The sequence below is a fragment of the Mesoplodon mirus genome, assembly GCF_964341445.2.
Source record: "Mesoplodon mirus genome assembly, chromosome: 6".
NCBI classification, from domain to species: Eukaryota; Metazoa; Chordata; class Mammalia; order Artiodactyla; family Ziphiidae; genus Mesoplodon; species Mesoplodon mirus.
The window spans coordinates 20,234,266-20,378,444 of NC_138982.1; the positions used below are offsets into that span (position 1 = coordinate 20,234,266).

The following is a 144,179-nucleotide window of genomic DNA, read 5'->3' on the forward strand; positions in this document are numbered from 1 at the left end:
CTTATTACAAAGTAGTGACGCCTGCACTAATAATTCTTCTACTGTAACATTTTTTCCTCTGCTTCTGGAGTTGTTAAGGGTTTTGGTCTTCAGTCCTATCAGATGCAAATAATACTGAGAGAGAGCATATCTTTTGTTATTATCAGTGGGTATCATGGGGGAAAACAATAAAAACTTAAGAAAGATTGATTGTCAGTAGAGTATAAAAAGGAGATTCAGGAGACACCTTATAAGCAAAGAGAGAGGGCAAGGAATGAAGATTGTGTGTGTGTCCAAATTTGGAGGAAATGGCAGGAGGCAATTCTAGAAAGGAAATGAAAAACCTCTCCTCCTCCTCCTCTTTCCTCATTCAGCTACTTCACAATTTTGGTACAAGTTAGCCCTGCCTCTAAGGTCTCTAGCGACTTGCTCATCTTCCGTCTTATTCAACCTAAAAATGAAGAAGAAAGCCCAGGATAGCTGCTCTGTGCACAAACCAAGGAAAAGGTATTGAGAAGAGTAAACAAGAAAACTAACTCTAAGTGGCTCAACATTACATAGGGACAAAGAATAATGGACTGGTTCCCAGAAATGCCACACCATTCAGATGAGGCCACAGGTTGCCTGTTTCCAGGACACTCATTACTCCCTGGAAAGGACTCGTGGCACGCAATCCTATGAGAAGCCAAGCATGCCTTCCTGATGAAACAGCAGGCCAGCATGACGGCAGATTAGGATATTGTTCTGGGACAAAGGGGAACACACATAGGCTATTCTGAGAAGGTTAGAAAGTCCTGATTACCCCACAGATTGGCCCAGACAATTAGTGTGTTGGCATTGCAGAAGAAAAGCATTTTTATTAACATAATTTTCCCTTTTATTTAATACAAGTGGTAATTCTTTTCTAATTATCATGAGTTGAACCAACAAAGAGCAGAGAAGGAATATTTGCTTTTGATTATATGCATTTTTGTTTTCCTCGGGAAAGGGGATGAGTGGGGGTGAATATTGAAATGAAGGAACCAGAAAGCATAAATGAGACCATATTCTTGGCTCCCACTTAGAAGGAAGCAGAATGTTTGGAGCAGTATCACAGACATCTGCTAAACATCCATGTTCCTTGGTCTACCACAAACTGGTTCTATTCAAATCATAAATATATAAATGTTTTTCCAAAAGAGAAGAATCAATACTATTGTTTATTCACACTATTTTTCTTAAAAATGTTAAGTTTCACCAGACATAGAAAATTTTTCAGAATCTTTGCCAACTCTTGCCTATTTTTCCTTCTTAAAAACAGTTAGGGGGCTTCCCTGGTGGTGCAGTGGTTGAGAGCCCGCCTGCCGATGCAGGGGACACGGGTTCGTGCCCTGGTCCGGGAAGATCCCACATGCCGCGGAGTGGCTGGGCCCGTGAGCCATGGCCGCTGAGCCTGCGCGTCCGGAGCCTGTGCTCCACAACCGGAGAGGCCACAATGGTAAGAGGCCCGCGTACCGCAAAAAACCAAACAAACAAACAAAAACAAACAGGGTTCTTGGTGTGAGACTCTTGTGAACCTTATTTTTGAGGTAATTTCTGTAAATAAACTAAAACATTATGTTTCATGGATAATTTTCCTCTCAACTAAAACAGTTCATCCATTTCAGTTGACGTTGGCAAGAAAATATCCACGTATTTCATCTTGATTGGTTATTTCCATCAACTGTAAAAAATAAATAAATGAAGGGAAGAATGCCTCAAAGATACTTATGTCCCAGAAGATGGTTAAGCAAACGGGTAAAATGTACAAAAAGAATGCCATCTTGTGAGCTGCACCACCAGAATGACAACAAAACATCACCCTAGGAAGTAATGCTATGGTTTCCAAACGTGCCCTCGTGTTATACTATGAACCATTGAGATATTGGCCCACACTGAGAGGACCACATCCTTTGCCTACAGGGATTCAGATGCTATCTTGTCCTTGGGCCCCAAAGGGAATGACCTTGTTCAGTCTGTGACCTAGAACCAGATACCCTGGAAAAGCAAATGATTTGGAGAGACTTACCAAGGATTCTGATCTATTTTGGGCAATGCCACTGGGTGTGAAATTGAGTGGTTTAGGGAGCCAAAGAGAACTGATTACAAGATGACTAAGGAAAGGACCAAGGGGCTTCAGGTGAATTCTGAAGAGCTGCTCTTTTTTCTTTCTTTCTTTTTTTTTTTTTCCTTAACAAACTGGACTTCTTGACACAAACTTACCCCCAATCCTGGAAACAACAACTAGGGAATACCAGTTAAAATGCATGAGTTGTTTTGAGCCAAGTCGTGGAAGAAGTAAACTCAGTAAGCATTTGCTATTTTAAAATGTTGATTCACAATTTAAAGGAAGGGTTTAGATAAATTTATGGTTTGTAGGTCCATAATGTATCATTAAGAAAAGCTGATGATATTTAGGATACATTTTGTGGTTGATATCTACAAGGTTAATGATATACTTTCACAAAACAAAGACTTAGTTCTTTGAATGCAAAAGGGCTGAAAGGTCGTGTAGTTCCGTCTCTTAATTTTACTAGAGAAAGAAAATAAGGTCAAGAGAGGCTAAGTGATGACAGCCAACTAATGACTCTTAACTAGATGCCAGACCTGGGGTACACAACTTTATCCAGATGCTATTCCAAAAACTCTATACATCTATCTGTAGATAGATATACATATGTATACATATGTAATCATTAGAGATTCAAAATGTGCATTATCATATAAAAAAATTCTGAGTAGTCTTTCAGTAAAGAAATCTGTTCAGCTTTACTAAACTTAGCCTTTCTAAATTCACTTGACCACAAAGCCCTTTTTGCCATGCAACAATTATTAAGATCCCATGAAACTGAGTCATGAAAATGCTACATGAAAACTTCCTTTGTGTCCATAATTATTCTATTTGGTTTGCTGGCTCATTTTTTAACCTACTTAATTCAAGCTAGAAATATAGGCAACACATAAAAATAGATTTTTAAATAAAACCCCACACAGTTTTTCACTCAATCAGGTCATTAAAGTAATAGTGAAATTCCAAGCAGATCTGCTGCATGGCCAGAACCAATGGTGACCTCTGTATTTTTATACACTTGCCAACTAATACAACATTGGCCTACTTTTTTCAAAGGCAGATAGGCATAGCATTACACATATGCAAACTGATTTGAAGAGAATTGTCTTCAAAACTTACAGATATTTTGTGGTATAAAACACAAAGTATCCCACTCAACAGAGCAATGTCTGCAGACCTTTAATGTATCATTAAGTGTATATTTATTAGTTTGAGCTATATCCTTATCTCTAAATTAAACAAAAAGAGCTTAATGCCTTATAGAGATTTATAAAAGCTTCATTCTGTTTTAAAACTTACTCAGCAGTTCCTGTGGCCTTGTCCTTTCATCTTTGTGAAATGGAAATATTAGGCTGTCAGATGGTATGGAAATTCTTATATCCTTAACTGTTTGTATAATCTTCTGGCTCAGGAAAATCAACCTGGAGAGGTAGTATTCACTTCTGCCAAATGCTGCAGAACCCTCTGTTTGGTACACTGACACTACTCATTTCATCCCTCATGGCAGAATAATTTCTAGTAGAATCATGCATACACTGGCCAGTATTAATGTCATCTGTGTTCCCTCGAGATGAGCATATTTCACACACACACACACACACACACACTCACACACTCACACACTCTCACACTCTCACACACACCAAAATTGCAAATGCCTGGAAGGTATTTGACATCCCCTTAAGCTTAAAATGTACCCAGCACCACTATCTGACTTAGTAGTTTTAGGAGACTTAAATGTCAGTCTAGTCAATATTCTGCCCAAGCGTCACATGTAAGCAATCTGTATTCATGTTGATTCCCTGTAAACCGCTTCTCTTGAAATAGCTGCTAAATGAAATAGAAAAGTATCTAGATAAACTCATGTGATTATCATAGTCTAATACTGCTAAATTGCAACCCATGGGATAATTTAAGGGGAAATTACATTTACACCTCCAATCAGTGAACCAACCTTATGACTCATTTTGTAACCAGCAATTTTTTGACTTTGCTCATTTCCACCCTTGAATGGATATTTTTAGACTGAGGCGGAAAGGATTATTTGTTGTAGTCTTGCCCTTAATACTGCTTTGTGTATCTTTCCATACACATAATTGGCTCTGTGAGAATTAGAGGATAATAAGATCATTAATAAGGGCTAATATTGCTATAGTTCCATAGGAAATGTGAGTTTCAAAGAATTTACAGAACTTGAAGTAATTGTCTTTCTTTAAAAAATAATTTATTTTATTTTGGGCTGTGTTGGGTCTTCGTTGCTATAGGCGGGCTTTTCTCTAGTTGTAGCTCGCGGGGGCTACTCTTTTTTGCGGTGCGCAGGCTTCTCATTGTGGTGGCTTCTCATTGTGGAGCACAGGCTCTAGGTGCGAGGGCTTCAGTAGTTGTGGCACGTGGGCTCAGTAGTTGTGGCTCACGGGCCCTAGAGCGCAGGCTCAGTAGTTGTGCCTCACAGGTTTAGTTGCTCTGCGGCATGTGGGAATCTTCCCGGACCAAGGCTTGAACCCGTGTCCCCTGCATTGGCAGGCTGATTCTTAACCACTGTGCCGGGAAGCCTGAAGTAATTGTCTTTGATGAGTGGTTTCTCTCTTATTATCTGCCTCATAGAATAGTTGAAATCAACCTTGATTGCTTTGTAGGTCTGGTAAATTGAGTAACTGGATGTCCTATATTTTAGTTCTTCTAAGAATGCTTGCAAGCCAAAAAAGTCTGAACAAAACAACAAGATGATATGTGATACTAAGGCCAGGTCAAGTCAAGTTCTACAATAACTCATGCTTTTTGGCACTAATAGATTAGAATAAATCTCAGTAGAACTAGAATTTAACTATCTGAATAAATAATGAATAAAAGTTTGGTGATATTTTCATCAGTTTTCTTCTAGAAGAGGCAGTTAGAGAAGTACTAATCTCTGTTGAGACTGAAGAAGATGTTTCATTTGATGTAATAATTTTAAGATGGTATCCCTACATTTTTTAATACCCAATATCCTTCCTACTGGTATTTAGCATCCATTTTAAAATTGCATACACATAATAAAACCTACTTTCCAAGAAAGAGCTATTCTTTTTTACCCTATTACCAAGGCAGCTAAAATCTACCTTTTTAAAAAAACTTACCGTCTCCTTCATTTTCCTCTTCTCTACAATCTCTTAATGTTGGAACATGCCAGGGCTCAGTCCTTGGGCCTCTTTTCTACACTCACTGCTTTTGGTGATTTCATCCATGCAGTAAATATTACCTATGTACTGATAGCTCCAAAATTTATATCTCCAACTCAGATGTCCCTCCAAAATTTCCAAACTCCTATATCCAAATTCCTAGTCAACAGTTCCACTTGTATTTCTCTTATTTTTAAATTGAAGTATAGTTGATTTACAATATTAATTTCAGGTGAATAGCATAATGATTCATTTTTGTTTTTGTGGATTATATCCCATTGTAGGTTATTACAAAATACTGGGTATAATTCCTTGTGCTGTACAGTAAATCCTTTTTGCTTATGTAGTTCGTGTATAGTAGTTTGTATCTGTTAATCCCATACTCCTAATTTTTCTCTCCCCCCGCCTCTTCCCTCTCCCTTTTGGTAATCATAAATTTGTTTTCTATGTCTGTTAGTCTGTTTCTGTTTTGTTATAGATTCACTGTATTATTTTTCAGGTTCCACATATAAGTGATATAGTGCCTGTCTATCTCTGTCTGACTTATTTCACTAAGCATAGTATTCTCTATGTCCATCCACAGGCATTGCTGTCTGTGGCATTATTTCATTCTTTATTATGGCTGAGTAGTATTCCATTGTGTATTATACCACATCTTCCTAAGCCAATCGTCTGTTGATGGGTACTTGGGTTGTTTCCATGTCTTGGCTATTGTAAATAGTGTTGCTTTGAACATTGGAGTGCATTTATCTTTTTGAATTAGAGTTTTAATTTTTTTCTGGATATATACCCAGGAGTGGATCATATGGTAATTCGATTTTTAGTCTTTTAAGGAACCTCCATTCTACTTTCCATAGTGGCTGCACCAATTTACATTCCTACCAACAGTGTAGGAGGGTTCCCTTTTCTCCATATCCCCTCCAGCATTTATTATATGTAGATTTTTTGATGATAGCCATTCCAACAGGCTTGAGGTGGTTTTGATTTTGCATTTCTCTAATAATTAGCAATGTCAAACATCTTTTCATATGCCTATTAGCCATCTATGTCTTCTTTGGAAAAATGTCTATTTAGGTCTTCTGCCCATTTTTTGATTGGGTTGTTTTTTGTTTGTTTGTTTCTTTGTTATTGAGCTGTATGAGCCATTTGTATACTTTGGAAATTAATTCCTTATTGGTCACATCATTTACAAATATTTTCTCCCATTCCAGAGGTTGTCCTTTCATTTTGTTTATGGTTTCCTTTGCTGTGCAAAAGCTTTTAAGTTTTGTTAGGTCCCATTTGTTTACTTTTGCCTTGGGAGACTGATCTAAGAAAATATTGATACAATTTATGTCAAAGAGTGTTTCATCTATGTTTTCTTCTAAGAGTTTTGTGGTGTTATGACATATTTAGGTCTTTAATCCACTTTGAGGTTTTTTTTGTGTGTGTGTGGTACGTGGGCCTCTCACTGTTGTGGCCTCTCCCGTTGTGGAGCACAGGCTCTGGACGCGCAGGCTCAGTGGCCATGGCTCATGGGCCCAACTGCTCTGTGGCATGTGGGATCTTCCCGGACCAGGGCATGAACCCGTGTCCCCTGCATTGGCAGGCAGACTCTCAACCACTGCACCACCAGGGAAGACCGTGAGTTTATTTTTTATATGGTGTGAGGGAATAGTCCAATTTCATTGTTTTACGTGTAGATCTCCAGCTTTCCTAGCACAACTGTTGAAGAGACTGTCTTTACTTCATTGTATATTTTGCATCCTTTGTTGTAGATTAATTGACCATAGGTAGGGGATTTATTTCTGGGCTCTCTATTCTGTTCCATTGATCTATGTGTCTATTTTTGTGCTAATACCTCCACTCGTATTTCTAATAAGATCTAAATCTCACACTTCCCAAAACTAAACTGCTGATCTTTTCCACAAAAGCTACTCTGCCCATAACTTTCCTCTTCTCAGTTGATAGAAGTTTTGTTCTTTCAGTTGCTCAGGTCAAAACCTTAAGTCAGGGCTTCCCTGGTGGCGCAGTGGTTGAGAGTCTGCCTGCCGATGCAGGGGACACGGGTTCGTGCCCCGATCCCGGAGGATCCCACGTGCCGCGGAGCGGCTGGGCCCACGAGCCATGGCCGCGGAGCCTGTGTGTCCGGAGCCTGTGCTCCGCAGCGGGAGAGGCCGCAGCAGTGAGAGGCCCGCGTACAGCAAAAAAAAAAAAAAAAAAAAAAAACCTTAAGTCATTCTGGACTTCTCTCTTTCTTTCACATCTTACAACCAATCTAATTGGAAATCAGGTTGGTTCTATCATCAAAATAGATCCAGATATCAGTATGAACTCATATTTAGTTTAGGAATTATACAGACAGATAGATACATAAATAAATGTAATATGTATATGTATGCATATTGGTAGGTAGAAGAATGCCCCTTCCACAAAGATATCTACATTATAATACTTGGAATCTTTTACCACACATGGTAAAAGGGACTTTGAAGATGTGATTAAGTTTTAAACCTTGAAATGGGGGAATTAATTTGGATTATCTGGGTTTGTCCAGTGTAATCACAACAATCCGTAAAAGAGAGGAGGAGATGTGATAACAGAAGCAGAGTGTCAGAGTGATGCAATGTGGACTTGAAGGTGTTATGATACTGACTTTGAAGATGGAAGATAGGGGCATGAGCCAAGGAATGCAGGAAGCCTAGAGAAGATGGGAAAAGCAAGGAAACAAATTTTCTCCTAGAGCCTCCAGAAGTAACACAACCCTGCCAACACCTTGATTTTAGTCCACTGAAATCCATTTCAGATTTTGACCTTCAGGGCTGTCAGATAATGAATGGGTATTGTTTTAAGTCACTAAGTTTATGGTAATTTATTACAGCAGCCTAGGAAACGAATACACTTGTCTTAGAAATACACATCTATTTCCTAGCTCTGTCTGCTGAGAGGGTCTAGAAGCAGTGACCTCCCAGTAGTAATGAGTCCATCTAGTGTCCAGATCCTGGTTTCTATATATTATTCTCCAACACAAGGTACCAGGGCTTCTTGGGAAAATGGCTGATTCTAGGGCTGGGGCAGAGAAAAGGCAAAAATGGTTTGGAGCATTTTATAGCACCAGAAAACAAGGAAGTGCTCTAAAACATGGGACACTTCAAAAAGGCACAGGAACAAGACTGAAAGACTTTCCAATGGCCAAAACTGGAATAATTTAAGCAACAACATAACAATAGTATTGGATTATAACTCAAAGGGGAAAATAATCCATGAATTTATACTGATATAAATAAATGATAAGATACATAAATGCATTGGTGAATAGACACAAATCCTCCTTTCAAAAAATATTCCAATTAATAAATGTGGAAGGAATGAGAGATATAGAAAATCACCATTACAACCCCACAGCAATAACTTTTGCAGGCAAGATCTGCTTAGTACAAAACTCTAAGGAGAAACAAGATATTTGCAAAGTAGTATCTCTCCCAAAATATTTACTAACTACTATAGTAATTTTATCATATGTACACAAATTCTTTGCTATTCCTCCCTCTAGGAGGTGAAGCTTAATTCTACAACCCTTGAGTGTAGGCTGGACTCAGTGATTTGCTTCTAAGGAATAGTGTATGGAAAGAGGGAAATAGTAACTACAGAGAAACCTAGAAGACACCTCTTCAACCAAGTGACCACAGTTGCATTACTGGTAATAAGTCACGTTGATATCATGTATCCTCTACTAGGATGTGATGAGAAAGGCCCCTCATCTTTGTGGTATTCATCTCCCTAATCTACAATCAACATCAACCAAACCCAAATTGAGAGTCTATGAAATCCTGACCAGTACTCAAAAGTGGCAAGGTCAGAAAAGACAAGGCAAAACTGAGAAACTGCCACAGACTGGAGGAATTTGCATTGTGACAACCAGGTTCAATGTGGTATCCTGGATTAGATCCTGGACCAGAAAAAGACACTAGCAGAAAAAAAACTGATGAAATCCAAATAGTCTATTTCTCCACAGTAGAATGTCAATTGCCCTTCATGAGAACAGGAATCTTTGGTTTTTTCTTGTTTTTGTTGTTTTTTTGTTGTTTTTTTTAAATCCAGTGATATATCCCAAGCACCTAGAACAGTATCTGGCACACAGTAGATACACAATAAATTGTTGTTAAATTGAATTTAACCTGACACATTCAGATCCCTAGAATATGAAACAATCTTCAGATGGTATCAGACTCCCTAGAAGCTTTCATGTAAATTCTTTCTCTTCAAGTCCATATACTTATATGCTTTGCCTTTAAATAAAAGTTTACTACTTAGGTTTAATAATGTATTCAAAATTCATGATATATTACCTTATGAAATTACCATTTTTGTAGATCAAAATAGGTGAGCATTACAACTTCATATAATTCAAGCTAATGAGATAATTTTGATCAGTTGTTTACTACTAATAATTATAATTATAACTCAATTCAGATGATTTTTAAACTGCTTTATTGAGGTATGATTGACATACAAAAATTATATACATTTATATACAACTCGATGAGTTGAATTTTAAGTATACATTTGTAAAACCTTACGATAGTCTATGCCATAAACAATATCCATAACCTCCTCTACTTTATTTAGTAGTATTATTTTATGTGATAAGAACATTTATCATAAGATCTACCCTCTTAGAAAAATTTTAAGTGTACAATACAGTATTGTTAACTATAGGAAGTATGATATATAGTAGATCTCTAGGACTTATTCATCTTGCATAACTGTAAATTTGTACCCTTTGACTAATTATTACATCCCTGTTTCCCCCTTCTTCCTGTCCCTGGCAACCACTATTCTATGCTCTATTTTATCTATTTTAGATCCCTCGTGTATTGTCATGAAGTATTTATCCTTCTGTGTCTGACTTTTTTCACTTAACATAATGTCCTTCAGTTCATCCATGTTGTCACAAGTGACAGAATTTCTTCTTCTTTAAGACTGAATAATATTCTATTGTATGTGTATACCACATCTTCTTTACCTATTCATCTATTCACCTGTCCATGGATAAAAGTGTCTGATATACAGCAAAGTGATTCATTTATATTATATATATATATATATATATATATATATATTCTTTTTCAGAATCTTTTTCATTATAGTTTATTACAAGATATTTAATATAGTTCCCTGTGTTATACAGTAGGTCCTTGTTGGTTATCTATTTTATATATAGTAATGTATATCTGTTAATTCCAAACTCCTAATTTATCCCTCCATCCCTTTCCCCTTTGGTAACCATAAGTTTGTTTTCTATGTCTGTGAGTCTGTTTCTGTTTTATAAATAAGTTCATTTGTATCATATTTTTAGATTCCACATATAAATGATATCATATGATATTTGTCTTTGTCTGACTTACTTCACTTAGAATAATAATTTCTAGGTCCATCCATGTTACTACAAATGGCATTATCTCATTCTTTTTTAAGGTTGAGTAATATTCCATTGTGTGTGTGTGTGTGTGTGTGTGTGTATGTCTATGTCTTCTTTATCCATTCATCTGTTGATAAACATTTATTGTTGCTCCCATATCTTGGCTCTTGTAAATAATGCTGCAGTGAACATTGGGGTACATGCATCTTTTCGAATTATAGTTTTGTCCAGATATATGCCCGGGGTGGATTGCTGGATCATATGGCAACTCTACTTTTAGTTTTTTGAGGAACTTCCATACTATTTTTCACAGTGGCTGCACCAATTTACTTTCCCACCAACAGTGTAGGAGCGTTCCCGTTTCTCCACACCCTCTCCAGCATTTGTTATTTATAAATTTTTTAATGATGGTCATTCTGACCAGTGTGAGGTGGTACCTCATTGTAGTTTTGATTCTAGTGTTTATCTAATAGTTAGCAATGTTGTGCATCTTTTCATGTGCCTGTTGGCCATCTGTATGTCTTCTTTGGAGATATGGCCATTTAGGTCTTCTGCCCATTTTTCTATTGGGTTGTTTGGGTTTTTGTTGTTGAATTGTATGAGCTGTTTGTATATTTTGGAAATTAAGCCCTTGTCAGTTGTATCATTTGCAAATATTTTCTCCCATTCTGTAGGTTGCCTATTCATTTTGTTTATAGTTTTCTTTGTTGTACACAACCTTGTAAGTTTGATTAGGTCCCATTTGTTTATTTTTTCTTTTATTTCTATTGCCTTGGGAGACTGACCTAAGAAGACATCGGTATGATTTATGTCAGGGAATGTTTTCCCTTTGTTCTCTTCTAGGAGTTTTATGGTGTCGAGTCTTATATTTAAGTCTTTAAGCCATTTTGAGTTTATTTTTGCGTATGGTGAGAGGGAGTGTTGTGACTTCATTGATTCACATGAAGCCATCCAACATTCCCAACACCGCTTGCTGAAGAGACTGTCTTTTCTCCATTGTATATTTTTGCCTCCTTTGTTGAAGATTAATTGACCATAGGCGTGTGGGTTTATTTTGGGGCTCTCTATTCTGCTCCATTGATCCATATGTCTGTTTTTGTGTCAATTACCATGAAGTTTTGATTACTGTACCTTTGTAGTATTGTCTGAAGTCTGCAAGGGTTATGCCTCCAGATTTGTTTTTGGGTTCCCCCCCCTCAGGATTGCTTTGGTAATTCTGGGGCTTTTGTGGGTCTATATAAATTTTAGGATTATTTGCTCTAGTTCTGTGAAAAACATCATGGGTAATTTGATAGGGATCACACTAAATCTGTAGATTGCTTTGGGTAATATGGCCATTTTAACTATATTAATTCTTCCAGTCCAAGAGCATGGGCTGTCTTCCCATTTCTTTGAATCATCTTCATTTTCCTTTATCAATGTTTGATATTTCTCATTGTATAAGTCTTTTACCTCCTTGGTCAGGTTTGTTCCTAAATATTTTGTGTTTTTGATGTGATTTTAAAAGGAATTTTTTTTTTTTTGCTTTCCATTTCTGATATTTCATTGTTAGTGTAAAGAACTGCAACAGATTTGTGTATGTTAATTTTGTATCCTTCTACCTTGCTGAATTTGCTTATCAATTTTAGTAGTTTTTGTGTGGAGTCTTTAGGGTTTTCTATATATAGTAACATCATCTGCATATAATGACAATTCTACTTCTTCCCTTCCAACTTGAATATCTTTTATTTCTTTGTCTTGTCTGATTGCTGTGGCTAGGACTTCCAATACTGTGTTGAATAGAAGTGGTGAGAGTGAGCATCCTTGTCTTGTTCCAGATTTTAGTGGTAAGGCTTTCAGCTTTTCACCATTGAGTGTTATGTTAGCTGTGGCTTTTTCATAAATAACTTGTATTATGTTGAGATATGTTCCCTCTACCCACTTTGGTAGGTCACTTCTCATTGCAGTGACTTCTCTTGTTGTAGAGCACATTCTCTTAGGTGTTTGGCTTCAGTAGTTGTGACACACAGGCTTCAGTAGTTGTGGCTTGTGGGCTCTAGAGTGCAAGCTCTGTAGTTGTGATGCCCGGGATTAGTTGCTCCGCAGCATATGGGACCTTCCTGGACCAGGGATCGAACCTGTGTCCCCTCAATTGGTAGGCAGATTCTTAACCACTGAGCTACCAGGGAAGTCCTACTTTCTTTTTTTTTTTTTTTCTACGGTACGCGGGCCTCTCACTGTTGTGGCCTCTCCCGTTGTGGAGCACAGGCTCCGGACACGCAGGATCAGTGGCCAAGGCTCACGGGCCCAGCCGCTGCGTGGCATGTGGGATCTTCCCAGACTGGGGCACAAACCCACGTCCCCTGCATCAGCAGGCAGACTCCCAACCACTGCACCACCAGGGAAGCCCTACTTTCATTTTTATAATTTGTCTTTCTGTCTGCTGTTCTGATTGGGTGATTTCCATTATTCTATCTTCCAGATCACTTATTCATTCTTCTGCATTATTTGGTTTGCTACTTATTGCCTCTAAGTTGGCTTTCATCTCAGAAAATGAATTTTCTAATTTTTCTTGGCTCCTCTTTATAGTTTCTAGTTCTTTGTTACAGTGATCTGCACTTCTATTGATAACCTTTCTTAATTCCTTCAGTATTTTCATTTCTTCCTTTTTGAACTCAGGGTCTAGTAGACTGGAGAAGTCTGTATCATTTGTTTTTTCGGGGGAATTCTCTAGTTCTCTGAATTGAGAGTAGTTCCTCTGCTTCTTCATTTTACTTATATTTCTCTGACTCTATGTATTTAGGAGGAGCAGTTATCTACTGTGACCTTAAAGGGCTGTTTTTATGTGGGAGCATCCCTGTGTAGGCTGCATGAGTCTAATTTTTTTGGTGCAAAAAAAAATTTTTATTTTAGTATGGATGCCTGCCACAACTTTCCTCCATGTGTGCTGGCCATTATCCCCTTGATAGAGGTTATAATTGGCATTGTGGTGACCAGACGTGTGTATATGTGTGTGTGTGTGTGTGTGTGTGTGTGTGTGTGTATAATGGCCATCCTAACAGATGTGAGGTGATATCTCATTGTGGTTTTGATTTGCATTCCCCTGATGATTAGTGATGTTGAACACCTCTTCATATTCCTTTCGGCCATTTGTATATCTTCTTTGGAGAAATGTCTATTCAGTTCCTTTGTCCATTTTTTAATTGGATTACTTGGCTTTTTTGCTTGGGTTATAGAAGTTCTCTATATATTTTGGATATTTGGTTTGTGAATATTTTTTCCCATTCCATAGATACCCAAACTGGGATAGTTGGTCACCTTTCCAATGCCCATGTGGAGCTTTACCAAAGACTTTAAGCTATGTCAGTTCAGTCTTTGCAAAGAATGTCACAGCAGCCAGTTCTGTGCAAGAGCCATCTGATAGTGGGCATCTACACAGTAACCCCAGAAAAAGATGTCTCAGGGAATTCTGTATCATGGGCCAATACTTCAGAGAAAGGTCCCATAAGGTATCCATCATCCTTGTAGCCACCAGAGAAAGGCGTGATTAAGTGCTAGCTCTGAGGATGTAACCATAGAGCATTTTGTCTGACCCAGGTACTGTGTTGGTTTTTTTTTTTTTAATTAATAGACAGCACTTTAAATACAAAGACTTCACATTTTTTTAAAAAAAGATATTTTTAGCTTCTCTTGAAAAATTGGAAGTTCTGATAACATTTGTCTTAAGCTCTTACATGCCAAAAATCTGTTTCAGCTAAGAGTAGTGACTTCCTACTTCAGATGGGATATTTGTTTCCAAATCATCATAGTCTCCAACCAACCAGTTTTACTCTTTCCATCACCTGAACCTTGCAGGCATTTGAGTTTATAACCCACTGATTTAGTTGAAAAGGGGAACAGAGGAAGGAAGCCGTGCTTCAGAAACTAATGATTCAGATTTCAGTTCTACAATTGGCCAATTTCTTAGGTAAACTTTTAGAATTTTATCTACTTCATGGTTGAAAATACCAGGGTATAGAGAATTTCACTGTCATCAGAACATAAACATATGAGTTTTAAAACATATAAATGATCTTGTATGAAAGAAAAAAAAGAGAAACTTTATCAATTATACTTCAAAAACAATCAAACTCATAGAAAGGGAGATCAGATTTGTGGTTAACATGGTGGCGGATGGGGAGGGAAGAGGGGAATTGGATGAAGGTGGTCAAAATGTACAAACTTCCAGTTATGATATAAATAAATACTAGGGGTATAATGTACAAGATGATAAATATAAATAACACTGCTGTGTGTTATATATGAAAGTTGTTAAGAGAGTAAATCCTAAGGGTTCTCATCACAAGGAAGAATATACTTTATATATATATATTTTTTAATTTAAGTGTAGGGCTTCCCTGGTGGCGCAGTGGCTGAGAGTCCGTCTGTCGATACAGGGGACACGGGCTCGTGCCCTGGTCCAGGAAGATCCCACATGCCGCAGAGCGGCTGGGCCCGTGAGCCATGGCCGCTGAGCCTGTCTGTCTGGAGCCTATGCTCCGCAACGGGAGAGACCACAACAGGGAGAGACCTGCGTACCACAAAAAAAAAAAAAAAAAATTAAGTGTAGTTTATTTACAGTGTTGTACTAGTTTCATATGTACAGCAAAGTGATTCTGTTATATATATATGTATATATATATATATTTTTCAGATTCTTTTCCATTAGAGGTTATTACAAGATATTGAATATAGTTCCCTGTGCTAGATGGTAGGTCCTTGTAGTTTATTTATTTTATATATAGTAGTGTGTATATGTTAATCCCAACCTCCTAATTTATCCCTCCCCCTTCCTTTCCCCTTTGGTAGCCATAAGTTTGTTTTCTATTTCTGTGAGTTTATTTCTGTTTTGTAAATAAGTTCATTTGTATCATTCTTTTAGATTCCACATACAAGTGATATCATAAGAAATTTGTCTTTTTCTGTCTTACTTCACTTAGTATGGTAATCTCTAGGTCTACCCATGTTGCTGCAAATGGCATTATTTCCCTCTTTTTTATGGCTGAGAAAATATTCCATTGTGTATATACACCACATCTTCTTTATCCACTCATCAGTCAGGTTGCTTTAGGTTGCTTCCATGTCTTTGCTATTGTAAATATTGCTGCTATGAACATTGGTGTGCATGTATCTTATCAAATTAGAGTGTTCTTCAGATATATGCCCAGGAGTGGGATTACAGGATCATATGGCAACTATATTTTCAGCTTTTTAAGGAACCTCCATACTGTTTTCCATAGTGGCTGCCCCAATTTACATTCCCACCAACAGAGCAGGAGGGTTCCCTTTTTCCCACACCCTCTCCAGCATTTATTATTTGTAGACTTTTAAATTATGGCCGTTCTGATGAGTGTGAGGTGATACCTTATTGTAGTTTTGATTTGATTTCTCTAATAATTAGCGATGTTGAGCATCTTTTCATATGCCTATTAGTCATCTGCATGTCTTCTTTGGAAAAAAATGGCTATTTATATCTTCTACCCATTTTTTTGATTGGGTTTTTTTTATATTGAGCTGTATGAGCTATTTGCATATTTTGGAAAATAGTCCCTCGTTGGTCGCATAATTTGCAAATGTTTTCTCCCATTCCATATGTTGTCTTTTTGTTTTGTTGATGGTTTCCTTTGCTGTGCAAAAGCTTTTGAGTTTAGTTAGATGCCATTTGTTGATTTTTTATTTTATTTATTTGTTTATTTCTATTACTTTAGGAGATGGATCCAAAAAAAATATTGCTGTGATTTATGTCAAAGAGTATTCTGCCTATGTTTTTCTCTAGGAGTTTTGTAGTATCTGGTCTTACACTTAGGTCTTTAATCCATTTTGAGATTATTTTTGTGAATGGTGTTAAAGAATGTTCTAATTTCAATCTTTTACATGTAACTGTCCAGTTTTCCCAGCACCACTTATTGAAGAGGCTGTCTTTTCTCCATCGTATATTCTTGCCTTCTTTGTTGTAGATTAATTGACCATAAGTACATGTGTTTATTTCTTGTATTTCTATTCTGTTCCATTCATCTGTGTGTCTGTTTTTGTGCCAATAGCATGCTGTTTTTATTTCTGTAGCTTTTTTGTATAGTCTGAAGTCAGGGAGTATGATTCCTCTAGTTGGGTTCTTCTTTCTCAGGATTGTTTTGGCTATTTGGGGTCTGTTTCCATACAAAAGTTAAAATTATTTTTTCTAGTTCTGTGAAAAAATGCCATTGGTAATTTGGTAGGGATTCTATTGAATCTGTAGATTGCCTTGGGTAGTATTATCATTTTAACAATATTGATTCTTCCAATCCAAGAACATGGTATATCTTTCTGTCTGTTTATGTCATCTTCAATTTCTTTCATCAGCATCTTATAGCTTTCAGAGTACAGGTCTTTTTTCTCCTAAGTAGATTTATTCCTAGGCGTTTTATTTTTTCTGATGCAATGGTAGGTGGGATTGTTCCCTTAATTTCTCTTTCTGATATTTCATTGTTAGTGTATAGAAATGCAACAGATTTCTGTATATCAATTTTGTATGCTGAAACTTTACCAAATTCATTGATGAGCTCTAGTAGTTTTCTGGTGGTGCTTTTGGAATTTCTATGTATAGAATCATGCCATCAGCAAACAGTGACAGTTTTACTTCTTTCCTTCCAATATGGATTCCTCTTATTTCCTTTTCTTCTCTAATTGCTGTGTCTAGGATTTCCAAAGCTATGTTGAATAAAAGTAGCAAGAGTGGGAATCCTTGTCTTGTTGCTGATCTTAGAGGAAATATTTTCAGCTTTTCGCCATTGAGTATGTTAGCTGTGGGTTTGTCATACATGGCCTTTATTATGTTGAAGTATGTTTTCCTTTATGCCCACTTTCTGGAGAGATTTTTTTTTTTTTTTTTTTTTTTGCGGTACACGGGCCTCTCACTGTTGTGGCCTCTCCCATTGTGGAGCACAGACTCCGGACACGCAGGCTCAGCATCCATGGCTCACAGGCCTAGCTGCTCCGTGGCATGTGGGATCTTCCCAGACCGGGGCATGAACCCATGTCCCCTGCATCGGCAGGCGGACTCTCAACTACTGTGCCACCAGGGAAGCCCTGGAGAGTTTTTATCATAAATGGATTTTGAATTTTACCAAAAGCTTTTTCTGTATCGATTGAGATGATCACATGGTTTTATTCTTCAGTTTGTTAATGTGGTGTTTCACATTGATTGATTTGCCGATACTGAAATATCCTTGCATCCCTGGGGTAAATTCCACTTGATCATGGTGTGTGATTCTTATAATGTATTCTTAGATTTAGTTTGCTAATATTTGTTGAGGATTTTTGCATCTATGTTCATCAGTGGTATTGGCCTATAATTTTCTTTTTCTGTGTGTGATATCTTTGTCTTGGAAATGTTCCTTCCTCTAGAATTTTTGGGAATAGTTTCAGAAGGATATGTGTTAACTCTTCTCTAAATGTTTGATAGAATTTGCCTGTGAAGCCCTCTGGTCTTGGAATTTTGTTTGTTGGGAGTTTTAAAATTACTGATTTAATTTCACTATTGGTAATTGGTCTATTCATATTTTCTATTTCTTCCTGGTTCAATTTTGGGAGATTGCACATTTCTAGGAATTTGTCCATTTTTTCTAGGTTGTCCATTTTATTGGCATATAGTTGCCTGTACTAGTGTCTTATGGTCCTTTGTATTTCTTTGGTGTTTGTTGTAGCTTTTCCTTTTAAATTTCTACTTTTATTGATTTGGGCCCTCTCCCTTTTTTTTTGGATGAGTCTGGCTTAAAGTTTACCAATTTTATCTTTTCAAAGAACCAACTTTTAGTTTCATTGATCTTTTCTATTGTTTTTAAATCTCTGTTTCATTTATTTCTGCTTGGACCTTTGTGATTTCTCTCCTTCTACTAATTTTGGGTTTTGTTTGTTCTTCTTTCTCTAGTTCCTTTAGGTGTAAGGTTAGGAAATTTATTCGAGATTTTCTTGTTTCCTAAGGTAAGCTTGTACGGCTATAAGCTTCTCTCTTAGAACTGCTTTTGCTGCGTCCCATAGGTCTTGGATGGTCGTGTTTTCATTTTCATTTGTCTCTAGGTATTTTTTAATTTCCCCTTTGATTTCTTCAGTGATTCAGATGTTGTTCAGTAGCATATTGTTTAGCCTCCACGTGTTTGTGTTTTTTGCACTTCTTTCCTTGTAGTTGATTTCTATCTCATAGTGTTGTGATTGGAAAAGACAATTGATATGATTTCAATTTTCTTAAATTTACTGAGGCTTGTTTTGTGGCCTAGCATGTGATCTATCCTGGAGAATGTTCCACATGCACTTGAAAAGAATGTGTATTCTGCTGCTTTTGGATGGAATGCTGTATAAATATCAGTTAAGTTCATCTGGTCTAATGTGTCATCTAAGGCCTGTGTTTCCTTATTGATTTTCTGTCTAGATGATCTGTCCATTTAAGTAATTGGGGTGTAAATCTCCCACTATTACTGTGTTACTGTCGATTTCTCCCTTCATGTCTTTAACATTTGCCTTATATATTGGGGTGCTCCTATGTTGTGTGCATATGTATTTATAATTCTTATATCTTCTTGGATTGATCTCTTCATCATTAGGTAGTGTCCTTATTTGTCTTTTGTAACAGTCTTTATTTTAAAGTCTATTTTGTCTGATATAATATTGCTACTCCAGCTTTCTTTTTATTTCCACTTTCATGGAATACCTTTTCTCCATCTCATCACTTTCAGTCTGTATGTGTCTCTAGGTCCGAAGTGGGTCTCTTGTAGACAGCATATATATGGGTCTTGTTGTTGTATCCATTCTGCCAGTCTATGACTTTCCGTTGGAGCATTAATCTATTTACATGCAAGGTAATTATCAATGTGTATACTCTTATTGCCATTTTGTTAATTGTTTTGAATTTGTTTTTGTAGGTCTTTTTTTCCCCCTTTCCTCTTTTGTCCTCTTCTCTTATGATTTGATTACTATATTTAGTGTTGTCTTTGGATTCCTTTTTATTTTTTGTGTGTATATCTATGACAGATTTTTGGTTTGCAGTTACTGTAGTGTTTTGATATAGCAGTCTATATATGTACATAATTTTTTAAAGTTGCTGATCTCTTAATTTCAAATGTGTTTTAAATATCCTGCATTTGTATTCTCCCCCTCTCATGCTTACTGGTTTTGATTTCATATTCATGTGTGGATGACTTCCTACCTTTACTGTATGTTTGCCTTTACCAGTGAGGTTTTCATTTTGTAATTTTCTTGTTTCTAGTTGTGGCCTTTTCTTCTTCACCTAGAGAATTTCCTTTAACATTCGTTGTAAAGCTGGTTTGGTGGTGCTGAATTCCCTCAACTTTTGCTAGTCTGTAAAGCTTTTGATTTGTCCATCAAATCTAAATGAGAGCCTTGCTGGGTATGGTATTCTTGGTAGTAGTTTTTTCCCTTTCATCACTTTAAACAGTCATGCCACTCCCTTCTGGCCTGCAGAGTTTCTGCTGAAAAACCACCTGATAGCCTTATGGGAGTTCCCTTGTATGTTATTTGTTGCTCTTCCCTTGCTGTTTTTAGTATTCTCTCTTTATTTTTGTCATTTTGATTACAATGTGTCTTGATGTGTTCCTCTTTGGGTTCATCCTGCGTTGGACTCTGTGCTTCCTGGACTTAGGTGACTCTTTCTTCTCCCAGGTTAGGGAATTTTTCAGTTATTATCTCTTTTAATATTTTCTCAGGTTCTTTCTCTCTCTCTTCTCCTTCTGGGACCCCTAGAATGTGAATATTGGGTACTTGATGTTGTCCCAGAGATCTCTTAAAATTCTTTTTCTTTTTTCTGTTCAGTGGCAGTGATTTCCACAACTCTGTTTTCCAGCTCACTGATTCATTCTTCTGTATTATTTAGTCTACTCTTGATTCCTTCTAGTGTATTTTTTTTTCATCTAATTTATGTATTCTTCATCTCTGGTTAGTTGTTCTTTATATTTTCTTACTCTTTGTTTAAAAATTCTAACTTCTCACTCTATGCATCCATTCTCCTCCTGAATGCTTTGATCACCTTTACAGTCATTACTCTGAACTCTTTCTCTGGTAGATTGCCTATCTCCATTTCACTTAGTTCTTCTTCTGGGGTTTTATCTTGTTCTTTCATCTGGAACACATTCCTCTGCCACCTCATTTTGTCTAAGTTGCAATGTGTATTTTTATGTATTTGGTAGGTTAGTTATATTTCTTGATCTTGGAGAAGTGGCTCTCTGAGGAAATGTCCTATGCATCCAAGCAGTGTCCTCCCTTCTCATCACCTAAGCTATATGCTCTAGGGGTTCCCCTAGAACCCCTAGAGCATGTGTCTATCTAGTGTTGTGGGCTGACTATGCGGGCTGTCTGGTAGGCTTGGTTGGCCCCTTGTCTGGTTGGTTGCCAGACCCTGCCTTGTGCAGATACTTCTGGCTGCTCTTTAGTGGGGCCTGGTCACAAGATGGATGTTTGTAGAACCATGGGGGCCCCTGGGGCTAGTGGTGGCTCACTGGTGGGCAGAGTCAGGGTCCACTCACTGGCAGGCAAAGATAGATCCTGGGGTTAGTGCCGGACTGCTGGCAGACAAATCTTGTTCCTGGAGTCTGGCTGCAGGGCCCAGGGATCCCAGAGTTTGTTTCAGTCATTGAAGGAGGAGGGCTGGTTGCTGATATGGTTGGGTTTGGGGTGAATGTGTCTCAAAGGTTGCATTGGCTTGCTAGTGGGAAGGGCCAGGGCCAAGCTGGTCTCGGTGTAGGGTCTGGCTTGTTGTTGGCAGACTCATTCCACAGGCTGCAGGATCATAGTTTTCTTGCCTGTGGTGTCTGCCCCCTGGTGGGTGAGTCTGGTCTAGAGGCTTGTGCAGGTTTCCTGGCAGGAAGGGTCAGTGCTTGCCCACTGGTAGGTAGAGCTGGGTCTTGGCCTTCTGATGGGCAGGGCCATGTCTAGGCAGCTGTGGGCTCAGGAAGTCTTTAGGCAGTCTGTCTGCTGATGGGTGGGGCTGTATCCCCACCCAGTTTTTTGGTCTGAGGAGTCCCAGCACTGGTGCCTGTAGGCTATTGGGTGTGGCTAATTAGCCAACATGGCAGCTGCCAGGAGTGTTCATGCAGTTGAATGCTCACTACCATATCTACCACCAGTGTCTACATCCCCAGAGTGAGCCTCAGCCACGCCCTGCCTCTCCAGGAGACTCTCCAAGGCCAGCAGGCAGGTTTGGCCCAGGCTCCTATCAAATTACTGCTTTTGTCCAGGGTCCTGGTGTACATGAGATTTTGTGTGCACCCTTTAAAAGTGAAGTCTCTACTTCCTCCAGTCCTGTGGGGCTCCTGCAATTAAGCCCACTGGCCTTTAATGTGAAGTGCTCTAGGAGCTCATCCTCTCCGTACCATACTCCTGGGCTGGGGAGCCTGACATGGGGGCTCAAAACTCTCACTCCTGTGGGACAACCTCTGCAATATAATTATTCTCCACTTTGTGGGTCGCCTACCCAGCAGGTATGGGATTTGATTACATCACAAGTCTGCCCCTCCTCCCCATCTTGTTGTGGTTCCATCTTTATGTTTTTAGTTGTAGAAGATCTTTTCTGGTGGGTTCTCGTGTTTTTCCTTGATGGTTGTTCTGCAGATGATTGTGATTTTGGTGTGCTTGTGAGAGGAGGTGAGCTCAGGGTCTTTCTATTCTGCCTCTTGGCTGCTCCTCCCGGCTCCCATTCCAATTTTTGCTCTTAAAGTCTGCCTTCCTTCCTGTCTTCATGGAGATCTCTCCTCCAATGCCTTGCCTTAGTAAACTTTTCACTAGTTTGTGGTTTGCCTAGATGGAACTTCTTTTTCCTTTGTGCTTCGTCTAGTTTCACTTGCTCATTGTGTACCACAGGCAGAAGCCTTGTACCCGGCCCTTCAGATTAGAGTTCCTCTTGTGAAAATCTATATTTCTTTCATTTTGTATCTGTATGAGATGATGAATGTTCACTAAACTTATTGTGATAATCATTTCATGATATATGTAAGTCAAATCATTATGCTGTACACCTAAAACAAACAGTGCCATATGTCAATTATATCTCAATAAAACTGGAAGAAAAAGAGACCCTTCCTCTAAATTTTATTTAAATGTATAGTATAGTTTCCAGAAGCCCAGCAAAAACAAATATAATCTTTAAGCTAAAAAAAAAAGTCTGTTTTTCAGATTTTGAGGTGAAGGAGAGGGGGGGAGTATTTGTTAACTGGAAAGCCAATATCATCTCTTCAAAGGGGAAAAAAAAACCAGAAATGTCGTTTTCTTTTATAAACCTTCATTAGATGAAAGGACATCAGTAACACTTGCTTTACTTATATTAACTTTTTATCCAAAAGCCCAAGAGTCCTGTATAGTAGTGATCTTAGATCAAAAAAGTAGATCTTACATTAATTTCTCTGCCTCCTCACACTTTCATGTGTTTACAAGTTACAGCTGTCTTGTATTTGCTCTTGCATATATTTCTTAACTTAATACTAAGTGAAATCAGATGAGGAAATAAAATCAAGTCATTGTAAAAAGATCTCAAAGCCTGCACAAGCCTTTAAACTTAGTTATAAACCCTACTTTGGTTTCCTAAAGTGTAACTCAAAGCAAAGAATTTTACTGTACTATACATTTTTATTTTATTTACATATATATGTAATTCCAACAGCAATCAGAATTAAAATCACTATTTACAAGTTCTCTCCTTGAGAGTAGACTTTAAATAGATCTTTTTGTTTGTTTTATTGGCTGCAGTGTAAACCAAAGATTGTAGGAAGATATGTTCTAACAGACAATATTCTTTGAGATATGTATTTCAATGAATTTGAGCAGGAAGGAGTGAACTCTCCATTTGTTCACAAAGTTGTCAGTATTTCCTGTTTTTCTTATATTGGTTTTCCATCTCTCTCACTTCTGCTACCTTGCTGTCCCCATGTGAATCTGGGACCCCTAAATTATCGACATGTATATTAATGTAGAATTCACCATGACTAAATTAGTGCCAGATTCAGAAAGAGAGCAAAAACCATTTTGTAATCTTTAATTTAAAAAGAACTTCATGGATTTCAAAGAAATAGACTGTGTCAGTATTTTTATTGATACATGCCCAAGCTGAGATGATATGTTAGGAAAGTTAGAGAGATGGCTTGGGGACATGTTGCATTGGATTCTCAAACTTGAGCATGTGTGCCTCGGATTCACTGGAAAACTTGTAAAAACACCAGTTGCTTGGCCCTACCCTCAAAGTTTCTGATCCAAAGTATTTGCCTTTCAAACAGGTTTGCAGATGATGCTGATACTACTAGGTCAGGGACCAAATTTTGAAAACTACTGGAATAAGAAATACCTAAAGACTTGATATAGTTTTAAAAGGAAGGAAACGTCTTTGTCAAATTTCTCTTTCAGGAGACACACACATAGCCACACAGACTTTATTTTCTTTACTAAATGATTAAAATTCCTTTAGATAGAACCTAATGGGAACAAAAATGATAGTAGTGAATTACTGAAAAGCAATAAATAAGATTTAGAGGGATGGGTTAGAAAGGTGGTTTGAGGGGTAGGCTTTATAAATACAGAGTGCACTGACTTGAGAGAAATCAATCCTTACCCACACAACACCAAACAACAATATAGCTTTGGATACTTATTTGCAAAGATAATTCATACTACACAGATCTCTGGTCTGGTTGTAAAACCCATTTTCATCAACTTGCTAGGGAAAAAATCTCCCTTATACTCCTTTATCAAACTATGGGCCAGATGTGGAAAAAAAAAAAGACAATACATCGAGTAGTTTTGTCAGAAATCAGTCTAACTACAGCATGATTGATCATTACTGAGCCTTTAGGTTTCCATTGTTCTTCAAGTTCTTCTATAGGCAGTCACCAACTCATACTTCACCTATCTCAAGGGCAGAACAATTCCAACAGTTTTTCCAGAGCTGAGTATTGAGTCGGATTTTTCCTTTACTGTTTCTTAGACTAAGATGATTAATCAGAAGGGCACTAATGCTTTCACTCCCTGGGCTATGGCCTTCCCCTAAAAGAAGAAATTCCAGCTGATAACTGTTTAGCAAAATTATCATAGGCAATGAGTTTCAAATGCTTCTCAGTAGCTAAATTTCTTACATTGACATCAGTGAAAACTTGGATATGGCTTGAAAATGTAACAAAGAGCTCTGCCCTACACTTGACCCTGCATCTGCTTTCCTCCAGATGATGCATCACAAAACCTTGCTCTCTGCTTTGACTCCACTCTGTTCCTATGACCTGACATGTTTACACATCACACCGATTTTCTTCTCCAAAGTTTTCCTTGTCACTAACTGTGTCCATAAAGTTACAATGATTAATGAGTTGCTGCTGCTGCTGTTATTGTTTTAAAACCTCTTTGGATTCCTGTATTAGAGTTACTACTGAAATGCCCACTGATTTATTTTTTCACTTTTCTCTAAAGTGAATTTATGTAGATGTAGATTTTTTTAAAGTCTTCTAAAGGATTATTTTTGTGAGTATTTTTGTATCACATGTAAGTCCCAAGACTGTGAAGCAAAGTCCCTAAACTTGAAAGTTTTAAAATCATCATTTTCTAGAGACATATTCCAGGGAACCCCCAGGGAGACTTTCAGAGCTCCCACATCATCGTCACTGTACACCGCCTTTAGTGGATATACAATCAAGAATGGTGGGAAAGTGAATACATCAGCCTCTGCCTTAGAAGAAGAAGAAAAAAAAGAGGGGGAGGGGAGGAAAGAAGGTAGACTATTGAGCATCTCACACCAAGGAGAGCTGTTCAGAGTGCTTTAACTACATGATGAGACAATCTAATGGGATACAGAAATATAAGCAATATAGATACGTGCAGCAGCATAAATAAGATCTAAATCATTTGCTGTAAGAGTACAATGCTCTCTGCAGCTCTACCAGGCTTAAATGCACAGGCTTTGAGACAGAATTTACTATAGCAGAAAGAATATACAACATAACATAGTAATCTCCAGGCTCAAAAGGATACTGCCTGGGGTTCAAGTTCTGATAGTGACAAACTGTGTGACTGGAGCTTGTTACTTAACCTTTCTGAATCTGTTTCTTCATCTTTAAATGGACATAATAATTACACCTAGTTAAGAAAGCCATCATAAAGATTAGATGAGCTAACACAGGCAAAATGCTTAGAACGGTACTTTTAGCATGTGATTCAGAGTCCTGGGTCAAGAATTTAAGTTCAGCTGAGCTGGTGACCAGCTGTGAGATTTTGGGCAAGTCCACCTTCATAAGTCTCATTACACACATCTAGATACACTGAGCTTTCATGAGAATCAAGCAAAATAATGTATAAGAAAGCATTTTTACAATTATAACATGCAAACTATTTTGTAAATGCATTGAAATGATTTTTGGATTGATACCTACTAAATTGCTAATTGTGGTTATCTCTGACCAGGGAGTAGAAGTAAAGATAGGTGAAGGGAATCTAAGCTTTTTACTTTCTTCTGTATTGTTTGAAATGTTTAGAGAGAAGTCATTTATTGTATATGTACCTTTTGATGATAGTCTTCTACATAAGTTACTCTTATTAGAACTATGCAAGCATCTAAAAACTCTTGACATCTAAGGATTATAGTTTTACTTCCAAACACCTGTGTGAATATCTCTGTACAGTACTGACAACATGAAAACTCTCAACTACTCTCCATATCTGCAGATATAGAGAAAGGTTTAAAGTTCTATGGAGGAGATTCATGTTGAGCCAAAATTTAAAGGGTGGAAGGAAGTATCAACATTTGTATAAATGTAGGTGTTGAGAAGAGAGGTGGAGTATGTTAGGGCCAATAGTGGTTCTTTTTGGAACAGAATGTACAAAAGTGGCTTAGAGCTATAAGAGAGAGAAGGCAGCCCAGATATAGAGCTGGTCAAGAGCCTTAAGTTCTATGGTACAAGTTGCCTTTATATTAAGGGACTGTTAGAAATCTAAGAACTTGAAAACATTGCACAGAATGGGACTGAAATAACAGAAAATTATAGAAAACCAAAAGGAGGCTAAAGGAGGTAAGAGAGGTCTTGCTATAGGATTTAACTGTGAAGACCAAGAAGCATGAAAATGAAGTACTGCCCAGAAGAAACATGTGGCGTCAATCCCTTATTTAGGTCAATGATTTCCTTCCCCTGAAATCTGGTGCATCTCACAGTATAGTTGGAAAAAAAATCTGGTAATTTGGTGATCATATAGTATAGTTGAAGAACAATTTGTAATTCAAAATCAGAAGATGTGTGTTCAAGTCCTGGTTGTAATAATATTAACTATAATAATCATGAATAAGTCTCAACATCTCTGCACTCCAGTTTCCTTATCTCCACAGCATGGAGATGATGATAACATCTACTTCACAGAGTTGTTGGGTGCAATAAATAAGAATGTATGTAAGAAGTAATGAGGAAGTTTGTGATACTAATAATGACTAAAATAATCTCATACAAATTGAACATTCAATAAGTGACAGACATTGTGCTAAGAGCTTCACACACTTGATATGTCTCATGAGGCTGTTTGGTTAAAGGCAGTGTTCAGGCATTCATTCATTCACTTGACATATATCTGTTGGACATTTCCCTGTTATTTCCAGTGAATCCTACTTTCTCACATGTCCTACACTGAAGAAGTTTACCATCTAGTGGTGGATGCAAAAGGGAAATGGTCTCACTTAGAAAGAATAAAGACCCTAGATGGGTGTGTGTGTGTGTATGTTTGGAGATATGGGTGGTCAGAGAAAGCTTTTACCAAGATGGTAATGTCTAAAAATACTGAATTCTAAGTAGTGCTTTTCAAATTGTTGGTCAAGCCACTGATTTTAAAATCAGTTTGGTGGGTTGACTTGTTGTTTTTTTTTTTTTTGCTGTACACGGGCCTCTCACTGTTGTGGCCTCTCCTGTTGTGAAGCACAGGCTCCAGACGCACAGGCTCAGCGGCCATGGCTCATGGGCCCAGCCACTGCGTGGCATGTGGGATCTTCTCAGACCGGGGCACAAACCCATGTCCCCTGCATCGGCAGGCGGGCTGTCAACCACTGCGCCACCAGGGAAGCCCCTGTATTTTGTTTTAAATTATAACTGACCCCACTTGTTTGTATCAGAGGACTCTGAGAATCCAGATATGTTACCAGGGTGGCAGTGAGATCCAAACAGTTCTCAGCCTGTTTGGCATCCTAATGGGGCCACTGAACTAAAGGCTTTTTGCAGAAACCTGAGGAGCCCCCTGGAGGAACTCATCTCTGTCAGAGAAGGAGCCAGGCTTGAGGAGCTTGGTGCAGCGATTGTGAATTCAGTGTGGCGGGTGAGTCCGTCTGGGCCTGCCCTGGATGTATGTCTGGGTTCTAGGGAGAGAGAGGAGAGGCTGAGGATAAAAATGGAAATAACTATTTAATTAAACTCTGAGGCACATTGTGGCCTAGGCAGTGCTGCTTTAGAACTCCACAAACAGCAACTTGACTGTAGACCACCACACAAATCCAATGAGAGCTCTGATGGGACAGGTAGGGAGAAGTGGGAAAGCATCCATGGTGCCTGGGAGAAACTGTGGGGCTCTGCAGAGAAGTGGTGACTAGAAGAAGCAGACATTTATTTATATGCCCACGTGAGACCCTCCTGGGTTCCTTATCATGAGGGAAGCAACAACTAGGGGAGTTTGAATTACTGGTATTAAAGGTGATCCCATTACTCTGCACAGGCTACTGAAAGTGGAAAAGTGTGTTGGTTAAATATGAGAATAGGAAAAGTGAGAGAACATTAAATAAAAGAACAGGAGCAGAAAGGGAAAAACAAAATTGGATGGATCTGGCCACTTGCTTGAAGAGGTGATCGTACTCTGACTCCAAAGCAATCTGTCCATCTATTGTCAACAGGCTCAAAAGCAAGTTTCTACCTTTAGCAAGATAAATGAGGAATATGCCCAATGTCTACAACATGCTGATGAGATTACCAGGTTTATTAGACTAAGGGATTGCATTTTCTAAATCAAAATGCATCCTATCCTGAGTATACCTTCACCTGATGCAGATGAGAGAAAACGTGGCTTTGAGCACATCAGTATGCAAACCACTAAGAAGCTTATTTCCATTTACTCTTCACTTCTGGACCAATTTTACAGAGTGAGTAACCTATAACAACTCAAAACAGTTTCTCCATGACCCTGTTTCATTCAGCATCAAGATTGCAATCAACATCTAATTTCTTTTAATATTCATAGACATAAGCTCCAAAAAAGAACTTTGACAGATATATATATGTGTCATTTAGAATTTTGAATTTATAACGGCATGTATGTCCAGCCCAAGAAAATGACTGAAAATGGACTTAAATCTAGGATAATGATGAAAGTCTTAAACTCTTGACTATTTCTGACCTTCTGAAAAAAAAAAACCCAGCTCTGTGCCCACTCAGGATTCATTGAGATGATTTATAAGAAATTGCATACCTATCTCACTTTTGCAAACCAAGAAATCACTTTCAAAAGAGAGTGAAATAAAAATAAAACATTCATCCATCTCATTCTCTGGGAAATTACCAACTCAAAATATTATTCTTCAGCTTTCGGTATTCTTTCCTATAAAGGAATCTTAGGCCAATGTATATTTATGTTTTAAGTGGAATTCCTCTGCTTGTCCAAAAAAAAAAAAAATAGAAACAAAGAGAAAGGGGGAGGCAATGTCTGAGAAATGGCAATAAGCAATAATAAGGGATAATAAAATAAATAATAAAAATGGGAAATAATTTCCTCAGAAAATAAAAAGAGAAGCTTTATTTAACTATAAGATCTACAGATGGACATTAGAGTCTTCCCTGGGTATCTGCATGGGACTGATTCCAGTACCCCTGTAGATACCAAAATCCACAGATGCTCAAGTCCCTTACACAAAATGGCATAGTATTTGCATATAACTTATGCATATCTTCCTGTGTACTTTATTTTTTTATGTATCCAATTTTATCTTTTTAATTTTTATCTTATATTGAGGTATACTTGATTTACAATGTTGTGTTAGTTTCAGGTGTACAGCAATGTGATTTAGTTACACATATAAATATATCCACTCTTTTTTAGTCTTTTCACATATAGGCCATTACAGAGAATTGAGTAGAGTTCCCTGTGCTATGCAGTTGGTCCTTGATGACTATCTAACATATACATATATAGTAGTGTCTATATATATATAGTAGTGTCTATATGTTAATCCCAAACTCCTAATTTATCCCTTTCTCCCATCTTTCCCCTTTGGTAACCATAAGTTTGTTTTCAAAGTCTGTGAGTCTATTTCTGCTTTGTGAATAAGTTCATTTGTATCATCTTTTTAGATTCCACATATGAGTGATATCTTATGATATTTGTCTTTCTCCATCTGACTTACTTCACTTAGTATGATAATCTCCAGAGAAATTATCTAAATAAAATAGAAAATTTAAAATACATAATAGGAGAAATGTCTATTTAGATATTCTGCCCATTTTTTTGATTGGGTTATCTCTTTTTCGATATTGAGTTGCATGAGCTGTTTGTATATTTTGGAGATTAATCCCTTGTTGGTCGCATAGTTTGTAAATATTTTCTCCCATTCTGTAGGTTGTCTTTTCATTTTGTTTATGGTTTCCTTTGCTGTGTAAAAGCTTTTAAGTTCAATTAGGTCCCATTTGTTTATTTTTGTATTTATTTCTATTACTCTAGGAGACAGATCCAAAAAGATATTGCTGCAATTTATGCCAAAGAGTGTCCTGCCTATGTTTTCCTCTAAGAGTTTTATAGTATCTGGTCTTACATTTAGGTTTTTAATCCACTTTGAATCATTTCTATGTTACTTATAATACCTAATACAATATAAATGCAATGCAAATAGTTGTAAATACAATGTAAATCTATGTAAATAGTTGTTGGTGTGTAGCAAATTCAATTTTTGCTTTTTGGAATTTTCTGGAATTTTTTCAAATATTTTAGATTTGCAGTTGGTTGTATCCATAATGCAGAACTCGTGGGCACAGAGGGCCAACAATAGATGGAAACATTACTGTGGGTTGTGCACAGGGATCTCACCTCCAGCCCTCTATTCTCTAGTAAATTTCCTCAGCTCTACCAGGCTTTGTTGCTCATGAGGAGTTTCCTTAGATATTTCAAAACTCATTGGAATTTACCTCTTATTCCAGACATGGCTAGTAATAAAAAAGCTTTCTTTGAGAGGTTTTTATGTCCTAATTACAGTATAGAGAAAGTAGTATTCTCAGCTCTGACATCAATACATGCCTTGATGGGGAGGAGCACAGAGTGAGGGTTGGTGATGATGTAAGGCCGAGCATTATGCAATCAGAAAATTTTAAGAAACACTTAACTCATTAAACTCTTCTTCTCAAATAGTTATAGCTGCAGTTTGATAGAATGTAAGCTGAAGGTTTTGGAAATTTAAAAGCCTATAAGATTCTATGCCTTGTGAAATCTGTATGTCATCACCTACCTAATCCTATTGTTCACAGATCACTAATCACTTCTTTGAGAATTCCAATCCAGCTTACATTGCTCCAACGACATCTTGAAAGTTCAAAGTTAGAACATCAACATTGTGCATTCAAGAATATTGTAAGGAGGAAATAATTACCCATTTGCTACATATTTATTAGTTGTCTGTTTTGTACTATGAGTTGGAGAGCTGAGAAATAGATTCACTCATAAAGGGCTTCAATTTAACAGAGGAAGAAACTCATATATGAAAATATTAATGGACAAATAATATGTATCATTATACTTCATTAATTAAAAAGTATAATGTAATATAAGCTAATATAATAAAGTGCTAATTTTTTGTTGCAGCTATAAACAGAAAAGTGGTTTGGATTTACTGATATAAGCTGTCATTGATCAGAGTCTCACGTACCAGGGAGTAATGCCTACACACACACACACACACACACACACACACACACACACATGATAGGTGTGTTTCCAAACTTCTGTGATACTAAAAATCACCTGGGGAATTGATTTCTTAATAGGCCTTCTCTAGACCTACTGAAATGAACTCTCCAGAGCAGGAGCTTGAGAATCTGTCTTTTAAACAAATGACTCAATTGTTTCAGTTCAGGCAGGTTTAGAAAACACTGCAGTCCTCACAACAATCCCATGAAAATATTATTCTTTTATAGTTGAGAAACTAAGGTTAGAGAGATTAATTAACTACTCAAAGGACTCCCAAGTTAGAATACAACAATCTGACTTCCAAAACTTTTGGTCTTTTCACTGCACTAAGTTTCTTTGTTCTCTGAGAAAATGATCAGGTTGGATGTGTAAACATGGAATTAAAATACTTATTATAGGGAAATTCATTTCTACTGCTGCTTAAAAACAACATTACAGTCTGCTTTAAAGTGCTAAGGAAAAGAATATTGAGCCCTTGAAATAAGAAATTATTTGTCAAAGATAGAAAGTTAAGATTTATGGAAGTGCTGAAGCTTTTTGTGTTCCAGGGAAAAGTTGTGCACACATTTGAACAAGAAATGAGATATCCTATAACTTCAAAGGGCTAAAGAAAAGGACCAGTACGTGTGGAGAAAAAGACTCCAGACTAAAGAAAGGAAAGTTGTTCTGACGTAAAACATAGGTTGCCACAATTTTGTTTTATAACTTTCTAACCAAATGGCAGGACTCTGTGGTATACAAATGCAAGAAAGATGGCAGGTCATGCAGGAATGGTGTCGGCAGAAAGAAGTACAGAAAAACCCAGTCTCTAGCCAGGAAGAAAGCTAAAATATGAGTTGATGTCCTTAACCCCAAGGGAAACCAGAGCCAAGCTGTAAAGTAGCCTAAAACCTTTAGAAAGTTGGTGAGAGCCCAGGGGTTACTTTACCTAGGGAGTCTTTTAATGGATTTCAGGAAATCCACTGAAATAGCATCTTGAAATAACATCTACAGTTTTGTTTAAATGTATGTATTCTGAGAAAGTCTACTGCTTTCATGGGTTTCTCATTAAAGTCTATAGCACAGAAAGAGGTCAAGTGAATAGAAAGACCATACTTTTAATTAACTCAAACAGAATGTGAAGAAGGGGGAAAAAATGATAGATGGTCTTGAAGTGCTCACAAACCATATAAGCATCAGGGAAATCTAGAGGATTCAGGTCAGGGGTGTCCTTAAGAAGTGGCTGTCCAGTGGGAAGAAGCCCTGATTTATAGTACTTGTTGATTGCTGTGATGTAAATACTCCCATGTGGCCAATTTCCAGCTGCCAATGAGATGTAGCCTAACTTTCAAAATTCCTTAAAATTTAACAATCAGCTTTCACAAGACTGCAGGAGCCATATCCAGTAGCCCTCTGATTCAAGGTAAGTTCATTCTTCTCAAGTCTGGAGAAAACTAAAACTAGGTCAAGTTGTTAATGAAAATAGTCGACCCTAATTTTATACACATTTTATGTTAGCATTTTATAAATATTGCTTTAAACAGAAGTTTTTAAAAAGATTTTTTGAAATGTTTAACCAAGTTTAAAAGGTAAAAATCAGTGAATAAAGCCAAAGTTTTCTCTAATTGTTTTGATGAGATTAATTTCAGTAGGAAAATTAATTGAATAGAAAAGAATGCTATAATTACGAGGAAGAAACTGGGTCCCTTCTTGTCTTGGTCCACTTGGGCTGCTATTTCAAAACAACACTGACGGGTGGGTAGCTTATAAACAACAAATGTTTTTTGCTCACAGTTCTGGAGGCTGGAAGTCCAAGATCAGGGTGCCAGCAAGGCCAGGTTCAAGTGAGGCCCTCTTCTAAGGTTGCAAACTTCTCATTGTGTCCTCACAAGGTGAAAGGGCTAGAGAGCTCTCTGGGGCCTCTTTTATAAGGGTGCTAATCCCATTCGTGAGGGCTCCACACTCATGATCTAATCACCTCCCAATCCCCACCCTAACACCCAATACCATCAAAGTTGGGGGGTTAGGATTTCCACATATGAATTTTGAGGGGACACAAACATTCAGACCATAGCACTTCTAGAGCAGTAGTTCTCAAATTATGGATTCTGGACAAGCAGCATCAACATTACCTGAAAACTTGTTAGAAATGAAATTCTCAGGCCCCCCACCCCATATCTCTGAATCAGAAACTCTGAATGGGACCCAGCAACCTGTGTTTTAACAGGTCCTCTGCCAATTTGACGTACTATTAGATTTGTTTCAGTTTGCTTTAAATGTGGGGATTACATTTTTCTTTTTCTTTGTTTTTTTAATTTATAAGATATTTACTTGATTCCAAAACAAGGGACACTCAGAGATATCTAGCCATTTGTGACTCCTCTGTTCCGGTATTTTAATATAAGCAGGTATGTGTGCATATTGGTATAACCCCTCATTTTTTACACAAAAGGTAGCATACATTGTTCTGTACCTGTTTTTTTCACCAAATACTTTGCCCTGGAGATAACATCACATCAGCATATAGAGAACCCCCTTCATTCATTCCTTTTTACAGCTGCTTAAGTGCCACATTATGTAGATAGACTACAGTTTGTTAGTCTTCTATTAATAGATATTTGGCTTTTTCCAGGGTTTCATTCTAACAGATTATGCCATAATGAATAGACTTGTGCATATACCATTTTGTATTTTTAGCAGTGTACCTGTGGAAATGTCAATATTCTTAGAAGAGGGATAGCTGGGTCAAAAGTTAAATACATATGCAATTTTGGTATTTTGATTGCTGAACACCCCTAAAAATGTTGTACCATTTTGAATTTCTAAAGACAGTATATGAGAGTGCTTATTTCCCCACAGCCTTACCAAGACATATATTGGTATATCTTCATTTTTTCGCATCTGACAGGTGAGTAATGGTTCTTCAATGCAGTGTTATTTACAGTTCTCTTATTGTAAGAGGTTAAGGGTCAAGTTTACATTCACATTTTGTTTTCTATGAACCGTCTCTTATCTCTAGCTCATTTTTTCTGTTTTTTGAGGGGTGGCCAAAAAATTTAATGTAATTTAATTTACCATACTTTTTCCTGTTGCTTATACATATTAAGTAGGAATATTTTTCCTACTCCCAGGTTATAGAGAAATTCATCTATATTTTCCTGTAGTTATTATTTGTACCCATAATTTTAAACATGTTTCTGAAGAGATTCTTATGTCCACTGAAGTACCAGTTTACAAATGCAAGTTTTATAAACTGATGTCAAACATTGCAGTTATTTACATAAGAAACATTTAATAATCTGTCATTTCATGCTTTTCTTAATTCTTCTAAATGATGTCAACCTGAAGTCTTCTTGCCTGCAGGATAAAATATTCCATTAGTAAAACAGAAAAGATTATTTCTGGAGTAATGTGTATTATTTGTGAAGAAACATATTCAATTATTGAAAACTTTACCTTTCTAAGAGAAGACAACATAAACCATTACGATGCATCCCACAATCCAGCCAATCAAGAGAAGAATAGGGACCAGAAGGTGTGAAAATGTAGACACTGCTGAAAAAATAAACAAGAGAAAACAGGTCAGGTAGGTCATGTTGGTATTAAATCTTCTGAATCAAAAGGATAAGAGGAAATCTGATATAATATTAAGGGAAAAATACACTGTCTAATCACATCCATACAAGATTATTATTTTCTTTTCTACAAAGGGACTTGTGACTCAGCTGGGAATTTGGAATAGAAGACCTGTGTTCAAACCATAGGCCTTCCTTTTACAGTTATGTGACCTTGGACAATCCTGAGCTTGAACTTCCCTATTTGTAAGATACAGAGAATGAAACTTGTGCTATCCACCTCCAGGAGTTTTTGTGAGGATCAAATGGCATCATGTGTTTACAAAGGCTTTGTAAACTCTAATTACTGTGTGGGTGTGGTGTATACAGAACAGATTCAGGCATTTGTTCAATAACACAGAGACCAGCTGTTTACATAGAATCACTGGAAAGTGATTCTGAGGTAATTCTTACTAAACTAGTCATAACATAGGGAAAGGTGTTGAAAATTGTTCTTAGACTTGATAGCTGCCTTTATCATAGGAAAAGGAAAGCATTACACCTTATGTAATCATTGAGAAAAGAGATTCTATTTTTTTAACTGGTTCAATACGGCAACCAACACTGATCCAACACACGCGTAAAAGACAAAAGTATAATAATTCCTCTTGTGTCTCCTCTTTGTACCCTTACCTGTAAAAAAAAAGCAACTTATAAAAGTATCCTTTTTTAAATATTCACTGTATCTCAATCTTGTTTCAACCAACACACCACACAAAATGATTCAAAACAGCACAGAAAGACATAGAATAGAATTAATGTCCCTGTGTTAAAGCCTCAGATATATTCCTAATTGAAAAACACAGTTAGATTTTATGCCATTAGCTAACAAAGAAAATGCATATTCTTAGCAATTGCATTCCTATTACAATTTCCATCACTCTAAAAGTGAAGTTTTTTAAGTGCTATTAAAATCATCAGGAAATGAGACACTTCTAAAATTAGAAGACACATAACAGCAAATATTCTGAAATTAAAATGAATTTTTATAGTTTAAATCTATTTTTCCAAAAGTTTTGGAGTCTCTCTTAACTCTCACAAGTTCAGCAGCTTTCCTTGCTTGTCCATCTCACTGTGACCTTGAACAAAGCGTTAACCTCTAAATGAAAAAAAAAAAACCTTTCTTTCTCTTTACCTGACTTGTGGTATTGCTTTAAGGATAAAGGAAACATTATGATATGTTCTTTACTCTCATTTGGATGAAAGCCTTTTTATGAATTAAGGTAGCATTACAGTGGAAGTACGTAGTAATTTCTTGAACTGTTCCTATATTGATTTAGTATTTTTCCCAATTTCAAAGAACTTATAAATCCTCAATTAAAATATTGGTATTAACTTTTAAGTATTTTATACAAGCATATTTTAATACAGTTCTGAAATTTACATATAATAAAGCACTAAAAGTAGTGTATCCCATTACTTATTATTCTTTGTAAAAACAATACAATTGACTGTGCATTTAAATACTCAAAGTATACCTGCATTTGTGTTCTGTTAACAGTAGTGTTTTAAGTTTTATTATAATCTGTAGCACTGGTTTGAAATAGGAATATTTAGGAACACAACATACTCTGCATACATCACACTAGTAACACAAATAAGCACAGAACCTCTTTTTAAATATGAACAGTAATTCCAAAATTCTTCCCCCCGGGTTTAAAACCTGGTGCCACCACGCTCTTATATGTGATCTCAAACAAGTTACTAAACTTTGCTATGCCTCAGTTTCCTTATTTATAAAACGGGAATGATGATAACACTTCATATTTCATGAGATTGTTATCAGGATTAAAAGCATCAATTCCCATAGGCATTTGAAAACTTACTTGGACACTATATATATATATTCAGCCCATTTTATCATTTATTACAGTCAATCATTTTTCTTAAAAATAAAAAACATTTAAAAACCAGAAAACAAGAAATTCAGACGTGAAGCATACTAAGCCTATTTTATTTATTTTTGTTTCAGAGTCAGAATACACACTCAGAAAGGTAGAGGGATTTCCCCCAAACTCACATGGCCATTTAGTAGCAGATCTGACACAGAATTCAAATGTCCTTAATGCTAGCCCAGCATACCACAATGCCTCAAATCCAGTACAACACTGGAGAATAACTGACCTCTAACTTATCTTTCAAAACAAGCACGAACAAATTAAGCTCTTTTGTTTATCTGATCCTTTCGAAATTATTCACGTAACGTATAGACATGGTCCATAAATTGCGTATCTAATGTATTTTTTGCAGCCACACTAACATATACGGTTAATGATCCTTTAGCAGAGATACCACACTCTTCAGAATAACTAAGAAACAGCAAATATTGGGAAATAGACAATAAACCAGGGAGCCTGGAGCCTTTTTTGCCAAAAGAGTTGGATGTCTTAAATCTTACCTTTTTCAGCCATTCTTCCTGTTGTGGGATGGGCTGGTCAGGGCCACGCTTACCTCTTTGTTATTGTTATCCAACATCTCTTTGAACTTTAAATAGACATCTGAAGAGTGTGGCAGCTGCCTGACTCCTGGCTGCCAATTGTCTGGGTGATGTAAGACATTGGAAAGCAGAACTCCTCTGTCTCTTTCTTTATCCTGTTATTGTGGAGGAAACAAGGAGCTACATGACCTAAACAATTAAGTAAGTTGAATTACCCTAACCCAGAGATAGGTAGATTTTTTTTTAACTCACCCAGTGCCTCAGACAACATGAAGGAAATGTTGGAAAGGGGGTATACAGATGAAAGATGGCATTGCGATTAGAGAAGCCCTATTAAAGAGGAAGTGTGGTATATTGGAAAGAAAGGACTTTGGAGTTGGAGAGACCTGGCTTCAAATTCCAATTCTGCTATTTCTGTAATAAAGTCTAGTTGTTTAACTGAGCATCAGCTTCTTTGATTTTAAAATGAAGATAGTAATACCTACCCAAGGAAGAAGTGTCATAAAGATGAAATGAAAAAGTTATATCAAATATAGACATTTATTATATTACAGAATACAAAAGATAAAATAATGCCTCTTCCTATGAACCATTTTAGAAACAGAAAATTGTAGTATAAATGTCTTAGAAACTAAAACAATAAAACGCTGTGGTATTGCCTAGACTTCTCAGAGAGCAGTCACAAGCTTGTTGTTTTTATTAGCAACGTATAAAAATAGGACATTCCATTTTTCAAAGTCCAACCTGGCTTATGTAACATGATCTAGATTATGCTCTAGATTCTCATTGGAATAACTTTTGGGTCTGGATGGAAAGGTTTGGCAAAATGACCTTGTAACCGACTTTCAAACAATCTAACACAAGACTGAGTGTCCTCCCCTAAAAACAAGATTTACTTGATCAGATCTACCTCCACACAGTTCCAAGAGTAATGTTTCCTGCAAATGACCACATGTCTCATCACTGGTCAAAACCCACGAATGGTTCTCCATCTCCTAGAGAATAAAAATCAGAACTCCTTGTCAAGATACATAAAAAGCCCCACCTCTTTACTTTCCCATTTGCAATGATGCTTCGACCACACTGAACTTGCTATTATATGAATCCAGAATGCTACAACCCACACAGGCAAGAATAACATATGAATTTCTACCTCAAGTCATATACCTATAGAGTGTGCAGCCAAAAATCTGGTAAATTTGTTGCTTGTTTAATGTCATTTAAGCCAAGTTATCATCTCTCTCTCCCTCTCTCCAATTTAATGTTGAAAAAATGCCTGGCTATACCAGATAAGAAAAGAGATTATGTAACAAAATCCCTGATAAAGTCAGGAGGTTTTTCCAATATTAAATAATTACATATTGAACAAAAGTTAATCGAGGGCAATTTCACTTAAATGCTGAAAATTTTAACTAAATAGGCTCAAATGAACACCCTTTCTTAAAGCCAAAAAAAGATACTTAAAAAAAACAGTAAGGTACACTCCAAAGAACAAAGATACATATACTCGGGTAAAATAATCTTCCTGAAACGGATAAAGATAGAATGTATGAAAATACTTCTACATTAAAAATATTTATTTCCATGTCAGTTGTCTTAAACTTTCTTTTTTGATATGAAATATTAACATTACTGCTACAAATTTGGATTCTGAGGAGGGATTACTTTATAACTCACTTATTTTTCTATTCTATAGAAAGAGACAGGAAAAAAAATTAATTCAATGAACATGAATTGCCCCGATCTCAGAGAAAGTTTCAATCTAGAATCTCAATTCCTTGGTATGCCTTCAGTTAAGAAGAAAAGTTTTATAGTATTTATTTAGGAAAAAATGTTTTATTCATTATTGGACTAGTTTTGCTTTGAACTCATAAACCCGATGTTTTACCATTTTCTAACCTTCCTCTTAGGGCATACCATTTAGGTACGTAAGTACATTGTCTAATTTGCATATTTTCTTGAAGATTTAACTCTCAAATCCTTTATTATCAAGGTGACATTAGATTCTTCTAGGGTATTTAAGCTAAAAAATTCAAATACTTGGCTCCTTATTCAAGAAAATTCAGAATTTATTCACTTTTCAAACATTTTTAACTATCAGTGTCTGGAATTATAGTAGAAAGATCTACACATGGTAGATTAAATGGACAAATTCCTATAAAGATATAAACTACCAAAACTGACTTAAAAAGGAATAGAATATTTGAATAGACTTATAAAAAATAAAGAGATTGAAGTCATAAACAAAAAAATGTCCCACAAGGAAAAGCCCTGGAACAGATGGCTTCACTGGTGAATCCTACCAAACATGTAGAGCTAACACTAACACTTAAAAACTCTTCCAAACGTAGAAGAAGAGGGAAGACTTCCCAACTCATCCTATGATGTCACTATTACCCTAAAACCAAAGCCAAAGATATTATAAGAAAGCTGCAGACCAATCTCGCTAATGAAGATAGGTGCAAAAATTCTCATCAGTAAACTAACAAACCACATCCAGCAACATCATATAAAAGCATTATACACCACAACCAAGTGGGATTAATCCCAGGAATGCACAGTCAGTACAACATTCCAATTCCAGTTAATGTTACACACCATATTAATAAAATAAGAAACAAAAACCACATGATCATCTCAGTAGATGCAGAAAAAACATTTGACAAAATCCAACACCATTTCAAGATAAAAACAATAAGTTAGGAATAAATGGGAACTTCCTCAACCTCACAAAGGGAATGTACAAAAAACCCACCACTGGCAAAACACCTAATGGAGAAAGACTAGGTGCTTCCTCCACAACATGATGAACAAGACAAGGATGTTTACTGTCATACTTTGAATCAATATTGTACTGGAGGGTGTAGCCAGGAGAATTAGGCAGGAAAATGCAGTAAAATGCATCTAAATTGGAAAAGAAGAAATTAAACTATCGCTGTTTGCAGATGACATGATCTTATATAGAGAAAATCCTAAAGAATCCACACACACAATCTTTTTTTAGAAATAGATTTATTTATTTATTTATTTTTGGCTGTGTTTCGTCTTCGTTGCTGCACGCGGGCTTTCTCTAGTTGCGGCAAGCAGGGGGCTATTCTTCATTGCGGTGCATGGGCCTCTCATTGCAGTGGCTTCTCTTGCTGCGAGCATGGGCTCTAGGGGCACACGCTTCAGTAGCTGTGGCTCGCAGGCTCAGTAGTTGTGGAGCACAGGCTTAGTTGCTCCTCGGCATGTGGGATCTTCCCAGACCAGGGCTTGAACCCGTGTCCCCTGCATTGGCAGGCAGATTCTTAACCACTGTGCTACCAGGGAAGTCCCCTCCACACACAGTCTTTTAGAGCTAATAATCAAATTCAGCAAGGTTACAAGATCAAGACACAATCAGTTGTATTTCTACATGCTAGCAATGAACAGTTTGAAAATTAAGAAAAAAATAACAATTACAATAGCATCAAAAAAATAAAATACCTATGGGCTTCCCTGATGGTGCAGTGGTTGAGAGTCCACCTGTGGATGCAGGGGACACGGGTTCGTGCTCAGTCCGGGAAGGTCCCACATGCTGCGGAGCGGCTGGGCCTGTGGGCCATGGCCACTGAGCCTGCGTGTCCGGAGCCTGTGCTCCACAGCAGGAGAGGCCGCAATGGTGAGAGGCCCGCATACCACACAAAAAATAATAATAATAATAAAATAAAATAAAATAAAATACTTAGGAATAAATTTAACCAAAGGTATATAAGACTTGTAAATGAAGACTGACCAAACATTGCTGAGGGAAATTAAAGATCTAAATAAACAAGACATTCCATTTTTACAGATTGAAACACTTAATATTGTTAAAGATGGCAATACTACCCCAAGCAATCTACAGATTCAGTGTATTCCTATCAAAATACCAACGGCCTTTTTTTTTTTTTTTTTTGCAGAAATGGAAAACCTAACCTTAACATTCATATGGGGACTTTCCTGGTGGTGCAGTGGTTAAGAATATGCCTGCCGATGCAGGGGACACGGTTTGAGCCCTGGTCCAGGAAGATCCCACATGCTGCGGGCAACTAAGCCTGGGCACCACAACTACTGAGCCTGCGTTCTAGAGCCCGTGAGCCACAGCTACTGAAACCTGTGCCCCTAGAGCCTGTGCTCCACAGCAAGAGAAGCCCATGCAATGAGAAGCCCACGCACCGCAATGAAGAGTAGCTCCCTGCTCGCCACAACTAGAGAAAGCCCGCATGCAGCAACAAAGACCCAACACAAACAAAAATAAATAAATAAATTTCTATTTAAAAAATTCATATGGAATTGCAAGGGAGCCTGAATAATCAAAACAATCTTGAAGAGGAAAGCAAAGTTGGAGAAATTATGCTTATTGATCTCAAAACTTACTACAAAGCTACAGTAATCAAGAACATATGGGACAGGCATAAGGACAGACATATAGATCAATGGAATAGAATTGAGTGTCCAGAAATAAACCCAAACACTTACAGTCAATTGATTTTCAGTTGACTACCAAGGGCTACCAAGACAAAATATTAGGGAAAGAATAGTCTTTTCAACAAATGGTGCTGGGACAACTAGTTTTTCACATGCAAAAGAATGAAGGTGGACCCCGTACCTAATAACATATTCAAAACTCAACTCAAAATGTACCAAGACCTAAATGTAAGAGCTAAAACTATAAAATCAGAAGAAAACATAGGAGTGAATCAGGCAATGATTTCTTAGCTATAACACCTAAGCAGAAGCAATCAAAGAATAAATAGGTAAATTGGCTTTCATCAACATTTAAAACTGTTGTACATCAAAGAACACCATCAAGAAAGTAAAGAGGCAATCTATGGAATGGAAACAAATATTGAAAATCATACATCTGATAATGGTTTAGTATCCAGAATATATTTTTTTTAAAACTCTTAAAATTCAACAATAAAAAAGACACCCAAGTAATCAGTTTTAATATGAGCAAAGAATTTGAATAGACATTTATCCAAAGAAGATATACAAGTAGCCAATAAGCACATGAAAATATACTTAAATCATTAGTCATTAGGGAAATGCAAATCAAGACCACCATGAGCTACCACTTCACCGCCACGAAGATAATTATAATAAAAAAGACAGATGATGACAAGTATTGACAAATATGTGGAGAAACTAGAACCCTCTAGTGCTGATGGGAATGTAAAATGGTACAGGCACATTGAAAAACAGTTTTGCAGTTCTTCAAAATGTTAAATATGGAATTATCTTATGACCCGGCAATTTTATGCTTACATGTATACCCAAGAGAACTAAAAACAGGTGTTCGAACATACTATACACAAATGTTTATGGCAGCATTATTTATAACAGTCAAAAAGTAGAAACAACCCAAATGTCCATAAATTAATGAATGAATAAACTAAATGTACAGACATAAATGTGATGTGTTCAACCATAAAAAGGAATGAAGTTTTGCAAAAGAATACAAACTTTTCTCAAGTGCTTATGGAACATTCTCCAGGATAGATCATATCTTGGGTCACAAATCAAGCCTTGGTAAATTTAAGAAAATTGAAATTGTATCAAGTATCTTTTCTGACCACAATGCTATGAGACTAGATATCAATTACAGGAAAAGACCTGTAAAAAATAAAAACACATGGAAGCTAAACAATATACTACTTAATAACGAAGCGATCACTGAAGATATCAAAGAGGAAATAAAAAAAAATACCTAGAAACAAATGACAATGGAGACATGATGACCCAAAACCTATGGGATGCAGCAAAAGCAGTTCTAAGAGGGAAGTTTATAGCAATACAATCCTACCTTAAGAAATAGGAAACATCTCGAATAAACAACCTAACCTTTCACCTAAAGCAATTAGAGAAAGAAGAACAAAAAACCCCCAAAGTTAGCAGAAGGAAAGAAATCACAAAGATCAGATCAGAAATAAATGAAAAAGAAATGAAGGAAATGATAGCAAAAATCAATAAAACTAAAAGCTGGTTCTTTGAGAAGATAAACAAAATTGATAAACCATTAGCCAGACTCATCAAGAAAAAAAGGGAGAAGACTCAAATCAATAGAATTAGAAATGAAAAAGGAGAAGTAACAACAGACACTGCAGAAATACAAAAGATCATGAGACATTACTACAAGCAACTGTATGCCAAAAAAATGGACAACCTGGAAGAAATGGACAAATTCTTAGAAATGCACAACCTGCCAAGACTGAATCAGGAAGAAATAGAAAATATGAACAGACCAATCACAAGCACTGAAATTCAAACTGTGATTAAAAATCCTCCAACAAACAAAAGCCCAGGATCAGATGGCTTCACAGGCAAATTCTATCAAACATTTAGGGAAGAGCTAACACCTATCCTTCTCAAACTCTTCCAGAATATAGCAGAGGGAGGAACACTCCCAAACTCATTCTACGAGGCCACCATCACCCTGATACCAAAACCAGACAAGGATGTCCCAAAGAAAGAAAACTACAGGCCAATATCACTGATGAACATAGATGCAAAAATCCTCAGCAAAATACTAGCAAACAGAATCCAACAACACATTAAAAGGATCATACACCATGATCAAGTGGGGTTTATTCCAGGAATGCAAGTATGCTTCAATATACGCAAATCAATCAATGTGATACACCATATTAACAAAGTGAAGGAGAAAAACCATATGGTCATCTCAATAGATGCAGAGAAAGCTTTTGACCAAATTCAACACCCATTTATGATAAAAACCCTGCAGAAAGTAGGCATAGAGGGAACTTTCCTCAACATAATAAAGGCCATATATGACAAACCCACAGCCAACCTCATCCTCAATGGTGAAAAACTGAAAGCATTTCCACCAAGATCAGGAACAAGACAAGGTTGCCCACTCTCACCACTCTTATTCAACACAGTTTTGGAAGTTTTAGCCACAGCAATCAGAGAAGAAAAGGAAATAAAAGGAATCCAAATCGGAAAAGAAGAAGTAAAGCTGTTACTGTTTGCAGATGACATGATACTATACATAGAAAATCCTAAAGATGCTACCAGAAAACTACTAGAGTTAATCAATGAATTTGGTAAAGTAGCAGGATACAAAATTAATGCACAGAAATCACTGGCATTCTTATACACTAATGATGAAAAATCTGAAAGTGAAATCAAGAAAACACCCCATTTACAACTGCAACAAAAGAATAAAATATCTAGGAATAAACCTACCTAAGGAGACAAAAGACCTGTATGCAGAAAATTATAAGACACTGATGAAAGAAATTAAAGATGATACAAATAGATGGAGAGATATACCATGTTCTTGGATTGGAAGAATCAACATTGTGAAAATGACTCTACTACCCAAAGCAATCTACAGATTCAATGCAATCCCTATCAAACTACCACTGGCATTTTTCACAGAACTAGAACAAAAAATTCCACAATTTGTATGGAAACACAAAAGACCCCAAATAGCCAAAGCAGTCTTAAGAACGAAAAACGGAGCTGGAGGAATCAGGCTCCCTGACTTCAGAGTCTACTGCAAAGCTACAGTAATCAAGACAGTATGGTACTGGCACAAAAACAGAAATATAGATCAATGGAACAGGATAGAAAGCCCAGAGATAAACCTACGCACATATGGTCATCTTATCTTTGATAAAGGAGGTAGGAATGTACAGTGGAGAAAGGACAGCCTCTTCAATAAGTGGTGCTGGGAAAATTGTACAGGGACATGTAAAAGTATGAGATTAGATCACCCCCTAACACCATATACAAAAATAAGCTCAAAATGGATTAAAGACCTAAATGTAACTATCAAACTCTTAGAGGAAAACATAGGCAGAACACTCTATGACATAAATCACAGCAAGATCCTTTTTGACCCACCTCCTAGAGAAATGGAAATAAAAACAAAGATAAACAAATGGGACCTAATGAAACTTCAAAGCTTTTGCACAGCAAAGGAAACCATAAACAAGAACAAAAGACAACCCTCAGAATGGTAGAAAATATTTGCAAATGAAGCAACTGACAAAGGATTAATCTCCAAAATTTACAAGCAGCTCATGCAGCTCAATAACAAAAAATCAAACAACCCAATCCAAAAATGGGCAGAAGACCTAAATAGACATTTCTCCAAAGAAGATATACAGACTGCCAACAAACACATGAAAGAATGGTCAACATCATTAATCATTAGAGAAATGAAAATCAAAACTACAATGAGAAATCATCTCACACCAGTCAGAATGGCCATCATCAAAAAATCTAGAAACAATAAATGTTGGAGAGGGTGTGGAGAAAAGGGAACACTCTTGCACTGTTTGTGGGAATGTGAATTGGTACAGCCACTATGGAGAACAGTATGGAGGTTCCTTAAAAAACTACAAATAGAACTACCATATGACCCAGCAATCCCACTACTGGGCATATACCCTGAGAAAGCCATAATTCAAAAAGAGTCATGTACCAAAATGTTTATTGCAGCTGTATTTACAATAGCCAGGAGATGGAAAAAACCTAAGTGTCCATCATCGGATGAATGGATAAAGAAGGTGTGGCACATATATACAATGGAATATTACTCAGCCATAAAAAGAAATGAAATTGAGCTATTTGTAATGAGGTGGATGGACATAGAGTCTGTCATACAGAGTGAACTAAGTCAGAAAGAGAAAGACAAATACCGTATGCTAACACATATATATGGAATTTAAGAAAAAAAAAGTCATGAAGATCCTAGGGGTAAGACAGGAATAAAGACACAGACCTACTAGAGAATGGACTTGAAGATATGGGGAGGGGGAAGGGTAAGCTGTGACAAAGTGAGAGAGTGGCAATGGACATATATACACTACCATACGTAAAATAGATAGCTAGTGGGAAGCAGCCGCATAGCACAGGGAGATCAACTCGGTGCTTTGTGACCACCTAGAGGGGTGGGATACGGAGGGTGGGAGGGAGGGAGACGCAAGAGGAAAGAGATATGGGAACATATGTATATGTATAACTGATTCACTTTGTTGTAAAACAGAAACTAACACATCCTTGTAAAGCAATTAAAATCCAATAAAACTAAAAAAAAAACAAGAAAAAAAAGGAATGAAGTTTTGTAACATGCTAAACACGGCTGAACCTTGAAAATATTATCTTAAATGAAAGAAGCCATATGTATTATATGATTCCATTTTACAAAATGTCCAGAACAGGCAAATCTATAGAGACAGAAAGTGGATCAGTGGTTGCTTGGGGATGAGGGATATGAGAATGGAGAGTGACTGCTAAAAGCTATGAAGTTTCTTTGGGGAATGATGAAAATATTCTGAAATGAGATAGTGGTGATGGTTGTACGGCCTTATGTATATACTAAAACCAGTGAATTGCACACTTTGAAAGAATTAATTTTATAGTAGTTGAATTATATCTCAATCTTTAAAAGTTCAAATTGGTTCTTGAAACAGAGTTTCAGAGAAGAACCCCCAGACCCTCCAGGTGAAAATGGGGGAGGGAGGCAGAACAGGATTAGGAGAAATGCCAGGCAAAATAGTAACCAAGTTGAAATTTTTGTTTTTAAAAGAAGCGCTTACTGAGCACCTACTATGTACTAGACACCATTCTAGGCACTTGGGATACATCAATAAAAAAAGATCCCTGCCCTCCCAGAGTTACATTCAGAAAGGTGATAAGTGCTATGAAAAAAGAAAAAGCAGGGCTGACTAAGGTTAATAATTAGGTTGATCTGGGTTTTCCTAGCAGGACTGAAGCACAGCAAGGAGTTAGTATGGCTCCAGCAGGGTGATGAAGGGGCGAGCTCTAAGAGAAGAGGTCAGAGACGTGAGTAAGGAGGGTTTTATTAGCCACTGTTAGAATGTTGAATTCTTCTCTGAGTGAAACAAGCAGCCAAAGGAAAGTTTTAAAGAGAGAACTAACATAATCTGAGTTAACATTTTAAAAGTATCATTCTGGTTGCTGTGATTGGGAGCAAAGATATAAGCAGGAAGACTTGTTGTAGGCTACTGTACTAATCCAGACAAGGGTGGTATTTGATTACTCATCAAGAAGGGGCACTACTGATGAGGCCAAAGTACGGTGGGCATTTGTGATGCATCTGACTTGACTAATACGGTTTTGATGGGTTGGGTGTGACTTTCCCCTATTATCAACTTTTGTTGACTGAGTTGCTAAGTGGAGAAATTTGTGTTCAAAGTCCAATCAAAGGGTCTGCAAACTGCAGTAGAATGTAATGAGCAAGGTTTATCCAATCTGAGATGTCCAAAATGTGAAATGTATCAAGACTAATGAATAAGAGGCAACAAAGTATTACAGCCTACCTGATCTCCTTCCCTGGGACCCCTTCTTGCATGTCACAGAAAGGGAAGGGTGGCTCAGAGAAGAAGGCAACACTATGGTGGTGGAGAAGCAGGAACCTGGGATCAAGTCAAGTCAAGGGACCATATCTATGGACCCTCAGGCCTCAGCAGAAAAGGGGTTGCAGGAGTCCATTTTTCAGCTTCTACTCATTCCTCCATGTACTTCCGATCTAGCTTCAGCCTGCATTTCACCATTGAAACAACTTATTTTTAAGAACACTAAGATCTAAGATCATGTGACTTCTGTGTTGCTAAAGTCAATACAAAGTTTTCAGTCCTGATCTTACTGATGACCTCTTGGTGTCACTTGACACCACTGGTTACTTTATCCTTCTTGAAATCATTTCTCTTGCCTTCTGTGGCATCAGACTCTTCCCATTTTTGACTGTGCATTCTTAGTCTTGTGAGTTTATTCTCATCCACCCAAACACTAAATAATGGCTCTTTGATGAAAATATCAGAACTGAGCTTCCATGATACAGGAAGATGAATTGGAGAGAGCTGGTAAGTGAAATCTCTGTCATGTATATCTACAGAGCCCTGAGAGTTCCTCTCATGCGTGCAACCTATACAGTCATTTAGGACTCCATGCTGAGAAGGACCCCATGCTTGTTTTAATGCTCTGCTCTGAGTGTCTTGAAATTCTTAATAACTTTTTTTTTTTTGGCCACGTCGCACGACATGTGGGACCTTAGTTCCCTGACGAGAGATCAAACCCACTCCCCCTGCAGTGGAAGCATGGAGTCTTAACCACTGGACCGCCAGGGAAGTCTGAAATTCTTAATAATCTTTTATCTTTGAACTTGCATTTTGTCAGAGGTTATGGGACAATGGAGCATGCACATGAGCAGAGGTGGTACAGGGGAGGTGACGCATTTGAGCTGTAGTTGTCCTCAGGCTCTAGGCACTGCAAACTGCGTTCACAAAGCACTCAGCCCTGAGTATATGTCAGGGCCTGGGACATTCCAGAGCTGCAGGGAGTGAGGGAGTGGAACCAGGTCGGGACGTGGACACAGAATGGCAGTAGGGAGAGCAGCAAGCATGCCTGGATGCAACTGCTGGTGGATAAGCAGTGAATTTCAGCAGTAGATTGTGGAATCTTCCATTTTAAAAACTGTGGCAACCTGTCCCACAAAATATCCACAGGTTTCAAAATAGAAATTAAATGTAAAGATTGCTACGTTCAATGGCAAATAACACTATTTTCATATGAAGCTTTGGATGAACCAGATATTAAGAAGTAGACCATTTAAAAATTATTTTTTCCTGGTAATTGAAGATAAGACAATAGGATGCATAGCAGATGTTTTGAAATACATACAAATCATAAAGCTACTTTTCGTTTCTTGCACAACTTCCATAAGTTACCAAAAATGTCAGAAGAAATGTCAAAATGCCATTGTATAAATTTACATTTAAAATTAAATTCAGACTTACACAAAACTGATTTGTATGGAGAGTTAAATCTTTTTCTAGAAAAATTGTTCCACAAGAATCATCAACTCTAGATGTACTAAAATTTATGTTTTGATGGATTTTGATATAAATTTATCAGAAATTTATCCTAATATTGTCACAGCCTGTAAAATACTCTTAACAGCTCTCCAGTAAGTTACATCGGCAGAAAAATCTTAAAATTAAAACTTATCAAAAATTATTTGCAGTCTTGCATTTGCAAAGAGTGACTAACGTTGCTGTCAATCATATAGAAAATGGCATTGCTTAAAATATAAATTCTGAGGACCTAATATATAATTTGCAGAAAAGTGAGCCAGAAACAAAATCTTATGGTCAATAGGTATATGAAATTATTAAAGTATTATTATATATTGTATTTCATAAAATTATAACACCCAAAATATTATTTTTTTGCAGTTTGTGAGTCTGTCATTATTCATGTATCACAAATACACCTTTACATTTAATGTCATCAAATATTTTTAAAGGAAAACACTTTATAGCATATTTAATGCTATATAGATATTTTTTTGAACAACATTTCTGAATTTTCATCTTGCCTTGGGCCCTGCAAATTTTGTCATCAGCCCTGATTCTTTCCCTAAGTAAAGGAGGCAATGGGGTAGCAAGAAAGCAGGGCCTTCCACATCTGTTTCTTCCTCACTTCCTTTAACCATAGTGTTTCTCTTTCATTTGCATCGTGTATTAAGGTTGTAGTGCTTAAAAAGTTTAGAAACCTCCCATCTAGTGCAACCACACATATAGGAAAAAGCACAAAACTAAAGTACAGAAAAGCAAAGTGACTTTCCTACTTTTCTAACTTTAGGGTCAGCCTCCTGAATCCCAACCTCTAGCCTTCATGCTGTCTTCCTGGTATTCATGACCCCATCCTGGTGACATGACATGTCCAGTAACTATATATGAGAGCCCCTTTTCTGGAACCCAGTTTGGAGACCCCTATTATTAGCCTACTTTAAAATGTAAAACAAGTTGAGAAAGAAGGTTGGCAGAGTGATGCCCAAATGTGAGCATCTATTGATCTGTTTCTTACTCCAAGAGATGTTCCCTAAACTTCAAGTCATTGATACCAAGATCCCCTACCTTGCAAAGCAGTTTATAGGATACGCTACCAGCCTAAACCTTTCTATTTCTCAAATGTTTTAATATAGATACAGACAGAAGTAAAAAAAAATAAAGTGCTGTCAGTATCATTTTTCAAATAAAGTATAGTTGTTACTTAAAATAATAGCTTCAGGTATATAACATAGTGATTTGATATTTTCATAGATTATGCTCCATATAAAGTTATTCTAACACATTGGCTATATTCCCTGTGCTGTTCATTGCTTCCTTGTAACCAAAATACATAAATAACTCATACAACTCAATATCAAAAAAAACAAACCACCTGACTAAAACAAATGGGGAAAGGAAGTGACTAGGCATTTCTCCAGAGAAGATATACAGATGACCAACAGGTGCATGAAAAAATGCTCAATGTCATTCTTAGTGACACGCTCATGTTCCTGGACTCTGTGGCCTCAGCAATCTCCACTAACGCAGAAACAAAAGGTGCTATTACTTCAGATTGATGTTTATTGACTGATTTGGATGGTTTTGCCATCCAGATAGCCCTTGCGCTTCAGAGATGCCTTGGCTGTGAGGGAGAATTATCTGCACAGACCTGATAGACTCCAACATTCTTAAAAAAATAGAAAACAAGTTAACGTTGCTAAGTCATAACAAAGGGTTGACTACCAGGGCTGTGCAGTCACCGTGACAGGGGTTCAAATCTCTACTCTTCTAATATCTGTGGGACCTGGGGGCAGGCTACTGTCAGAGAAATTCTCCAAACTTAGAAATAAGGCAAAAAAGTGGAGGCAGATTCTTTCAGCACCATAGGGGGACAAAGTCACCCAAGGATTGTCAAAACCTGTACTTAGTTCATCTCACTTATACTGTTGATTAACGTTTCCATACTTAAAGAATGTACTTGCTAACTTGTAATTTTTTGTCCAGTAGAGATGCAAATAATTTCCATGCAATGGAACAGATAACCCCAAACATCAAGGGCCAGCTGAACATTAAACATTTCTATGTCTAGCTCAGCAATCTCATCCTAACAAATACACTAGCTTCTTAGAAGCTCTTTGAACTGAACGCATTTTTCCCTCCTTAATTAATGAATTCAATAAAATATTCGATACATTGTCCTTTTTATATTTGCCCAAGAGTCCTGATTTTATCTTTTTGAAAATTACACTTTAACATGATTAACTCTTGGACCCACTTTCTTATCTGTAAAATGGATATAATAAGACCTACATTATAGGGCTGCTGTGAGAACGGAGTGGCAAGGTAAGTAAGGCACTTAGCACAGAACCTGTTGCCAAGGAAATGCACGTGAGACCTTGAGCTTTAGAGCTTGGAAGCTGAATTTCTAAAGAAGGTATTAAAGCAGCTGGAATCAGGGATATGGGCCAGGTCCTCACTGGTTGGCTTCTGCTCCTTCTCTGAAACACTCACATATTACAAACTTGCCTGAAATGGCTTTTCGGCTTCTATAATCACATTCTTTAAAACCTTATTTGCTGACCCTTTGCTAATTATATACTTCACACCTCATGGAAATAATGTCCAGTGGGAACTATGTGAAACAGCTGGGTGACCTTCATCACTGAAAGCTTTCCATTGCTTGTTTCCAATAGGGATCAGGCAGGCAAAAAGTTTGAAAAGCCCATGATATTGTCAATGAAGAACATTTACTTTTTATTTTTAAAATTTTTTTTATTGGAGTACAGTTGCTTTACAATGTTGCTTTAGTTTCTGCTATACAGCAAAGTGAATCGGCTATACGTATACATACATCCCCTCTTTTTCGGATTTCCTTCCCATTTGGGTCACCACAGAGCACTGAGTAGAGTTCCTGTGCTATACAGTCAGTTCTTATTCATCATCTATTTTACATATAGTAGGGTATATACGTGAATCCCAATCTCCCAATCCATCCCACCCCCCTCAATGAAGTACATTTAAACCAAAAGACAAAAAAGGTTTTTCTCAGAAACTTTGCATTAGCGTTTCCGTATTCCAAATGGTAATTTTTCAAGACACAAAAGGGTGACATCAAGTATGATATTTTCAACGAGGGATATGCTGAGGAAATATATTCAGTTGTAAACATATTCTGTAAACTGTTTTCTTTGACATTTTCCCCTCCCTGAGAGCTCTCCACCCTGACCTTTCCCCTTTGGTAAACATAAGTTTCTTTTTGAAGTCTGTGAGTCTGTTTCTGTTTTGTAAATAAGTTCATTTGAATCATTTTTTTCAGATTCCATGAACGTTTTTGTAGATTGGATTTGCATGTCTTTATTAATTCATGATGTTGAGCATTTTTCATGCCCACTGCTGGGGCTCTCAACTGAGAAGATGAGGATCAAAAAGTCACAGGCTGGCAATGCTACACTCCAGCAATATTTACCATAGTCAAAACTTGGAAACAATGAAAATGTCCATCCACAGAGAAATGCACAAAGAAGTGGTCCATGTATACAAAGGAATATTACTCCAATAAAAAATATGAATTATATAAGTGATATCATATGATATTTGTCTTTCTCTGTCCATCTTACTTCACTTAGTATGATAATCTCCAGGTCCATGCACATTGCTGTGAATGGCATTATTTCATTCTTTTTTTTTTTTTTTTTTTTCTTTTTGCGGTATGCGGGCCTCTCACTGTTGTGGCCTCTCCCGTTGCGGAGCACAGGCTCCGGATGCGCAGGCCCAGCGGCCGTGGCTCACGGGCCCAGCCGCTCTGCGGCATATGGGATCCTCCCAGACCGGGGCACGAACCCGTATCCCCTGCATCGGCAGGCGGACTCTCAACCACTGCGCCACCAGGGAGGCCCCTATTTCATTCTTTTTTATGGCTGAATAATATTCCATTGTATATATGTACCTCATCTTCTCTCTCCATTCCTGTTGATGGACATTTAGGTTGCTTGTCTTGGCTATTGTAAATAGTGTGGCAATGAACACTGGGGTGCGTGTATCTTTTCAAATTATGGTTTTCTCCAGATAGATGCCCAGGAGTAGGATTGCTGGGTCATACAGTAGTTCTATTTTTAGTTTTTTAAGGAATCTCCATACTGTTCTCCATAGTGGTTTTACCATTTACATTCCTACCAACAGTGTAGGAGGGTTCCCTTTTGTCCACACCCTCTCCAGCATTTATTGTTTGTAGACTTTTTGTTGATGGGCATTCTGACTGGTTTGAGGTGATACCTCATTATAGTTTTGATTTGCATTTCTCTAATAATTAGTGATGTTGAGCAACTTTTCATGTGCTTTTTGGCCATCTGTATGTCTTCTTTGGAGAAAGGTCTATTTAGATATTCTGCTCAGTTTTTGATTGGGTTGTTTGTTTTTTTGATATTGAGTTGCATGAGCTGTTTGTATATTTTGGAGATTAATCCCTTTTTGGTCGTAAAGCTGGGATAGTTAAAACAGATTGTTACTAGGGTGTGAAGAGACAGATCATTAGTAAAAGCTAGCAAGTCAAGAAATAGATTTATTTATTTATTTATTTATTTATTTATTTTTTGCGGTACGTGGGCCTCTCACTGTTGTGGCCTCTCCTGTTGTGGAGCACAGGCTCCGGATGCGCAGGCTCAGCAGCCACGGCTCACAGGCCCAGCCGCTCCGCGGCATGTGGGATCTTCCCAGACCGGGGCACGAACCCGTGTCCCCTGCATCGGCAGGCAGACTCTCAACCACTGCACCACCAGGGAAGCCCCATGTGTATCAATTTTTAGGTAAAACCTATAAGTGATATCATAGGATATCTGTCTTTTGGTTTCATTGTTACTTCAAGTTGCGTGATTATCTCTAGCTCCTTCTATGGGGTTGCAAACGGCACTGTTTCATTCTTTTCCATGGCTAATATTTCATTGTGTACAAGGAACACTTCTTCTTTCTGCATTCATCTGTTGATGGACATTTCAGTTGCTTCCAACCCTTGGCTATGATAAATATTGCTGCAATGCAGGATTGCCAGCCTGTTTCATTTTGATTCTGGTCTTCTCAAGTGATAGTCCCAGCAGTGGGCCTTCCAGATCATATGGTAGCTCAGTTTTTACCTTTAAACTCAGCTCCATTATCTTCTCATGACTGGCTATTACCAGTTTACATCCCACCAGCAGGTAGAGGATACACAGTTCTCTAATACCAGTTCAGCATTTATCCTTTGTAGATTTTTTGGTGATGATCATTCTGACTGTTGTGAGGTGAACGTTTTTGTAGATTGGATTTGCATGTCTTTATTAATTCATGATGTTGAGCATTTTTCATGCCCACTGCTGGGGCTCTCAACTGAGAAGATGAGGATCAAAAAGTCACAGGCTGGCAATGCTACACTCCAGCAATATTTACCATAGTCAAAACTTGGAAGCAATGAAAATGTCCATCCACAGAGAAATGCACAAAGAAGAAGTGGTCCATGTATACAAAGGAATATTACTCCAATAAAAAATATGAATTAAATTTAACAACAATTATAAGTAGGGAGACATAAGCTTTGGGGGATTTAACAGGGCACATTCCGCTCTCTTTTATAACTGAGGAACACCACTGGCAGGAAGGTCTGTTTCCCTAGGTACCAGAGTGGGGAACGTAGAAATGCTGCCGCTCTCTGGCCGTTACCTGCAACAGCAGCTTTAAAATCTGTGCCAATGGTCACTTCATATGAACAAATACTGCAGGGCTGTAATCAAAGTTTGAAAAAAAAAAAAAAAAGGACATGCCTTAAAGCTCAATTTCAACAGATTATTAGACGCAGGCAAATCCAACCACAAAGAGGTATCAGCTCACACCAGTCACAATAACCATCAGCAAGGAAAGTACAAACACGGAATGCTGAAGGTGTTGTGGAGAAATGCATACCCTCAACTTTAAGTGGATGTAACCTGCAAAGAGCCCCTAATGAGAACAGAATGGAGGTGCCTTTAAAAGGTAAACATTGAGCTACCAGACGATACAGCAGGCCCATGCCTGCACTATAAACTAAGAAGACAGAATTGGAAAGACACAGGCAGGCAAATCTGCATTGCACAGTATTACAATAGCCAAGATATGGAAGCAACCAAAAAGTCCATCAACAGATGGGTGGACAAACAAGAACTGGTACATGTACAGAAGGAGTATTATTTAGGGGAAAAAATGAAACAATGCCATTTGCAGCACCACAGACGAGTGTAGAAGTAATCACGCAACTTGTAGTAAGTCGGAAAGTGAAAGACACATATCCTATGGTACCACTAATAGTTGTTACGTAAAAATGACACTAATGAAGATATTTCCACAGAGGAAAGCAATCACAGATTCATTAACAAACTTATGGTACAGAAAATGTAAATGTGTGAGGATTGGATATATTAGGATATTGGAATTAACAGGGATATACAAACACATGTGAAATATATAATCACCAAAGACCTACGGAATACCAAGAGAAGAATACTCAACATGTGTCATAACCTACATGGGAAAAGGACCCGAAGAAGAATAGATATATGTATATGTGTAAAAGAACCACATCTTGCACACCTAGAAGAAACAAAACATTGTAATCAAATTTGCTGTGATAAAAAATAAAAATTAAAAAAACGATCAAGAACCAATGAGACATAAAATTAAGGGGCTTTTTCCAGGCACATTCCATTCTAATTTACGACCTAGGAAAACGACTTTCAGAAACGCTCTGCGGCCATAGCAAGCTGATTTGGGAATGGAGAAATGCTGCCGCCTTGTGGCGTTTTTCCACAACAGCAGCTTTAAACCTAGTGCTAATGGTCGCAAAACATTCACAATCATTGCAGCTTGTAAACGTCACCTACACTGAAAAAAAAACATGGGGTCGAAAATCGACAAAAAATTTCAAAAGAGGGCAACCTTCCAAGAAAACAATTTCAGGATGTATACTGTACTCACACTTTTTTTCTTTTCTTTATTAACACAAAAGAAAAAGGCGTGGAAAAATGTGAACATTAGGCATTATTAAAGACATGCAAATCCAAATTTTAAAAAACCCTGTCAGCTCACACCACTCAGAATAGACATTAGCAAAAATTCTGCAAACAATAAATGCTGGACCCTGGGAAGATGGCGGAAGAGTAAGACGCGGAGATTACCTTCCTCCCCACAGATACATCAGAAATTCATCTACACGTGGAACAACTCCTACAGAACACCTACTGAACGCTGGCAGAAGACCTCAGACCCCCCAAAAGGCAAGAAACTCCCCACATACCTGGATGGGGCAAAAGAAAAAAGAATAAACAGAGACAAAAGGATAGGGACAGGACCTGCACCAGTGGGAGGGAGCCGTGAAGGAGGAAAGGTTTCCACACACTACAAGCCCCTTCGCGGGCGGAGACTGCAGGTGGCGGAGGGGGAAAGCTTCGGAGTAGCGGAGGAGAGCACAGCAACAGGGGCGTGGAGGGCAAAGCGGAGAGATTCCGGCACAGAGGATCGGTGCCCTCAGGCACACACCAGCCCGAGAGGCTTGTCTGCTCGGCCGCCGGGGCGGGCGGGGCTGGGAGCTGAGGCTCGGGTATCGGCTTTCAGTCGGAGCGCAGGGAGAGGACTGGGGCTGGCGGCAGGAAGACAGCCTGAGGGGGTTAGTGCACCACGGCTAGCCCGGAGGGAGTCCAGGGAAAGGGTCTGGAGCTGCTGAAGAGGCAAAAGTCTTTTTCTTCCCTTTTGTTTCCTGGTGCGCGAGGAGAGGGCATTAAGAGGGCTGCTTTGGGAAGCGCCGGAGACGGGCGCGAGCCACGGCTAAAGGCGCAGACCCCGGAGACGGGCGTGGGACGCTGGGGCTGCTGCTGCTGCCGTCGCCACGGGGCCTGTGTGCGAGTGTGGGTCACTGTCCGCCCCGCCGTCCGGGGGGCCTGTGCACCCCGCCACTGCCGGGGTCCCGGAACCCGGGGACGGCTTTCCCGGGAAAGCGCACGGAGCGCCTCGGTCTGGTGCAACGTCACGCCGGCCTCTGCCGCCGCAGGCCCGACCCACACTGCGCGCCCCTCCCTCCCCTCTGCCTGAGTGAGCCAGAGCCCCCGCATCAGCGGCTCCTTTAAACCCGTCCTGTCTGAGCGAAGAACAGACGCCCTCCGGCGACCTACGCGCAGAGGCGGGGCCAGGTCCAAGGCTGAGACCCGGGAGCTGTGAGAGCAGAGAAGAGACAGGGAAATCTCTCTGCAGCCTCGGAGGCAGCGGATTAAAGCTCCATGGTCCACTTGATGTGCCCTGCGTCTGTGGAGTGCATGAATGGACAGCGAATCATCCCAAATTGAGGAGGTGGACTTTGAGGACAAGATTTAAGACTTTCCCCCTTTTCTTCTGTTTACAACGAATTATCCCAAATTAAGGAGGTGGACTTAACAACATTTCAGACTTCTCGCCCTTTTCCTCTTTTTACAACGAAGTATCCCAAATTGAGGAGGTGGACTTGGAGAGCAAGATTTTTTATTTTTCCCCCTGCTCTCTTTTTGTGAATGTGTATGTGTATTCTTCTGGGTAAGATTCTCTCTGTATAGCTTTGCTTCCACCATATGTCCCAGGGTTCTATCTGTCCGTTTTTATTCAATAATTACTTTGTAATTTTAATAATGCTACTATATTTCATACTTTATTCTATTTTACTTTACCTGCTCTTTCTTTTTTTCCTTCCACCCTCCGCCCCTCCTTTCCTTCTTTCTCTCTTTCTTTCCTCCCTCCCTCCCTTCTTCCTTTCACTCTTTCTTTTTCTTTCCTTCCTCCCTCCCTCCCTCCCTCCTGTCTTTCTTTCCTTCCTCCCTCCCTCCCACCCCTCTTCCTTTCACTTTCTTTTTCTTTCCTTCCTCCCTCCCTCCTGTCTTTCTTTCTTTTCTCTTTCTTTCCTTCCTCCCTCCCTCCCTCCCTTCTTCCATTCACTCTTCCTTTTTCTTTCATTCCTCCCTCTCTCCCTCCTTTCTTTCTTTCCATCCTTCCTCCCTCCCTCCTTTCTTTCTTTCTTTCTTCCTTCCTTCCTTTCTTTCCTTCTTCCTTTCTTTCTCTCTCTCTTTCTTTCTTCTACTAATTCTTTCTTTCTACTTTTTCTTCCTTTTATTCTGAGCCGGGTAGATGAAAGGCTCTTGGTGCTGCAGCCAGGAGTCAGTGCTGTGCCTCTGAAGTGGGAGAGCCAACTTCAGGACACGGGTCCACAAGAGACCTCCCAGCTCCACATAATATCAAGCAGCGAAAATCTTCCAGAGATCTCCATCTCAACACCAGCACCCAGCTTCAGTCAACGACCAGCAAACTACAGTGCTGGTCACCCTATGCCAAGCAACTAGCAAGACAGGAACACAACCCCACCCATTAGCAGAGAGGCTGCCTAAAAACATAATAAGGCCACAGGCACCCCAAAACACACCACCAGACGTGGACCTGTCCACCAGAAAGACAAGATCGAGCCTCAACCACCAGAACACAGGCTCTAGTCCCCCCCACCAGGAAGCCTACACAACCTACTGAAACAATCTTAGCCACTGGGGACAGACACCAAAAACAACAGGAACTACGAATCTGCAGCCTGCAAAAAGGAGACCCCAAACACAGTAACATAAGCAAAATGAGAAGACAGAAAAACACACAGCAGGAGAAGGAGCAAGATAAAAACCTACCAGACGTAACAAATGAAGAGGTAATAGGCAGTCTGCCTGAAAAAGAATTCAGAATAATGATAGTAAAGATGATCCAAGATTCTATTTCCAAGATCCAAAATCTTGGAAATAGAATAGACAAAATGCAAGAAACAGTTAACAAGGACCTAGAAGAACTAAAGATGAATCAAGCATTGATTAAAAACACAATAAATGAAATGAAAAATACTCTAGAAGGGATCAATAGCAGAATAACTGAGGCAGAAGAATGGATAAGTGAGGTGGAAGATAAAATAGTGGAAATAACTGATGCAGAGCAAAATAAAGAAAAGAGAATGAAAAGAACAGAGGACAGTCTCAGAGACCTCTGGGACAACATTAAACGGGCAGGTGGCGGAGGGGGAAAGCTTTCAGCATGCCTTCCTGTCCTGGAGGTTGGCTTTTTTTAAACGCACCAACATTCGAATTATAGGGGTTCCAGAAGAAGAAGAGAAAAAGAAAGGGACTGAGAAAATGTTTGAAGAGATTATAGTTGAAAACTTCCCTAATATGGGAAAGGAAATAGTTAATCAAGTCCAGGAGGCACAGAGAGTCCCATACAGAATAAATCCAAGGAGAAATATGCCAAGACACATATTAATCAAACTGTCAAAAATTAAACACAAAGAAATCATATTAAAAGCAGCAAAGGAAAAACAACAAATAACACACGAGGGAATCCCCATCAGGTTAACAGCTGATCTCTCAGCAGAAACTCTACAAGCCAGAAGGGAGTGGCAGGACATAATTAAAGTGATGAAGGAGAGAAACCTGCAACCAAGATTACTCTACCCAGCAAGGATCTCATTCAGATTTGATGGAGAAATTAAAACGTTTACAGACAAGCAAAAGCTGAGAGAGTTCAGCACCACCAAACCAGCTTTACAACAAATGCTAAAGGAACTTCTCTAGGCAAGAAACACAACAGAAGGAATATACCTACAATAACGAACCCAAAGCAATGAAGGAAATGAGAATAGGAACATACATATCAATAATTACCTTAAATGTAAATGGACTAAATGCTCCCACCAAAAGACACAGAGTGGCTGAATGGATACAAAAACAAGACCCATATATATGCTGTCTACAAGAGACCCACTTCAGACCTAGAGACACATACAGATTGAAAGTAAGGGGATGGAAAAAGATATTCCATGCAAATGGAAATCAAAAGAAAGCTGGAGTAGCAATTCTTATATCAGACAAAATAGACTTTAAAATAAAGACTGTTAGAAGAGAGAAAGAAGGACACTACATAACGATAAAGGGATCGATCCAAGAAGAAGATATAACAATTGTAAATATTTATGCACCCAACAGAGGAGCACCTCAATACATAAGGCAAATACTAACAGCCATAAAAGGGGAAATCGACAGTAACACAATCATAGTAGGGGACTTTAACACCCCACTTTCACCAATGGACAGATCATCCAAAATGAAAATAAATAAGGAAACACAAGCTTTAAATGATACATTAAACAAGATGGACTTAATTGATATTTATAGGACATTCCATCCAAAAACAACAGAATACACATTTTTCTCAAGTGCTCATGGAACATTCTCCAGGATAGATCATATCTTGGGTCACAAATCAAGCCTTGCTAAACTTAAGAAAACTGAAATTGTATCAAGTATCTTTTCCGACCACAATGCTATGAGACTAGACATCAATTACAGGAAAAGATCTGTAAAAATATACAAACACATGGAGGCTAAACAATACACTACTCAATAACGAAGTGATCACTGAAGAAATCAAAGAGGAAATTGAAAAATACCTAGAAACAAATGACAATGGAGACACGACGACCCAAAACCTATGGGACGCAGCAAAAGCAGTTCTAAGGGGGAAGTTTATAGCAATACAATCCCACCTTAAGAAACAGGAAACATCTCGAGCAAACAACCTGACCCTGCACCTAAAGCAATTAGAGAAAGAAGAACAAAAAAACCCCAAAGCTAGCAGAAGGAAAGAAATCATAAAGATCAGATCAGAAATAAATGAAAAAGAAATGAAGGTAACGATAGCAGAGATCAATAAAACTAAAAGCTGGTTCTTTGAGAAGATAAACAAAATAGAAAAACCATTAGCCAGACTCATCAAGAAAAGAAGGGAGAAGACTCAAATCAATAGAATTAGAAATGAAAAAGGAGAAGTAACAACTGACACTGCAGAAATACAAAAGATCATGAGAGATTACTACAAGCAACTCTATGCCAATAAAATGGACAACCTGGAAGAAATGGACAAATTCTTAGAAATGCACAACCTGCCAAGACTGAATCAGGAAGAAATAGAAAATATGAATAGACCAATCACAAGCACTGAAATTGAAACTGTGATTAAAAATCTTCCAACAAACAAAAGCCCAGGACAAGATGGCTTCACAGGCGAATTCTATCAAACATTTAGAGAAGAGCTAACACCCATCCTTCTCAAACTCTTCCAAACAATTTCAGAGGAAGGAACACTCCCAAACTCATTCTATGAGGCCACCATCACCTTGATACCAAAACCAGGCAAGGATGTCACAAAGAAAGAAAACTACAGGCCAATATCACTGATGAACATAGATGCAAAAATCCTCAACAAAATACTAGCAAACAGAATCCAACAGCACATTAAAAGGATCATACACCATGATCAAGTGGGGTTTATTCCAGGAATGCAAGGATTCTTCAATATACGCAAATCAATCAATGTGATACACCATATTAACAAGTTGAAGGAGAAAACCCATATGATCATCTCAATAGATGCAGAGAAAGCTTTCGACAAAATTCAACACCCATTTATGATAAAAACCCTGCAGAAAGTAGGCATAGAGGGAACTTTCCTCAACATAATAAAGGCCATATATGACAAACCCACAGCCAGCATCGTCCTCAATGGTGAAAAACTGAAACCATTTCCACTAAGATCAGGAACAAGACAAGGCTGCCCACTCTCACCACTCTTATTCAACTTAGTTTTGGAAGTTTTAGCCACAGCAATCAGAGAAGAAAAGGAAATAAAAGGAATCCAAATTGGAAAAGAAGAAGTAAAGCTGTCACTGTTTGCAGATGACATGATACTATACATAGAGAATCCTAAAGATGCTACCAGAAAACTACTAGAGCTAATCAATGAATTTGGTAAAGTAGCAGGATACAAAATTAATGCACAGAAATCTCTGGCATTCCTGTACACTAATCATGAAAAATCTGCAAATGAAATCAAGAAAACACTCCCATTTACCATTGCAACAAAAAGAATAAAATACCCAGGAATAAACCTACCTAAGGAGACAAAAGACCTGTATGCAGAAAATTATAAGACACTGATGAAAGAAACTAAAGATGATACAAATAGATGGAGAGATATACCATGCTCCTGGATTGGAAGAATCAATATTGTCAAAATGACTCTACAACCCAAAGCAATCTACAGATTCAATGCAATCCCTATCAAACTACCACTGGCATTTTTCACAGAACTGGAACAAAAAATTTCAAAATTTGTTTGGAGAAACAAAAGACCCCGAATAGCCAAAGCAATCTTGAGAACGAAAAACGGAGCTGGAGGAATCAGGCTCCCTGACTTCAGACTATACTACAAAGCTACAGTAATCAAGACAGTGTGGTACTGGCACAAAAACAGAAAGATAGATCAATGGAACAGGATAGAAAGCCCAGAGATAAACCCACGCACATATGGTCAACTTATCTTTGATAAAGGAGGCAGGAACGTACAGTGGAGAAAGGACAGCCTCTTCAATAAGTGGTGCTGGGAAAACTGGACAGGGACATGTAAAAGTATGAGATTAGATCATTCCCTAACACCATACACAAAAATAAGCTCAAAATGGATTAAAGACCTAAATGTAAGGCCAGAAACTATCAAACTCTTAGAGGAAAACATAGGCAGAACACTCTATGACATAAATCACAGCAAGATCCTTTTGGACCCACCTCCTAGAGAAATGGAAATAAAAACAAAGATAAACAAATGGGACCTAATGAAACTTCAAAGCTTTTGCACAGCAAAGGAAACCATAAAGAAGACCAAAAGACAACGCTCAGAATGGGAGAAAATATTTGCAAATGAAGCAACTGACAAAGGGTTAATCTCCAAAATTTATAAACAGCTCATGCAGCTCAATAGCAAAAAAACAAACAACCCAATCCAAAAATGGGCAGAAGACTTAAATAGGCATTTCTCCAAAGAAGATATACAGACTGCCAACAAACACATGAAAGAATGCTCAACATCATTAATCATTAGAGAAATTCAAATCAAAACTACAATGAGATATCATCTCACACCAGTCAGAATGGCCATCATCAAGAAATCTAGAAACAATAAATGCTGGAGAGGGTGTGGAGAAAAGGGAACACTCTTGCACTGCTGGTGGGAATGTGAATGGGTACAGCCACTATGGAGAACAGTATGGAGGTTCCTTAAAAAACTATAAATAGAACTACCATATGATCCAGCAATCCCACTACTAGGCATATACCCTGAGAAAACCATAATTCAAAAAGAGACATGTACCAAAATGTTCATTGCAGCTCTATTCACAATAGCCCGGAGCTGGAAACAACCTAAGTGTCCATCATCGGATGAATGGATAAAGAAGCTGTGGCACATATATACAATGGAATATTACTCAGCCATAAAAAGAAACGAAACTGAGCTATTTGTAATGAGGTGGATAGACCTAGCGTCTGTCATACAGAGTGAAGTAAGTCAGAAAGAGAAAGACAAATACCGTATGCTAACACATATATATGGAATTTTAAAAAATGTCATGAAGAACCTAGGGGTAAAACGGGAATAAAGACACAGACCTACTTGAGAATGGACCTGAGGATATGGGGAGGGGGAAGGGTAAGCTGTGACAAAGCGAAAGAGAGGCATGGACATATATACACTACCAAACGTAAGGTAGATAGATAGTGGGAAGCAGCCGCAGAGCACAGGGAGATCAGCTCGGTGCTTTGTGACCGCCTGGAGGGGTGGGATGGGGAGGGTGGGAGGGAGGGAGGTGCATGAGGGAAGGGATGTGGGAACAGATGTATAGGTATGACTGATTTACTTTGTTATAAGGCAGAAACTAATAAAAAAATAAATTCTGAAGGGGTTGCGGAGAAATGCATACACTTAGTGCTATGTGGGACGAGGTAAGAGCCACTAATGAAAGCATAATGGAAGTACTTTGAAAAGGTAAAATTTGAGTTACCAGTCAAGCATGCATACGCACTGCTTTGCCTATCATTTGAGAAAATGAGAATGAAAAAGTCACAGGATGACAATCGTGTACTTCAGCAATATTTACCATAGCCAACACTTAGAAGCAACGAAAATGTCCATCTACAGAGGAAAGCAAGAAAAAGAAGTAACGCATGTACACAACGGAATAGTACGCCTCTAAAAAATATAAATTAAATTTAAAACAACAAACATAAGTAAGGAGACATCAGGTTTTGTGGGTACATCCGGGCACATTTCATTCTAATTCATAACCAAGGAACACCACTGACAGGAAGGTCTGTTTCCCTAGTACCAGAGTGGGGAACTTAGAAATGCTGCCGCTCTCTGGCCGTTACCTGCAACGGCAGCTTTAAAATCTGTGCCAATGGTCACTTCATATGAACAAGTACTGCAGGGCTGTAAATGAAACCTGCCCTCAAAAAAATTGTGGGAGGTAATGGCCAAAAATTTTCAAAATCTGACACATACTTTAAGAAAACAACTGGAAGAAGTAACCTGTAATCACAGTTTGAAAAACAAAGGATACGACTTAAAGCTCAATTTCAAAGGATTATTAGAAGCATGTAAATCCAACGACAAAGAGCTATCAGCTCACAAAAGTCAGAATAACAATAAGCAAGAAAACTACAAACACGGAATGCTGAAGGTGTTGGGGAGAAATGAATACCCTCAACTTTAAGTGGGATGTAACCTGGAAAGAGCCCCTAATGAGAAGAGAATGCAGGTGCCTTTAAAAGGTAAACATTGTGCTACCGTATGATCTAGCAGATCCATTCCTGGACCTATGAACTAAGAAGACAGAATTGGAAAGACACAGGCAGGAAAATCTGCCTTGCAGCAGTATTACAATAGCCAAAGTAGGGAAACAACCAAAAAGTCCATCAATACGTGGGTGGACAAAGAAGAACTGGTACATGTACAGATGGAATATTATTTAGGGGAAAAAATGAAACAATGGCATTTGCAGCACCATAGATGAGTCTAGAGGTAATCACGCAACTCGTAGTAACTCAGAAAGCGAAAGACACATACAATATGATATCACCAGTAGTTGTTACCTAAACATGATACCAATGAAGATATTTCCACAGAGAGTGGCAATCACAGATACATTAAACAGAGTTATAGGGTTCACTAAATGTAAATGTGTGTGGATTGGATACATTAAGGTATTGGAATTAACAGAGATATACAAACATATGTGAAATACATAATCACCAAAGGCCTCCAAAATACCAAGAAAAGAATACTGAACATTGTGTCATAACCTACATGGGAAAAGGACCCGAAGAAGAAAAGATATATGTATATGTGTAAAAGTGCCACATCTTGCACACCTAGAAGAAACAAAACACTGTAATCAAGTTTGCTGTGATAAAAAATAAAAATTAAATTAAAATAAGGAACAAGAACTAGTGAGACATAAATTTAAGGGGCTTTTTCCTGGCACATTCCATTCTAATTTACAACCTAGGAACAAGACTACCACACACGCTCTGCTAGCCTAGCAAGCAGATTTGAGAATGAAAAAATGGTGCCACCTTGTGGCCGTTTCTCACAACAGCAGCTTTAATCCCACCACTAATGGTCACGTAATATTCAAAATAATTGCAGGCCTGTAAATGACACCTGCCGACAAAAAAAAATCCTGGCGTCATAAATCGACCAGAATATTCAAAAGACGTCAACATTACAGGAAGACAACTTCAACAGGCATATTTCACGCACACTTTCTCCTTCTTTTTTTTTGTTGTTGTTTTAAAAAATAACAGGCATGGAAAAATGCTCAACCTCAGGAATTGATAAAAGCCATGCAAACCCAATCTACAGAAATGTTCACCTCACAGCCGTCAGAATGATCATCAGCAAAAAGTTTACAAAGAATAAATGCTGAAGGGGATTCAGAGAACTGTGTACCCTCTAGCCGCTGTGGGGATGTAAACTGGTAACAGCCTGGAGTGAGAACAGAAAGGATGTGCGTCTAAGGGTAAAAATTGAGGTACTCAGTGATCTTGTAGGCCCTTTAATGGGCCTATCACCCGAGCAAAGCAGAATCAAAAAGACAGAGGTTGGCAATCCTGCACTGCAGGAACATCTACTATAGCCGAGATTTGGAAGAAACCAAAATGTCCATCAAAAGAACAACGCACAAAGAAGAATAGGTCCATGTACACAGTAGAATATTAGCCACGGAAAAGAATGAAACAGTACCGTTTGCACCACCATAGAAGGACCTAAAGATCATCACCCAAGTTGAAGTAAGAAAGAAACCAAAAGACAGATATCCTATGACATCACTTCTAGGTGTTACCTACAAATTGGTACCCAAGATCTTATTTCCAAGAGAAGGAAATGCAAGGATTAAAAAAATATTATGTTTAACCAAATGGAAAGGTGTAAGGAATGGATGAATTAGGAAATGGGGGTTAACAGACATGTACTAATATATATGAAATATATAATCACAAAATACCTATGGAATACCAAGAGAGGTCTACTCAACACTCTGTAATAACCTACATGGGAAAGGATCCAAAGATGAAGAGATAGACATGACAAACCGGATCCTGTACACCTAGAACCAGTACAACATTGTTATCTAATTTGCTCTGATAATAAATAAAAATTAAATTTAAAAATCAAACAAGAAGTAAGGAGATATAAGCTCTTGGGGATTTTCCTTAGCACATTCTACTCTAATTTGCAGCTAACTAATATGATTTCCAGGAAGACTGTTGCCCCAAAACGCAGATTTCGAAATGTAGAAATGCTGCTGACTTGTGGCCGTTTCCCGCAAGAGGGGCTTTAAGGTCACAGCTAATGGTCACTTAACATTCACAAGGACTCAGGGCTGTAAAGGATACCTGCACTCAAAAAATATCCTGAGCTAGGGAATGGCCAAAATAATTCAAAAGAAACAAATGTTTCAAGAAGATAGTATAAATAGGTAAGTTTTAATCACTCTCTTTTTTTAATAAGGAAAATGGATAAAAGCTCAACATCAGGAATTATTAGACTCATGCAAATCTAATCTCCAAAATAGTTTCAACTCACACCAGTCAACTGACCATCAGTAAAAAGTCTACAAACAATAAATTCTGAAGGGGTTTTTGAGAACTGTGTACCTAGCTGCTGGTGAGATGTAACGTGGTAAGAGCCAATAATGAGAACAGAAAGGAGCTGCGTGTAAAAGTAAAAATTGAGCCACCATTCCATGCAGCAGACCCACCGCTGAGCCTCTCACCTGAGAAGACCAGAATCGAGAAGACACAGGCTGCAACAGCTGCACTGCAGCCATATTCACAATAGGGAAGACATGGAAGCAACCAAACTGTCCATAAACAGATGAATGGATAAAGAACAATTGATCCATGTACACAATGGAATATTAGCCATGGCAACCAGTGAAACATTGCTCTTTCAGGCACCATAGATGAGCCTAGAGATAATCACGGAACATGAGGTAAGTCGGAAAGAAAAAGACGTATATACTAGGATATCACTTATAGGTGTTATCTAACAACTGACACAAATGAACATATTTCCCCAGAGAAAGACACTCACAGACTTAGAAAACAAACTATGCTTCTCTAAAAGGAAAGGTGGTGGGAATGGATAAATTAAGATTAGGGTTACCATACATATACAAATACATATTAAATGTATATAACAAAAAAACTGGCCATATAGTAACGGAGGTCTCCGGAACACTCTGTAATAATTTACACGGGAATAGGATCTGTACTTGAATAGATATATATCTAATGGGTAAATGAAGCAGAGTGTGTACACCTTGGACAAACAACATTCTCATCATTACCCCGATTAAAAAAATTAAAACAACGAACAAGAAGTAATGAGACATAAACTTATGGGGTTTTTTCCTGGCACATTCCATTCAAATTTACAACCTAGGAAAACGACTTCCAGAATGGCTCTGCTGCCCTAGCAACCAGATTTGGTAATGGAGAAATGCTGCCGCCTTGTGGCCGTTTTCCACAACAGCAGCTTAAACCCAGTGCTAATGGTCATTAACTATTCACACAATCATTGCAAGCCTGTAAATGACACCTGCCCTCCAAAAACTTCCTGGGGACGAAAATCCACCAGAAATCTCTCAAGGAGGCCAACCTTTCAACAAGAGACTTCCAAAAGGTATATTGTACTCACACTTTTTTCTTTTTTCTTTTTTTTAAACAGAAAAGAAAAAGGGCTGGAAAATGATAAATTTTAGGAATTTTTAAAGACAGGCAAACCCAAATTACAAAAATCTATCACCTTACACCAGTCAGAATGGCCATCATTAAAAATGCGGCAAACAGTAAATGCTGAAGGGATTGTGGAGAAATGCATACCCTCAGTTCTAAAGGGGACGTGGTAAGAGCCACTAATGAAAACACAATGGAGGTGCTTTGAAAAGGGAAACATTGAGCTACCAGTGAATCAAGCATACCCACTGCTGGACCTATCACCTGAGAAAATGAGAATCAAAAAGTCACAGGCTGGCAAACCTGCACTCCAGCAATATTTAGCAGAGTCAACACTTGGAAGCAATGAAAATGTCCATTCAACAGAGGAATGCACAAAGAAGAAGTGGTCCATGTACACAAGGGAATATTACTCCAATAAAAAATATAAATTAAATTTTAAAAAGGAACATAAGTAAGGAGACATAAGCTTTTGGGGGTTTATCAGGACACATTCCACTCTCTTTTATAACTGAGGAACACCACTGGCAGGAAGGTCTGTTTCCCTAGGTACCAGAGTGGGGAACGAAGAAATGCTGCCGCTCTCTGGCCGTTACCTGCAACGGCAGCTTTAAAATCTGTGCCAATGGTCACTTCATATGAACAAGTACTGCAGGGCTGTAAACGAAACTTGCCCTCAAAATGACTTGAGGCAGGTAATGGCCAAAATATTCCAAAATGCGGCACATACTGTAAGAAAACGATGTGAAGAAGTAAGCTGTAATCACAGTTTGAAAAGGAAAAAAAGGACATGCCTTAACGCTCAATTTCAACGGATTATTAGATGCATGCAAATGCAACCACAAAGAGGTCTCAGCTCACACCAGTCAGAATAACCATCAGCAAGAAAACTACAAACACGGAATGCTGAAGGTGTTGGGGAGAAACGCATACCCTCAACTTTAATTGGGATGTAACCTGGAAAGAGCCCCTAATAAGAACAGAATGGAGGTGCCTTTAAAAGGTAAACATTGCGCTACCATATGATCCAGCAGGCCCATTCCTGGACCTACATCCTAGGAAGACAGAATTGGAAAGACACAGGCAGGCAAATCTGCATTGCAGCAGTATTACAATAGCAAAGGTAGGGAAACAACCAAAAAGTCCATCAACACATGGGTGGACAAAGAAGAACTGGTACATGTACAGATGGAATATTTGCTAGGGAAAAATAATGAAACAGTGCCATTTGCAGCACCGTAGATGAGTCTAGAAGTAATCACGCAAGTTGTAGTAAGTCAGAAAGTGAAAGACACCTATCCTATGACACCACATATAGGTGTTACCTAAAAATTGATACCAGTGAAGATATTTCCACAGAGAAAGGCCATCACAGATTCATTAAACAGACTTATGGTTCACCAAATGGAAAGGGGTGAGGAGTGGATACATTATGATATTGGGCTTAACAGAGATATACAAACACATGTGAAATACATAATCACCAAAGACCTATGGCACAACAAGAGAAGACTACTCAACATTGTGTCATAACCTAAGTGGGGAAAGGATCCGAAGAAGAATACATATATGTATATGTGTAAAAGAACCACATCTTGCATTCCTAGAACAAACAGAACAGTGTAATCAAATTTGTTCTGTTAAAAAATAAAACTTAAATTATAAAAACAAACAAGAAGTAATGAGACATAAACTTCAGGGGCTTTTTCCTGACACATTCCATTCTAATTTACAACCTAGGAACACGACTTCCAAAAACGCTCTGCTGCCCTAGTAACCAGATTTCGTAATGCAGAAGTGCTGCCGCCTTGTGGCCGTTTCTCACAAGAGCAGCTTTAAACCCAGTGCTAAAGGTCACTAAATATTCACACTCATTGCAGGCCTGTAAATGACACCTGCCCTCAAAAACAATCCTGGGTTCTAAAATAGACCAAAACATTCAAAAGAGGGCAACATTCCAAGAGGAAAATTTCAAGACGTATACAGAACTCACACATTTTTTCTTTTTTTTTAATAGAAAAGTAAAAGCCGGGAGAAAATGCTGAACATTAGGAATTATTAAGGACATGCAAGTCCAAATTACAAAAACCTATCAGCTCACACCAGTCAGAACGGCCATGGGCAAAAATTGTGCGAACAATGAATGAGGAAGGGATTGTGGAGAAATGCATACACTTGGTGCTAAGTGCGACGTGCTGAGAGCCACTAATGAGAAAACAATGGAGGTGCCTTAAAAAGGTAAACATTGAGCTACCATATGATCAAGCAGACCCATTCCTAGACCCATAACCTACAAAGAGAGAATTGGAAAGGCACAGGCAGGCAAATCTGCATTGCACACTATTACAATAGCCAAGATATGACAGCAACCAAAAAGCCCATCAGTGGATGGGTGGACAAAGAAGACCTGGTACATGTACAGATGGAATATCATTTAGGGGAAAAAAAGAAACAATGCCATTTGCAGCACCATAGATGAGTCTAGAAGTAATCACGCAACTTGTAGTAAGTCGGAAAGCGAAAGACACATACCCTATGACACCACTTATAGGTGTCACCTAAAAATGATACCAATGAAGGTATTTCCACAGAGGAAGGCGATCACAGATTCATTAAACAGACTTATGGTTCACCAAATGTAAATGTGTGAGGATTGGATACATTAAGATATTGGAATTAACAGAGATACACAAACACATGTGAAATATATAATCACCAAAGACCTACGAAATACCAAGAGAAGAATACTCAACATTGTGTCATAACCTACATGGGAAAAGGACCCGAAGAAGAAAAGATATATGTATATGTGTAAAAGAGCCACATCTTGCACACCTAGAAGAAACAAAACACTGTAATCAAATTTGCTGTGATAAAGAATAAAAATTAAATTAAAAAAACGACCAAGAACTAATGAGACATAAAATTAAGGGGCATTTTCCTGGCACATTCCATTCTAATTTACAACCTAGGAACAAGACTTCCACACACGCTGTGCTGGCTTAGCAAGCAGATTTGGGAATGCAGAAATGCAGCCGCCTTGTGGCCGTTTCCCACAACAGCAGCTTTAAGCCCACCGCTAATGGTCACGTAATATTCAAAATAATTGCAGGCATGCCGACAAAAAAAACCCGGGCGTCATAACTCGACCAGAAAATTCAAAAGACGTCAACATTGCAAGAAGACAATTTAAACAGGCATATTTCACGCATAGTGTGTCTTTCTCTTTTGTGTTGTTGTTTAAAAAAAAGGCATGGGAAAATGCTCAACATCAGGAATTAATAAAAGCCATGCCAACCCAATCTACAGAAATGTTCACCTCACAGCCGTCAGAATGATCATCAGCAAAAAGTTTACAAAGAATAAATGCTGAAGGGGATTCAGGGAACCGTGTACCCTCTAGCCACTGTGGGGATGTAAATTGGTAACAGCCAGGAGTGAGAACAGAATGGATGTGCGTCTAAACATAAAAATTGAGGTACCCTGTGATCTTGTCGGCCCTTTAATGGGCCTATCACACGAGCAGAGCAGAATAAAAAAGAAACAGACTGGCAATCCTTCACTGTAGGAACATTTATCATAGCCAACATGTGGAAGAAAGTGAAATGTCCATCAACAGAACAACGCACAAAGAAGAAGAGGTCCATGTACACAGTGGAATATTAGCCACGGAAAAGAATGAAACAGTACCGTTTGCACCACCATAGAAGGACCTAAAGATCATCACCCAACTTGAAGTAAGAAAGAAACCAAAAGACAGATATCCTATGACATCACTTCTAGGTGTTACCTACAAATTGGTACCCAAGAACTTATTTCCAAGAGAAAGACACGTATGGATTAAAAAATATTTTGTTTAACCAAATGGAAAGGTGTAAGGAATGGATGAATTAGGAAATGGGGTTCAACAGACATGTACTAATACATATGAAATATATAATCACAAAATACCTATGGAATACCAAGAGAGGTCTACTCAACACTCTGTAATAACCTACATGGGAAAGGATCCAAAGATGAAGAGATAGATCCATAGACATAATAATCCGGATCCTGTACACCTAGAACCAGTACAACATTGTTATCTAATTTGCTCTGATAATAAATAAAAATTAAATTTAAAAATCAAACAAGAAGTAAGGAGATATAAGCTCTTGGGGATTTTCCTTAGCACATTCTACTCTAATTTGCAGCTAACTAATATGATTTCCAGGAAGACTGTTGCCCCAAAACGCAGATTTCGAAATGTAGAAATGCTGCTGACTTGTGGCCGTTTCCCGCAAGAGGGGCTTTAAGGTCACAGCTAATGGTCACTTAACATTCACAAGGACTCAGGGCTGTAAAGGATACCTGCACTCAAAAAATATCCTGAGCTAGGGAATGGCCAAAATAATTCAAAAGAAACAAATGTTTCAAGAAGATAGTATAAATAGGTAAGTTTTAATCACTCTCTTTTTTTAATAAGGAAAATGGATAAAAGCTCAACATCAGGAATTATTAGACGCATGCAAATCTAATCTCCAAAATAGTTTCAACTCACACCAGTCAACTGACCATCAGTAAAAAGTCTACAAACAATAAATTCTGAAGGGGTTTTTGAGAACTGTGTACCTAGCTGCTGGTGAGATGTAACGTGGTAAGAGCCAATAATGAGAACAGAAAGGAGCTGCGTGTAAAAGTAAAAATTGAGCCACCATTCCATGCAGCAGACCCACCGCTGAGCCTCTCACCTGAGAAGACCAGAATCGAGAAGACACAGGCTGCAACAGCTGCACTGCAGCCATATTCACAATAGAGAAGACATGGAAGCAACCAAACTGTCCATAAACAGATGAATGGATAAAGAACAATTGATCCATGTACACAATGGAATATTAGCCATGGCAACCAGTGAAACATTGCTCTTTCAGGCACCATAGATGAGCCTAGAGATAATCACGGAACATGAGGTAAGTCGGAAAGAAAAAGACGTATATACTAGGATATCACTTATAGGTGTTATCTAACAACTGACACAAATGAACATATTTCCCCAGAGAAAGACACTCACAGACTTAGAAAACAAACTATGCTTCTCCAAAAGGAAAGGTGGTGGGAATGGATAAATTAAGATTAGGGTTACCATACATATACAAATACATATTAAATGTATATAACAAAAAAACTGGCCATATAGTAACGGAGGTCTCCGGAACACTCTGTAATAATTTACACGGGAATAGGATCTGTACTTGAATAGATATATATCTAATGGGTAAATGAAGCAGAGTGTGTACACCTTGGACAAACAACATTCTCATCATTACCCCGATTAAAAAAATTAAAACAACGAACAAGAAGTAATGAGACATAAACTTATGGGGTTTTTTCCTGGCACATTCCATTCAAATTTACAACCTAGGAAAACGACTTCCAGAATGGCTCTGCTGCCCTAGCAACCAGATTTGGTAATGGAGAAATGCTGCCGCCTTGTGGCCGTTTTCCACAACAGCAGCTTAAACCCAGTGCTAATGGTCATTAACTATTCACACAATCATTGCAAGCCTGTAAATGACACCTGCCCTCCAAAAACTTCCTGGGGACGAAAATCCACCAGAAATCTCTCAAGGAGGCCAACCTTTCAACAAGAGACTTCCAAAAGGTATATTGTACTCACACTTTTTTCTTTTTTCTTTTTTTTAAACAGAAAAGAAAAAGGGCTGGAAAATGATAAATTTTAGGAATTTTTAAAGACAGGCAAACCCAAATTACAAAAATCTATCACCTTACACCAGTCAGAATGGCCATCATTAAAAATGCGGCAAACAGTAAATGCTGAAGGGATTGTGGAGAAATGCATACCCTCAGTTCTAAAGGGGACGTGGTAAGAGCCACTAATGAAAACACAATGGAGGTGCTTTGAAAAGGGAAACATTGAGCTACCAGTGAATCAAGCATACCCACTGCTGGACCTATCACCTGAGAAAATGAGAATCAAAAAGTCACAGGCTGGCAAACCTGCACTCCAGCAATATTTAGCAGAGTCAACACTTGGAAGCAATGAAAATGTCCATTCAACAGAGGAATGCACAAAGAAGAAGTGGTCCATGTACACAAGGGAATATTACTCCAATAAAAAATATAAATTAAATTTTAAAAAGGAACATAAGTAAGGAGACATAAGCTTTTGGGGGTTTATCAGGACACATTCCACTCTCTTTTATAACTGAGGAACACCACTGGCAGGAAGGTCTGTTTCCCTAGGTACCAGAGTGGGGAACGAAGAAATGCTGCCGCTCTCTGGCCGTTACCTGCAACGGCAGCTTTAAAATCTGTGCCAATGGTCACTTCATATGAACAAGTACTGCAGGGCTGTAAACGAAACTTGCCCTCAAAATGACTTGAGGCAGGTAATGGCCAAAATATTCCAAAATGCGGCACATACTGTAAGAAAACGATGTGAAGAAGTAAGCTGTAATCACAGTTTGAAAAGGAAAAAAAGGACATGCCTTAACGCTCAATTTCAACGGATTATTAGATGCATGCAAATGCAACCACAAAGAGGTCTCAGCTCACACCAGTCAGAATAACCATCAGCAAGAAAACTACAAACACGGAATGCTGAAGGTGTTGGGGAGAAACGCATACCCTCAACTTTAATTGGGATGTAACCTGGAAAGAGCCCCTAATAAGAACAGAATGGAGGTGCCTTTAAAAGGTAAACATTGCGCTACCATATGATCCAGCAGGCCCATTCCTGGACCTACATCCTAGGAAGACAGAATTGGAAAGACACAGGCAGGCAAATCTGCATTGCAGCAGTATTACAATAGCAAAGGTAGGGAAACAACCAAAAAGTCCATCAACACATGGGTGGACAAAGAAGAACTGGTACATGTACAGATGGAATATTTGCTAGGGAAAAATAATGAAACAGTGCCATTTGCAGCACCGTAGATGAGTCTAGAAGTAATCACGCAAGTTGTAGTAAGTCAGAAAGTGAAAGACACCTATCCTATGACACCACATATAGGTGTTACCTAAAAATTGATACCAGTGAAGATATTTCCACAGAGAAAGGCCATCACAGATTCATTAAACAGACTTATGGTTCACCAAATGGAAAGGGGTGAGGAGTGGATACATTATGATATTGGGCTTAACAGAGATATACAAACACATGTGAAATACATAATCACCAAAGACCTATGGCACAACAAGAGAAGACTACTCAACATTGTGTCATAACCTAAGTGGGGAAAGGATCCGAAGAAGAATACATATATGTATATGTGTAAAAGAACCACATCTTGCATTCCTAGAACAAACAGAACAGTGTAATCAAATTTGTTCTGTTAAAAAATAAAACTTAAATTATAAAAACAAACAAGAAGTAATGAGACATAAACTTCAGGGGCTTTTTCCTGACACATTCCATTCTAATTTACAACCTAGGAACACGACTTCCAAAAACGCTCTGCTGCCCTAGTAACCAGATTTCGTAATGCAGAAGTGCTGCCGCCTTGTGGCCGTTTCTCACAAGAGCAGCTTTAAACCCAGTGCTAAAGGTCACTAAATATTCACACTCATTGCAGGCCTGTAAATGACACCTGCCCTCAAAAACAATCCTGGGTTCTAAAATAGACCAAAACATTCAAAAGAGGGCAACATTCCAAGAGGAAAATTTCAAGACGTATACAGAACTCACACATTTTTTCTTTTTTTTTAATAGAAAAGTAAAAGCCGGGAGAAAATGCTGAACATTAGGAATTATTAAGGACATGCAAATCCAAATTACAAAAACCTATCAGCTCACACCAGTCAGAACGGCCATGGGCAAAAATTGTGCAAACAATGAATGAGGAAGGGATTGTGGAGAAATGCATACACTTGGTGCTAAGTGCGACGTGCTGAGAGCCACTAATGAGAAAACAATGGAGGTGCCTTAAAAAGGTAAACATTGAGCTACCATATGATCAAGCAGACCCATTCCTAGACCCATAACCTACAAAGAGAGAATTGGAAAGGCACAGGCAGGCAAATCTGCATTGCACACTATTACAATAGCCAAGATATGACAGCAACCAAAAAGCCCATCAGTGGATGGGTGGACAAAGAAGACCTGGTACATGTACAGATGGAATATCATTTAGGGGAAAAAAAGAAACAATGCCATTTGCAGCACCATAGATGAGTCTAGAAGTAATCACGCAACTTGTAGTAAGTCGGAAAGCGAAAGACACATACCCTATGACACCACTTATAGGTGTCACCTAAAAATGATACCAATGAAGGTATTTCCACAGAGGAAGGCGATCACAGATTCATTAAACAGACTTATGGTTCACCAAATGTAAATGTGTGAGGATTGGATACATTAAGATATTGGAATTAACAGAGATACACAAACACATGTGAAATATATAATCACCAAAGACCTACGAAATACCAAGAGAAGAATACTCAACATTGTGTCATAACCTACATGGGAAAAGGACCCGAAGAAGAAAAGATATATGTATATGTGTAAAAGAGCCACATCTTGCACACCTAGAAGAAACAAAACACTGTAATCAAATTTGCTGTGATAAAGAATAAAAATTAAATTAAAAAAACGACCAAGAACTAATGAGACATAAAATTAAGGGGCATTTTCCTGGCACATTCCATTCTAATTTACAACCTAGGAACAAGACTTCCACACACGCTGTGCTGGCTTAGCAAGCAGATTTGGGAATGCAGAAATGCAGCCGCCTTGTGGCCGTTTCCCACAACAGCAGCTTTAAGCCCACCGCTAATGGTCACGTAATATTCAAAATAATTGCAGGCGTGCCGACAAAAAAAAACCCGGGCGTCATAAATCGACCAGAAAATTCAAAAGACGTCAACATTGCAAGAAGACAATTTAAACAGGCATATTTCACGCATAGTGTGTCTTTCTCTTTTGTGTTGTTGTTTAAAAAAAAAGGCATGGGAAAATGCTCAACATCAGGAATTAATAAAAGCCATGCCAACCCAATCTACAGAAATGTTCACCTCACAGCCGTCAGAATGATCATCAGCAAAAAGTTTACAAAGAATAAATGCTGAAGGGGATTCAGGGAACCGTGTACCCTCTAGCCACTGTGGGGATGTAAATTGGTAACAGCCAGGAGTGAGAACAGAATGGATGTGCGTCTAAACATAAAAATTGAGGTACCCTGTGATCTTGTAGGCCCTTTAATGGGCCTATCACACGAGCAGAGCAGAATAAAAAAGAAACAGACTGGCAATCCTTCACTGTAGGAACATTTATCATAGCCAACATGTGGAAGAAAGTGAAATGTCCATCAACAGAACAACGCACAAAGAAGAAGAGGTCCATGTACACAGTGGAATATTAGCCACGGAAAAGAATGAAACAGTACCGTTTGCACCACCATAGAAGGACCTAAAGATCATCACCCAACTTGAAGTAAGAAAGAAACCAAAAGACAGATATCCTATGACATCACTTCTAGGTGTTACCTACAAATTGGTACCCAAGAACTTATTTCCAAGAGAAAGACACGTATGGATTAAAAAATATTTTGTTTAACCAAATGGAAAGGTGTAAGGAATGGATGAATTAGGAAATGGGGTTCAACAGACATGTACTAATACATATGAAATATATAATCACAAAATACCTATGGAATACCAAGAGAGGTCTACTCAACACTCTGTAATAACCTACATGGGAAAGGATCCAAAGATGAAGAGATAGATCCATAGACATAATAATCCGGATCCTGTACACCTAGAACCAGTACAACATTGTTATCTAATTTGCTCTGATAATAAATAAAAATTAAATTTAAAAATCAAACAAGAAGTAAGGAGATATAAGCTCTTGGGGATTTTCCTTAGCACATTCTACTCTAATTTGCAGCTAACTAATATGATTTCCAGGAAGACTGTTGCCCCAAAACGCAGATTTCGAAATGTAGAAATGCTGCTGACTTGTGGCCGTTTCCCGCAAGAGGGGCTTTAAGGTCACAGCTAATGGTCACTTAACATTCACAAGGACTCAGGGCTGTAAAGGATACCTGCACTCAAAAAATATCCTGAGCTAGGGAATGGCCAAAATAATTCAAAAGAAACAAATGTTTCAAGAAGATAGTATAAATAGGTAAGTTTTAATCACTCTCTTTTTTTAATAAGGAAAATGGATAAAAGCTCAACATCAGGAATTATTAGACGCATGCAAATCTAATCTCCAAAATAGTTTCAACTCACACCAGTCAACTGACCATCAGTAAAAAGTCTACAAACAATAAATTCTGAAGGGGTTTTTGAGAACTGTGTACCTAGCTGCTGGTGAGATGTAACGTGGTAAGAGCCAATAATGAGAACAGAAAGGAGCTGCGTGTAAAAGTAAAAATTGAGCCACCATTCCATGCAGCAGACCCACCGCTGAGCCTCTCACCTGAGAAGACCAGAATCGAGAAGACACAGGCTGCAACAGCTGCACTGCAGCCATATTCACAATAGAGAAGACATGGAAGCAACCAAACTGTCCATAAACAGATGAATGGATAAAGAACAATTGATCCATGTACACAATGGAATATTAGCCATGGCAACCAGTGAAACATTGCTCTTTCAGGCACCATAGATGAGCCTAGAGATAATCACGGAACATGAGGTAAGTCGGAAAGAAAAAGACGTATATACTAGGATATCACTTATAGGTGTTATCTAACAACTGACACAAATGAACATATTTCCCCAGAGAAAGACACTCACAGACTTAGAAAACAAACTATGCTTCTCTAAAAGGAAAGGTGGTGGGAATGGATAAATTAAGATTAGGGTTACCATACATATACAAATACATATTAAATGTATATAACAAAAAAACTGGCCATATAGTAACGGAGGTCTCCGGAACACTCTGTAATAATTTACACGGGAATAGGATCTGTACTTGAATAGATATATATCTAATGGGTAAATGAAGCAGAGTGTGTACACCTTGGACAAACAACATTCTCATCATTACCCCGATTAAAAAAATTAAAACAACGAACAAGAAGTAATGAGACATAAACTTATGGGGTTTTTTCCTGGCACATTCCATTCAAATTTACAACCTAGGAAAACGACTTCCAGAATGGCTCTGCTGCCCTAGTATCCAGATTTGGTAATGGAGAAATGCTGACGCCTTGTGGCCATTTTCCACAACAGCAGCTTAAACCCAGTGCTAATGGTCATTAAATATTCACAATCATTGCAGGCCTGTAAATGACACCTGCCCTCCAAAAACTTCCTGGGGACAAAAATCCACCAGAAATCTCTCAAGGAGGGCAAACTTTCAACAAGAGACTTCCAAGAGGTATACTGTACTCACACTTTTATCTTTTTTCTTTTTTTAAAACAGAAAAGAAAAAAGCCTGGAAAAATGATGAATTATAGGAATTTCTAAAGACAGGCAAACCCAAATTACAAAAACCTATCAGCTCACACCAGTCAGAATGGCCATCATTAAAAATGCTGCAAACAGTAAATGCTGAAGGGATTGTGGAGAAATGCGTATCCTCAGTTCTAAGGGGGATGCGATAAGACCCACTAATGAAAACACAATGGAGGTGCTTTGAAAAGGATAACATTGAGCTACCAGTAAATCAAGCATATCCACTGCTGGACCTATCACCTGAGAAAATGAGAATCAAAAAGTCACTGGCTGGCAAACCGGCACTCCAGCAATACTTAGCAGAGTCAACACTTGGAAGCAACGAAAATATCCACTCAACAGAGGAATGCACAAAGAAGAAGTGGTCCATGTACACAAAGGAATATTACTCCAGTAAAAATTATAAATTAAATTTTAAAAAGAAACATAAGTAAGGAGACATAAGCTTTTGGGGGTTTATCAGGGCACATTCCACTCTCTTTTATAACTGAGGAACACCACTGGCAGGAAGGTCTGTTTCCATCAGTACCAGAGTGGGGAACGTAGAAATGGTGCCGCTCTCTGGCTGTTACCTGTAACAGCAAATTTAAAATCTGTGCCAATGGTCACTTCATATGAACAAGTACTGCAGGGCTGTAAATGAAACCAGCCCTCAAAATGACTTGAGGCAAGTCATGGCCAAAATATTCCAAAATGCAACACATACTTTAAGAATACGATTTGAAGAAGTAAGCTGAAATCACAGTCTGAAAAAAGAAGGATATGCCTTAAAGCTCAATTTCAACAGATTATTAGATGCATGGAAATCCAACCACAAAGAGGTCTCAGGTCACACCAGTCAGAATAACCATCATCAAGAAAACTATAAACACGGAATGCTGAAGATGTTGTGGAGAAATGCATACCCTCAACTTTAATTGGGATGTAACCTGGAAAGAGCCCCTAATCAGAACAGAATAGAGGTGCCTTTAAAAGGTAAATAAACATTGAGCTACCACAGGATACAGCAGGCCCAGTCCTGGACCTATAACCTAGGAAGACAAAATTGGAAAGACACAGGCAGACAAATCTGCATTGCAGCAGTATTACAATAGCAAAGGTAAGGAAACAACCAAAAAGTCCATCAACACATGGGTGGACAAAGAAGAACTGGTACATGTACAGATGGAATATTTGCTAGGGAAAAATAATGAAACAATGCCATTTGCAGCGCCCTAGATGACTCTAGAAGTAATCACGCAACTTGTAGTAAGTCAGAAAGTGAAAGACACCTATCCTATGACACCACATATAGGTGTTACCTAAAAATTGATACCAGTGAAGATATTTCCACAGAGAAAGGCCATCACAGATTCATTACACAAACTTATGGTTCACCAAATGGAAAGGGGTGAGGAGTGGATACATTATGATATTGGGATTAAAAGAGATATACAAACACATGTGAAATACGTAATCACCAAAGACCTATGGCATACTAAGAGAAGACTACTCAACATTGTGTCATAACTTACGTGGGAAAAGGATCCGAAGAAGAATACATATATGTATATGTGTAAAAGAACCACATCTTGCATTCCTAGAACAAACAGAACAGTGTAATCAAATTTGTTCTGTTAAAAAATAAAACTTAAATTATAAAAACAAAGAAGTAATGAGACATAAACTTGAGGGGCTTTTTCCTGACACATTCCATTCTAATTTACAACCTAGCAACACGACTTCCAAAAACGCTCTGCTGCCCTAGTAACCAGATTTCGTAATGCAGAAGTGCTGCCGCCTTGTGGCCGTTTCTCACAAGAGCAGCTTTAAACCCAGTGCTAAAGGTCACTAAATATTCACACTCATTGCAGGCCTGTAAATGACACCTGCCCTCAAAAACAATCCTGGGTTCTAAAATAGACCAAAACATTCAAAAGAAGGCAACATTCCAAGAAGAAAATTTCAAGGGTTATATAGTACTCAAAATTTTTTCTTTATTTTTTAATAAAAAAGTAAAGGCCGGGAGAAAATGCTGAACATTAGGAATTATTAAGGTCATGCAAATCCAAATTACAAAAACCTATCAGCTGACACCAGTCAGAACGGCCATGGGCAAAAATTGTGCAAACAATGAATGAGGAAGGGGTTGTGGAGAAATGCATACCCTTGGTGCTAAGTGCGATGTGGTAAGAGCCACTAATGAAAAAACAATGGAGGTGCCTTAAAAAGGGAAACATTGAGCTACCATATGATCATGCAAGCCCATTCCTAGACCCATAACCTACAAAGAGAGAACTGGAAAGATACAGGCAGACAAGTCTGCATTGCATACTATTACAATAGCCAAGATATGGAAGCAACCAAAAAGACCATCAACAGATGGGTGGACAAAGAAGACCTGGTACATGTACAGATGGAATATCATTTAGGGGAAAAAAAGAAACAATGCCATTTGCAGCACCATAGATGAGTCTAGAAGTAATCACACAACTTGTAGTAAGTTGGAAAGCGAAAGACACATACTCTATGACACCACTTATAGTTGTTACTTAAATATGATACCAATGAAGATATTTCCACAGAGGAAGGCGATCACAGATTCATTAAACAGACTTATGGTTCACCAAATGTAAATATGCGAGGATTGGATACATTAAGATATTGGAATATCAGAGGTATACAAACACATGTGAAATATATAATCACCAAAGACCTACAAAATACAGAGAAGAATACTCAACATTGTGTCATAACCTACATGGGAAAAGGACCCGAAGAAGAATAGATATATGTATATGTGTAAAAGAGCCACATCTTGCACACCTAGAAGATACAGAACAGTGGAATCAAATTTGCTGTGATACAAAATAAAAATTAAATTAAAATAAGGAAGAAGAACTAATGAGACATAAAATCAAGGGGCTTTTTCCTAGCTCATTCCATTCTAATTTACAACCTAGGAACAAGACTTCCACACATGCTCTGCTTGTCTAGCAAGCAGATTTGGGAATGCAGAAATGCTGGCGCCTTGTGGCCGTTTCCCACAAGAGCAGATTTAAGCCCACCACTAATGGTCACGTTATATTCAAAATAACTGCAGGCTTGTAAATGACACCTGACGACAAAAAAAATCCTGGCGTCATAAATCGACCAGAAAATTCAAAAGACGTCAACATTACAAGAAGAAAATTTCAACAGGCATATTTCACGCATACTTTGTCTTTCTTTTTTGTGTTGTTGTTTAGAAAAAAACAGGCATGGAAAATGCTCAACATCAGGAATTAATAAAAGCCATGCAAACCCAATCTACAGAAATGTTCACCTCACAGCCGTCAGAATGATCATCAGCAAAAAGTTTACAAGGAATAAATGCTGAAGGGGATTCAGGGAACCGTGTACCCTGTAGCCACTGTGGGGATGTAATGTGGTAAGAGCCAGGAGTGAGAACAGAATGGATGTGCGTCTAAACATAAAAATTGAGGTACTCTGTGATCTTGTAGGCCATTTAATGGGCCTATCACACGAGCAGAGCAGAATCAAAAAGACACAGGCTAGCAATCCTGCACGGCAGGTACATTTACCATAGCCAAGATTTGGAAGAAACCAAAATGTCCATCAACAAAACAGCGCACAAAGAAGAAGAGGTCCATGTTCACAGTGGAATATTAGCCATGGAAAAGAATGAAACAGTACCGTTTGCACCACCATAGAATGACCTAAACGTCATCACCCCAATTGAAGTAAGAAAGAAACCAAAAGACAGATATCCTATGACATCACTTCTAGGTGTTACCTAAAAATTGGTACCCAAGAACTTATTTCCAAGAGAAAGACACACATGGATTAAAAATAAATTATATTTAACCAAATGGAAAGCTGTAAGTAATGGATGAATTAGGAAATGGGGGTTAACAGCCTTGTACAAATACATATGAAATATATAATCACAAAATACCTATGGAATACCAAGAGAGGTCTACTCAACACTCTGTAATAACCTACATGGGAAAGGACCCAAAGATGAAGAGATAGATAGACAGACATAAGAATCCGGATCCTGTACACCTAGAACCAGTACAACATTGTTATCTAATTTGCTCTGATATTAAATAAAAATTAAATTTAAAAAACAAACAAGAAGTAAGGAGACATAAACTGTTGGGGATTTGCCCAGGCACATTCTACTCTAATTCTCAGCTCACTAATACGACTTCCAGGAAGGCTCTGTTGCCCAAAAACGCAGAGTTCTAAATGGAGAAATGCTGCCGACTTGTGGCCGTTTCACACAAGAGGGGATTTAAGGCCACAGCTAATGGTCACGTAATATTCACAAGGACTCAGGGCTGTAAAGGACACATGCCCTCAAAAAATATCCTCAGCTGGGGAATGGCGAAAAAAATTCAAAACAGGAAAATGTTTCAAGAAATAGTATGAAGAGGTAAGTTTCCACATTATTATTTTTTTTCAAAAAAGGTAAATGGATAAAATCTCAACATCAGGAATTATTAGACTCATGCAAATCTAATCTACAAAATGCTTTTAACTCACACCAGTCCACTGACCATCAGCCAAAAGTCTACAAACAATAAATGCTGAAGGGGTTTTTGAGAACTGTGTACCCTCTAGCTGCTGGTGAGATGTAACGTGGTAAGAGCCACTAATGAAAACACAACAGAGGTGCTTTGAAAGGGGAAACATTGAGCTACCAGTGAATCAAGCATACCCACTGCTGGACCTATCACCTGAGAAAATGAGAATCAAAAGGTCACAAGCTGGCAAACTTGCACTCCAGCAATATTTAGCAGAGTCAACACTTGGAAGCAACGAAATGTCCACTCAACAGAGGAATGCACAAAAAAAAGTGGTCCGTGTACACAAAGGAATATTACTCCAATAAAAAACATAAATTAAAATTTAAAAAGAAACCTAAGTAAGGAGACATAGCTTTTGGGGGTTTATCAGGGCACATTCCACTCTCTTTTATAACTGAGGAACACCACTGGCAGGAAGGTCTGTTGCCCTCGGTACCAGAGTGGGGAACGTAGAAATGCTGCCACTCTCTGGCCGTTACCTGCAACAGCAGCTTTAAAATCTGTGCCAATGGTCACTTCATATGAACAAGTACTGCAGGGTTGTAAACGAAACCTGCCCTCAAAATGTCTTGAGGCAGGTCATGGCCAAAATATTCAAAAATGTGGAACATACTTTAAGGAAACGATTTGAAGAAATAAGCTGTAATCACAATTTGGAAAAAAAAAAAGGACATGCCTTAAAGCTCAACTTCAATGGTTTATTAGATGCATGCAAATCCAACCACAAAGATGTCTCAGCACACAACATTCAGAATAACCATCAGCAAGAAAACTACAAACATGGAATGCTGAAGGTGTTGTGGAGAAATGCATACCCTCAACTTTAAGTGAGATGTAACCTGGAAAGAGCCCCTAATGAGAACAGAATAGAGGTGACTTTAAAAGGTAATCATTGAGCTACCATATGATCCAGCAGGCCCATTCCTGGACCTATAACCTAGGAAGACAGAATTGCAAAGACACAGGCAGGGAAATCTGCATTGCAGCAGTATTACAATAGCAAAGGTAGGGAAACACCCAAAAAGTCCATCAACACATGGGTGGACAAAGAAGAACTGGTACATGTACAGATGGAATATTTGCTAGGGAAAAATAATGAAACAAAGCCATTTGCAGCACCGTAGAGGACTCTAGAAGTAATCACGCAACTTGTAGTAAGTCAGAAAGTGAAAGACACCTATCCTATGACATCACTTATAGGTGTTACCTAAAAATTGATACCAGTGAAGATATTTCCAGAGAAAGGCCATCACAGATTCATTAAACAAACTTATGGTTCACCAAATGGAAAGGGGTGAGGAGTGGATACATTATGATATTGGGCTTAACAGAGATATACAAACACATGTGAAATACATAATCACCAAAGACCTATGGCATACCAAGAGAAGACTACTCAACATTGTGTCATAACCTACGTGGGAAAAGGATCCAAAGAAGAATACATATATGTATATGTGTAAAAGAACCACATCTTGCATTCCTAGAACAAACAGAACAGTGTAATCAAATTTGCTCTGTTAAAAAATAAAACTTAAATTAAAAAAACAAACAAGAAGTAATGAGATATAAACTTAAGGGGCTTTTTCTTGACACATTCCATTCTAATTTACAACCTAGGAACACGACTTCCAAAAACGCTCTGCTGCCCTAGTAACCAGATTTCGTATTGCAGAAATGCTGCCTCCTTGTGGCCATCTCTCACAAGAGTGGCTTTCAACCCAGTGCTAAAGGTCACTAAATTTTCACACTTATTGCAGGCCTGTAAATGACACCTGCCCTCAAAAACAATCCTGGGGTCTGAAATCCACCAATACATTCAAAAGAGGGCAACATTCCAAGAGGAAAATTTCAAGAGGTATATAGTACTCACACTTTTTTTCTTTATTTTTTTAATAGAAATGTAAAAGCCGGGAGAAAATGCTGAACAGTAGGAATTATTAAGGTCATGCAAATCCAAATTACAAAAACCTATCGGCTCACAGCAGTCAGAATGGCCATGGGCAAAAATTGTGCAAACAATGAATGAGGAAGTGATTCTGGAGGAATGCATACCCTCGGTGCTAAGTGCGACTTGGTAAGAGCCACTAATGGAAAAACAATGGAGGTGCCTTAAAAAGGTAATCATTGAGCTACCATATGATCAAGCAGAACCATTCCTAGACCCATAACCTACAAAGAGAGAATTGGAAAGGCACAGGCAGGCAAATCTGCATTGCCCACTATTACAATAGCCAAGATATGGAAGCAACCAAAAAGTCCATCAACAGATGGGTGGACAAAGAAGAACTTTTACATGTACAGATGGAATATTATTTAGGGAAAGAATGATACAATGCCATTTGCAGCACCATTGATGAGTGTAGAAGTAATCACGCAACTTGTAGTAAGTCGGAAAGTGAAAGACACATACCCTATGACACCACTTATAGTTGTTACCTAAAAATGATACCAATGAAGGTATTTCCACAGAGGAAGGCGATCACAGATTCATTAAACAGACTTATGGTTCACCAAATGTAAATGTGTGAGGATTGGATACATTAAGATATTGGTATTAACAGAGATATAAAAACACATGTGAAATATATAATCACCAAAGACCTATGAAAGACCAAGAGAAGAATACTCAACATTGTGTCATAACCTACATGGGAAAAGGACCCGAAGAAGAATAGATATATGTATATGTGTAAAAGAGCCACATCTTGCACACCTAAAAGAAACAAAACACTGTAATCAAATTTGCTGTGACAAAAAATGCAAATTAAATTAAAATAAGGAAGAAGAACTAATGAGACATAAAATTAAGGGGCTTTTTCCTGGCACATTCCATTCTAATTTACAACCTAGGAACAAGACTTCCACACACCCTCTGCTGGCCTAGCAAGCAGATTTGGAAATGCTGCCACCTTGTGGCCGTTTCCCACAACAGCAGCTTTAAGCCCACCGCTAATGGTCACGTAATATGCAAAATAACTGCAGGCTTGTAAATGACACCTGACGACAAAAAAAATCCTGGCGTCATAAATCGACCAGAAAATTCAAAAGACGTCAACATTACAAGAAGACAATTTCAACAGGCATATTTCACGCACACTTTGTCCTTCTTTTTTGTGTTGTTTAAAAAAAACAGGTATGGAAAAATGCTCAACATCGGGAATTAATAAAAGCCATGCCAACCCAATCTACAGAAATGTTCACCTCACAGCCGTCAGAATGATCATCAGCAAAAAATTTACAAGGAATAAATGCTGAAGGGGATTCAGAGAACTGTGTACCCTCTAGCCGCTGTGCGGATGTAAAGTGGTAACAGCCAGGAGTGAGAACAGAATGGATGTGTGTCTAAACATAAAAATTGAGGTACTCTGTGATCCTGTAGGTCCTTTAATGGGCCTATCACCCGAGCAGAGCAGAATCAAAAAGACAGAGGCTGGCAATCCTGCACTGCAGGAACATTTACTATAGCTGAGATTTGGAAGAAACCAAAATCTCCATCAACAGAACAACGCACAGAGAAGAAGAGGACCATGTACACAGTGGAATATTAGCCATGGAAAAGAATGAAACAGTACAGTTTGCACCACGATAGAAGGACCTAAAGATCATCCCCAAATTGAAGAAAGAAACCAAAAGACAGATATCCTATGACATCACTTCCAAGTGTTACCTAAAAATTGGTACCCAAGAACTTATTTCCAAGAGAAGGAAACGCATGGATTAAAAAAATATTATGTTTAACCAAATGGAAAGCTGTAAGGAATGGATGAATTAGGAAATGGGGGTTAACAGACATGTACTAATTCATATGAAATATATAATCAGAAAATACCTATGGAATACCAAGAGAGGTCTACTCAACACACTGTAATAACCTACATGGGAAAGGATCCAAAGATGAAGAGATAGATCCATAGACATAATAAACCGGATCCTGTACACCTAGAACCAGTACAACATTTTTATCTAATTTGCTCTGATAATAAATAAAAATTAAATTAAAAAACAAACAAGAAGTAAAGAGGTATAAGCTCTTGGGGATTTGCCCTGGCACATTCTACTCTAATTTGCAGCTCACTAAAACGATTTCCAGGAAAGCACTGTTGCCCAAAAACGCAGAGTTCGAAATGGAGAAATGCTGCCAATTTGTGGCCATTTCCCGCAAGAGGGGCTTTAAGGCCACAGCTAATGGTCACTTAACATTCACAAGGACTCAGAGTTGTAAAGGACACCTGCCCTCAAAAAATATCCTGAGCAAAAAAAAAAAAAAAAAAAAAAAAAAAAAAAATCCTGAGCTGGGAAATGGTGAAAAAAAATCAAAACAGGCAAATATTTCAAGAAAATAGTATGAAGAGGTAAGTTTTACTCACTCTTTTTTTTTTTTTTTTTTTTTTTTTTTTTTTTTTTTTTTGCGGTATGCGGGCCTCTCACTGTTGTGGCCTCTCCCGTTCCGGAGCACAGGCTCCGGATGCGCAGGCTCAGCGGCCATGGCTCACGGGCCCAGCCGCTCCGCGGCATATGGGATCCTCCCGGACCGGGGCACGAACCCGTATCCCCTGCATCGGCAGGCGGACTCTCAACCACTGCGCCACCAGGGAGGCCCACTCTTTTTTTTAAAAAAAAAGGAAAATTGATAAAAGCTCAACATCAGGAATTATTAGACTCATGCAAATCTAATCTCCAAAATAGTTTCAACTCACACCGGTCCAGTGACCATCAGCAAAAATTCTACAAACAATAAATGCCGAAGGGGTTTTTGAGAACTGTGTACCCTCTATCTGCTGGTGAGATGTAACGTGGTAAGAGCCACTAATGAAAACACAATAGAGGTGCTTTGAAAAGGGAAACATTGAGCTACCAGTAAATCAAGCATACCCATAGCTGGACCTGTTACCTGAGAAAATGAGAATCAAAAAGTCACAGGCTGGCAAACCTGCACTCCAGCAATATTTAGCAGAGTCAACACTTGGAAGCAACGAAAATGTCCACTCAACAGAGGAATGCACAAAGAAGAATTGGTCCATGTACACAAAGGAATATTACTCCAATAAAAAATATAAATTAAATTTTAAAAGGAAACATAAGTAAGGAGACATAAGCTTTTGGGGGTTTATCAGGGCACATTCCACTCTCTTTTATAACTGAGGAACACCACTGGCAGGAAGGTCCGTTTCCCTAGGTACCAGTGTGGTGAACGTAGAAATGCTGCTGCTCTCTAGCCATTACCTGCAACGGCAGCTTTAAAATCTGTGCCAATGGTCACTTCATATGAACAAGTACTGCAGGGCTGTAAACGAAATCTGCCCTCAAAATGTCTTGAGGCAGGTAATGGCCAAAATATTCCAAAATGCGGCACATACTTTAAGAAAATGATTTGAAGAAGTAAGCTGTAATCAGAGTTTGGAAAAAAAAAAACGAGATGCCTCAAAGCTGAATTTCAACAGATTATTAGATGCATTCAAATCCATCCATAAAGAGGTCTCAGCTCACACCAGTCAGAATAACCATCAACAAGAAATCTAGAAACATGGAGTTCTGAAGGTGTTGTGGATAAATGCATACCCTCAACTTTAATTGGGATGTAACCTGGAAAGGGCCCCAAATGAGAATAGAATGGTGGTGCCTTTAAAAGGTAAACATTGAGCTACCGTATGATCCAGCAGGCCCATTCCTGGACCTATAACCTAGGAAGACAGAATTGCAAAGACACAGGCAGGCAAATCTGCATTGCAGCAGTATTACAATAGCAAAGGTAGGGAAACAACCAAAAAGTCCATCAACAGATACGTGGACAAAACGAACTGGTACATGTACAGATGGAATATTTGCTAGGGAAAAATAATGAAACAATGTCTTTTGCAGCACCGTAGATGAGTCTAGAAGTAATCACGCAAGTTGTAGTAAGTCAGAAAGTGAAAGACACCTATCCTATGACATCACTTATAGGTGTTACCTAAAAATTGATACCAGTGAAGATATTTCCACAGAGAAAGGCCATCACAGATTCATTAAACAAACTTATGGTTCACCAAATGGAAAGGGGTGAGGAGTGGATACATTATGATATTGGGCTTAACAGAGATATACAAACACATGTGAAATACATAATCACCAAAGACCTATGGCATACCAAGAGAAGACTACTCAACATTGTGTCATAACCTACGTGGGGAAAGGATCAGAAGAAGAATACATATAAGTATATGTGTGAAAGAACCACATCTTGGGCTTCCCTGGTGGCACAGTGGTTGAGAGTCCGCCTGCCGATGCAGGGGACACAGGTTCGTGCCCCGGTCCAGGAGGATCCCCCATGCCGCGGAGCGGCTGGGCCCGTGAGCCATGGCCGCTGAGCATGCGCGTCTGGAGCTTGTGCTCCACAACGGGAGAGGCCACAACAGTGAGAGGCCCGTGTATCGCAAAAAAAAAAAAAAAAAAAGCACCACATCTTGCACTCCTAGAACAAACAGAACAGTGTAATCAAATTTGTTCTGTTAAAAAATGAAACTTAAATTAAAAAAACAAACAAGAAGTAATGAGACATAAACTTAAGGAGTTTTTGCCTGACACATTCCATTCTAATTTACCACCTAGGAACACGACTTCCAAAAACGCACTGCCACCCTAGTAACCAGATTTCGTAATGCAGAAATGCTGCTGCCTTTTTGTCGTTTCTCACAAGAGCAGCTTTAAACCTAGTGCTAAAGGTCACTAAATATTCACACTCATTGCAGGCCTGTAAATGACACCTGCCCTCAAAAACAATCCTGAGTTCTAAAATTGACCAAAGAATTCAAAAGAGCTCAACATTCCATGAAGAAAATTTCAAGAGGTATATACTACTCACACTTTTTTTCTTTTTTTTAAATAGGAAAGTAAAAGCCGGGAGAAAATGCTGAACATTAGGAATTATTAAGGACATGCAAATCCAAATTACAAAAACCTATCAGCTCACACCAGTCAGAACGGCCATGGGCAAAAATTGTGCAAACAATGAATGAGGAAGGGATTGTGGAGAAATGCATACACTTGGTGCTAAGTGTGACTTGGTAAGAGCCACTAATGGAAATATAATGGAGCTGCCTTAAAAAGGTAAACATTGAGCTACCATATGATCAAGCAGACCCATTCCTAGACCTATAACCTACAAAGAGAGAATTGGAAAGATACAGGCAGGCAAATCTGCATTGTACACTGTTACAATAGCCAAGATATGGAAGCAAGCAAAAAGTCCATCAACAGATGGGTGGACAAAGAAGAACTGGTACATATATAAATGGAATATTATTTAGGGGAAAAAATGAAACAATGCCATTTGCAGCACCATAGATGAGTCTAGAAGAAATCACGCAACTTGTAGTAAGTCGGAAAGTGAAAGACACATATCCTATGACACCACTTATAGTTGTTACCTAAAAATGATACCAGTGAAGATACTTCCACAGAGGAAGGCGATCACAGATTCATTAAACAGACTTATGGTTCACCAAATGTAAATGTGTGACGATTGGATACATTAAGATTTTGCAATAAACAGAGATATACAAACACGTGAAATATAGAATCACCAAAGACCTACGAAACACCAAGAGAAGAATACTCAACATTGTGTCATAACCTACATGGGAAAAGGACCTGAAGAAGAATAGATAAATGTCTATGTGTCAAAGAGCCACATCTTGCACACCTAGAAGAAACAAAACACTGTAATCAAATTTGCTGTGATACAAAATAACAATTAAATTAAAATAAGGAAGAAGAACTAATGAGACATAAAATTAAGGGGATTTTTCCTGTCACATTCCATTCTGATTTTCAACCCAGGAACAAGACTTCCACACCCGCTCTGCTGGCCTAGCAAGCAGATTTGGGAATGAAGAAATGCTGCCGCCTTGTGGCCGTTTCCCACAACAGCAGCTTTAAGCCCACCGCTTATGGTTATGTAATATTCAAAATAATTGCAGGCCTGTAAGTGACACCTGCTGACAAAAAAAATCCTGGCGTCATAAATCAACCAGAAGATTCAAAAGACGTCAACATTACAAGAAGACAATTTCAACAAGTATATTTTATGTACACTTTGTCTTTCTTTTTTTTGGTGTTGTTTAAAGAAAAAGAGGCATGGAAAAATGCTCAGCATCAGGAATTAATAAAGCATGCAAATTGCATGTACAGAAACTTTCACCTCACAGCCGTCAGAATGATCATCAGCAAAATGTTTACAAGGAATAAATGCTGAAGGGAATTCAGAAAACCTGTGTACCCTCTAGCTGCTGGGTGTGTGTGTGTGTGTAAACTGGTAACAACCACGAGTGAGAACAGAATGGATGTGCATTTCAACGTAAAACTGAGGTACTGTGTGATCTTGTAGACACTTTAATGGGCCTACCACCCGAGCGGAGCATAATCAAAAAGACACAGGCTGGTATTCCTGCACTGCAGGAACATTTACCATAGCCAAGATTTGGAAGAAAGTGAAATGTCCGTCAACAGAACAACGCACAAGAAGAAGTCCATGTACACAGTGGAATATTAGCCATGGAAAATAATGAAACAGTACCGTTTGTACCACCATAGAAGGACCTAAAGATCAACACCCAACTTGAAGTAAGAAAGAAACCAAAAGACAGATATCCTATGACATCAGTTCTAGGTGTTATCTACAAATTGGTACCCAAGAACTTATTTCCAAGAGAAGGACATGCATGGATTTACAAAACAAAATTATGTTTAACCAAAAGGAAAGGTGTAAGGAATGGATGAATTAGGAAATGGGGGTTAACAGACATGTACTAACACATATTAAATATATAATCACAAAATACCTATGGAATACCAAGAGATGTCTACTCAACACTCTTTAATAACCTACATGGGAAAGGATCCAAAGATAAAGAGATAGATCCATAGACATAATAAACCAGATTCTGTACACCTAGAACAAGTTCAACATTTTAATCTAATGTGCTCTGATAATAAATAAAAATTAAATTTAAGAAACAAACAAGAAGTAAGGAGACAAAGGAAACCATAAACAAGACCAAAAGACAACCCTGAGAATGGGAGAAAATATTTGCAAATGAAGCAACTGACAAATGATTAATCTCCAAAATTTATAAGCAACTCATGCAGCTCAATAACAAAAAAACAAAAAATCCAACACAAAAATGGGCAGAAGACCTAAATAGACATTTTTCCAAAGAAGATATACTGACTGCCAACAGACACATGAAAGAATGCTCAACATCATTAATCATTAGAGAAATGCAAATCGAAACTACAATGAGATATCATCTCACAGCAGTCAGAATGGCCATCATCCAAAAATCTAGAAACAGTAAATGCTGGAGAGGGTGTGGAGAAAAGGGAACAGTCTTGCACTACTCATGGGAATGTGAATTGGTACAGCCACTATGGAGAACATTATGGAGGTTCCTTAAAAAACTACAAATAGAACTACCATATGACCCAGTAATCCCACTACTGGGCATATTCCCTGAGAAAACCATAATTCAAAAAGAGTCATGTACCAAAATGTTCATTGTAGCTCTATTTACAATAGTCCAGAGATGGAAACAACTTAAGTGTCCATCATCGGATGAATGGATAAAGAAGATGTGGCACATATATACAATGGTATATTACTCAGCCATAAATAGAAATCAAATTGAGCTATTTGTAATGAGGTGGATAGACCTAGAGTCTGTCATACAGAATGAAGTAATTCAGAAAGAGAAAGACAAATAATATATGCTAACACATATATATGGAATTTAAGAAAAAAAATGTCATGAAGAACCTAGTGGTAAGACAGGAATAAAGACACAGACCTACTAGAGAATGGACTTGAGGATATGGGGAGAGGGAAGGGTAAGTTGTGACAAAGCGAGAGAATCATGGACTTTTTTACACTACCAAACTTAAACTAGATAGCTAGTAGGAAGCAGCCACATAGCACAGGGAGATCAACTCGGTGCTTTGTGACCACCTAGAGGGGTGGGATAGGGAGGTTGGGAGGGAGGGAGATGCAAGAGGGAAGAGATGTGGGAACATATGTATATGTATAACTGATTCACTTTGTTATAAAGCAGAAACTAAAAAAAAAGAATATATGCCAAATAGATTCAGGAAAAAATAGCTCTGGAAGTTTCTCTGAAGAAAGAGGAAAGCTGGCACCATTTGCAGTAATAAATAGTGAACAAACACAAAAGGAGATAAGCATATCAACCACAGTTCAGTCAAACCAAACTTCCTTTGCTTCCTTGAACGCCCATCTTCTGCCATGTTCTGAGAACCACTTGCTGTTTCTTCTGCCAGGAACACTCTTCCCTGTCCCCTTTGACAGGCTAATTCCCACTCATCCTAAGGGTTCCAGTCAGATTTTGAATCTCTGTTTAAATCTGGCTGTGGTGCAAAGAAACAACGGTGCAAAGAAGCAACGGTACTGGAATACATTCCGGAAAGGAAGACCAAACATCAACAACTGTGATCTCAGAGATCTACTTACCCTCTCTGATGCCAGTCATCTGTCTCCAGGGAACATCCTGACAAAGCTGTTCAAATACTGAGTTGGCTTCTTTTAAGTCAGCACAGCCAGGATACAAACACACCCTTGATGCAGAAAGAGCAGTTATTAACTAAAGAACACAGAAAAAGTTGAGTTAGACTCTAATCATTATCAGAATAAATTATTCTGGATGATGCTTCCTTTCTTGGGGAGATGAAATCATCTTACCACACCTCCAGAGCTTAATATCACCCAGATCACGATGCTCCAGATGTAAAATAAACCTCTTTCAAGTTGAGACAAATAAAAGAGGCAATGAAGGATAAAGAGGTACATGACAGCTTTCATAGATATGGTTCAAATATTACCCAAGCACTGCTTATCTGTGAAACCTTGGACAAGTTTCTTAACCTCTCTGAACCTTGTATTTTCTCATCTGTAACACAAAGATGATCTCCACATTATAGCATTACTGTGAAAAGTAGAATAACTAATAAAATGCTTGGCCCTGTGTTAGTTTAACAATTGGTAGTCTTCTAAGACTATGCTAATTGTAGGGAAAGCAATCATTTATAACTATCAAAATAAACATATCCAAATAAAAAAGATACCTTTCAATTTTTAATGGGTATACAAATACACTGGGGATATTGTAAAAATGCAGATTCCGATTCAGTAGTTCTGGGGTCAGGATTGAATTCCACTTTTTTAACAAGCTCATTTTTAGCTAGTGATGCCACAGGCTCTGATTCATTAACCACAATTTTGAATAGCAGAGATAGGAACGAAAAGTAAGAATTCATAGTTAACTTGAAACTGAAAGAGTTTTATGGATTTACATGTTTAATAGAATAGTAAGTATAACAGCAATAATCCTTTTTAAATATTTACTATGTACTATATATCTTTATAACAATTTTGAAAAGTATTGAATGCACCACATGAATAGTTTTATAGTTTAAGAAAAATAATATTACAATTCCTCTTTTTTGAGATATTTTATCAAACCCTCAGTAAATATTAGAGCTTCAGTTTTACTCCAGTTTACTTGAAGTAGAATTTATCTAAAAACACAGAAATAGACAAAGACAACCCTAATTAATGTCTACAGAAGTTTCTTTAACTAGGAAGAATAAGAGAAACAAGAAAAAGTGGATTAAATATTGTTGACATTTCATACATACAGACATACATTTAAATGGGCACTTTGTACATATTAAAAGTCATACTGAGAAAAATATTCATGTCGGTGAAATCAAAATCAGTTTTAATTGAGTTACTCTTATAAATCTATTTGTGGATTATATTCTTTGTTTTTAAAATACACTAGGGTGAGAACATACACAATGATATAAAATAAATTAGTGCTCTTGTTTTTGAGTCTTTTATTTCTTTGAAAAACTGTATCATTTGTGCTGAGCTATATTTCAAAAACTGAACAGTGTTGAACATATTTAAGTAATATGATTCTTGTAAACTTTTTGGAAAATGTAAGGAAGTGATAAAGAATATTAAATCTGAGCTATGAGTGTTGAGTATAATGAATACTATCAGAACATAAGTGTGACTAGTGAAAACCTCCACTTACAAAGTGCAGTATCTCTATTCAACACAGTTGAGAGTTCATATTTTGAAGCCAATGACAAGCAAAGAGAAACTAAAAAGAAATGGCGTTTCTACAATCACTGGGATGGTATATGCACATACCTCACTAAGTATTTCAAGATTCTTATTAAAGATAAATAGGAAAAAAGAATGAATTTCTTAGTCCTGGAAGGTCACAGAAAGCACCTTGAACCAGCAAATATCAGGTGTAATGGGAGAAATAAATAGCAGGTGACTGAAGCAGAATGAAAGACACACTATCTCTACTTGGATAATTTTGCCACAATAAGGAAAATCATAATCTGAATCTATCAAGAAAAATGTTAGGTTTAAGCAAATTTCAACCCAAATATACCTCCCATATTCTGTATTCCTAATAGTGCATTTAAATAGTCTTTCTTACCAATGTAGAGAATGGTCTTTCATACTATTTATTTTTAGAACTTTCTGAAGAATTCAAGACCATTAAGGTCATCTGTATATATGAGTATTTTCTTAATCCTGTTTCAAATAGCTGATGTAGCATCCAGTTGTAAACTAATCACACATTTCCCCCTTCTTTCTGAAGATCCCAATAGTGAACCCCATAGCACTGGGATCTTGGATATCCATGACTTCCCGTCTTCATCTCTCACAAAGGGAGTATTTTCAATACCTGAACGTTATTAATTCATGGAGATAATTCTTCATGCCCTTTTGGGAGCCTGGATGCAGACAATGGGGAAAAGGCTCTGGGACAGAAGAGAGAAGTATTTTTAAAAACTGATTTCATTTGGGACAAGATGGCAGAGTAAAAGGACCTTGCTCTCACCTCCTTTCACAAGCACACCAAAATCACAACTAACCGCTCAACAACCACTGATACAAAAGGAGTGGAATCTACCAATAAAGGATATCTACAACCAAAGACTTAAAGAAGAAATCATGAGATGGTAGGAGGGGCACACTCGTGGTATAATCAAATCCCATACCACCCAGTGGGCAAACCACAAAACTGGAGAATAAATTATAACACAGAAATTCTCCCATGGGAGTGAGAGCTAATAAATGAATTCTGGAAAGCTGCAGGATACAAAATAAATAGACAAAAACATTTATCTTCCTAAACAGCTAGTAATGAACCATCAGAGAGGGAAATTAAGAAAAGTCATTTATAATAACATCAAAAGAACAAAATGCTTAAGAATAAATTTAACCAAAGATGTGAAAGACATGCACAATGAAAATGTTAAGATATTGATGAAGAAATTGAAGATGCAAATAAATGGAAAGAGATCCTGTGCTCATGGATGGAAAGAATTGGTCATTCTGAAGTGTCCATTCTACCCAAACATACACATTCAAAGAAATTCCTGCTAAAATGCCAATAGAATTTTTCACAGAAATTGAACAAACAATCCTAACATTTATGTGGAATCACAAAGGACCCTGAATCACCAAGGAGATCCTGAGAGAGGAGAACAGCAGCTGGAGGAAACTCACTGCCTGACTTCAAACCATATTACGGAACTACATAAGAACACCATGTCAAAATGTCTGCACCACACACAAAATTAAATAAAACCACTATTTTCTACATCAAGCCCTTCCTCTGCTGGATCCTCTGCAGATGGACCCCCCTCCCCCAGGCAGTCAGCCGTGCACAGGAAGCTTCTCCCCACTTTCCTCACCTTTTCCTCCCATGGAAACTGAGTGCCTCTCAGTGTAGACAGAGCCCTGCGCTGTCCTGAAGCCAAATCCCAGGCAGGTCCTGAGGAGGCCAAGACTGTGGGCAGAACAGGCATGTGCTGCACTGGTAAGCCAGGTGGGCTTGTCGCCCTCTGCTGGTGAAGACTGGGAAATGCAGGCCACACCCCCCACAGTTCAGTGGAGGCCAAGTTCCCAGGAGGCTGGCCATCCTGCTGAATCCACTCACCTTTGGGAATTCAAATGGACGGAGACAAATATCACATAACTTCTCAAAAAACAGTTACAGAACAGTTAGAAACCATATACAATGAACAGACTGTAGACACAAACTTCACAGCTTACACCAACAGTCATGCAAAATTGCCCACAGACACATTTAACATAGAATACTATAAAAAATTATAGAAGAAATCTATATGACCATGGGTTTGGTCACGTAGATCATGAGCTTTGACTTTTAACACACAACACAAAAAGCCAACACACAAAAGGAACAAAGTTAATAACATATAAAATTAAAAATTTCTACTCCATGAAATACCTTCTTGAGAAAGCCAAAAGACAAGCAAAAAACTGGAAGAAAAATATTTGCAAAACACATATCTGATAAAGAATTTGTACTCAAATCATACAAAGACCTATACCACAAATAACTACATTAAAAATGGGTAAAGATCTGAACAGACATCTGGCCAAAGAAGATAAACAGATAATAAATAAGTGGACAAAGATATGAGCAACATCTTTTATCATTAGGGACACAAAGTAAAACAACAATACAGCACTACACACCTATGAGAACTGCTAAGCTCTTCCCACAATGACAATACCAATTACTGGAGGATGGGGGAACAACAGAAACTCTACTTCATTGATAATGCAATGCATAAAAGGCCTCTTGAGGTACAGTTTGGCAGGATTTTCCAAAGCTAAACAAGTCTCACACCTTGATATCCATCCATCACACCTGCAGTATTTACACAACTGCTTTAAAAAACTACATCCAAACAAAAATGAGGGTGATACTCTGAACACAAACTCTACTCATGATATCTCAACCTTAAAGTTATCAGGATGTCTTCAGTAGATGAATGCATAAGCAAATTGGGGGACACCCATGTGAAAGGGAGCAGAATATGACTCCATGAATTATGGGATTTCAAGAGACTCCAAAGAACTAAGATAATTTTAAAAAAAGAAATTCAAAGTTGGAGGCTCATACTTTCCAATTTCAAACGTTAGTACAAAGCATCAGTAGATAAAACACTGTGATAACAGCATAAAGATATATATAGAGTTGAATGGATTTGAATGGAGATCCCACAAATAAACCCATCCAGCTAGGAAGAACTGATTTAGATAACAGCATTAAATTGGGGGAAAATGGTATTTTCAACAAATGATGCTAGGCAATTGGCTATCCAAAGGCAGAGAAATGAAATTGGACCCTTACCTCATACCACATACAAAAAGGTATCTCAAAATACATACAAAGCTTAAATGTAGAGAGTAAAATTACAGTCAGCATGTTGTATCCACGGGTTCCAAAGCCATGGATTCAACCAACTCCAGATCAATAATATTAGAAAAAGTAAATTCCAAAAATTTTTGGGACTTCCCTGGTGGTCCAGTGGGTAAGACTCCATGCTCCTGATGCAGGGGGCCCAGGTTCAATCCCTGGTCAGGGAACTAGATCCCACATGCATGCCTCAACTAAGAGTCCACATGCTGCAACGAAGACATGGCACAGCCTAAATAAATAAATAAATAAATATTTTAAAAAATAATTCCAAAGTTTCAAAAGAAAAAAACTTGAATTTGCCATGTACCAGCAACTATTTACATAGTATTTACATGGTAATCACAATATAAATGCATATAGCATTTATACTGTATTAGTTATTATAAGTAATCTAGAGAAGGTTTAAAGCATACAGGAAAATGTGCCTAGGTTATTTGCAAATACCATACCATTTTATATAAGAGATATTAGCATCCATGGATTTTGGTATCCATGCTGTGTCCTGGAACCAATCCCCCATGGATACCGAGGGATGACTGTATCTCCAATAAAATGTGGGGATAAATCTTCATAACCTTGGATTTAGCAGTGATTTCTTAGATCTGACAGCAAGTGCAAGCAATGAAAAGAAAAAAAATGCACTTCCTCAAAAATAAAAACCTTTGTGTACCCAAAGAGGCAATCCAACAAGTGGAAACAATCCACAGAATGGAGGAAAATATTTCCACACTATATATCTGATGAGATGTATACAGTGTATGCCAAGAACTTTTACAACTTTTACAATTTTAAATATGGACAATGGACTTCAATAGACCCTCCTCCACACAACACATACAAGTGGTCAACAGCAGATGAAAAGGTAGGATGGAAATGCAAATTAAAACCACGATGCAATAACTTCTTCACACACACTAAAATGGTTATAATCAAGAAAATTAAAAATATCAAGTGTTGGCAACAATGCAGAGCAGTTGGAATCTTTAAACATCACTTCTGGAAATGAAAAAGGACACAACCTATGTTTACAATATGAATGTATAATTACCATATGGTTCAACAAACCCACTCCTAGATATATATCTCAAAGAACTGAAAACAGATGTACACATATATTGCTAGCAGCACTGTTCACCATAGCCAAAAGGAAGAAACAATGCAAACATCCACCAATGTGTAAATGGATAAAGAAAACCAATTGATCCATACACTGCCGTGTTATTCTGCCATAAAAGGAATCAGGAGAAATGGTGCTGCCCATGTCAAAGAGAGTATGGCAGTTCTTCAAACACTTCAACATAGAATTAACATATAATCCATCAATTCCACATCAGGGTACAGACCGAAAAGACTGAAAGCAGGGACTGGAAGAGATATGGGTACACCCATATTAAGAGCAGTATTCATCACAATAGCAAAAGTTGGAAGTGACCTAACTGTCCATCAATGGATGAATGGATGAACTAAATGTGGTGGTATACACACAAGGAATGGAATTCAGCCTGAAAAGCTAAGGAAATTCTGACACGTGTTACAACATTCGTGATCTCTGGAGCCATTATGATAAGTGAAATAACCCTGTCACAAACAGAACAAAATGACATGATTCCACTTATATGAGGTACCCACTTATATGAGGTACCTTGAATTTGAGAAGTCAAATCCAAAGGCAGAAAACAGAATGCCACTGGCAGGAGCTGAGGGGAATTTGTGTTTAATGGCAACAGAGTTTCACTGGTGAAAATTGAAAAGTTCTGAACATGGATGGTGAAGATATTTGTACAACAATGTGAGTGTGTTTAATGACATAGAAATGTGTACTTAAAATGGTTTAAATGATCTGTACATTTGATCACACACACACACACATACACACACAATGAAAGAAGTACTGATACCTGTTACAATACAGAAAAGCCACCCAGATCATACTCATCTTGTGTGCTTTAAATCCATCAAGGTTGTAAAAATGAGAAAGTATCTGTAATAGTTCAAGGAAAAGAAAACTGGATCAGAATGGGAAAAGACGTTTCCCTAGAGTTGGAGCAGCTGGTGAAAGTTGAAGTGAGCCTGTGGATTGGACTGTAATGTGGAAACCATCTTAAATTTCCTCATTTGGGGGTTATATGCTGGTTCCCTGGAAGAGTGTCCTTGTGTTGGGTAAAATGCACTGGAATATTTTGTGTGAAGTGGCAAGTGCAGTGAAGTAAGGATGGCTGGGGAATCTGAGTGTGCAGATACACAGTACTTTCTTCTGCTATTGCAAGTTTTCTGTAGGTTTGGAATTACTAGAAAGTCAATAACTTTCCAAAACACCATGTCAATACTACACCAGAAAAGCAGAGAAAACATTATATTTCTTTATAGACACCAAGCCTTATTACGCAACTCCACTTCACACAAAGTCATGAACCTAATCGCCCCTGTAGGAGTCCACATGTAATTTACAGGCACTGTGGGAAAGTTATTGTAGGAGCCATTATGTCTTCCACGTTGTGGATGACCTGGATGTTATAGAAACAGTGGAATTTTCGATTTCCAATTTTCTACATCATTCCATCAAAAAACCATTGAACTAATCCATGAATTTAGTAAAGTTACAAAATCAATATACAAAAATCAATTGCACTTCTAAACACGAATAATGAACCATCAGAAAGAGAAAGAAAACAATCTAGTTGACAACTGCATCAAAAAGAACAAAATACCAAGGAATAAATTTAACCAATGACTTGAAAGACCTGCACACTGAACACTTTAAGACATTGATGAAGAAACTGAAGAAGACACAAATAAATGGAAAGATATCCCATGTTCATGGAATGGAAGAATTCATATTGTTAAAATGTCCCTTCTTCCCAAAGATATGTACACTGTGAATGCAATCCCTGGATAACTTCCAATGGCATTTTTCACAGAAATGGAGCAAATCCTCCTAATTTTCCTGTGGAAATGCAAAGGACTCTAAATAGCCAAAGTGATCCTCAGAAAGGAGAACAGGTTGGAGGCATCTCAGGCTCTGACTTCAAATGATATTGCAAAGCTACAGTCACCAAAACAGTGTAGAATTGGCAACAAAGCAGGCACACACATCAGAGGAACAGGACAGAGAGCCCGAAATTCAATCCACATGGATGGGGTCAGTTAATTTATGACAAAGGGGCCAAGAGCACACCAAGGGGAAAGGACAGTCCTCACAATAAACAGTGCTGTGAAAACTGGACAGCACATGCCACATGCTGTCTATACCACACACGAAACTGACTAAAAATGCAGTTTTCCATATCAAGCCCTTCCTGGGTCATGTGAAGATGGATCCCCACCCCAGCTCCCCAAGTCAATGGCACACAGAAACCTTCTCCACACTTTTCCTCCCTTTTTCTGCCAGCGTCCCCTGCATCCTTAGGAAACCCAGCTCCTATCAGTGTGGACACAGCCCTGTGTTGTCCTGAAGCCAAAACCCTGGTGAGTCCTAAGGAGACTGAGCTCCTGTCAGCAGAGATGCTTCCCAAGCCCTGATGGTGCCTAAGGAGACAAAACTCCTTGCAGCTCCCTGAGGAGCCAAGTCCAATGGTGGAACATGCATGCCTTGTGGGTCAGAGAGGCAGGATCAGCCTCTCTGCAGGCAGTGAGGGAAGTGTTTGTCCCGCCTCCCTCACAGGTCACTGGTCACAGCAATCCCTGCTGGCAGAACTGCTGAATCCATTCAACTTTGGGCAGTCACACTGAAATGGAGACTATACCCCATAACTTTTGTAAGAATAGTTAAGGAACAATTAATTGGAAATCATTTGGCATGAAATGAATGCAGATGTAAAGTTTACAACTTATGCCAAATTCACTCAAAATTATTCACAGACAAATTTTAAATGCAAAACAAATAAAAATTATAGGAGAAAAGATAGAAGAAAATCGACAGGATCCTGGGTTTGGTCATGTAGGTCATGAGCTTTGAGCTTTAAAACACAACACAAAAAAAGCAATCCAGAAATGAAAAACAAGGAATACTGTGGACTTTATAAATATTTGGACTCTGTGAAAGACCCTGTTCAGCAAATCAAAAGACAAGTCACCAAATGGGAGAAAAATCGTTGCGAACACATATTTAGTAAAGGATTTGTCTCGAAATATAAAAAGAACTCTAACACAAACAACCCCATTAAAAATAGATGTACATCTATTAAAACATAGACTGTAGATAACATGGTACTCTATATAGAGAATCCTGAAGACGACACCTGAAAACAAATAGAACTCATTGGGAAATTCAGTTAAGTTTCAGAATACAAAATTAATCTACAGAAATCGGTTGCATTTCTATACACTCACAACAAACTATCAGAATGAGAAATTCAGAAAATAACTCCATGGACAATGACATTACCAAAAATAAAAGACCTACGGATACATCTAACCCAGGAGATAAAAGACCTGTACTCCAAAAACTGGAAGACACTGATGAAAGAAATTGAAGATGACATGAACAAATGGAAACATATGCTGTGCTCATGGATTAGAAAAATTCATATTGTTAAAATGATTCCTCACCCAAGGCAATCTAGAGCTTCAAAGCCATTCCTACCAAAATACCAATGGGATTATTTGGAGAACTAGAACAAAGCATTCTACAATGTGTATGGAAACACAAAGAAAAACCTGAAGAGTCAATGCAATCTTAAGAAAGAAGCACAGGCTTCCCTGGTGGTGCAGTGGTTGAGAGTCCGCCTGCTGATGCAGGGGACGTGGGTTTGTGCCCCGGTCCGGGAAGATCCCACATGCCACGGAGCAGCTGGGCCTGTGAGACATGGCCACTGAGCCTGCGCGTCCGGAGCCTGTGCTCCACAACGGGAGAGGCCACAACAGTGAGAGGCCCGCGTACTGCGAAAAAAAAAAAAGAAAGAAGCACAAACCTGGACATATCATGCTCCCTGATTTCAAACTGTACTACAAACCTAGAATCATCAAAATAACATGGTATTGGCACAAAAGAAATACACATAGATCCATGGAAGAGAACTGAGAGCCCAGAAATAAAACCATGCTTCTATGGTCAACTCATCTATGACAAAGGAGGTGAGAATAGACAGTGGGGAAAAGATAGCCACTTCAATAAATGGTGTTGGGAAAACTGGACAGCTACATGCACAAGAATCAAACTGTAATCCTTTTTTATACCATCTACAAAAATAACCTCAAAATGAATCAAATACTTCAACATACGACCTGAAGCCACAAAACTCATAGAAGGAAACATACACAGTATGCTGTTTGTCAGTCTTAGAAACATGTTTTTGGATGTCTTCTCAAGTGAGGGAAACAAAAGCAAAATATACCAATGGGACTTCCAACTGAAAAGCTTTTCGACGACAAAGGAAACCATCCACAAAACAAAAAGGCAGCCTACTGAATGTGAGAAAGTATTTCCAAACCATATATCTGAAAAGGGGTTCATATCCACAATGGACCAAGAACCACTCAACTCAACCTCCAAAAGACAAAAACCCAAGTAAAAAATTGGCAGAAGATCAAAATTTTTCCCAAAACAGATATACAGATGTCCAACAGACACATGAAAGGATGGTCAATGTCACTTATCATCAGAGAAATGCACATCCAAACCACAATGAGATAATCACCTCACACCTGAAAGAATGGCTATAATCAAAAAGACAAAAAATAACAAGTATTGGCGAGGATGTGAAGAAAAGGAAGCCCTCATGTACTTTTTTGGGGAATGTTTCTTGGTACAGCCACTATGATTATGGAAAACTGTATGGACGCAAGAGGGAAGGGATATGGGAACAGATGTATATGTAGAACTGATTCACTTTGTTATAAAGCAGAAACTAATTTTAAAAAACCATATGGAGGGTCCTCAAGAAATTAAAAATAGAACTATATGATGCAAGAATTACACTTGGGTATCTTTCTGAAGGAAACAAAGCCACAAATTCAAAAAGATATATGCACCCCTAAGTTCATGGCAGCCTTATAGCCAAGATGTGGAAGCCGCCAAAGTGTCCATTCATTGGCGAATAGATAAAGAAGACAGACACACAGACACACGCACACACACATACACACACACGCCATTCTCCGAAATAGGCAGAGTGTGGAGTTGACTTTGGTCTTTGCAAAGCTAACCAGCACCACAGTAGTCCCAACAGTAGGTTCCCAGAATGAAGTGATTTGCAGGAGCCAGCATGCCTGCAGCCCTCAGCCCTCAGGCTTCATATCCCACGTGGTATATCTTTTATAAGAGAGATTTATTTCCTGCTTTCAGGGAGACAGACAAGAGGTGGAAAGTGTCTCTCTTGCATGGGTCTTTCCTTCTGTAACATTAATTAAAGGAATATGTCAGTAAGGCATATTTTGAAGTGACATGCCCTGTGCCCTAACAATACATACATACACACATACATACATAAAAGACAGAGAGACAGATAAAGTAGGGACAGAGAAAAGGAGAGACAAGACAGAGACACAGAAAGGCAGAATGAGAGAGGGAAGGAGAGAGAGACAGAGAGAGGCACTGAGAAACAGAGAAAGAGAATGAACACAGGAGAAAAGGAATGAGTAGAAGTCACCAGATTCTCATCAATCAGTCTACATGTTAGAACCCAGTCCATCAGTGGGGCTTACACAAGGATGTTTGACCAGGAAGCAAGAATGCCTGGAGCCATCGTGAGGGCAGACCACCACTAGGGCCAAGATGAAACACCTGGACCTGAGTCTAAACATAGCAGGAGGACCTGGAAGGTTGTATGTCAGAGGGGACAATGTCTGAATTTTATTTAATTTCAACAATCCCATGGGGGGAACTGGGAAACAGGCAGGAAGGGGTGTGACTTTCCCTAGATCCCAGAGCAGACCCAGGCCTGTTTCAGTTATATTCTGTGCTATGCCAGCCCTTGATGTTATCTTTCCTTTGCTATGTCTGTGCATGATCTCCATGTGATACCAGCCCAAGGGCTTTACAGGCACACTAGGTGTTTATAGGTCTATACACTGAATGGCTTATCTAGGAAGTTGATGGCAGAATGACCCCTCACTGTGCAGATGGGAGACTAGGGAGACCAAGAGGCATGTGGCTTATCCCGGGCCACATCACTGGTGAGGAGGAGGAGCTGGGTCTGAACCCAGCTGTGCCCTCAGAGCTGGGATCCTGGCTGAACCTAGGCCTCCCCCTGATTGTAAGGTGGGCTGTGTTGTGTCACTGTGCTTGGAATTGACATGGGGTAGAGGGTGAGCAGTCTACATGCCAGAGGTGGCCCTGGGGAGCTTTGTGTAAGGAGAAGCCCAGGTAAGTGGACCTCAGGAAGTTACCTCACTTCCCTGGCAAGAAAGCCCAACAGAACTTGAAACTTGGGTAACCAGGAACCTGCATTCTATAGAAGCCCCCTACACAGCTCCCTTGGTTGGAGACTCAAATGGATGTGTTCTGCTGTGTCCTCATATTTGGCGTCCATGGCTTCAGGATAGGCTGCAGTGAGAGACTTTACCAACTCTGGAGAAGTTGGGTCAGTTTTCACCCAAGATGAGTTTAGCCGTTTGCCAAGAGGGATGCCAAGGTAAAACAGTAAGGCTCAGAGTAGGTCAACACAGGCCAGGCCATCATGCTGTTCCCACCTTGGTAGCTTATGTCCCCTACCTGTCCTTTGTAGAAAGATCTATGAAAATATCCAAAAGCAAAAAGTTCTAAGTCTGGGCATAAGCATCTTTAGATTTAAATCATAGTTGGCAATCTTCTCCTTGATATAAAGAAGCAAATTCAAGATAGTGAAGTTGGATGGACAGGCCAGCCTCTTGAAGTTATCATAGAGTAGGATATGTAATTCTTTGAAGAATTAAAAACCAACTCTTTAAATGTGAACATCCAAGGAAATAACTAACTTGAGCTTGCCTTGATTTTAATTGTGCATCTTGCCTCCAGTCATAAAATAGGAGACATTTATTTCTCATATTAAGTACAATTAAAACCTCCTTCACCTATACCACCCCCCTCTCCAAAATAAAACACCTCATAGGTATTTTCTTCCTTTCCTTGCCCAGCCATTGAAAGTAACTTAGAACATTAAAATCACTACCTGAGACTGGGAAGGAAAATGCTAATTGTAGACAAACTGGATAGTTTATCCACTCAGATTGGCTTTAAATAACACCAAAAAGACCACAACATATTTACAAAAATGCCTTTGTCCAGAATTGAGTCCACATTCTCCATAAGATTACCTATCAGGGCAAATCTAAATCTGAAGTCTTCTCCACAAATGTCAGTAAAAATCTTCAGCTTCCACTAAGTAGTGATTTTTGTTCCATCTGACAGAAACACAATTCAGAGCCTACTATTTTATATAAACGGATGACTTTGTATTACTCACTTTCACTGAACCATGACTAAAATTTTGGAAAGAAAGATGATATATCTATTTGCATTTGACTGTATAATTATGTTTGTCTTTTATTATGGGGGGTGGGGAGTCCTCAATCAAGAACATAGGAGAGTAGAAGGAAAATTATTTTTCCTTCTACACACATGCAACAGAATACCATTCAGAAATAGAAATAAACTATCAACCTGGGCAAAAAACATGGATGAATCTTACATGTATATTGCTAAGTGAAAAAATTCAGTCTATGGAGGCCGCACACTGTATGACTCGATTTATATGGCATTTTGGAAAAGGTAAAACAGAGATGGTAAACAGGTTATGGCAGGGGGATTGAAATATTCCATATGACACTTTAGTGTTGGATGCCTGCCACTATGCATTAGTCTAAAGCCATGTATTATTACAACATTCAATGCAGTTCCTACCAAAATTTCAATGGCATTGTTTATGAAACTAAACAGTCCATCCTGATATTTGTATGGAATCCCAAAAGATCCTAAACAGCCAAGAGGATCCTAAGAAAGAAGAACAGAACATGGAGAAAACACACTCCATGACTTTAAATCACATTGCAAAGCTACAGAATCCAAACACTGTAGAAATGGCACAAAAAGAGGCACATGGGCCAGAGGAATAGAATTAAGAGCCTGGGAAGAAGCCCACAAATACATGGTCAGTTAAATTATGACAAAGCTGCCAAGGACATACAACAGAAAAAAGGACAGTCCCCTCAATGAATTGCCTGGAAAACAGAATATCACAATCCAAAAAAAAGGATGCTGGACATCATCTGCACCACACACAAAACTAACTAAAACCCCCAATTTTCCACATCAAGCTCTTCCTTTGATGGGTCCTTTGAAGAGGGAGATGGGCCCACCAACAGTCAGCCACACACAGGAAGATTCTCCCCATGTTTTCCTTAGCATTTCCTCCACTATGGCACCTCCCAGCTGGTCCTGAGGAAACTGAGTGCCTCTAAATGTGGATGAAGCCCCACTTTGTCCAAAACCGAATCCCTGGAGGGTATCAAGGAGACCCAGCTCCTGGCCGCTCTTCACAGACCCAGGACTGTGGGCAGAGGAGGCAGGGCCTGCACTGGTAAAAGAGGGGCTTGTCACCCTCTCCTGGCAAACTGGGAAATGCAGGCTGTACCCACTCAAGTTCGGTGAAAGCCAAGTCCCCTGCTGGCTGTCCTGCTGAATCCAATAAAATTTGGAAATACAGATGGATGGAGGCAAATACCCTATGACTTCTCGAAAAAGTTATAGAACAGTTAGAAACCATATGCACTGAACTGAATGTAGACACAAATTTCACAGCTTACAACAAAGTCCCCTCAAGTTGTCCACAGACACATTTAAAATATAAAACTATAAGCATTGTAGAAGAAAACATAAAAGGAAATCCTCATGGCTGTGGAATTGGTCATGTAGATCATGAGCTTTTACATTTAACACAACACAGAGCCCTCACACAAAAGGGTAAAAGATTAATAACGTGTCTTTTATAAAATTAAAATTTTCTATTCAATGAAATACCTTATTCTAAAAACCAAAAGACAAGCAACAACGTGGGAAAAATATTTGCAAACATATCAGATAAAGAATTTGTACACACATTATACAAAGAACTATAAAACAAACAGCTGCATTAAAAATGGGTAAGGATCTGAACAGACACCTGGCCAAAGAAGATATACAGATAATAAATAAGTAGACAGAAATACAATCAACATCAAATACCATTAGGAAATTACAAATTAACACAATAAGACAGCACTATACACCTATGAGAACTGCTAACCTCCTCCTGAAATGACAATATTGATTATTGGAGGATGGGGAACCAAAGCAACCCTCCTTGCTGATGAAACACATACAGGGCCTCTTGAGATACACTTTGTCAGGATTGTCTAAAGCCAAACAAGTCTCACACCCTGAGATCATCCATCACACCTCCAGTATTCACAGAGTTCTTTTGAAAAACTATATCTAAACAAAACCAAGGATGGTACTAGGCATGGAAGCTATTCTCATAATGCCTAAACCTTGCAAGAATCAGAGTATCTTCAGAAGATGAATGCAAAGCAAATTGGGGTACATCCATGTGAAGGGTTGTAGAAGAGAACACCCCAAATCATAGAATTTCTAGAGACCCCTAAGAGCTAAAAGAATTTTGACAAAGAAAATCAAAGAGGGAGGCTTACACTTCCCGATTTCAAATATTAGTACACAGCATCAGGAAATAAAAGTCATACTGGCATGAAGTTATACATAGAGATGAATAAAATTGAACGGAGATTCCAGAAATAAACCCATCTGTCTAGCATGAAATAATTTTAGACAACAGTCAACAGCATGAAATTGGGGGAAAATGATGTTTTCAACAAATGGTGCTAGGCAATTGGCATCCACATGCAGAGGAATGAAATTAGACCCTTACCTCATAAAAAATACAAAGAGGATCTCAAAATACATAAAAAATTTTAAGTAAAAAGTAAAATTTGGGCTTCCTTGGTGGCGCAGTGGTTGAGAATCTGCCTGCTAGTGCAGGGGACACGGGTTCGAGCCCTGGTCTGGGAGGATCCCACATGCCGCGGAGCAACTGGGCCCATGAGCCACAACTGCTGAGCCTGCGCATCTGGAGCCTGTGCTCCGCAACAAGAGAGGTCGCGATAGTGAGAGGCCCGCGTACCACAATGAGGAGTGGCCCCCGCTTGCCACAACTAGAGAAAGCCCTCACACAGAAACGAAGACCCAACACAGCCAAAATAAATAAATAAATAAATTAATAAACTCCTACCCCAACATCTTCTTTAAAAAAAAAAAAAAAAAACAAAGTAAAATTTCACTCAGCCTCTTGTATCCGTGGGTTGCACAACCATGGATTAAACCAACTCCAAATCAGAAATACTAGAAATTTCAAAAAGTTTCCAAAAAAAAACTTGAATTTCCCACAGTCTAGGAACTATTTACATAGCATATACATTGTGTTTATAATATTTATATAGCATTTATATTGTATTAGTTCTTAAAAGTAATCTACAGATAATTAACTGCATACAGGAAGATGTGCTAGGTTATTTACAAATTCTATACCATTTTATATAAAAGACTTGAACATCTGCAGGTTTTGGTAATTGCTGGCTGTCCTGGAACCAATCCCTGATGGATACCAAGGGATGGCAGTGTAAAATCTCCAAGAAAATATTGGGGTAAACCTTCATAACCTTGTAATTAGCAATGGTGTTTCTTAGATCTGACATCTAAGCACAAGCAACACATGAAAAATAGTTTGAATTTCCTCAAAATAAGCCTGTGTGCTTCAAGAGGCAATTCAGAAAGTGAAAGAGGGCCCACAGAATGGAAGACAATAATTCCACACTATGTTATCTGGTGAGACTTTATCCATTGTATATCAAGAACTTTTACAAACTCATCAACAAAACAAACAACTCATTTTAAATATGGACGAAGGAATTAAATTGATCCTTCTCCACACAATATATGAAAAATGGTCAAGAAGGAGGTGAAAAGATAGGATGGAAATGCACATTAAAACCACAATGCAATAAGTCCTTTATACACTCTGATGGTTTTAATGAAGAAAATTAACAATAGCAAATATTGGAAACAACGAGGAGACATTGGAACTTTTAATCATTACTGGTGGACATGGAAAAGAGTGAAACCTATATTTACCCTACAAACATACAACAACCATATGGTTCAATGAATTCACACCTAGATAAATACCCAAAAGAATGGAAAACAAGTGTTCAAATCTATTGATACCAGCACTATTCACAATAGTCAAATGTTAGAAACAATGCAAACATCCACCAATGGGTAAATAGATAAATAATATGGTGGTTGATTCATAACCCACCATATTATTCTGCCATAAAAGGAATCAAGTAAAATAATGCAGCCTCTGTGGAGACAGTATGGCAGTTCTCAAAATATTCAACATAGAATTAATGTATGATCTACCAATTCCACAACAGGGTATTTACCCAAAAAATTGAATTCAGGCACTGGAAGAGATATAGGTATACCCATAGTTATAGCAGTATTAACCACAATCACAAAAGTCAGAAGTGCCCCAATTGTCCATCAATGGCTAAAATAAATGTGGTACACACACAAAGGAATGTCATTCAGCCTTAAAAACTCAGGAAACTCTGACATATGCTACAACATGTATGAACATTGAAGCCATTATGTGAAGTAAAATAGCCCTGTCACACACACACAAAATAATATGATTGCACTTATACAACATAACCAGAGAAGTCAATTTCTTTTTTTTAAATTAATTAATTAATTAGTTGATTTTTGGCTGTGTTTGGTCTTCATTGCTGTGTGCGGGTTTTCTCTGGTTGTGGTGAGCGGGGGCTACTCTTCATTGTGGTTCACAGGCTTCTCATTGCGGTGGCTTCTCATCACAGAGCATGGGCTCCAGGCGCGTGGGTTTCGGCAGTTGTGGCATGTGGGCTCAGTAGTTGTGGCTCGCGGGCTCTAGAGCTCTGACTCAGTAGTTGTGGCACATAGGCCGAGCTGCTCTGCAGCATGTGGGATCTTCCTGGACCAGGGCTCAAACCCATGTCCCCTGCATTGGCAGGCAGATTCTTAACCACTGAGCCACCAGGGAAGTCCCAAAGAAGTCAATTTCTAAGGCAGAATTTACAATGTGGTTGCCAGGAGCTGAGGGAAATTAGTGACTAATGGCCACAGAGTTTCACTGGTGAAAATGGAAGATTTCTGAGCATAGATGATGAAGATATTGGTGCAAAAATGTGAGTGTAGTTAATGCCACAGAACTGTGCACTTACAATGGTTTAAATCATAAATGTTATGTACATTTCATCAAGATTTTAAAAAATGAATGAAGCACTGCTACCTGTTACCATACATAAAAGGCCAGCAAGATCCTATATATCCTGTGCACTTTCAATCCATCACGGTTGTGAACATGAGGGAAAGAATCAGTCATGGTTCCAGAAAAACAAAACTGGATCAGAATGAAAAAAGTCAGTTCCCTAGAGTTGGGGCAGCTGGTGAAAGCTGAAGTGGCCCTGTGGATAGGATTGTAATGTGGAAACTATAATAATTTCCTCATTTAGAGGTTATGTGCTCGTTCCCTGGAAGAGTGTTTCTATTTTGTGTAAAACCTACTGGACTTTTTTGTGTGAAGTTGCAAATGTGAGTACTTGGTATTGCTGTTGAAAATTTTCTATACATTTGAAATGACTGGAAAATAAATTACTTTTATAACAATAATGTCAATATAAGGACAGAAGAGTAGAAAAGATATCAAGCTTTGTTACATAGGCCGAGCCCTATGCTTATCCTGTTGACCCAAAGTGATGATGCAGTTCCCTGTTGTATGAAATCACAGGTTTTTATGGGGCACTCTGGAAAGATATCAGTAGCCACTATGTCTTCACTGATGTGGGTCACCTGGATGTGGTAGAAACAGTGGGATTTCTAATTCCAGTTTTCCACATCAAGCCACCAAAAAACTGTTAGAACTAATAAATGAATCTAGTAAAGTTGCAAAATACAAAATCAAGAGACAAAAACCATACACTAATATGTTCCTATACACTAATAATGAAACATCAGAAAGAGAAATTAAGAAAACAACTCCATTTACAATAACATCAAAAGAACCAAATACCTAGGAATACATTTCACTCAAGTTGTGGAAGACCCACACACTGAAAATGTTGACATTCATGAAGAAATTGAAGATGAAAATAAATGGAAATATATCCTGTGCTCATGGATATAAAAAATTAGTAGGGGTAAAATGTCCATTCTACCCAAAATATTATACACATTCAATGCAATTCCTGTGAAAATGGCATTTATCACAAAAACTGAACAATCTTGACTTCTCTATGGAAACTTAAAGAATCCTGAAAAGCCACGGGGACCCTGAGAAAGTGTTGACTTTTCTATGGAATCTTAAAGAATCCTGAAGGGCCACGGGGACCCTGAGAAAGGATTGACTTTTCTATGGAATCTTAAAGAATCTTGAAGGGCCACAGGGACCCTGAGAAAGGATTGACTTTTCTATGGAACCTTAAAGAACCCTGAGAAAGGAGAGCAGCAGTGGAAGGAAACTCCTTCCCTAACTCAAACAATATTATGAAGCTACAGTAAACAAACAGGGTACAGAGTAAAAATGGCACAAAAAGAGGCACACAGGCCAGAGGAATGGAAGAGAGCCCAGGAATAAACCCACATATCTGTAGTCAGTTAATTTATAGCAAAGCTGCCAAGGACATATGCCAGGGAAAGAACACTCCCCTCAATAAATTTCCTGGAAAATGGAAACTCACAAGCCAAAAAATGACACTGGATACCATCTGCACGACACACAAAACTAACTAAAGCCCACAGCTTTCCAAGCCCTTCATTTGCTTGGTCTTCTGACGATGGATCCCTATCAGTCAGCCTTGCACAGAAGACTTCTCCCAAATTCTTTTTAAAGTTTTCCTCCTGCAGTGCAATCTCCCAGCTGGTTGTGAGGAAACCGAGCTCCTCTCAATGTGTATGCATTCCCAAGTTGTCTGGAAGCCAAATCCCTGACAAGTCCTGAGGAGACATAGCTCCTGTCATCTGTGTACAGAGCCAAGTCTGTGGACAGAACAGTCAGGCATTGCACTGGTAAGAGAGGCAGGCTTATTTCTCTCTGCAGGCAATCTGGGAAATGCTGGCCACACCCAATCATAATTCAGTGGAGGCCTATTTTCCTGCTGGCAGTCCTGCTGAATTCACTACATTTTAGAAATTCAAATGGTTGGAAGCAAATATCCCATGACTTCTCAAAAAAACAGTTATAGAACAATTTAAAACCATATGCAATGAAATAAATGTAGACACAAACTTTATAGCTTACAACAAAAATCACTCCAAACTGTCCATAAACAAACTTAAAGTATGAAACCCTAAAAATTGTAGAAGAAAACATAGAAGAAAATCTACATGGCCATGGGTCTGGTGGCATAGATCATGAGCTTTGATTTTTAACACACAACATGAAAATCTCACACACAAAAGGAAAAAAAATTAATAACATGTACTTTATCCAATAAAAAATTTCTGCTCCATGAAATATCTTATTCAGAAAAAGGCAAGCAACAAACTGAGGGAAAAAAATTTTGCAAAATATAAAGAATTTTTACTCACATTATATAAAGAAGTATATAACAGTTGCATTAAAATTGAGAAAGATCTTAAAAGACACCTGTCCAAAGAAGATATAAAGATAATAAGTGGACAAAAATATGATCAATATCACATACCATTAGGGACTTATAAATTGAAAAAACAAGACAGCACTACACCCTTATTAGAACTGTTAACCTCCTCCAAAAATGACAATACCAATTACTGGAGGATGGGGAAGCAGAGCTACTCTCATTGCTGATGGACCTCAAATACAGCTTCTTGAGATAGAGTTTGGCAGTATTTTCCAAAGCCAAAGAAGTCTTTCATCTTGAGATCCATCCATCACAACTCCAGTATTCACACAACTGCTTTGAAAAACTACCCAAATGCAAAGAAGGATGCCATTATGCATGGAAGCTCTAGTCATAATGTCTAAACCTTACAGGAATCAGGAGGTCTTCATTAGATGAATGCATAAGCAAATAAGGGTACATCCATGTGAAAGGGAGATGAATAGGACACCCCAGAATATGGAATTTCAAGAGACACCAAGGAGTTAAAATAATTTTGAAAAAGAAAATCAAAATTGGAGGCTTACATTTCCAATTTCAAATGTTAGTATATAACAGCAGTAAACAAAACACTGTGAAACAAACATGAAGATTTACAAATAAGTGAATGGTAGTGAAAAGAGATCCCAGAAATAAACCCATACATCTATGATGAACAGATTTTAGAAAACAGTCAACAGCACTAAATTGGGAGAAAGTGGTGTTTTTAGCAAATTATGTTAGGCAATTGGCTATCCACGTGCAGAGGAATGACATTGGACCATTACTTCATACCACATACAAAAAGTATTTCAAAATACATAAAAGGCTTAAATGTAAAAAGTAAAATTTCACTCAGTCCTTTGTATCCATGTGACCACATCCACGGATTCAACAAACTCCAGATTACAAATATTTACAAAAATTTTCCAAAAATTTCAGAAGGAAAAACTTGAATTTTCCACTTGCCAGCAAATATTTACATAGCATTTACATTGTATTTACAACATTTACATATCTTTTGTATTGTATTATTTCTTTTAAGTAACCCAGAGATATCATAAAGTATACAGGAAGATGTGCCCAGGTTATGTGCAAATACTATGCCATTTTATATAAGGGACTTGATACTCTTCAAATTTTGGTGTCTGCAGGATGCTCTGGAACCAATCCCCCACGAATATCAAGAGACAACTGTGTAAACTCTCCAATAAAACATGAGAATAAACTTTCATAAACGTGGATTTAGTAATGTTTTCTTTGATCTGACAGCAAAGCACAAACAACAACAAGAAAAATAAACTGGATTTCCTCAAAATGAAAAGACTTTGTGCATCAAAAGATGCCATTCAGAAAGTGAAAGCCCACAGAATGGAAGAAAATACTTCCAAAGTATATATCTGATGAGTCTTTATCCAGTATATCTCAAGAACTTTTACAACTTGTTAACCAAGAAAAACAATCCATTTCAAATATGAACAAATGACTGATGTAGACCCTTCTCCACACAAGACATGCAAATGGTCAACAAGCTGATTAAAAGATAGGATGAAAATGCAAATTACAACCACAATACCATAATTACTTCACACAGGCTAAAATGGTTATATTCAAGAAAATTTAAAATGACAAATGTTGGCAACTATGCAAAGAAATTAGAAACTTTAAACATTACTTGTGGAAATGGAAAAGGATTCAACATATATTTACAATACTAATATACAATTAACATATTGTTCTACAACTCCACTTATAAGCTTCTCCCCACTTTACCTCACTTCTCCTTTTTCCTCATCTTTTCTCTAGGTGTCCCCTGGGTTTTCAGGAAACAAAGTTCCTGTCAGTGTGGACACAGTCACACCTCGTCATGAAGCCGAAGGCCCATTTGGTCTTGAAGAACCAGACTCCTGTCAGCATGGACACAGACCTGTGTTGTCTTGAAGCCAAAAACCCAGAAAGTCCTAAGGAGACTAAGCTCCTGTCAGCATAGATGCTTACCTGCACCATCTGAATGGAAGCTCTAGTGGTGTCTGAGGAGACAGAACCCATTTCAGGTGCCTGAGGAACCAAGTCTGTGGGTGGAACGTGCATGCCCTGTGAGTCAGAGAGGTGGCCTTGGCCCCTCTGTGGGCAGAGTTGGAAGTGTAGGCCCTGCCTACCTAACAGATCCCTGTAAACAGGACTCCCTTCTGGCAGAACTGCTGAATCAATTTCACTTTGGATTTTCAAACTAAAATGGAGATTATATCCCATAGTATTTCTAACAATAGTTAAGGAACATTCCACTGGAAACAGTTTGGCCTAAAATGAATGCAGACACAAACTTTACAACTTATGCCAAATTCCCTGACAATTATTCATAGACAAATCTTAAATACAAAACTGTTCAAAATTATAGAAGAAAACATAGACAAAAAATAAACATGAACAACAGAACAGAAAGAACAGAAAAAAATTGATAAAATCAAGAGCTTTCTTTGAAAGGGTGAAAAATATTGACAAACCTCTGGCCAGGCTCACCAAGAAGACAAGAGAGAAGACCCAAATAAACAAAGTAAGAAATGAAAGAGGAGAAATCACAACTGATACCCCAGAAATACAAAACATAAGAGAATACTATCAACAATTGTATGCCAAAAAATTTGCAACCTAGAGAAATGGACAAGTTTCTAGAAACACACAACCCACCAAAATTGAATCAAGAAGAAATAAATAACTTCAATAGACCAATCACTAGAAATGAAATAGAATCTGAAAAAAAAAAACCTACAAAAAAAGTCTAGGACTAGATGGCTTCACAGGTGAGTTCTACCAAACATACAAAGAACTTATACTGATTGTTGTCAAACTCTCCCAAAAGATTAAACAGGAAGGAACACTCCTAAAGACATTCTTTGAAGCTATCATCACCCTGATACCAAAACCAAAGGCAGTATCAAGAAAAGAAATTACAGGCCAATATCTTTAATGAATATAGATGCAAAAATTTTCAATAAAATATTAGCAAACTGAATCCAACAACACATAAAAAAGATTGTACACCATGACCAAGTTGGACTCATCCCAGGGTCACAAGGATGGTTCAACATATGGAAATCAATCAGTGTGATACACCACATCAACAAAAGAAAAGACAAAACCAATGATCATCTCAATAGATGTAGAATAAAGGCGTCTGATAAAATTCAACATCCATTCATGATAAAAACTCTTACCAAAGTGGGTATAGAGGGAACATTTCTCAACATAATAAATGGTGTTTATGACAAACTCACAGCCAATATAATACTCAACAGTGAAAAGCTGAAAGCCTACCAAGGAATATCTGGAAGAAGAAAAGGATACCCACTCTCACCACTTCTATTCAACATTGTACTGGAAGTTCTAGCCAGAGTAATCAGACAAGAAAAATAAATAAATAAAAGGTATTCAAAATGGTAGGAAAGAGGTAAAATTGTCAGTATATACAGATGACATGATACTATATACAGAAAACCCTAAAGACTCCACACAAAAAAATATTAGAACTGATAAACGAATTCAGCAAGGTTGCAGGATACAAGATTAACATACAGAAATCGGTTGCATTTCTTTATACTAACAATGAAATATCAGAAAGGGAATGTAAACAAACAATCCCTTTGAAAATCAAACAAACAAATAAATAAATAGGAATTAACCTGACCAAGGAGGTGAAGGACATATGCTGAGAACTATAACACATTAATAAAGAAAATTAAAGATAATTCAAAGAAATGGAAGATATCCCATGCTCTTGGATTGGAAGAATTAATATTGTTAATATGGCTATACTATCCAAAGCAATCTGTAGATTTAATGCAATCCCTATCAGATTACACATTTTTCACAAAACTAAAACAAATAATTCTAAAATTTATATGGAACCATAAAAGACCCAGAATTGCCAAAGTAATTCTGAGGAAAAAGAACAAAGCAGGAGGCATAACCTTCCCAGACTCCAGACTATACTACAAAGCTACAGTAATTGAAACAGTGTGGTATCAGCACAACAAAAGACATACAGATCAATGGAACAGAATAGAGAGCCCAGAAATAAACCCACACACCTATGGTCAATTAATCTTCGACAAAGGAGGCAAGAATATAAAATGGGAAAAAGTCTCTTCAGCAAGTGGTGCTGGGAAAGTTAGACCGCTGCATGCAAATCAATGCAGTTAGAACACACCCTCACACCATACACAAAAATAAACTCAAAATGGCTTAAAGTCTTTAATATATGACATGATGCCATAAAGCTCCTAGAAGAGGACATAGACCAAACATTCTCTGACATAAATTTTACCCATGTTTTCTTAGGTCAGTCTCCCAAGGCAATAGAAATAAAAGCAAAAATAAACAAATGGGAAATAATCAAATTTATAAACTTTTGGACATCAAAGGAAACCATAAACAAAATGAAAGGACAACCTACAAACCGCGAGAAAGTATTTGCAAATGATGTGATCGATAAGGGCTTAATTTTCAAAATATACAAACAGCTCATACAATTCAATAACAGCAAACAAACAACCCAATAGAAAAATAGGCAGAAGACCTAAATAGACATATCTCCATACATACAGATGGCCAATAGGCACATGAAAAGATGCTCATCATCATTGATTATTAGAGAAATGCAAATCAAAACTATCATGAGTACCACCTCATACTGGTCAGAATGGCCATCATCAAAAAGTCTACAAATAACTAATGCTGAAGAGGGTGTGGAGAAAAGGGAACCCTTCTGTATTGTTGGTGGGAACGTAAATTGGTGCAGCCACTATGGAAAATAGTATGGAGGTTCCTCAAAAAACTAAAAAGAGAGTTTCCATGTGATCCAGCAATCCCACTTCTGGGCATATATCCAAACAAAACTATACTTTAAAAAGATGCATGCCCCCCTATGTTCATAGTAGCACTATTTACAACAGCCAAGACATGGAAGCCTAAATGTCCATCAACAGATGAATGGACAAAGAAGATGTGACATATATATAATGAATCACTTTACATATGTTATAAGAAAGGATGAAATAATGCATTTGCAGCAACATGGATGGATCTAGAGATCATACTAAGTGAAGTCAGAAAGAGAAAGACAAATACCATACAATATCGCTTATATGTGGAATCTAAAGTATGACACAAATGAACATATCAGTGAAACAGAAACATACACAAAGATATAGACCTGTGGTTGGCAAGGGCATATGGGAGTGGGGGAAGGAAGGATTGGGAGTTTGAGTTTAGCAGATGCAAACTATTATATGCAGGATGGATAAACAACAAGGTCTTACGGTATAGCCCAGGGAACTATAGTCAATATCCTGGGATAAACCATAATGGAAAAGAATATGAAAAAGAATATCTATATGTAAACTGAATCACTTTGCTGTATAGCAGAAATGAACACAACATTGTAAACCAACTATACTTCAATAAAACTATAGACACACACACACACACAACTCTAACACAAACAACCCCATTAAAACTAGGAAAAGTGTTTGCTTTGGCAGCACATATACTAAAAGTCAGAACAATACAGAGAAAATTACCATGAACCCTGAGTAAAAATGATATGCAAATTCATGAAACGTTCCCTATTTTTTAAAAATTGGGAAAGATCTGAATGGACACCTGGTCAGTGAACATGCACAGATAGTATACAAAATTATGCCCAGGACCGAGGGTAGAAAAACAATAGTCCAGCTGGACTCCCTGCATCATGTGTGACCGTGAACTAGTCCTGTCTTTCCTGGAGGCCTCAGAGAGATAGAGAGGGGGAAGGTGATGAAAGAAACTTTCACATATTGAAATATAGGGAAGTCATTCTGGCTTATACATGAGTTAGTATGAATTTTATGCTAACTAAAATAGCCTGTTTGTGGCCTATCACACATATGTTGTACATCTGCTTTAATTATTAAAGGAAAGGGCACGCTGACCAGAAGTATAGCATGTTCATGTTAAAAATAAAGATTAAATTCTTCTCTTCCTGGGACACCAATGCTGGTCCTCCTTTTATGATAAGACTCCCTTCCCAGGTGCCAAGGCCATTCTGGATGTGCTGTATGTGTACGTGCTGGTCTGTTTTTTGAAACCTTGAAGAAATGTATCCCTGACTTGTTTAATGTTCTTTGTTCTGACAAGGTAAAACTGTGCTGAAAACACTGCTTTTTCCAGAGCAGTTTCTCAGAGTCATCTGGGAAGCAGGCTTCTGGGCTAGTCCTCAGTTTAACCCAAATAAAACTCTTTTCTATTCTTATTATTGATTGGTTATAGATTATTTTCATAGACATTATTTGACATGGTCAGTAGGATATCAGAAAAACCCATTTGAGGTCACCTGGGGTCTACTTTGGAGTGGTGCTTGGTACCAAGCATGGGCCTTCCCCTTGAGCTCCTCCAGCTTCACAGCACCTTTCAGGTGATTCAGTGAGTTTTTCCTGATATATGAATCTCCTTGTATTAAGCACATGACTTTTATTTGAGCTGTTATCTTAAGATTTGAAGACTTAAGTGTGTATTGGTAAATTTCCTAACCAGAGGCCATAGGGGGAAGTTCCTAGGCAGAAGACCTAGAGGGAATTTCCAGGCAGGAAGGCTTGGAATGAATTTTGGAGTGAATTGAGCTGGCTAACTTTTTAGAATGTGGCATAAAATTGAACATTTAAATTTATTGATTCACACTTTATAATAAAATGAAACTAAGAGAAAGTGGAAGGTTGTGCTTCTAAAACCTCCCAGCTCCTGGACAGGGAGCCACCCACTGGAACTCTGGCTGGCTTCTACAACTGGTGTGGAGCCAATACTTGCAAGTACTTATCTAACCCTAAAATGGCTAGGATAAATTTTTTTTGACATTCCAAAACTGATTTTTGCATGCACAATACAGCTGGCTTGATAAAATACCTTTTCAAAATTTTGACCCTGAGAGAGAAAAGTACTCCTAGGAGAACACTTGAAGTTATAACTCTTATCATGCTCTTGAAATGCAAAGACAGCCCACACTGCTTGAGACTACAGCCCTGGCTCAATTAGTAAAATCTAAAATGTTAAAAAAAAAAAAAGCCTTTTTAAATGCAAGCAGGAAAGCTATGAGATCTCTGTCTGCTCTGTCTATGTCTATCTGGATGTATGTATGCTCGTGTATATGTTATAAATGTGGTCAGTTTCTACCTCCAGGTGACATTATTAACATGAATTTGTAAAAGAGTGCTATGTAATTGACTTAAAGCAAGTGCTTACAAATTAAATATTTCTAAATGTAACTAATCCAAATTTTTAAAGGATCATGTGATCTACAATTAATCTTTGATAAATGAAAACAATCCTAAGTTTTTAGCTTGATTAATTCAGAAATGTCTTTAGGGTCATCAACGCTAAGTATAGTACTTTTATTGTTCCCAGGTATACTAAAAGTTAATAAGTTCACGTTATCTCTGCTTCTAAATTAGTCAGCAAAAAATTAAGCTTGGTACTATGATATTCTCATAAGTGATGAAATAGAGATCAATGGGATAAAAGTTTTTAGGTGAACTCTTTCAAAATGATTATGCTTTATGGTATGTCTAACTAAAAATAGTTTCTCCAGATTTTTGGTAACTTGAAACTTTAGAGGTTTGCTAAATTAAATTAAATGATGCAAATTCATTGAATATCCAGATAATTTCCAATTTAGATAAAAATACTGAAACATTCATTGCTAAGCATGTCTCAATTTGTCTGCTTTGTCTTCTTTAGAGAAAAACTAAAGATGTTTGGGTTTATTAGACACACATCTTGTACCACATTAAAAAGAAATTATGCTATGAGAAAAACGTATGTTTTTAGAGGTTATGGAGTATGTTCTTAAGTTTGCTAATCAGGAAATACTGGTATGACAAAGAGAATCAATTACTTGCCTCGATTTTCATTAGAGATTAAGAGTTTCTTTAAGGGTTAAAAATTATAACACATGTAATTAACATTACTAAAATAACAACGAAAGCATTTCAGTATGTAAAAAGTAGCATATATGTTGTCAGTGATAGAAGATATAAAGAATGGAAAGAAGGATAAGTTTGTCATAGAGTTGGTTGTTTTTGAATAGAAAATAAAGTCTTTAGGATTATTTAGTATATTATATTACATGGGAAGCATTGTCAATAAAAGATAACATTAAGCCTTCTTCACGTTATGTCTACATAAGTATATATATCATAAATGTTCCAGAAGTGATATGAAACTCCTAGAAATTTTATATGTCCTGACATAAAATATTATCTGTCATGTCATCAAAACTGAGGCTCACACTAAAGGGAGTGAATCCAAGTATTAGGAAAATGCCCTGACTTTCTTACAAAGTCAACCACAACAGAATCTGTAAAGATTATGACACATGTAGATAAAGTCCATTCTACTTCTACAAAATTAACCCCTCATTGTCAGATTTCTGCCATCCTGATGTCCTTTTAACAGCGTGCTCCTAAATGAAAGAAATTAAGGTGTCTGTTTAATTCAATAGCTGTGAATTAAACAATCAGGGCTATGGGAAACCCAAGACAGCTGCTTGGCTCTTCCCTGCTCCCTGGCAAACCCCACTTTTTTATTTTTATTTTTGGCTGCATTGGGTCTTGGTTGCAGCAGGTGGGCTCTTCATTGTGGCATGCAGGATCTTTCATTGGGGAGCTTGGGCTCTTCGTTATAGTGCGCAGGCTCTCTAGTTGTGGGGCGTGGGCTCCAGAGCACATGGGCTCTGTAGTTTGCAGCAAGCAGGCTCTCTAGTTGAGGCTCGCAGGCTCAGTAGTTGTGGCACATGGGCTTAGCTGCCCTGAGGCATGTGAGACCTTAGTTCCCTGACCAGAGATCAAACCCGCATCCCCTGCATTGGAAGGCGGGTTCTTTACCACTGGACCCCCAGGGAAGTCCCCAAACCCTCCTTTTTATCTGATGTGTTAAAGCCTTCCCTTGCTACAAGGTTGATGCCCTCACAATGACAAAGAAACTGTTTAAAAATATGTTTTCCACTTGGGGCATACCTTCTACAATCTCCAGTGATCAGGGCACCTGCTTCACTGGGCAAATCTTACAAGCCTTAGCACAAACCCCTCACAAACTTCTTGAAATTGTCACTGTCACTATCATCCTCAATCATCAGGCGAACTCAACAAAACTAATGGAAAAACTGGACACAAACAGAACAAGAATTAATTACATAGGATTGAATGAATTGATAAATATGATTATATTTTTTACGATTCTTTGTCTGAAATATTGCTGACTTTTAATCTTTGTTTTTAAAGGGAACCTTAAAGGGAACCTATCCCCTTAACCTAATTATGACTTGCAGCAATTTGGAAAATTATACCCTTCATAAACAGAATTGAATCATTTATGTTTTCTCTCTACCCAATCCCTCCAGAATTTGGAAACTCTTAGATTCCTAGCAGCCTTTCCAGGTGAATAAGGAAGGCTGTTTCCTGACAGATGAAGAACCTCAAGACATGTTGGAACTCGAGAAGAGAGAAATCCATCTAAATCTGCAGGTATTTCCATTCATGGCTAATGGCATGGCTTTCCTAGCTTTGAGAGGCCTTTTAAAATTTGTTTGAGATCCCTTAGGAAAAGTTTCACAAAACAAAATTTAAAAGAGCCCATATAATTAATGCCACTTATGTAGATAATCAGGCAAAGTGTACTGAAACCAGACTTGTTTTGCAGACAAATCAGTCTTAATTTGACTCTATTTGGTAAAAATGAGGGTAATTTAGAGAGAAAAATTTTGTTTCAATGATATACCTCTGTGAATATCAATGTTTTTTATATATACATCAGAGATTTTGTATTTACTACCTACACTCTTTGTTGTATGTAGCATTATTGTACAATTTAACTGAATTATTAAAAGTATATCCTAAGCTTGTTTATGAAGCTGATCACAGTGATCTATCTTTGGATGAGGATCAGATGCCCCATGATCTGCACCAAGGAGATTATGAATGCTGGAAAAGACATCATTTAAAGGACTCCCTCTCCAACTTAGATGGAAGGACCCTTCTCAGGTGCTCTGAAGTAACACATACACAATAAAACTGAAGGGAATTGACTCTTAAAATTATATTTTCCACTTAAGAATGTCCTCTGTGCTAGACTGGTCTATAGGAAAGAGTGCTGACCTCAAACCACCATGACTGCATTTTATTAATGGATTATATTCTTGCTCCTAGGGGTAACATGCAAGAAACTCCCTTTGACAATGCAAATCTAAGTTGGTTTACAGATGGGTCCTACTTAAAAGATGAACAAGGACATTTTTGAGCTAGATATGCAGTAACATCCACAGTGGATGTAATTGAAAGCCCTTATTTACTAGAAATGAAGTCAGCACAACAAGGTGAATTAATTGCTTTAACTCAAGCTTGTCAAATAGCTAAAGAACAGATAGCAAATGTTTATGTGGGCAGTCATTATGCCTTTGGAGTGACACATGACTTTGGAATGTTATGGCAACGAGGTTTTTTTGTTTGTTTGTTTGTTTGTTTGCGGTACATGGGCCTCTCACTGTTGTGGCCTCTCCTGTTGCAGAGCACAGGCTCCAGATGTGCAGGCTCAGCGGCCATGGCTCATGGGCCCAGCCGCTCCACAGCATGTGGGATCTTCCCGGACCGGGGCACGAACCCGTGTCCCCTGCATCGGCAGGTGGACTCTCAACCACTGTGCCACCAGGGAAGCCCGGCAACAAGGTTTTTTGTTTGTTTGTTTGTTTTTAAACTGCTTCAGGACAACCTATTAAAATATGGAAAACCAGTTGCAGAGTTATTAGATGCTATAAAATTGCCAAAAGAGTTAGCAATTATTAAAATCCCAGGACATTCCAAATATGAGACTATGGAAGCTAAAGGAATTCAGCTTGCTGATGCTGCCACTGAGCAAGCAACTTTAAATAATCATTCTGTCCAGTCTCAAGAATGTCCATTGCTCTCTGTTAGCCCTGCTGACTCAGTGAAGGATTTCCTTCTACAGGCTCAAGAAATTGCCACCGAAAGAACAGAAACAGATGTGACAACAAAAAGGGGAAATTTTTAACCATATCACACAGATATGGTTTGGACCTGATATTAAACCTATAGTACCTGTTGGAGCCCAATTGCTCTTGCTCCAGCATATATTGTACATTCCTTAACTAATTGGGCACCTGAGAAAATGATTCTATGGGCAAACAGTACATTTGGAAACTTTCTCCCATGGTGGCTCATAAAGTATGTGCTTGTTGTAATATATGTCCTAAATATAATCCTGGAAAGTCACTTCAAGGGTCACAAGGCCAACTTCCCCCCTACCTAAGGGACCTAAGGGGTATGGCAATTGGACTTTGTACAGATTTGACCATGTCAAGGAGGTCAGTATATCTTGGTAATGATCTGCATGTTTTCACACTGGGTTGAAGTTTTAACAGTAGGTAAACTGTTATTAGAAAATATAATTCCTATTTGGGGAAGTCCTTCTGAATTACACAGTGACTGGGGAACTAATTTAACTGAATAATTAAATCTATTTGTGACATTTGGCCAATAGTGCTGCATTTTCACTGCACTCAGCATCCCCAATCTTCCGGATTGGTAGAAAGGACTAATGGCACTATCAAAATGCAATTAGCAAAACTCCCAGAACAATTTAATCTCTCATGGCCAAAAGCTCTTCTGCTATCGCTCCTCAAACTTAGATCTATGCCTTTTGGTAAACATCAGCTGTCTCCTTTTGAAATCATAACAGGATAGCCTATGCGATTAGATGAAGAAGTATATGAACCAACCTCACTCCAAGGAGATATATTACATTATTGTCAGGGTCTTAGTAAAACACTTAAGGAAAATGAAAAATTAGTAGCTAACTCCTTTCACAATGAACTCCTGGGAGATGAAGACCTTAAGGATCATGGATTACAACCTGGAAATTTTGTTTTTTTGGAAAAGACCTAAAATAGAAGATTCTTTGCAGGCATGTTGGAAAGGACCTTACCAAGTATTATTCACTAATCCATGGGCTGCCAAATTAGAAGGCATAGACTCATGGATTCACATCTCTATTTTAAAAAAGACCCCTCCACCTGAATGGACTTCATCCCCTACGTCTGACACCTGGTTTTGACTAAGATCAATGTCACCAAGCCAGGACAAGAAGAGGATGACAGCAATAGTAAACAGCTAACCCAAGAGTCTGGATCAGGCCTGTAAGATTCACCCTACTAACCTAACTGTACTATTTACCAAATGTCTGTCTCTTTATCAAAATTTAAAGTTACTGTTTTACTTCTGACTATATTTTGCCACAATGTACAGGGTGAAAAGAAAATTCTTTAGTAAAGTTGTCACAGAGTATAGTGACTGGGGGCCATCTAACCAACTGTCAGATCTGTCATCAAATTCCTTGGTCAATATAAGACCAATAGAAGCCCCTCATAATTCCTGTCATCAACTTTTCAGATGTCACTAGTGTAACCACTTAGACCAACCTCCCTCTGGCATAACCCTTCAGGTTCAAATTATTTAACATATTAATATGTCTATCGTTTCATACTATCCTCAGTTCTTAGAGACTGAGCACAACTCACCCTAGGACTCCTTTGCTCTGTCTCTTACTTAATTGAAAAATGTCTTTAAAAAAGCAAGAAAATTATGCCAGCAACTCCCTTAGACCAAATTCCATAGAAATGTTTTTTGGAAAGCCTGCAAGAGAAATGACCCACGGTTTAATACCATCTGAACAAAACCCCCAATTAATGAGGCTATCAATGAGAACATTCTGGGAGGGGTCACTTGTGCCCCCCCTCAGTTTTGTCTTTATGCGTAGTATTGGAATTGACTCACCTTCCCAAGGGTGGACACATAAATGTCTTAATAACTGACAGATAGCAGGTTTATGTTTATTAGGACATTATGTTACCCCATTGTCTATACATCAGGAAACAGATGAACCTCCTTTCTCTCTTCAAGAGCCAAGAGATCCATGTTAGCAAAATACCAAGTTATCTGGTGGCAAAAATCTTTTGGGAATCTTGGCTCCTAATGCAAGAGTTTATGTCAACGAAGTTATGCTCAGAAATCTATCAGCCATCATTGGTCAAATAACTGAAAAGATTGCAAACAACATTGTAGCACAGCAGACATCCCTAAATTTCTTAGCTCAATTAATACTAGATCCTCTACTGGCTAAACAAGGAGGTATTTGTGCTATTGCTTATACTACTTGTTGCACTTATATTAATACCTCTGGAGAAGTTGAGACACACCTAGAAAGAATTTCTCAAAAGGCCAGATGTAAGCAAAACTGACACTTGAAATGACGTGTTTAGTTGACTCCCTTCAGGAATAGACATTTTTTTCCGCTCTGCTTTACATATAATTATCATTTTCATAATACATATTATTATTTTCTTAGCTATCAAGCTTCTCATAACATGTATCATTGTGTGCTTCCAGTCTACTGCTAATAAAAGCACACACACAAAGTTTGTGTGACAATTTGATATGGTTGATAAAATGTATAGACTATGAAAATGCTTCCCTGTCAATATATCTCCATGCTTATCCATTACATTCAATTAATTACCTGCCCCCCAAGGAGACTAACTAGGCAACTCTATTCCTAAGGGAAAAAAGAGGAAAGAGGTAGGCCTAGCACCGAGGGATGGGATGAACCCAGGGCAGGAACAATGACCATCCCAGCCTCCAGGGACAATTTTTGATAATTAATGTTTTCTACTGAAACATATATGATCAAATGGGGGGAATTGATAAAAGAAATTTTCACATACTGAAATATAGGGAAGTCATTCTGGCTTATACATGAGTTAATTTGAATTTTGTGCTAACAAAAATAGCCTGCTTTTGGCCTATCAAACATACAGTGTACATCGGCTTTAATTCTTAAAGAAAAGGGCACACTGACCAGAAACAAATAATGTGCATGTTAAAAATCATGATTAAATGCCCCTCTTCCTGGGACACCAATGATTGTACCCCTTTGAGGATAAGACTCCCTTCCCAGATGCCAAGCCCATACTGTATGTGCTGTACCTCTATGTGCTTGTCTGTTTTTTGAAACCATATAGAGATGTATCCCTGACTTGTTTAGTGTTCTTTGTTCTGACAAAATGAAACTGCTGAAAATGTGCTTCTGTAAAGCAGTTTCTTAGAGTAATCTGGGAAGCAGTCTTCTGGGTTAGTCTTCAGTTTGTCTCAAAGAAAACTTTATTCTATTTTTAGTATTGATTATTTATTGCTTATTTTGATTGAAAAAGGGGAAGAGGAAAAGTTATGCTTAAACTTAACTCTAACCTTGACCACTTTAGCCACTTTCATTTGACATGATCTAGGAAGCCCTAGCCATAGTAATTAAATGAAAAAAAAAAAAAAAGAACTAAAAGAAATCTGATGGCAGAGGAAAAAGTAACACTGTCACCGTCGGTAAATGACACAATACTCTACATAGAAAATCCTGAAAATGACACCCAAAATCAAATAGACCTCATCAGAAAATTCAGTTAAGTTGAAGAATACAAAATTAATCTCTAGAAATCAGCTGCATTTCTATACACTCACAAAAAATTATCAGAATGAGAAATTAAGAAAATAAATGCTGGGACTTCCCTGGTGGTCCAGTGGTTAAGACTCTGTGCTCCCAATGCAGGGGGCTCGGGTTCAATTCCTGGTCAGGGAATGAGATCCCATATGCCACAACTAAAGACCCTGCATGGCACAACTAAAAAAATATCCCACGTGCTGCAATGAAGATCCCACGTGTTGCAACTAAGACCTGATGCAGCCAAATAAATATTAAAAAGAGAAAATAAACCCAATGAAAATGACATTAACCAAAATAAAATACCTAGGGATACACCTAACCCAGGAGATAAAAGACCTGTACTCAGAAAATTGGAAGACCTTGATGAAAGAAATTGAAGACCACATGAATAAATAACAAGATATGCTGTGCTCATGGATTGGTAGAATTTGTGTTGCTCAAATGGTTCTCCACACCCCAAGGTAATCTAGAGATTTGAGGCTGTTTATATCAAGATAGCAATGAAATTATTTGTAGAACTAGAAAAAAGCATTCTAAAATGTGTATGGAAACACAAAAGAATCTGAATAGCCAATACAACCCCAAGGTAATCTAGAGATTTGAGGCTGTTTATATCAAGATAGCAATGAAATTATTTGTAGAACTAGAAAAAAGCATTCTAAAATGTGTATGGAAACACAAAAGAATCTGAATAGTCAATACAATCTTAAGAAAGAAGCACAAACTTGGATATATCACCCTCACTGATTTCAAACTATACTACAAATCTAGAATCATCAAGACAGTGTGATTTTGGCACACACAAAAATATACACATATATCCATGAAATAGAATGGAGAGCCCAGAAATAAACACAGGCTTCTATGGTCAACTTATCTGTGACAAAGGAGGTGAGAATACACAACAGGGAAAAGATAACCTCTTCAATTAATGGTGTTGGGAAAACTGGACAGCTACATGCCCAAGAATCAAACTGGACTACTTTCTCATACCATCTACAAAACTAATGTCAAGATGAATCAAATACTTCCATGTAAGACCTGAAGCCATGGAACTCCTAGGGGAAAACATAGGCACTATATTCTTTGACAATGCAAAGCATACTGCAGAGTATGCAGTTTGCTCTTAGCAATATTTTTTGGACCTGTCTCCTTAAGCAAGTGAAACCAAGCCAAATAAACCAATGGGACTGCATCCAACTGAAAAGTTTTCCAATGGCAAAGGAAATCATACACAAAACAAAAAGGCAGCCTACTGAACCTGAGAAAATATTTGCAAACTATGTATCTAAAAAGGAACTCACACAAGTCAACCTTCAAAAGACAAAAACCCAAGTAAAAAAATTGGCAGAAGAGTGAACTTTTTTTTTAAAGAATACATACTTATGGCCAACAGACACATGAAAGGATGGTCAACATCACTTATCAGTTATCATACAGTCCCCATTTCTCCCTCTCCCAGCCCCTGACAGTACCTAATCCCATTTCTCTCTCTCTGTTTCTATACATATTCTAGATGTTTCCTGTAAATAAAACCATACAAAAGGTGGCTTTTTGTTTCTGCCCACATATTTTATGAGGTGACTTGTAAATTTCTGTTTTTGTTTTATTATTTGAAAGGAAAACCCAGCTGGATTAAAAAAGAGATGTACAAAATGAAGTCCTATTAGTAGTGTACATAATCTTGAAGTAGACACTGACTTTCTAAGTGTGACACTAAAGCTAGAATACAGAATGGAAATGCTTAGCTCTTCAGTGGCAAAAACAAAAACAAAACAACAAAGAAACAATCAAAAACAAGTAAACAAGTAAACAAAAAGCCAAGAGAGACAACTGGAAAGACAACCATAAACTGGGAAAGCAGTCCTCCTAACCCAAGGCCAGAGAAAGATTTAACATGACTGTGGTCCAAAAACTTCTTGAAAACCAATGTTTTAACAAGAAACAGAACAAACACAGGCATTTCCAAGGAGAGGTAGTGCATACCGCCAGTCAATGTTAGAGACGCTTGACCTCTCAGCTGAGGACACACACAAATGTAAACACTATGGAGTCAGCACTGGTCACCACCACACTGTCTGGTTGTCAGTCTGGTGATCACCAGCCCTGGTGACAATGTGAGGAATCAGAGGCCCCAGCAGATACCCTAGAGGGGAGAGTGAACCGACACGCATCTCTGGGAGAACAGTGTGCAGAATCCCTCAGAGTCCCACAGGGGTATCCCTTTCCCAGAAGTGCTGATCCTTAGAGTTGATCCCACTAAAATTCTTCAACAATTTTTTAAAGATGTCTTTTCAAGCGTATCCATCACAGCACTGGTTGAAATAGTAGGGAATTGGCCAACAACAGGAATGTCCATGGAAAGGGGATGGGATCCAACAGTTCTGGTCCAGTTGAACGAATGAATGCTGTCCAGCCGAGAAAGTGGGGGCAGGGTGTTGACCTGATGACAGGGGAGACCTCAGGGTTCTCTATGTGGGACACAGGAGGACCAATCGTCTGCATCCAGGATCCCATCTGTTAAGACCACATGGATGTGAAATCAACATAGATGCAGATGAATCTGCTTGTGTGTGTGTTTGTGTGTGAGAGACAGACAGAGAGAGAAGGAGAGAGACAGAGTGTGAGAGAGATGCACCAAAGCATTCAAGACGGTCACCCCTAGGGGTGGGATTTGCAAACCTCTTCTCTTCTCCTTTAGGTGATATTTCCATTTTCTATAATGTGTATTACTTTAATAATTCTAAAAAATAATTAAATTATATAAGTGTAATCCAGTCATCACTTATTTATGGAGTAATTAATGAACATTAGTTCATATTTATTTTTTAATGATTTATTACAGGACACTAAGCATTTATGAGAGTAAAATACTGAATTCTAAAGGAATTAAGAATCAGGGAAAGACCAAAACCTTCTGGTGACTCAGTTACAGGCCAGCTAGGTGGCAGGACGTGGCAAAGTTGGGTCCATTTTCTCCAGGGGGTTGTGTGTGTTCTGAATCAGCACCCCAGGACTCAGGTGAGCTTCCCTAGGCGGCCAAACTTGACGGACCTCCAACTCTACTCCTGACCTCTGCCCTCAGCTAATTTTATCTGTGTCCTTTCACCATAACCAACACTGACCCTGAGTATAAAGCTTCAGTGAGTTCTGGTAGTCTCCAAGTAAAAAAGAACCCAGGGTGGTCTCAGGACCCCCAGCCCTGCAGTCAGGGTCAGAAGTAGGGGTGGTCTCAGAGCCCTAGAATCTGAAGGACCCCTCTACCAGGTAATGTGTAGGAGACCCCAAGTCATACTTAAGCTGAGTCCAGGGCCCTCCTATGTAAGGAGCATCCTAGCCCTGTGGGTCAGGAAGCAGCCAGCTCCCTCCCTCCTTGGCCCAGTCTCTGGCTTCTGTGGAATGCCCTGGGGGAAGAGGGGTTGGGGGCGGTGCCCAAGGCGGGGGAGGGGAGCTAGAGTTGGAAAATCACCCAAGGACATGCTTTCCCTGAAGGGACCCCTGCCCCAGGTGACGCCAGCTGCAGGCTGAGTTGGACCACTCAAGTTGGAGCCCTCATGGCTTGGACACTGACATCCTGGATTTTTTGGAAGACAAGCACCCAAGTACTCCCAGTAATTCCCTACTGCTGTGGTTAGGTCCACCCTGTCTCTTCTTTTAGGTGGAGTTCTTACACCTCCCAGCAGGCCTCTTTGGTGGGGCTAATGGGTTGGGGATCTCCACAGCAGGAGCGGGGCCCATGACAGGATGGGGGTGTCCACGGCAGGACTGGAGACTCTGTGGTGGATGGGAGTCCACACTCCAGGCAGGAGGGCTCCCACTCAACTTTCCTGTCCACACGTCATGGTCATAGGTTCGCACACAGTGCATCTGTCTATGTGGTAGAAGTTGCAGTGGTCCAGGGAACAGTGCAGCGTGTTGAGGGTGCCCAGTCTGGTGCAGGTGTCTGACTACCCAGCAGTCAGGTCAGTATACAGTGTGTACCTGGAGCCCTGGCCATGCTCCCCTACTCCCAGAGATGACACCTCAGCATGGTCCCTGGAAAGGCTGGAAGGTCTGCCAACAGCACTTCCTCCCCCAAGTGCCTGAAGCAAAAGATGCCTCTGTGCAGAAAGGCAGAACATCGCTAAGCTGATGTCCTAAAGAAGTCAGTCATCATATACACACTACTACGTATAAAATAGATAACTAATGAGAACTAACTGTATAGTACAGGGAACTCTACTCTTGCTCTGTGGTGACCTAAATGGGAAGAAAATCTAAAAAAGAGGGTGTATGTAGACATATAGCTGATTCACTTTCCTGTACAGCAGAAACTAACACAGCATTGTAAAGCAACTATACTCCAATAAATATTAATTAAAAAAAAAAAAAAGAAAGCACAGATGGCTCTAGGTCAGTGTCTGGGAACTGGGCTGCTGTAGAGGGTTGAATGCCCCCTCCTAAAAATTATATCCATGTCCTGACCCCTAGAACCTGGGAATGGAACCTTGTTTGGAAATAGGGTCTTGGCAGTTATAATTAGTTAAGTACCTAGAGATGAAGGTGGCCCAGTGACAGGTATCCTCATAGGAGACAGAAGAGGACAGACAGAGGAGAAGCCACCTGAAGATGGAGACAGATACTGGAGGGATGCGGCCACAAGCCCAGGGATGCCTGGAGTCTCCAGAAACTTGAAGAGGCAGATAAGACCCTCTCTTGGAGCCTCTGGAGGGAGCTCAGTCCTGAGACACCTTGATCTCAGTCTTCTGGCCTCCAGCACAGATAGGATGGGTTTTTGTTGTTCTGAGCCTCTGTTTGTGGTCATCTGTTATGTAAACTCGAGGAAGCTGATACCGCTGGTGAACAACTCCCTGCCCTGATCGAAACCCCCCTCCCATTAGGGGCAGCCCCCTGCAGCTAGACTGTTTGCACAAAGCATGTGGTTCATGCTGAACCCCATCTCCCCTTCTGGGCACTGGCATTTTGGAGGGTGAGGGCAGGAAACACCACGTGACCTGCCCCCAGCCAGGGGCCAAGTCTCTAGTGAGCTTCCCTGGGGGAAAATGTCATGGTTTTACCCTTTGTCACTGGGGGAAGAGATGTTCTGGAGACCCTAGAGGGAAGGAGGGGGCACGAGGAAGCCGGCCCAGGGATCCCCCCAACCATGCCCCCCTACTGTGCACCGTGCCCCCCTACTGTGCACCATGCCCCATCTTAGCCTTGAGCACCTGAGCGTGTGCTAAGCCCCATGAGCTTCAGCAGGTCCCTGAAGGTGAGGGCGGCCCGGCAGACCCCACCCCTTCCCTCCACGTCTAGTAGGTGGAAGACCCACTTCTCCTTGCATCCTGGGAGCAGTTCTGAAGTTTTGCCAGCTGAGCCCCTGTTTATGCCCCCCCAATCCCCAACAAGAGCCACCAGACAAGCTATTTGCCCTGCTGCCTGAATGGCCCCCCGATATTCTCGGGAAATAATTCAGGAGTGTTCACAGAAGCTTCTGCAGGCAGCTCTGCATCTGCACCACTTTCACATCTACCCTGCAAACACACTGAAAGCATTCCCTGACTTCATGTCCCCGGCTGACTGTCTCCATGTGGCGGCCACAGGCCCCAAGGCAGGTGTCAGACCGACTGCCTCGTCTCGTCTGCAAGAGGACGGTGGTCTCTGGCTGTGGGGCGAGTGGGGGGCACACCTGCAGCCACAGCACCGGCTCCAGGGAGAGTGCGGCCCCTCGGGGGTCTGGACCATTTGCTCTCATCTCACCCCCCCCACCCCAACACCACCTGACGCACAGTCATGACACGGGGACACTGGTTCAGTCAGAAGGACCCAGAGGCAACACCCGGCACCACATCAGACATGCCTTTCCATGGGCAGTGGACACACAGGATGTCAGGATTTTGTGTCTAGAAAATAAACCGAGCCCACTAGAAGCTGATCTCCATGTGTGGACTTGAAACCCACATGCAGGGATAGAGCTCCCTCCGGACACAGGCTCAGAAGCCTCTGCACAGGTGCTGGCCACCATCCAGGCCTCCCTGGTGGGCATGGTTGGACCCGCACTCCCCAGGCTCCCCGATAACCTGAGGGGCCAATGCTGGCAGGGCCTGGGGATGAAAGTGGTCACTCCACCAACACCGCTCAGCTCCTGAGTGACCAGGAGAGCAAAGGCCGGTGGAGTCTGAGGCCCAGCATTGGTGAAGCTCAGCCTACACCCTCCACGGGACGCCCCCTCCAGCCCCGATCTGCTTACTCAGGCCCACCACGTAAACCTCTCAGTGTCCGAGTTCCACTCCACTGCCCAACATTCCTGGTGTGGACATCCGTGTACACAAGCTTCCCTGTGTCCTCTTCCCACACGGGACGCCCCTCCATCCCTGCTTCTCCCTGAAAACAGCCTGGCCCTCGCATTTGCTGGGAAAGAAAGAGGCTGAGGAGGAAGCCAGCCTGTCCTGCCCACCACCCAGGGGCCCAGACACAGGGCTCGGGGGCTGCTGGGCCTTGAGGTCCGGACACTTTCAGATGTGGCATGAGGTCCGGACACTTTCAGATGTGGCATGAACACTGGAGCCTCCCTGTCTGTGATTCAGGAAACAGGAGGACCACCAAACCGAGCCCATCCCTGGGCTCTGCTGCAAATCTACTTGGATTCACTCTCCTGATCCTACAGGCAGACCCACAGGAAATGGGTTCTGGGATTCTCTTAAAGACAAAGTTCTGTGAAATTTCCACAAGACCCCTTTCTGAATACCTTGTTCTGAGCAACTTACTAGTCAATCCATGTTGCCACCACCCCTTGAGCAGACTGGGAAGCTGAGGCTCTGAGAGGCCAAGTAAGCCCCAGAAGCAGAGACGCGGGGCTGCAGAGTGTGGTCTGCACCCACTGCCCACCCAGGGTGTCTGCCCACTCCTGGCAGACTCTACGTCACCCCTTTGTGGGGATTAGCATTGCAAAACCTCCCCTTCAGTGAGATTCATGTTACAAAGCCTTTAAACAAGATTTCTTACAACCCTATTTTTGGGGTCACCCGGGAGGCTTGTTATCCTGAAGCAGGTTCAGCCCACGTCACCAGGGCAGCTTTCTTGGGTCACACTTACTATACTTGCTCGTCTACTGAGCTCAGACCCAGAAAGGCCCCCTCGGGCCCAGAGCCCCATGGCTCTGCCTGGGCTCCCACTCCCCTCCTGCCTGGTCCCTCCCTCCTCTGTCCCCAGCAGGGTCACCAGGAGCTCCCACCCACACCAGGGCAGGCTGTCCACTCTGTCCTGGGGAGGCCTCCTTGTTTTCAAATGGAAAAAACGAGAAGTTCCCGTGGGGTCGTCCTCACCCAGTACAGCAGCCAGCACCCTCCTACTGACCTTGTTGTTCTAGATGGACCAGGGCAGTGTTCAGAGGCCTGCAGCATCTCCTGGTTCTCATCTCATCCCAGCACTGTCCATGGGTGAGTCACTAAGTAGCTCTGTGCTGGCTGCATAGAGAAGACACTTGCTTATATGCCCCTCCCAGCCCACGGGGCTCACGGGGTCAGGCCGCTCCCAGGATATGGAGCTCACCTGGGCAGGTACCCAGCAGCCCACGGGGCTCTCGTGGTCAGGCCGCTCCCAGGATATGGAGCTCACCTGGGCAGGTACCCAGCAGCCCACGGGGCTCTTGTGTTTAGGCCCCTCCCTGGATACGGAGCCCCCCTGCGCAGGTACCCTGGCAGGGCTGGGCACACAGGAACCGTGCACATAGCCCTCATTGCAGAGCATCCCCAGCTCACCTGTCGGTCAGGGCTGACACAGAGCACCTCAGAGCAAGACTTGAACTAACAAACAGCAGCTCCAACAGGTCTGTGACCCTGGGTTTCACTCTGTGCGGCCTCCCTCTGCCTGGTCTTCCAGAGACTTCCACTGCAGCTGGGGCACCAGGCCTCTGTCTCCACCCACCACCCCTCCTCTCCCTGACTCCTGGGTTCCTCTCATTAGGAGAGGGTCTTCTTGAAGTTGTCTCCCACTCATGGGCCAGATAAAATGATTAGCAAACAAGCCAGAGCTGCAGCCCCATAGTCACCCTGACACTCAGAGCTCCACAGCTGTTCCTAATACCGGGCCAGAACAGCAAAACCCATTTTCTGAAACTGTGAGCCCCTGATGGGTGTGGATTGGCTGACCCGGGCAGCCTGACCCGGCCGGCCAGCCCTTCCCAGCTGTGCCTGGATGGAGGTCTGTAAATATCCCCTCCAGGCAGCAGGAGCACCTACAGGGGCACCTCAGGCCATGCTCCTGGCCCTGTCAGCAGCTGCGGGGCTGGACTGGCAGTTGGGAGTGAGGGGCCATAGCTGTATAGGGGGCCTGGTCTGTGTGGACCTCTGCTGGACCCTTCGCAGGAGTTGCTGGGCTGCCATCTGCTAAGGAAGGGGATGTGTCACCCGCACCTGCTGTTGTAAATTCTGCACAGACAGAGGTGAGGAAGCAAGAGAAAAGCAGCGGGGGCCGGGAGAGGAGGGTTAGCTCAGGCAGGGAAATGGAAAGCTTTCAGAAGAGCGCCTGGCCCAAGACCATCCCTCGTGGCCTGCGGGAGCAAACTCAGCAGGTGTGCTGTCACGCGGCTCCAAGCCCTTTCCTGCAGCCTTTAAGGTCCTTGCACGCATTCAGGTGTTTGATTTCTCTCGCTTGCTTGATTCCTCACGCTAGGACTTCCAGTACTGTATTGAATAGGAATGGTGAGAGTGGGCATCCTTGCCTTCAGTTAGAACTTAGAGGGAAAGCTTACAGCTTCCCCTTATTAATGTCATGAGGTTTCGCTTTTCATAAAGTTGCTTTATTATATTGTGGTAAATTCCTCCTGCACCTATTTTGTTGTTCAGTTTTATCATGCCTGGATTTTGAACTTTGTGAAATGTTTTTCCTGCATCTATTGAGACAATCTCTCTTTTTTTTTTTTTTTTGGCCGTGCCACGTGGCTTGTGGGATCTTAGTTCCCGACCAGGGATTGAACCCGGGCCTTTAGCAATGAAAGCACCAAGTCCTAACCACGGGACCACCAGGGAATTCCCTGAGACAATCATTTGTTAATCTTTCATTTTATTAATGTGTTTTATCACATTGATTGATTTGTGTAAGTTAAACAAATCTTGCATCCCAGGTAAAAATCTCACTTGATCATGGTGTATAATCTTTTAAAAAAATTAATTAATTAATTGATTTATGGCTGCATTGGGTCTTCATTGCTGCGTACGGGCTTTCTCTAGTTGCAGTGAACGGAGGATACTCTTAGTTGTGGCGCGTGGGCTTCTCATTGCGGTGGCTTCTCTCGTTGCGGAGCACGGGCTCTAGGCGCCCAGGCTTCAGTAGTTGTGGTGCACGGGCTTAGTTGCCCTGCGGCATGTGGGACCTTCCCAGACCAGGGCTCGAACCCGTGTCCCCTGCATTGGCAGGCAGATTCTTAACCACTGTGCCACCAGGGAAGCCCTATAATCTTTTTGTGATGTGTTGTTGAATTTGGTTTGCTAGCATTTAATGAGAACTTTTGAAGCAAAAGTGAACCCTAATATACAATATGGACTAGGATTGTGTCAATGTTGTGTCACTTGTATCAACTGTACCAACTTGGCGGGGATATTGATAACAGGGGAGTCCATGCATGTGTAGGGACGGGGGTACACAGGAACTCTCTGTACCTTTCTCCCAATTACTTTGTTAACTCTCAACCTTAAAACACACACCATGAGAGTTGTGCTTTAATTTTTTTCTTTTGGAGTCTTACTGAGGACTGTAGCCCAGGAGACAGCGACTCAGGAGCTCTGAGTAAACTGCTCTGAAGAGGTAGGGAGGGACCATATATATACACACGAAGTTTTTGTCTGGGAGATACATGTAGTCAAGCATACATCTTGGTAAGAGATTACTGCTAATCACAAAGAACAGATATCTCAAGTTAATAATTTTAGTGTTTTTCTAAACAGAATCTGGGGTCATTGATGTTCTCTCTTAGATATGCATCTTGGCTATCTAGAGGCTCTGTTCTCTCCACAGCAGAGAATGCCTCAACTTGTTTATTTTATCCTGAATTCCCCTCAGGGCACCCTGTTGCTGGGCCACTGCAGTGGGTTGTGACTTAAGCCTTGTATATCTGAATGACGAGTGACACTTCTTTTTTTTGTTCGCAAAACCTAAAAATTCTCTGAAAATAAAGTTTTTATTGTCAAAAAAAAAAAATTAATGACCGAGCTTCTTCTGTTTCTGTCAGTTGGTCCCGTGTTTGTTGAACAGTATGCCTGTTCACCCAAATGACGTCAGCCTTCTAGCATTAGGTCTTACCCCTTGTTCTCAGTAAAATGAGATAGCTCCGAATGTTTACAAGATTTTGCATATAGAGGTAAGTTTTTATGACGCTGTCATCAATAATGTCTAGAAGAATCCTTGAACTTTGGTTAGGTCAAGCTGATATGGAATAAAAAGACACATACTGACTGACAAATTATGCTTACATGGGGTTTCCTAAATATTTGAGTTTTAGCAGGGACCGTCTTTAGGCTCAGACTCAGACATCGGTTTTATTACTTTACAATTAGAGAGTGGAAAATTATCTACCCAAACCAAGCACATAAGACAATGGTTTTAATTTATCATGGAAGGTAAATTATGCCTCAGCTCCTTTGTTGAAGGGCACAGCACTCCTGAGACCAAATAACAAACTAAAATCCTCCTGAGTGAGACCCAACAGGAAAACTCTGCGTGACAAGAGATTTACATCGAATTAGCGTATCTTGAGGTGTTATTCTTCTTTCCTGCAGTGGTATTTCAGTCTAGACATCTGGAACCAGTCATTAGAATCAATGCACTTCACCCTGAACAGGACTGACAATACATACTAATTTGTACCCTCTAACTTTGCTGTTTCTACAACAGTGTTCTCCCTATACTGAGTTACGTCCCACCCCATCTAAAAAAAGAATATTTAGTGACATTAAGAATATCGTAGAAATCAACTGTGTTGATATATAACAGATAAATAAATGTAGTGTTAAATAACTTTGTTAGTTTAACTAGTTAAGAAGATGGTCAAATAGAAATTACTTTTGCCCAGTAAGTACAGGATATACATTATTTTCAAATATCAGAGATTCTTAAAATGGAAAAGTTTTAGGCCTAAAAAGGTCATAAACTTCTTGAAAACAAAAATTCTACATGTCATATTTTCTTGCACTATGAAATGAAAATAGAAAATATTGATTAAAATGCAACCAAGCAGTAATACCTAGCAATATACAAATTTTATCTAAGATCTTTTTTTTTTTTTTTGGCCACACTATGTGGCATGCTGGATCTTAATTCTCTGGTCAGGGATTGAACCTGTGCCCGCTGCAGTGGAAGCACAGAATTTTAACTACTGGACCATCAGGGAAGTACCTAAGATCTTTTTTTTTTTTTTCCAGTACGCGGGCCTCTCACTGTTGTGGCCTCTCCCGTTGCGGAGCACAGGCTCCGCACGCGCAGACTCAGCGGCCATGGCTCACGGGCCCAGCCGCTTCGCGGCATGTGGGATCTTCCCGGACCGGGGCAGGAACCCGTGTCCCCTGCATCAGCAGGCGGACTCTCAACCACTGCGCCACCAGGGAAGCCCCTAAGATCATTTTAAAGCACTATTGGATTAAAAATAAAAATCAAGGAGGTTATCTTATAGAGTCAATGAAGTGCCAAAGAGAAAGAGTCAAAGGACTTTCATGTAACTAATTCTACCAATATTAACTTAATATTACAGAAAAACATCAATTCTGGCCATGGACAACTTGTATTCATTAAAGCAGAAGATAATAGTATCAGAAATGCATTCAAAACATAAAAATACTTCCAAATACTAAGAAAATAATGACACTATAAATTATTTTAATATACAGTAAATTGGGGGTGGTGTTCAAATTAAGAAACTAAGGATGTCTCATGAGACATTGTTGTCTGCTAGAAAATATCTAGGTGAAATATTTACTCTTGTAAACAATATGGATGTTTATGTTTTTAGAGAAAAATAATATTTTCTGATAACTATTTTAATGTAGACAAGTAAAAACCTCAGAATTTACAAGTATCCTTAAAGGGGCCAATAGAGCTGAAATTAAAATACCAGAAACAAGTCAAGAGAAAGATTCAGAGGAGTAATAAAAGTGAGAAGCCAGTGCTCCCTCACTGACTGATCACAAGGCAAGACTGATCATCTTGTCCCAAGTCAATTGGAATAAACAAATATACTGATCTGAGACATCCAAAATGTGAGAGCTCCCAAATATAAGAACTAAATTATTATAAATTACGGAGCACAGAAGGAACTATGCGACCAGGATGAAGAGCCACAAGATAGTAAATAGTTCTACATTTAAAAACCAGACACAAATCTTGAATCAAGATATGTCTTGTTCCAAAAATAGAAAAATAAAGAAATACACGTTAGAAATTATAGCCAAACTGCACAGCACCAAAAAGAAAGGAAAAACTTAAAAGCAGTGATAGAGATAAACTGCAAAGTTGAGAACAAAATCTCCACAGACTTGTTAGAAGTCAAAACACAGAGAAATACAGGTTAAGACTGTCAGAATTCGGTACTTAGATAAAATATCAGTAGTGGATAAGGAAAAAAAAGCACTAAGAGATTTGCTTACCAACAGAAGCTTCTTAAGACTACATTCAAGAAGAAAGAAAAGCCTTACTGTATGAAGGTCTGAAACTAAAAATCAAAGTAAGAAACTTGTAAACATATGGGAATATTAGACCATCATGGGCATTGAACTAAAAAAGCACACAGAAAACTCTACAGCATCCATTTCAAAAGTATTTGGACATATCAAAAGTGTAATCCCATACATTTTACTTAAATCAGATCGCTAATCCTGTGCATCTTAAATAATTTGATAACAGAATAATCTATTTTTCAGACAATTAACTTATTAAAAATGATGGCATTCTGTCATATATTTTATATCATATGGATTGCTCAGAACTGATTAACGTAAAAGGACTGACAGTGGCATAGATCCAGCTCTCAATTTTCAAGAGATTTTTTTTCTTTATGTTGTCTGTGAAGTTGCATCAAAGTAATCATATTGTGATCTTTTTCTAGAGACTGTGCTTAATATAGGGAAATCCTCTCATGCTTTAAAAAAAAAAGAAAAAAACCCACTTAAGTCCCTAGTAATGAAGACAATTCCCCTCATGTCTTAATCAAGATATCAGAATGCTTTGTAAAATTTCACTGAATAATTTAGCAATTACTGTCTTCTGTTATGTGCCATTGACACAGGCAAAATTATTTTATACACTTGATTCAACCTAGGACTTATGTGACAGTAAAAAAAAAAAAAAATGGAAAATCACCATATCCACTCAGAATCTTCTGAGTTGGAAGTGTTAAATTATGTTTTCAAGGTCACTTCTAACTATAGTAGCTCATATAAATGTGTAAGGCAATGCAAATAATTTAGTATTATTGACTCTTACTCAGAAATCCATGACTGAGATAGAACATTGCTCTAAAACTCTCTGATATGTATGAGTTTATAAAAGATAAATTGCATATTTGATTAAATGGTTGTCTCTATTTCTTCAAAAGCTTAATGTAGTAAAGGGACACTTTAATCTCAACTGCCAGCACCAAACAACACAACACGCCAGCAACAGAAATCTTTACTCACAGCATGTTGGGTTCTGCTTTCATGTTGCACCCAGAGGAAAATATAAACTTACAGACACACTAATCTGCACATTTGAAGGATCACGGTCTAAGCACCAGCAAAGCAACACTGTGCATGGACTACTACCATGTAAGTAAATACACCTATAATAGTAGCCCATGCACAATGCTGTTTTACATTTACATATATAATATACATACTTGTTGTTTATATATATACAAATATATATGTAATTTTTATTAATATCCTGCATGTACTAGAAAGCATTACCAAAAAGATCATAAAATAGATAAAATAACAGGTAAGGATTTAAATATTGTCTTCTCTTACCCTATGAGATATAATGCTTACCCTCCCTGATTCGAAAATGAATATTACGTAATTCTGAAAAATACATTAGCTGCTGG

At 38.8% G+C, this 144,179-nt stretch overlaps 1 protein-coding gene across 2 annotated transcripts; it reads right to left on the reverse strand.

Annotated features, from left to right (window-relative positions):
• Nucleotides 1-34,889: 34,889 nt before the first annotated feature.
• Nucleotides 34,890-37,648, reverse strand: STRIT1 (small transmembrane regulator of ion transport 1). Of its 2 annotated transcripts, none has more exons than XM_082625763.1 (2): nucleotides 37,562-37,648; nucleotides 34,890-35,104 (listed from the first exon to the last, which is right to left on the reverse strand). In XM_082625763.1, exons 1-2 carry the CDS (start codon nucleotides 37,572-37,574, stop codon nucleotides 35,010-35,012), a joined length of 108 nt encoding a protein of 35 aa, XP_082481889.1. In that variant the 5' UTR covers nucleotides 37,575-37,648; the 3' UTR covers nucleotides 34,890-35,009. The 2 variants fall into 2 exon arrangements, with proteins under 2 accessions (XP_082481889.1, XP_082481890.1); XM_082625764.1 differs by having other exon boundaries at nucleotides 34,890-35,101; nucleotides 37,562-37,628.
• Between the last annotated feature and the right edge of the window lie 106,531 nt (nucleotides 37,649-144,179).